This window comes from Nuphar pumila, chromosome 4 (genome assembly GCF_984573655.1).
Source record: "Nuphar pumila chromosome 4, dmNupPumi1.hap1.1, whole genome shotgun sequence".
Classification (NCBI taxonomy): Eukaryota; Viridiplantae; Streptophyta; class Magnoliopsida; order Nymphaeales; family Nymphaeaceae; genus Nuphar; species Nuphar pumila.
In genome coordinates this window covers 16848088-16979941 of record NC_143252.1, presented here as the reverse complement: position 1 = coordinate 16979941, position 131854 = coordinate 16848088, and the positions used below count along the sequence as shown (strand labels likewise).

The 131854-nt window shown below is 36.5% G+C and overlaps 2 protein-coding genes across 2 annotated transcripts; both read right to left on the bottom strand.

Moving 5' to 3' along the window:
- Window positions 1–23106: 23106 nt before the first annotated feature.
- LOC149839521 (peroxidase 5-like) lies at window positions 23107–25590 on the bottom strand. Its single transcript, XM_090002592.1, has 3 exons — window positions 25340–25590; window positions 24178–24816; window positions 23107–23585 (listed from the first exon to the last, which is right to left on the bottom strand). Exons 1-3 carry the CDS (start codon window positions 25556–25558, stop codon window positions 23391–23393), a joined length of 1053 nt encoding a protein of 350 aa, XP_089858718.1. The 5' UTR covers window positions 25559–25590; the 3' UTR covers window positions 23107–23390.
- A 21060-nt stretch (window positions 25591–46650) lies between these two features.
- On the bottom strand, window positions 46651–103056 carry LOC149839520 (uncharacterized). The gene is made up of 7 exons (XM_090002589.1): window positions 102741–103056; window positions 99193–99501; window positions 95145–95353; window positions 95014–95062; window positions 94823–94912; window positions 94603–94665; window positions 46651–48679 (listed from the first exon to the last, which is right to left on the bottom strand). The coding sequence occupies exons 1-7, from the start codon at window positions 102906–102908 to the stop codon at window positions 46967–46969; spliced, it is 2601 nt and encodes an 866-aa protein (XP_089858715.1). The 5' UTR covers window positions 102909–103056; the 3' UTR covers window positions 46651–46966.
- Between the last annotated feature and the right edge of the window lie 28798 nt (window positions 103057–131854).

Below are 131854 nucleotides of genomic sequence, written 5' to 3'. Positions count from 1 at the left end.
ACGCATTACTTAGCATTTGTCATTGTTATATGGGCTGACACAGTAATGATACCCCAACAAAAAATTATGGAAGAACCAAGATTCTACCCATATTTGAAGGTAATCAAGATTCTATACAAGTAACACTACAAGAAACCTGTGGATTAGCAACGACCTAAATCTGTCGCTAATCCGACGCTAATCCGTCGTTAAACAGCTTAGCGACGGATTAGAGACAGATAGCTTCCATCGCGAATTTTTCGACGCTAATTAGCGACGGAATATATCTGTTGCCCATTCTGTCGTTAAGTAGCGACGAAATGTATTTGTCGCCAGTTTCATAGCTAAGTTGCGACGGAATAACGAATGCTAACATCCATCGCAAGGCTGTCGTTACTATACGACGATTTTGGTGTTGTGACAAATTTATAGTCGTCGCTAATTCGTTGCTACATTCAATGCTAATAGTAATTAGTGACGGATATATTCGTTGCTAATCCATCGCAAACAAGGAAAAAAAAATTTAAAAAAATATTCAAAAATTAAATATCGAGAAAAAATTTCTCATGATACAATTTATATTTCCTGTACAATTTATATTTCCTATGAATAAAAAACAAAATACACATCAAAATACATATAAAAGGAAACTAAAACAATTAATCGATCTACTGTAAAATTCGTAAGTTCTAATTATTTACAATTCAACATTTACATTTTTGAAACAAAAAAAAGGTAGAACAAATTCAACACATGAATCTAATCATCATCAAGATTTTGTGCGTCCTCTTGTTCATTGTCTTGATCTGTCTCTTCAGCTCCACTACGTTGATTATCGCCAGCAACCTACACGAGAAAAGAAAGGTCAGTATTGATAAACAAAATATACTGAAATAAATTATACTCTATATGTGATTCTATCATGCTCATATATGTTCTAAGGCAGTAAAAAACTGTATATGTGATGTTATCATGCTCATATGTGTTCTTAAGGCAGCAAAAAAAACTTATATGTGATTCAATCATGCTCGTATGTGCTCTAAGGCAGTCAAAAAAATGTATATGTGATTCTACCATGCTCATATGTGTTCTAAGGCAGTAAAAAAACTTTATATGTGATTCAATCATGCCCATATGTGTTCTAAAGACAATAAAAAAATAGTTTTTGTGATTCTATCATACTCATATATATGTGCTCTAAGGCAGTAAAAAAATTGTATATGTGATTCTATCATGCTCATATGTGTTCTAAGGCAGACAAAAAATTGTATATGTGATTATATCATGCTCATATGTGTTCTAAGGCAGTTAAAAAACTTTATATGTGATTCAATCATGCTCATATGTGTTCTAAAGGCAGTAAAAAAACTTTATATGTGATTTTACCATGCTCATATGTGCTCTAAGGCAGTAAAAAATTGTATATATGATTCTATCATGCTCATATGTGTTCTAAGGCAGTAAAAAAACTTTATATGTGATTCTATCATGCTCATATGTATTCTAAGGCAAGCAAAAAACTGTATATGTGATCATATAATGCTCATATGTGTTCTAAGGCAGTCAAAAAAATTGTATATGTGATTCTATCATGCTCATATGTACTATAAGACAGTCAAAAATTTTTATATGTGATTCTACCATGTTCATATGTGTTCAAAGGCAGGCAAAAAATTGTATATGTGATTATATCATGCTCATATGTGTTCTAAGGCAGTCAAAAAAATTGTATATGTGATTCTACCATGCTCATATATGCTTTAAGGCAGTCAAAAAACTATATATGTGATTTTATCATGCTCATATGTTTTTTAAGGCAGGCAAAAAACAATATATGTGATTATATCATACTAATATATGTTCTAAGGCAGTCAAAAAAACTTTATATGTGATTCTACCATACTCATATGTTCTCTAAGGCAGTCAAAAAACTGTATATGTGATTCTACCATGCTCATATGTGTTCTAAGGCAGTAAAAAATTGTATATGTGATTCTATCATGCTCATATGTGTTCAAAGGCAGTAAAAAAATTGTATATGTGATTCTATCATGCTCATATGTGTTCTAAGGCAGTAAAAATATTATACTGAAATATTATATAAATGGTCAGTATTGATAAACAAAATATACTGAAATAAATTATATGCAATGCACCTAAGTTAAGGCAATCAAACTTATATAAAATCTAACGACATGCAATACATCACATGAAACTTTCATACCTGAGAGGCACCTACAAACGAAACTCTCCTGTTCTACAAAAAACTGTTGAACTCATCTCAGAGAACGTCAGCAATGGTTTCATGGAAGTAGTCATGCATTGTGTCCTTAACGATCTGGCGTACATCATCCCAAGAATCAGTCGGATGCTTGGAGCTGATGTTGGCGGGAGAAGTCTCTCAGTCGTGACTGAAGGAAGCAACGACTGGTGAGGTGTTTATATTACTCTCAAACCCAAACACACGACCCTTTTTGGGTTCACCTGCTGCAGTCACCCATGCTGCAGGATCAAATGATGGATGCTGAGTAGAGTCATCGCCATATCGCTCTACCATCTGTTGCTCATATGACTCCTACAAAATAATGTTTATAGTATGAATTAATAATTAAGAATTATAATATTTATGATAACTTGTATATTACAATGATTATTAGTACAATAAATACATAATGTTGTCATTCTCGCCTTCTCCGATACGAACTCTCCCGTGGTCTAACGTTTATGTGTTTGAACAAACACATCCTTGTATGACACAATGCCTCCTTTTTCTGCTTCCTGCGAAGTGAAATGATAAAAGATTTAGTTAACAAGTTTGCGACAATACTTATAAAACTGATTTGTTTATATATTGATGAGTTACCATTTTCTTGAGGTGGCTCCCAAAAGTCCTAGATCCACCTGTGTGTAGATGGGCTTCGGGAATTTTCGCTCGATTTTGTGCAGCCTTCGCTGAGCGGTTTCGGAATGCATCCCCAGCCCACTTGTCACACATTGCATCCCAAACATCTGACCTGATAGTAGGAGGTCCATAGCCCTTCCACTACAGTGGATCATCTATCCCGCCAGATGCTTTTCTTGTTGCAGTCTTCATATTGTGCAACATGTCTACAAATTGATTGACAGCCACCTTCTGCCACACCTTACTTGCATCATGTTCCTTCATCGTAGTCACGAAGTGATTCGAAGCCTACAAATATTTTCAGAAAGTTAGTAGACATGACTATAACAAATAATTAAATATGAAACACATTAACTATGACAAACAATTGTATATCGTGAATGAGGACCACAATCTGTCTATCACCTCTTTTGGATACTCTTTTCATTGAGCAATCGGTCCTGGTAGATGTTGAAGTAGTAAATTCCTAATATCGCGTATTACTTCTTGTGACTCGAACTGCGTGTTGCACATGAATCGGTACACAGTAAATATCAATATGCAATATTTATAAGATATGCAATAAGTGAAAATAAAATACTTACGGTCGATTATCGATATACACTATTCAAATGAGTCTTCTTGTGCTAGACTGAGAAGACTATGCATCCTATGTTGGCTCCTGACTTGTATGATCAACTGGTGTAGGTGGGTCATGTACAGGCGAAACATCTTATGTAAAAAAATATATTAAAATTTCTCAGAATGCGCATTTCAACTAATCAAGCATCCAATTAGTTAAATAATATACCTATCAAAGGAGCCCGTGAAGATGAAGGCTGAGACTAACTACTACTGGATGAACGACCACTGTAAGCTCCACGAACCATATTCTAACAAATAAAAAATGTCATGCAATACATTCAAATTGTTTCAAATCATTCACATCAAGTATTTCAATACATTCAAATAATTCAAATCAAGTATTGCAATACATTCAAATCATTGGAATACCTGCAAATCATTCAAATCATTGCAATATATTTCAATATATTCAAATAATTGAAATCAAGTATTATAATACATTCAAATAATTGGAATACCTGCAAATCATTCAAATCATTGCAATATATTTCAATACATTTAAATAATTCAAATCAAGTATTACAATACATTCAAATCATTTGAATACCTCCAAATCATTGCAATACATTCAAATCATTCACATCAAGTATTGCAATACATTCAAATAATTCAAATCATTTATATCAAGTATTGCAATACATTTAAATCATTCAAATCATTGTCACACATTTCTATATATTCAAATAATTCAAATCATTCACATCAAGTATTGCAATACATTCAAAACATTGGAATACATTCAAATAGAGATTTGTATTACAAGATTTCGAAATTCCCGTGCATCAAATATGTTTCTAAATTCTTCACCATGAAATGTCCAATTCTGATAATCACTCACAAAACTTATTATGTATAGGTGATGTCTAATGCCATAAGGTTCTACAAATCGATTGTTCTTACAAATCTTGCAGGGACACCTAATCCGACCTGTGGGATCCACTGTACTGACACTTGCCATTGCAAATTCAATAAAACTTTCAACACCATTCATGTATTCATGCGATAACTCATTGTCAACTATCCTATGGTACATCCATTCACGATTTGCAGTCATTTTATTATATGATGTTATGAATAGTATCATAACCAGTTAAAAGAGAATTGACAGAATGTTATGATGAAGAAAATATCAAATTTATCATGCAATATATGATGTCATACAATCACAAGAATTATGAAGCATGCATTGATAACTTAATATTTTCATGTGCAAACTATTCATAACACGATACATTCATTTGAATCATGCTTTCATTATACAATTTCACATGTAAGTCATAATCAAATTAAAGTAACTACATGCAAGTATGGATACAATCATATCAAACATTGCAATACATCGAAAACATTTATATCAAAAAAATGACAAACATGTACCTGCAGCAAACACACTCCAATATCCTGTTAACTACTAAGTGTGTGAACAGTAAAGTGTTGCACTAATAAATTAAATAGCATATGATGCGCTTGCATCACTTACTCACCGTGGTTATTTACCTGATTTGTATTGTTTTTGTCACTTACTTACCACGGGTGACAGGGCACAAGCGAGATCCGTTAAGAAATCTGCAAGAGACACTGTGTTAAAATAAAGTCACGCTCTATTGAAAGGAAAAAGTTTAGAATAAATATCGAAGTCGAACGGGATTCTGGTGAGGCAGAACGCCTCTCAGGCGTCGATCACCTCTCTATTCGGCCCAACAGGTTTTCGAGTTTGATCAACCAGTCAGTAGGCCAACGATGTACGACAGCGGCACGAGGTCTCCGAAGGCAGTGATCATCCCTCAAAGCGACAGACACAGGGTGATGTCATGGTTCAGGAACCCAGCGATCGCGGGGTACCCCCGGCCTGTCGCCCCCCCTGCCGAAAAAAAAATGAGGTAGGAGGGGCGACTCCCTGCCGAAAAAAAATGAGAAAGGGGGTCACCCCCTTGCCCGAAAAAAAAAGAGGCAAAGGGGGACCCCTTGCCAGAAAAAAAAGAGGCAGGGGGTCGCGCCCCCCCCCCCCTACTGAAAAAAAAGAGGCAGGGGGCGACCCTCTGCCAGAAAAGCAGAAGGGTGACCCCCTGCCCGAATAAAAAAATGAGGCAAAGGGGTGACCCCCTACCTGAAAAAAAATGAGGGAGGGGGTCGCCCTCCCTGCCTCATTTTTTTTTTCGGTAGGGGGGGCGCTTGCCTCATTTTTTTTTCGGCAGGGGGTCGCCCCAGCCTCATTTTTTATTTTCGGCAGAGGGTCGCCCCCCTGCCGGAAAAAAAGAGGCAGGGGGGCGACCCCCTGCCAAAAAAAAATGAGGCAAGCGCCCCTCTACCGAAAAAAAGAACGAGGCAGAAGGGGCGACCCCTTGCCAAAAAAAAATGACCCACTTACCTGGGAGACGCCGGGCAGCGGGTGGGGGGCGATGGGCTGGGGGAGGGACGGGCGACGAAGGGTCAGGGTAGGGACGGGCGACAGAATGGGAGGCAATGGGCCGGGGGAGGGACGGGTGGCGAAACGGGGGGTGATGGGCCAGGGGAGGGACGGGCGGCGAACCAGGGAGCCACGGGCGGTGGGCGGCGGGCGAGGGAGTGCGTCAGGCGAGAGAGACGAAACACGAAAAAGAGAGAAGGGTTTTGATTAGGGATTTACGGGAAACTCCGTCGCAAATTTACATGACCAGTTAGCGACGAAATATTTTTGTTGCTAACATTGTCGCTACGTTCCGACCAAAAAACCTTTGTCACCAAATCCGTCGCTAAATGTCACGGGTATTACGACAAAAACCTGACATTGCTAAGCCATCGCTAATTAGCGACGGATTTGGCAACAGAAGTTTTTCCGTCGCTATTTTCATAAATATTATGGATTTTAGTGACGGATTTGTTTCTCTCGTTAATCCACCGTAAAGTTGCGACAGATTTTTTCTGTCGCAAACTTCTGTCACTAATGGCCATTTTTCTTGTAGTGTAATATATATATATATAATGTCTATTGACTTACCTTTATTTCTTACAATAGAATTGCTTGGGGGGTATAGATGGAACACATATTCCTATAAACGTATCAAGGAAAGAACAAATGAGGTTTTGAAATAGAAAAGGGTAGTTGTCACAAAATGTCCTGGCTGTGGTGCAGTTTGACATGCAATTTCACTACATGCTTGCTGGGTGGAAAGGAAGTACAACTGATGTTAAAATATTGTAAAGTGCACTTGACGATCCTAACCAGCCTCTAGTAATACCCAAAGGTAAGTAAATAACTATCATGTGCATAAATTACATTGATTATTATACATAGACAATTATTTTTATTTACTTCATAAACCAAATATGTGTATGTAGGCAAATATTATCTTGTAGATTCTGGATACTCAAATATTTTTGGGTTTTTTACTCTACACAAAAGATATCGCTACCACTTGTTAAAATTTAATGCGCTTGGTACAAAACCAATTGAAAAAGCAACAGAGTTATACAACCATAGACACTCCTCATTGCGAGCAACAATTGAACGTGTTTTTGGTTTTCTTAAAGCATGGTTTTCAATTTTAAAGTGCCAAATAAAATATCCAATTCCCACTCAAGTTAAAATTATTTATGCGGCACGCATAATATATAATTTTATATTAGAAAATAACCTATATGTCAAACAATTTATAATTGACAATGTTGAAGATACGCTGGTTCCTGAATCAGAGGAAGAAAATTCCACAACAATAGTTACTCGTGGTTGCAACAAGGACCTGAGAGATGCAATAACAACTCAAATGTGGAATGATTAGCTACACAGTAAGTATATTTCATAATTTTATATAAGTATATTTCATGATTTTATCACATGTTATATAAGTTTCATAATTGTAATGCAAAATAATTAGTAAAATTGATAATTTGTTGTATTATATGAGTGCAAAAGGAAGTGCAGCAACTGGAGGTGCATGAAAGAGCGACTACATGATGTTTGAGGAGATGCATTTTTTTTGTCGTGATATTATTCTTGATTTTGTGCTTTTTCTTAGTATATTCATATTTTTTCATGCTGGAGGGATGTACACTTTTTGGGCCTTGGGTGCGTGGTTCACATAGTATGATACTCTGTCATATACTATTATACTCTCAATTTGCATATTTTAGATTTATGATATTGTTAATATTTTAATGAATAAAATATATGTATTTGGAAACACAAGTTGATTCTTGAATGAGTTCACAAACTATAACTACTTGTTTTGAGAGACCAAGTATATCTAGTATTGTTGTCATAAACTATTCATCTCACTTATTCATCTAGTATTACTTTTTCTGCACTGGTAAGTTCTATAGACCTATTTTCCCTGCACTTGTAAGTAGAAAAATATATTGGCCTTGCACTGTGGTTTTGCAAATATATTTTTCTATACCTCACAGATTTTGTGGCATTTCTTTTGTACATCGCTAGCTGCTGTATTATTTTTCCTGCACGTATTGTTGCACCCACATCGGGTTCGAATATGTGTTTTCTTGTAGTCATGTACACATGAAAAATACTTTTTTTTTCATGTGTACATATAGTTTTTTTTTCTGCACTTGTAGTCTATGAATATACTTTTTCTGCACTGGTAAGTTCTGCAGACCTATTTGCCCTGCACTTGTAAGTAGGAAAATATATTGGCCTTGGACTGTGGTTCTGCAAATATATTTTTCTGTACCTCACAGTATTTGTGACACTTTTTTTGTAGATCGCTAGCTGTTGTATTATTTTTCCTGCACATAATGCTGCACCCACATCGAGTCTGAATATGTGTTTTCTTGTAGTCATGTACACATGGAAAACACATAGTATAGAATTTGTCTGTCTGCAGTTATGTACACAGGAAAAATGCATAGAATGCTCAAGGATAAAGAACAGGTCAGGGTTGATCATGTAGCCAAATGAGTGTGGCTGCATAGGTGCCGTTGTGTCTGAGCTGAGGTCCTTGAGTAGGAAGCCTAATGCAAGTAATATCTCATAAACATACCTAAAGTCAGGGGTTGTTTTCTCGCAGAGAGATGCTATGTAGTTTGTGGAAGCCTTATCATGCGATGAATTGAGATGCTGGAGCTTCTAAACAAGGTTCTCAACACTTGCCAACTTCTTGCCATGGCTGTTTGATGAGGAGAAATCTAAAAACCACCAGGTGCTAGATAAGTAATTATTGATAGATGGTTTTAAGCTCTCTTTAATGGAAACATCTTCTGTGTTTTTATTTTCATCATCTGAAAGGCATGGAATGTACATATGATTTAGCTGCTCACATGCAAGAGTACCAGAATACGCATCCAAGGGTTGCATAAGCATGTGCAATCGATGCAAAGTAGTAGGAGATCTAAAACAGAGGACTGTGTAGGACAATCTTATGTATTGTGTATGCATTGGGAAATCAGTGCATATTGTTTATAGTTGATCGATCATACATGATACTAAATATGCCATGCACCACATATGCATAAATGTACCATTTTCATGACTGATAATCATTCTTAGACCTTATATATGTCTATGATACACGTGGAATGCACAAATGTTTTATAAATCTAGAAAAATGTTTGTCATAGTTTCCTAGTTATTGGTTTTATAAATGAAAATGAGAAACAAAATGTTTTCGTGGCTTTTGAACTCATGACGTCCCATCAACTTGATGACTTTCACAAATGGTCCTTACCTTGATGAACGTACTGTGTATAACAATCAAAATATTTCAGGAAGGATCAAGTGAGATAGGTTGCACAACTTTTAGTGTGTTGCTGCACTTGATCACCCTCCATCAAATTGTGTGATCCACTAAAAGGCATACTATGACAATCAAACAAAAAGTGTAGCATTTTTAGTTTTACCACCCAAAAAAAACTACGACTGTAAAAAGGTTGCAACAAGAACTATGGTAACTAACCCGACTCCAGAGTATGTGTCTTCCAACCTCTGTTGTTGCCTCTTGAAAGAAAAACCATAACCATCATTCTGAGCACCACTCTCATAGCTAGAATCATCGTCCTCCCATTCATTATCGTGTAGATATCGACTTTCTAAAGTTTTGTTTCTTCTTCCACCACCCGCTTGAAGACTAAATGTTGTTGATGATAATCTTGTGCTGTTATAAACCAATTTAAAAATCATATTCGGGGCAAAAACCAATTTGATATCCATATTTGGGTCAAAAATCCATATTCGAGGCAAAATCCAATTAGAGATCCATATTTGACGCAAAATCCAATTAGAGATCCATATTTGGGGCAAAAATCCAATTTGAGATTCATATTCGAGGCAAAAATCCAATTTGAGAACCATATTCGAAGCAAAAATACATATTCAGGGCAAATATCTAATTCGAGATCCATATTCGAGGCAAAACTCCATATTTGGGCCAAAAACCTAATTTGAGATCCATATTCGGGGCAAAAATCCAATTTGAGGTCCTTATTTAGAGCAAAAATTCATATTCAGGGTAAAAATTTCATTCAAGATCTATATTTAGGGAAAAATCCATATTTTGGGGTAAAAATCCAATTCCAAATCCATATTCAGGGCAAAAAATCATGATTTTAAATATAATTTCGTAATTGAATCTATATCTGAGCAAAAAACCATAACAAACTTGTTAAAACTTGTAAATGGTGGACAGATCAGGTCATATGATCCAAAATAAAGTAATTTGACCCATTATTCATGACTATCCAAGTTGTTCACACATCGTCATCAAACAACAAACATTTGGAACATAGCATTTGAGTACGGTCCAAACAGACATTGAACTTGGAACAATTGTTATGGAACGAACAAAGCCAATGCTTTGTTTCGTTCTTTTTGTTCATTTTATCAAACCCTAGACAAGCTATAAAACATACCCTAACATCTTGGGCCTTTCCTTTTGTTTCCCATCGAGACCCTTCTTTTCTCTTGTTTTACATTTAAAAATTTCCTGTAAGCACTACTATTTCTTTCATTTGCCAAAGTGAGACTCTGAAAATTGAATAATAGTGGCTCAGCTTTTTGAGTACTCCCGAAATAAGTTCAGACTATTGAATATCAGGAAAAAGTGCTTCATTTTATTAGAATTACATAAACAAGGTTGATACTTTTCAAAATTACAGAAACAAGGTTAAGACTTTTCATAATTACAGAAATGTCAAACAAACTCTTTATAATTATAGAAATAGGGTTCAGACCTTTTCAAAATTACAGAACTGTCAAACAAACACTCTATAATTACAGAAAAGATGTCGGATTTGTTCTAAAAGCCTCAAAAAGGAGAATTCTTATTTATTAACATGTCAAGTCATTACAATTGCATGCTTGTACTTGATATTGATATTGTGATGTATCACATGTTTAGTCATGTTTAACATTATGTGTTGCATGAGTGAATTTAAAAAAAAAATAGAAAGAGAGGGATCGGTAAGCCCCCACAAATGTTTGGAACATTTGCTCTTGTAATTAAATGAAAACCATTTAAGGTGGTCACATCTGTATCGGGTGTGATCACAACTAGATATCAAAATCGGTTGAACCAAATTCAATTAAAACCGATTAGATTCATTTTGAAAGATAGGGCATAATAAAGTCTGAAATAAAAAATTATATCAGTTTGGATCTACTAGACTGAATCATATCTATGTAGAATGAGTTGATCTGATAAAAATGGATCAGACTTAAATGGAACATGTTGCAACTAATTTGGACCCAGAATATCTTATTAGACTTGCTATGGTCATGCAAACTCATGCTAAATAGGTTTGGTTTCAGCATGTTGGTTCAAACTTGATGGCTTTGATGTAAATCGGTTTGAATGGGGCCTATTCATTATGACTGAACCAGAATCAATGCAAGTCTACATGAACCAACATTGATGATTCAATCTGGATCAGCATGCATTAATGAACTAGATCATATATACATGTGCTAAGGCAGATCAGACCTGTGGATTAGTAACAAGCCTATCCAGAGTGAGTCAGACATTCGGGTTGTCTCTATTCAGTTAGGGACACCTTAATGAATTGATCACACATATTTGATTAGGTCATAATGAATCTGCCCCATTAAATTGGGTCAACTCTTTGATTGGATCAAATGAGGCTGGTCAAGAATACCTAGGTTTGATCAGGTCCAATAAGATTGGATTCGATCCATTTGTCTTGTCCTAACCTGTATGGATTGGGTTTGAATAATTGGATCAGATCTGTTAAGAGGATTAAACCTAGTGACTGGATTGGACTTCATGTTTATATTGACTGATTCAAAATCGTAGTGATCCTATTTGGATTTGGATGAGTTATACTAGATCAGGGGATCCAAGGTATATCAATTCATAATCTAATTGAATTATTTAGATCCAGACAAATAAGATTGGATCTAGTTGGGATGATTAGAATATATTTGAGATTGGATCTAGTTGGGATGATTAGCTCGGATTTGATCAATCAAGTATACTGGACTCAATGGGCCTGAATTAGAATTAAAATATAAGATGAATCAGGTCAAGCACAAAATTTGCTCATGATCCTGTCAAATCCAATTTTGGTTGAGTTAATCAATGGTTGGATGATCTTAGATCTAATGAACCTTGTTTGGAACCATTTAAACCAAATTGGATTTGTTTGGACTTGTGGACCTGAATAGAACCAATTAAGGTAGTTGATCAAGCTGGAATAGATTGAATCCAGTCATAAATGATTGGATCTTTTTGGCTTGAACTAGCTGAATCCGATGGACCATAGCAAGAGTAGGAGAAATCCTTCATGTGGACCCATATCCCTTGATCTTACCCATTGAACATTTTGAATCAATGTTAATTAATCTTTATTGAATGGGTTAGATCTTGTGTTTTATCGTGAAGATCAAAAATTGAAAATTTTGCTCAAACTCATATCTCTGGATCCCATAAGGATGTATGTAAGAACCTTACCCACATGGGTAAGTTTGAATATGGATCCAAGTAAGCATAATGAGATCAAAGAATGTTTTTACTTACCTAAGTGTGATTAATATTCTTTACTAAATATGTGCTTGGATAGTCCAACTTTAGATCCTCTTATTATGTGGTTCTAGCCTTGGTTTATGTATGTGTCTATTCTACTATGCAACCCAAGGATTTGGATTTGGACTATAGTCAAATTCAAATGACTCATGAGTAAACATGTGAACGAACGGATTATAGATTCAAATAAGTATCATATCCATAATATAGCATAGCTTTGTTATTGAAATTGGACATATTTTGAAAGTCTTGATGACAATTTCTCAAATTAATTTGGATATCTTCATGGGTATGTCTTATGGATGGTCCATGTTTTGGATCTAGTTAATTTATAGTTGGTTTAGATTTATGTGATGGGTCTGAATAGTTGGATGCTGGATATATTACATCCACATTTATAATGGTTTTAGACTATAGTCAAATCTTATATAACTTATGGTTTTGCTTGAGCTATCTAACCTTGCATAAAGATCCAATTTTAACTTGATGATAATATCTCAAGAGAATTTTACATATAAACCCATATGAATCCATTAGAATGCATATGTCAATAACATGGATTTGGACTATAGCCAAATCCTAAAAGACCCATGGTTGAATGGGTAAACAAGTTGAATATATTTTGGGTTTGAATATGGTATTATATCCATTTGACTTGGATGATAATCATATTAGTTTAGACAATAGTCAAATTTTGTATGATCTACAATTGCATTTTGAAATGAATTTGATGTCTATCAGATCTAGGTTCAATGGTTGATAACGACACATATTTTGATCATTTAATTTAGATTCTTTTTAAGGATCTTGTTTGACTTAATGAAAATATCTAAATTCATATTCAATTATGAATTGATTTAAAAAGACCTTGCTCTTAGATCTATATAAACTAAATCTTTAAAGGCTTATATGTTTATTTAATATGTCAAGAGCCTTAAAAATGAATTTATAGTTTCTGACATAATCCAAGTGTGATGGGATATAACAGTGTTGTGAAAAGTGCACCTCAAGGTGAGGGCCTTTCTGCCTTGAGGTGCATTGGTATAGCACAAAACCTATGAGGTGTGCACCTCATAGGCCTTGAGGCATATGCTTCGAGGCAAGGTGTGTCTCATTGAGGTGCACACCTCATCTTACTTGGGTAAAGGGACCCCATTTGACCCAAATTTAAAAGGATTAAAATGGAGTGAGGCTCGATGGGATAAGGCACTCTCTCTCTCCGAAAGGAAGAAGAAAAAAATGTATCTAACAAACCCTATAGGTAATGATTGTGATGAGGAAGGACGATAATGGTGCCATGGCATTACAACAACAGTAATGCCATGGCACCATTAATTACATAACACATCATTTTTTCTCATCGCAGTCATCGCCTATAGGGTTAGGTAACATGGGAATCTCTCTCTCTCTCTCCACAAAAGGACAAACCCAATGTTGTGTGTAGCAAGGTGTTCCACCAAAACATGAAGCTCAAGGCATAAAGTGTAAGCCTAAAAAATATTTTTTAAAAAAAAATTAAAAACTTTTAAAAGATCTAAAAACAAAAATAAATAAATAAAATGCTTTATTGATGAATAAGATATAGAAAATCTAAAGTTTTAACTTATAAACAAACATCAAGCTATTTTTTCAAGAACTAGAACACATGCAATAATGTATATCTAATTATCTATACTTACACTCACTAACAAAACAAGGTTAAACTTATTTTAGTTTCTATAACATAATGACACAAACTAACAATCACAAATTCACATAGACAGTCTTTATATACAAAATTACAAACCTACATGTACACAATGGCTGACATGTACATACACAATTATTATAAAGAGAAGCATAATCGTTGGAGTCTTTGGCAGTTTTGTTCCATCTATCATGTCATGTTTGTGGTATTGTTGGAGTCTTTCTATGAATCTATGCAAATGCTACATAAATTCACAATATGTAATATATTCATGTTAGATTCGTATGAGTCTACATACAAACGTAACAAACAAACAAACAAATGTGCAAAACTTACACTTACATCACTACTCAACATAGTTTTCATGTACAAATGATGCTCGTTCAACTCTTCTTTTGTTGCCCATCTTTTTTGTTATCACCAACTTGTTTTCATGATAAATTAAAGATGAATATAAACACGTACATATCAGCACCACCGGTTGTATATACTAATAACTTGTTTCATTATGTATCTTAGTGTAATTGAATCATTGCTTGGGGGTGGGGGTGAGAGTTTAGTTCCCTTTCTACTGTCACATTTCTCTTTATGTGTATATATCACAAACTACCTAAGATATACATAGAATACATAAAACATTGACGCAGTTCATTAAAAGATTTTAAATAAATACATATAAGCAATTCATTCAACAACTTTTAATAAATACATATTTTGCAACAAGAGGTACTCAAACATACTGTTATTCGTGTTTTCGCCTGTTGTGGCCAACTTCGCCATATATACTACACTTTTATAACACATCCTTGTGTTTTATTTTTTGTCTCTTCACCTTAGGTTGCCCTAATTTATGAGTTACTTTTGGTGGATAGATAAGAATAAGAGTCAATGGAGCATTGTGTGAGACATTATCCGCCATCTAAAGAAATAGAAATATATTATATTCAACTCTGAAAAACTTGTCACAGTAATCCTTTAGTAGCTTGCCCTCATACAAAATGCATGTGATCACATGTTTGCATGAAATTTCACTAACCTTACACTCTCCACAAGATCATAATTGTTTCTCAAGAACAATAAGATCATTCGCAGACTTCATACTGACGCCAGTGACACTGCACTACCTGCACACATAGTTGTTGTGCCTTTCTCTTAAGTACCTCTACCTTTTATTTGACCTCAGACACCACAATGAATGACATTTTCTTTTCGATGTTTTTTTTTTCTCGAAAAGTTTCATCAGCATGAAACAAAGTCTTTAAATAAGAGGAATTAGGGCCTTGGCATGTATAACAAAAATTCATGAATTAAAGCTCTCTGCTATATTAGACATTAAGCACCCATATCTTCTTATTGGAAAGTGGTTGTTAGTGCAATGTTTTAGATCCACATCAATGACAATATAATGGTATGCAACTTTATCTTACTGATGGACTTTCGAAAGAAAATAATTGCATTATTGTCTCGTGGTTGGTCGAGCTGCTCTCCACCAAAGTGCACTAAGTAATGAACCAAATTTTTTAGCCAAACTCTCTGTCAAGTGCTTCATGCAATATCCAACATGACATCTAGGTCACACATGCCTATTTGAGATAACTGACAATACTATTTTCTCTTAACTCTTCGAAGCGTATGAGTTCTTACTTTGGATGTTTCAAAAATCATGCCCATGACTTCTGCAACTCTTTATCTACAATTATAAATGCTATCATAAACATCTCACGACAAAAATCAATATTATGAGCCCACAATAATATACTCATGTATTTTTTTTAAGAATGTGTCATTTACCATAAGAACTGGAGGACACCTTTTCAAAAACTTATCAATCAATGAACGAAATGATAAAAATATGTACTTAAATCAATATTTCTTATCAGTCTGAATGTACCCTAGTGATCCAAGGTCGCCTTCATCAATTGATCCAAATAAGCAAAAAACATCTTGAAGGATTCTCTGAATAAACCATATAACTTCTCGCTCATCCATTCTCATCCATGCCATGCATATTTGTAAGTAACCTCTATACCTTGTGACTGATATCATTCATGATTTTTCTTTGAGTCATCTTCGAGTTATCTTGCAGAAATTTATAAATAATACATAAAATTCACTTGAAAAATACCTTTTCACTAGAAGGTTGTCTAATGATCCACCACGTGTATACTCACTTTTATACTTTTTTACTTGAAAGAGCGATGCTCCATACACTTTTGTATAATGAATCATCCAGGGGCAATCAACCATAGTCTATTGGTTATTTCTCGTGCATGCGACATTGCCTTTGTTTTTGTAACTCCTCATGATTTTATTTATAGTTATTCCTGATGACATGATCTTTCAAAAACTCATGATAGTGATAAAGATCATAAAACATTTTGCTGAAAGGAAATTCTTGATCGTTTGAGTATGTTGCTAGCCACTAAAAAGGTTCCCAATTATCAAGCTTTTTGTTATGCAACTCGTCATACATTTGAGATGTCTCAACTTCAATAATTTTTAATTATTCTTCATTGTATGCAAACTCATTGAATGAGAATCTATTCAACCATGACTTATTAGTGTGAAAACATAAAATAATTCTACTGCCCAATAAATGCTCATACAACTTATACAACATAGCAAGGGTTCAACTTTCTAATTTTTATTTATGCAATATTTTCATTTGTCATTATTTGTCTCATGTCATCAGTGTTTTGGTTTATGTGTGGTTGGGTCTAGGATTAGGTTTTAGGTGCTTGGGTGAGCTTGGTTGGGTCAAGGCTTAGGTCAAAGTTAAATTCGGCTAGACGGGGTCATATTTTTTCTAATAGGTTTTAGTAAAAAATTCACTACACCCAAACAGAGTCATGAAAAATTCTCATATTTTAGGAGATGTCTAATTCTAGAGATCTAGGACTAGCTGTGGTAAAAAAAATTAGGTTCAAAGGATTCATATTTTTGGAGTTATGACCAGGACAAGTGGTGGGTTTATTTAGGGTTCTGTCAGGTTTGATTGGGTTTGGTTCAGACAGACTCGATTTGGAAAATCAATTTCTCATAACATAGAAATCAATAAATAAGGACTTTTGGAGGGTTTAAACTAGATACCGTAGGGAAGGATGGGTCCAAGTTTTAGACCTAGGGGGTTTTCGGTTTGGGTTGAGCGACTTTGTGAAGTATGATAAAAAAACTAGTTTTGTCAAAAAAGTGGGTTTGGCAGAATGAGTATGGGTGAGGTTCAAGCTTGGAAAAGGCTAAGGCGAAGGTTTCAGTGACTTACAAGAATTGGGTTAGGTTTTTTAAGGTTGGCTAAGGCATTGGTTAGGCTGAAAGAGGCCAGAGATCCACAAGATGTGTTTGAGAAGTCACAACTTTTCTTGAAGGTATTTTTAAAAGGGATTTTTCGATAAAATTGTTAGTGCAAACCGTGCATTAAATATTAAATTAACCGGTTCACACTAGTGGCAAAGTCTGGGTTGAACTCAGGAAAAGGGTTTATAACTTTTGTAATCCACACAAGAATGTACTTTATTGCCTTAAATGAAACGTAAATAAAACATGCTACCCTATTACTGAGGTTCGAGCAGAAATCAAAATTATTATAACCCCAATAAATTAAATGGACAGTGGCCCTAAAAAAATTAAAAATAAAGACAAGGAAAAATCGGTAGGGCTCTTTTTGCTCGCAATCTAACTTTCTTGGTCCGCACGTGCACGACCCTCGCTGTTGTGTTCTAATCAACAAGCTTGCACCTACCTGCAAAATACAAAACTATAAGACAAACAAACCAACTAGATTCCCTAATCTAGCTAATGTTAGTTGTAGGGAATAAAGATTAAATCTAAAAAAATCAATACAAGAATATAATTATATCTAATTCTAAAGAAAAGAAAAGAAAAAGAAAGAAAAAATCTAGACTAAACAAAAATCAATAACCTCCTAACCTAATAGTAAACTGACCAAGGTAAAGCAGTTAAATCCCGTGAAGCAAATTTAGCCAATCCCACTTTTAAGTTTTATCGGCAAAACAAAGAGGGTAATTGAGCTGGCAGATCAGTCTGCTCGATCAGTTTAACCAGATCTGCTCGCAAGCTGATAAGCTGACCTGATCAGGTTTGGCTTGACATACAACAAAGCTAACTAGGCTGGGCCTAGTCAGATCTACTCAGTTGTTAATCTGTGCAACAAATCTAGGCTAACAAATCAGCCTAGATTTATGTAAAAAAAATCGCAGACCGAGTGCTAGCTGTCACATAGACTGGCTTGGCTAGAAGATTCTGGCCAATTGGGTCTAAGCGCACCGATGTCAAGCTGACTGGTTTCGGCTAGCTACCGATCTGACTTAGGCTAGCAGATCGGCTAGCCTGCTCAGATTGGGGGCTGATCAGATCTATGTTGATATGTATTGGCCAGTAGATCTAGGCTAAGTTGCTAGCAGACCAGGTCTTATTTCAGAGATTTTTTTTTTTGTATTTTCTTTTAGGAAGATTAAAACTAACTATATGCTGCAGTAAATTGAATAGAACATAAACCACACAAACCTATATGCAGAAAAACAATGTAAATACGATATCAGTCTATATGCAATATCTAAAAAATAAACTATATGCATTCAGAAATTCAAGAAACCTATTCTACATGCAGGAATGTAAAAAGGAGGAGAAGAGGCGTACCTGGGGTCACCTCTGAGAGGTTGGGAAGATCAGAGTGGCCTTTTTAATGCTAGCATGCATCATCTCCGACGAAAAAGAAAAAGAAGCCAGCGAGGAAAAAGGGAGAGAAGTGAAGAAGAAAAGGGGACGAGAAAGGAGAAAGAGAGGAGAGAGAGAAGAGAAGAGGGGAGGGTTTGTGTTTCTCATAGAGGGAAAGACGCCCCTCTAACCCCTCTTAACAAATATTTATAAGGTTAACGTAGGTTTTAGAAAATGTTTTAGTAACTTTTCTAAAACACTTTCCTAATTTTTGACAAATTTATAAAACCTCCTTTTTTAAAAACTATTTTCTAAAGACTTGTTAGTAAAAATTGAACTTTTCTAAAAACCTCAAATGGGTCAAAACTTATTTAATTTTTTTTTTAATTAATATCAAACTCTTCTATGCAGGACCTTGCACAAACATCGGTTAAACAGGGGTTGTTAATGCTACTTTCACACAAAATCATGCATACAAACTGCATAAAATAATGAATAAATTATGCATGATCATTACACAATAGTCATTAGAGAATATTTTTTAGAATAATTGAATATGTATTTTGAAATAAACATTTAAATACATGTTTGCATTTTCTCGTTACCCAAAATTCTTGTATCTGTTTTTTCTTCCAAGTTGTCTATTGGCTTCCTTGCCTGCACGATCATAGACCTAGATGTATAGGCAGTGTGCTGATATTCGTGGAAATGGGTGATTGCAGGTGGCGTATGCATTTTGCAATAACAATGTTAGTCGTTTTAGCCTCTGTTTATTATCATGAATATTATAATTTTAAAGAACAGTGCTATATATTCATTTAATGAAAACTATGGTTACAGAATTATTTTTACTAAAGTTACTACCCCTATCATTTTCTTTTGTCTGTTTGTTTGCTCTTTTATATTTTTAAGGCAGTTTTGGGCATGCCAACTTATCTGAAGTACCCACAGGTTGCTGCCTTATTATCAAGCATATTTTAATTTTAAATAACAGTGCTGTATAATATTCATTTAATGAAAAACTATGGTTACAAAGTTATTTTAACCAAGCTGTTACATGTGTTACTTTCCTTTGTTTGTTTGTTGTTTTGTATTTTTAGGAGGTTTCGAGCATGCCAACTTGTCTGAAGGACCCACCTCAGACTGCGTCACAAGTTAATGCAGGTGAACCATCTTCAACTAAAAGGATGGAAAGAGAGAAACTGACAGCTTAAGCTCCAGCTCATTATAGCGCTATTAGCAATTCATTATTCCATGAATTATATACAATTATAATATAGTGTTGTAATATATATAGATGATCATTTCAACATCCTCTTGTCTCAATTGCTGATGTTTGAGTTGGATTGCTAGTTAAAATTTGTACAATAAAACATTACCATATAAAAATCTAGCATCATACTTGCGCTTTGTACAGTATATATCAGAGTTGGAGTCTCCACCGGTTACTCTCCATTCCAATTGGGTGATATTTTTCATATTGTTCATTGCACCTAAAGAGACAACTGATTCAAATGCTGTGATTCTGCATGCTATTCATTGAAACTGCAACACGATCCAATGAAAAGGATAAAATAAATTGCATCAACCAGATATGGAGTTCTTGATGACTAGGTAGAGACTATTTGAGCCAAGACTGAGCAAAGATTATTGGATCGATCCACCTGTCTGACTAATCAAACTGGTTGGTCAAGTAGATACACTGAAACAACTAGACAGAATGTTTGCCAGCATATATTAGGGTCATCTTTGTTTTAAATGGTTTGTCAAATATAAAAAAATACAGGTGATTATTGCTCTGGTTGGAGATTCGCATTATTTTCTCCACGCGGGGAATCAAATGTCCCTGCCACAGGCTGCTGCATGAACTCTTGAAATTGTTGCATATTGCTAATTGCACTGGTGCACCATGCTCAAAAATCCTTCATATTTCTTCTGCTCTTTCCTCTTTTATTTGCTGGCAACTTTGTATTTGCCATGATGACTTCATTAGAGTAAGACATTAGAGCCATTGTCATAGCAGCAACTTTTTTTCATCAGTAGAAACAGTGGCATTTAACTTGCTTATATACCATGATTCTTCTGGCCGTGGCCAGTGCCTATCTGTGATTCTGCTGTTACTTTGTCATGCAGAGTTGTCTATGCATATCAGTCAGATCTACATATCTGGATACAGATTACATCAATTAGGGTCCAAAATCTAGTCAAAAACTTATAAGTTGGGGGTCCTTTTCCCCCTTTTACATGTAAGATCTACAAGTACATCCCCAAGAGTGAGAGTGCTATCACTGTGAGTGCATCCTGTTGAGTCAAGGATGAAATGGTTTTCACATAGGAGGTTAGTGGATTCATTGAATTGTTTTGAATTCACTCACTCGTGCATACAAGGTCAACAACTATTAAATGCATAGAGCAGATATGCATCTATTAGTCTAGATGTGATGGTTTTCGTATAAGAAGTTAGAGTATTCCTTGGATCATTCTAAATTCACTCACCCATTCATAGGAGGTCAACTATTGAACATGTATATGAGAAGATTTACACCTATTATTCACATATATGATAGTTTTCACATACAAGGTTAGCGTATTCATTGGATCATTCTAAATTCACTCACTAGTGCATGGGATGTTAGCAATTATTAAATGTGTAGCTTAGGAGATTTGCATCTATTAGTCTCGGGGATTTGCGTGTATTAGACTCAGTTGTGATGTCATATATACACTAACACTTAAACAAAGACATACCCCATTTAAACTTGTGCAGTTGCTTGGAGTTAGGTTTTCGTACGAAGACTTAATTTCACAATTCCTTATGATTTTGCTGTGCAGTGGGTTTGTGGTTTTAACCCACAGCCTAATTATCAACGCTGATTTTCTCAATATCCCTATCGTTCTTGTTATCAGTGGAGCCCTCTTCGTTCTTGTGTGGCCTTTATCCCTCTCTCAGCACTCAGACAAGAAATTGCAGACAAGTTTTTTGTCGATAAGCACATCGTTCATGTTTTTTTTTGAACGAATATTGTTTGAATAGAATGTGAATCATTGTTTTTCGCGTTGCTTCTTACGACGCCCTTCGACCCAAGTTAAAAAATCATGAGGAAAATGATTGAATGTCTGACAAAAAGATATCGTCTAGAAAGAAGAGATCAACAAAAATTTTAGTTGCTTTATCTATTGCATTTAGAAAATAGGTTAACATTCAAACAAATGAGCATTGCAAACACAATTTTCATTTACATGTCTCTTTTGTTGCTGAAAATTGCTGAACAATTGGCAAATCCATCATATGCTAATAATCGTATGAAATTGACTCAATGGATTGAAAGTTGACTATGCCATGGCCACAAGCATGGGTGTCTAACTTATTGCACAAAAAACATAGCAACTCTAAACAAATGCTAAGAGTTATGAGATTAGGCACAAAAAAATTGACCTTGGTAAGGGAAGGTCCCAAGGAAGGGAAGGATAATAGCTTAGTTAAAGCTTTCAAGGAGGATGTGAATGTTGAGGCCTCAATAAATGTGAACCTTAAGGCTAGTAGCCTCCATACGACAAGTAAAAAAACATGTTTTGTTTTTAAGTTGTTAAAAAATGTAGAGTGACCACATCAGAGAAAGAAAGTAGTAGAACAAATGTATAATGAAGCTCTTGATTAAGACATGACAGGAGTCATCTTGAGAAAACAGTGGTTGATACCTCTTCTCAATAAGAGTTAACTTCAATGAAGTGCACAAAAAGATAGAAGAATGAAAAAAAGACCCTCTAATTCAAGAAAGCTTGTTCATTTTATCAAATACCAACATCTCAGAATAATAGATGCAGATCGAATAAGTTGTGAATCTCATAAGAGAGATGCGCACTAAATAAGCATTGACCTCCACGTAAAAGTGTGAATCCACTTTGGGTAGAAGATTCGCAGTGCAAATGTGGCAGGTTCTCCCAAAATACCTGCAAAGGGTAGAATGGTTCTAACAAAAAGGCAGGAATCTATGTTTTTGGATAAGATGAGAATTTTAGTGAATTAGTAGGCATTTGCAAGAATGTGCCAAATTTTGTGGACAGTACAGTCATTTTCTGTTTAAGCTTTCTACTTCATGAATTCTTTCAAATATTCTGTTTAGCTCATATATCTTGATATATATTGTTTAACCATGAAGGCTTGGGGCTCCCAAACAGATGCAAGAATGCACCCATTTGCTCTGAAAGGCCGTAGGGCTGCTAAGGAGTCCCGACAGACCTGCTAATAGATTTGGAATCAATTGTTGTGGAAATCATCAAATTCAGACCACTTACTGGTCCACATCAAGCTGCATAAAGTTCCAAATCGAGACAAATATTGAGAGTATTTTTTGTGATTGAAGATCCTTTTATCACCATCATTCTTGGCTATGGAAAAAACTTAAAACACAAACCAGAATTTCACCATACACATTCACTAGACCTCCATCTTCTTCCTGTTTTTATTCTTACATGCTTGTTCATTCAAAACACACGGCCTTAAAACCATTACAGCTCTCCAAGGAGACATAACGATAACAATCTACCTCAGCAGAACTCAAAAACTAGCAGATTTAGAATATTCCTCTGTAGGCTCTGGTAGAAGAAGTTCGATTCCGGAGGGGTTGATGACGTGGCAATTCTTCCTGATTTCCCCTTGTTTACCTGTAAGCACTTGAATCTTACCCATCTTCACCATTGCCCCGGCGAACAGGGTTGCCCAATTGTTTGGATTCTTTATGTTGTTCATTACCTGGATTGATACGTCCAATTGATGGTTTAGTCCTTTAGCTTTAGAAGATGCACAAATTATGAATATATCACTTGTCATGAAACGTTACTTTTTCATTCTCAAATTTGCTTTAAGATGTGAAAATGCCTTCACTAGGGCTCTGTTTTAAACCAACTTATTTGTCTTAAATCTTAAAGCAGTTGAGTATTTGATGATTTATTATTTGATGCAATGGTAAAGAGTACTTGGGACTATTAACCATGTATCACAAGAAAGCAAAAGGTTACAGTGGCTCCCTGGCTGGAACTCCACATTATTTCCTGCCCAGCCCAGGCCGGGTTTGGATTCAGCATGTCATGTCAGATTTTATTTCATATGTGACAGATTTATCCGCCCCTATGTGACAGATTTTATTTCATAAAAACGTATTTTTGTATATTTAAATATCAAAATAGTTTTTAATGATTAAAGATTAAAAATTAAAAATAAAAAATTTATGTGTCATCGTACCCTTCCTTTTTTTTTAAGAAAAGACTGTGCATCGAAGTCACTTTGCGTGTCGGGTCATACCGCTATCTATGTGACACGGTGAAAAAGGAGTAAGGGGACTCACCGTCCTGTTGGAGGTTTTCTTGGTAAGCAAGGCGTGGTCGGAAGTGAAGAGCCCAAGTTTCCGGGTGAGACCCACGTAGTAGTTGTTGTCCAGCTTGTTGGGCGTGATGGTGTCCATATTGACCGTCCTGGGGTCGGTGGAGGACACATCGGGGGGGCAGACTCTCTGCAAGGAGGCAGCGAGGGTGGGGTCCAGTGTGGGGTCCACTTGGGAGGTGTTGCTGAAGTTGTAGATCCGGTTGAGGAAGGAGGAGCAGTGGGACACCCCGATGGAGTGTGCGCCGGACAGGGTCACCATGTCGCGCTCGGTCAGGTTCTTAGCAGCGAACCTGCTAATGAGCTCGGTTATGTTGGAGGATGGCGGGGGCAGGTTGTTGTTGGCCTCGGTGTCAATCGAGACGCGTCCGTCCCGCCGGCCGGACGGCACCTGGTAGTTGATGTTCCCGACGAGGGCCGCTCCGTCACGGGCCGCAAAGGCGAGGATATCTGCGCACGACACAGTGTTGGGACAGGTCGCCTCGAGCTTGGTCTTGGCAGCGTCGATGACTTCAAACCCACGAAGACTCGGGTTGTTCGGGGGCGCGTCCTTCTCAGCGGTGTTGTTGGCTGTGGAGTCGATGAGGACGGAGCCGTCGCAGCCCTGAGAAACCGGCCAGTTCAAATTGCAATCAGCCATGGCGGACACAAATAAAATTAAATTAAATTAACGTTATATTCGTATGCGTGTTTTTTTTTAAAGGAAATATTCGTTTGCGCGTTATAACCTATTTAAATGACCGACCTCATCTTACTCTGATTTAAAATCATATTTACATGGAAAATACATGATGAAAATAAGGAAAAATACGAGTAAAACCACATAGGGGTCAGCCTAACCCCAGCCTGAATATCCGGGGACGAAAATCACACCAACATACTGCAAAAAAAAAAAAGAGAGCTTGAAGTGCGTTCTATTGTTAGCATTTTTTTTCAGAACCACCACCACCTTTGGCTTCCACCGTCATTAGCCTGACAGAGAAATTCTTTTCACCAAACAAGATCTTATCGTCAAGTTCTCAAAATCCTGTTTGTTTAGCAGAATAATCTTTTTCTTTTTTCCCATGGATGGGTGGAGGAAAGAATAAGATTGCATGAGAAACACACCAAAAAAAAAAAAGGCATACCCTCACAAAGCAATCATGGAAGTGCATCCGGATCAAGCCAGCTGCAATGCCTGGGTTCGCACTGACGGCACTGGCAACGGCCGCACGGACGGTGCTCTCAGCAGAGGGGCATGTTCGGTTGTAGAACCCAATTTTCAGGCTCACTTTGCCAAGATTGGCATGACCGGATGAAAGGATTAGGAACAGAGGCAGCAGCAGGAGGAGACACTTCACACCCATGATTATGGCTGGTTCAGCAAGCAATGTGGCCTGTGAAGAACTGATATGGGCTTCTATATATATATATATAGTTACATACACCTAAGTGGTGTCAATGGGTCGAGTTTGGCCTGGATCCGAACCGTACCTAACCCTATAGGGTTGGGGTTTGGTGATAAATAAAAAGGCGCCATTAGAATCTGGGTCGTACCCCAAGGGTCCGATTAACGAGGTATGGTTTGTAAAATTTCATACCAGTCTTGACCCTAGTTTTGATTAAGATCCGTAATTTTTTAATGTAAAAATGATTAAAAAAATTTATTTTATGGGGTATGATCTGGGTTTGGTTCATGTAATCCTTATAGGATTCGAGTATGGTCTCTTTTATGGTAAGTTCGATCAGGTTCGGACTCAGTATCATAATCTTAAATGAGGTTTGAGTCTGATTTTCATCTGAATTTGAATCAAACCCGACCCGTTGACACCCTGGCTACAGCCGCTGGAAAGAGAAAAAATGAGGAGCAGATGTAGAAAATCGAAGAGGGAATGAAGTGAAGAAATCAGTGGAGGGCCAGTGTCTGAATGGAAAGCGAATAAAGTAATGTGTCAAATAACTTTTAGAAAAGCGATTTGGCATCCTCACAGCCACAATGAGGAGATGATGAAAACGGACGGTGAAGATGTCAACAGATCATTGAATGGGCAGCCAAAATTGACTGATTCAAATACGGCAGCTACAGCCTACAGCACAGCTGAGAGAGAGACTTGGGAATTGGGCAACCAGGAGGAAAAGGGAGATTAGTAGGAAAGAAACAAATTTGATAAAAAATTTTTTTAGTAATTTGTCTATTTTTTTGCTGGTGAGAGAGAGAGTTATGGTTAATTAACCATACATTAATAGAATGAAATATTTATAGTAACATCCAATCAAGTTCAGTAGGATTCGCTTTCATCCAAAGAGCCCGAATGTTTCATGGAAAACGGCCCATGTTTTTTATGATACCTCATTTCAGTGAAACAAACACCCATAGCGCCTCTTGTGAGCCTGATGAAGAAGCTGATGGTTCGATCTGCCCTATCCATATTAAGGCCCAAGACCGGTCCAACCCAGTTACAATCGGGCTCGGGTCAGGCTGAGACCTTTAGGCCCGATCCAGTTAATATGTTGGGCTTGTCAGAAAGAAAACAAACCACCACAAGACAGAAACCATGTGAGTGGTTGCACAAATATTGGCCATTTGGGACGTACAGTTGAGTTGAGCAGGTAAAGATTACAATATAAAAAAATGAGTGGATTAAAGATTGGTATTATGATACGAGCATCAATGAACAAAGTGACAAGAGAAGAGACCACTACTGGGCGTATTCACATGGGTACTTGTGGTCATTAACTATGACGAGTCCAAAAAGGACGCGATATCTAAAGCATATCCACCTCGCCAATGTGATTGGAAGCTCAAATACCGTACAACCAATGGCTTCTATGCACTCTGAGCATCGAGGGTAAGGTAATAATGTCTGCATTTATTCATCCTCTTTCTTTTCATTTATTATGTCAACGGGTAGGATCTAGGCATGACCGAACATTGAGCTCGGCGAGCCAAGCTAAGTGCCAGCTTATTAAGGTAAATGAGCAGAGCACTCACATAAGTTAAAGTTATTTATTCTTTTAAACATGACGAGATGGGATAAGTACCATATCTCTACTTTTCAACTTGTTCCCCTCTCATTTTTTTTTTGTTTTGTTCTTTTATGATAGCCAAGGTGGGGGGATGGTCCCCTTGTCAAATTGAACCCTTTATTTTTCCTGTCTTTTTCTTTTTATATTAGACATCTTGGGAGAGAACAATTATTATTTTCTATATATAGATACATTTTGAATGCTTGGCCAGTTCTTGCAGATTATATGAAACAAATAGTTCCATAATGAATCCTTTGAGTTGGAAAAATTAAAGTTGCAGATCTTGCAGCTCTCTACATATATTTTTTTTTCCAATTCTCTTTCTTTCATCTTTCTACGATTCTCCAAATGACTTTTTTTTATCCTTCTTAGTTTCAGCCCAACAATGCTCGCATCAATAGTTGATTAGTAGAATTCTTAGTCTAAATATGGCAGCTTGTTGCATGAAAAATGTGAAGCTTTCATAAAGGCAAAATAAACTCACGTAGAAGTGGTGAAGTGAATTTGGCATTGTTTTGAAAGCATTAAAGGATCAATGAGATCCGATCCAAACCAAGATGGCGGTGGTGGAAGTTTATTTCCCTCCTATTCATGCTTCTAGAAATGTCTCCAACTGTACCAAATCAAATGAAGATAATCTTGATGAAGACAGTGAATTCAGCTGGGAGATTAGATTGTACAGGAAATGAACAGGGTAATAGAAAACAGATTAACGGATTCTGAAAGTTGGGATGAAAAAAATGCTCTTCTAACAAAACATTTGGATGCGGCGAACGTGCCGTGTCCGGAAAATGGCGTTATTTTCGTTTCACCCTTGTTACGAAAATAACAGGGACGCAGGCTCGTCCCCAGCGGCGCCTCTTCCCCCCCCCCCCCTCCAAAGAAGTTTATCTGCTCCTTGGAGACCTCCTTCCCGCTGCGGAACACATACGACTTCGGCGACGACCGGGGCTGGCTCGTACTTGATGGTGGAGAAGTTGGGGAAGAGCTCGGCGGGGAGGTTCTGGCCGGAGATGGAGAATTAGTGGTGGGGGAAGTGGTTGTACTGGTAGTAGAAGGGGCAGGCCCAGATCTTGGCGAGGACATCAACGGTAGAGAAGGGGTTGAGGACATAGAGGTAGGTCTGGCACTAGAGAGTTGTGTAGGGGAGGGTGGGGATGCCAGAGAGGGGTGTAGATGGCGGCCACAAGCACCACGAAAGCCGTTGCCTCCGCCTTCATCCCTGGCACCATGTTCCACGTCATCCGAACTTCGTCCTGGGCCTCGAGCTCGACGAACTCCGCCATGGGTAGGGGGTGGTTTTCTTCCTCCCTCCTTCGAATGGCGGGGTTCTGCCTTTTCCTTTTTTCCTTACATTTTTTTTTTCTTTTTTTGTTCCTTCCTTTGTTTTCTCTGTGGGCGTGAAGAGGGACTATGAATTCTTAATTTTTTCTTTAATTATCCAAAAAAAAAATCGTACTTAATCCTTGTTTGAGATTTATATTTAAATTTAAAGCTAAAACTCATAAATTTTTTGATAAAATTTCATAATTATATCTAATAAGACACTGATTAAAGCATTTATATATAAAAAAATATCAATTTTTATTTTTTTTAAATTACCCAATTTTAAACACTTATACGATGTTAAAATTCATAATAAACATGTTGAAACACTCGTATGGTTGAACGGTACGATCCAAAATAAAGTAATCTAGCTTATCATCCATGTCTGTCAAAATTGTCCATACATCATTCTCACACAATGAACATTTGGAACACAACATCCAAATATGATCCAAACAAATGTTAGACTTAGTACAGTTGTGTTACGGAATAAACATAACCAAAGTTCTGTTTCCCTTTTTTTTGTTCATTTCGTCCAATCAAACATACCCTAAAGAAACATCTTTTAAGCAAAACACGAAGCAAGAGAAGAGAAAATCTTACCTTTGTGGATGTAGTCCTATTAATGTCGAACTACGTGTGTATGTCTCATGGTGTTCTGATATGGTATCAAAGCACTGTTAGGGCTACACCACCATTATTATTTAAGGCTTCAGAGTCTCTGTCTGCTCTGTGTTCCTGGTGTGTGGTTTGCTCTATTCAGGTCAAACTAGTTTTTCCTATTATCTGTTGTCTACTGCTATGAAATCGACACCACCACATATCCCAGTGGTTCAAGCTCAATTAGTGTTGGTGCAACACATGAAAAAGGGTTGGTGTATAGCTTTGGTTGTTAGGCTGGCTAGACACAATTATACCTTGAGTTTTACCAGCAATGTCTTCTACCAGACAAGCAGATCCCAATAAGCTTGGCTATAAAAAAAAAAATAACTATAGCCTGCCACTTATATAAGTACTTTCCGGCAACACAACCCAAGTTATACCACCGGAGCTCCGCGTGGTTGGTAGGAGCTGTTAGTACACGTCTCCCTGTGGTGGGATATATGTTGTAGGTTCAAAACCCAACGGCAGGTTGAATAATAACTGGTGGGGTCTGTCTAACCCCACAGCTTGCCTTTAAAAAAGATCACAACCCGAGCTATCAATGGAAGCGGATCAGGTCATGCTGAACATGAGCGTTTTTGCTCATGCCATTCATTCAAAATGCAAACAGACGGCCACCATGTTCGGCATGAGCAAAAACGCTCATGTTCAGCATGACCTGATCTGCTTCCGCTATCAATGGCTTGAGATAAAACAGTGAGAGGTCCACTATTAAACAGTTAGACTTAAAAAATTATTACAATTTCAGTCAGTCACGAGCTTAAAAGTTTAAACTTTCAAAGGTAGTTGCAAATGTCCTGGATATTTGGTGGATTTTGTGATTTTATCGTGACATTTTCAAAATCTGATAATCATCTTGATAACATCGATCGTCATATTACCAAAATATCAACTATTTTAAAAATATTTTCACTTTATCATGCTATTGATATGTTTTTATTTTTCATTTTTTAAATTACATGCTTTTATATTTTCAAAAGAAATGTACATGTTTTTATATATGTATATATGAGAGAGAGAGAGAGGGTCTTCAGTTTTGGTGTGCCCCTACCTACCCTTGGGCCTGGGGTCAAGCACATCTAAGATGTAATTAAGCAGGCTGAGTTAGGCTCAACCTGACCCAAATCTATTTGTAAATAATAATAATTTATAAAATTCTCAAATTTTTATTTACTCAATTAATTACCTTTTTAGTTTTCATAAGATTAATGTAACTAATTAGTTAAATAATAATAGTTACCAAATTACTATGCAATAGTTATTTTTAAAATCTTTATATTATTAGAAAATTAATAAATAATTCAAGCTCATCGAACAGAACCATTGGTCCTCCTGCCGGCTCAGGCCCGACCCACATATATAAAAGGCCTTGTTTCGGCTCGATACCTAATGGGCTCGAGCCTAAAACATTGACCCAAACTCAACTCATGGCGAGCCAAGTCGGCTTGCTCATCCTTTCAACTTTTGGAGGAAGGATTTTCATTAGGGATGGCAGCGGGGCGGGGGACAAGGTCTCCACCCCCGCCCCGCCTCAAGATTTTATCCTCCATCCCCGGCGGGGAATGGATTTTATCCTCCATCCCCGTTTCATGTCCTCCATCCCCGGTTCAAACGGGGATGAGGCGGGGCGGGGCGAGGATATTGCGGGGAAAAGTAGTCGGGGCGGGGAAAAGTGCACATCCATCCCCGCTTTCACCCCCGGACGGGAATGGATTTTAACCTTCGTCCCCGCCTCCATCCCCGTTTCATACCCTTCATCCCCGGTTCAAATGGGGCGAGGCAGGGCGGGGCCAGCTTTCCCCCGGTCCACTGCCATCCCTAATTTTCATCGTCAAATGGTAGGTTATCCGGGAAAACGTGACATGTGGGCGATCGTTTTATAGAGGGTTGCGTTTCTTTCACGTCTTTGAGAAAACGACCCTCTTCTCTTCCTGTGGGAAAGGGATATTTTCCAATGAAACCGTTGGGTCATAAATTAAGAGGGGCTCATCAGACGTTATTATATTGACTTTAAATGGATATAAAATATGAATAGTTCCCACATAAACAACGGTACTTCAGGCCAACTGCTACTAGATGAAACAAAATTTCCTCAATTGGATCACGGAATCTCACAAATTATAACTCGGATCCGAATCCAATACCATGCCCAAAAATTGAGGTTAAGTCTGGTTCCACCTGAGTCCTAACCGAACCCGACCCATTAGCACCCCCTAGAACCAATCCGTTAAGTATTTATCCGATCAACTACTTGGTGCATGTGTTGAAAAGTTGAGACTCGTTTAAGTGTGGTGATCAATAGTCTCTTTGGAACCGTTCGGAGGGTGCACGACTCTATTCGCTGCACGTGCTTGTTTAATATTATTTTATGTGATAAGAAAATATCTGATTTCAAATTCAAAGAAAGAATTGAGTGGCGAAGGCAATACCACGTAGAAGGGCAACCATAACGAGGCTGATGGTGATGTGTGATGGGATGGACTTTAGTCTGAATCATCATGATAACCTGCAAAAAATTTACGAATACCAACCTAACCAGTGATCTAATTACAAACACCAGCTTAATTTTTGATAATTTACAAATGTTACCTGAGTTACGAATATAATTCTCAAACAGGTGCTCCATATAAGTCAGGTGATTTAACCATGGTCCAAATGTAGTTAAACTTAGTAAATTACCATCTGGCCCTTTCCCTTATTCCTTTGGATAAAATCGAAGGTTTGAATCATTTGATTGCTAGCCTGAGCCTCTACACAGGTATGAAGCGTTCAGATGGAAGTACACTAACCACAAAGTAGATCTCTCTCTCTCTCTCTCTCTCTCTATATATATATATATATATATATATATATATATATATATATATATATAGTCACTAGAATATGAGAACTACTGTGTGAACTGCCATTTTCATGAAGTTTTTATTTATTTTTCTTGAATCTAACTATACCGATGTTATCTATATGTTTGGTTTTAATTATAAGAACTCACTCTTGAATCATCCGATTTTCATGCATAAACAAATTTTTTTTAAGGCTTTAAAATTAATTGCTCGTAATCCTCATAAATAATTCAAGCGATTCTTAGCAAATTCACCATGCCAATAGATATACATATAGATACAAATGGAATTTCAGGTGGTATAGTTACAAATGAAGGAGAATTTAGTGGAGCTTCATCATAAGAAATGGACCCAGAAGACGAGCCCCAACCCATGCAAGGTTCTGGTTTGGCCATGCAGCTTGGGCCGAGTGGAACGTATCCGATTGAATGGTCAAGATTACACGACCCACGTCATTTTTGGTACCCTTAAAAAACCTGCAATTCATCTTTTTTCAAATCTGCCACCATGCCGATAAAAGCCAACATTTTCAAACTTAGCATAATTTCTTATAAAACTTAATAAAATGTGGGCCCCGAACCAGATCTCTAAGGCTTGAGAGCGGATGTACCGTCATTATTTTGATCACTCCAAGCTGACTTGAAAATTGTTTGGAAGAAAAGACAAGACCAAAACAAGTGTTCAACTGTCTCAAAGTCATCCTCACATATTTAACAACATTTTGGAAAAGGAACCCTCCATTTTTGGATATGATCGAGAGTATTAACTAGACCTTCATCCCAAAACAATTGGGGTCGGCGATATGAACCAACAAAAAAAATCATTCTGGGTCTTCCACATGAATCCTTCTCCTCCATTCATTTCTATCCAATGCCATGTCCTCGGTGAGGTTCAAAGCATTCATATCCTTTCCTATCACCTCCATCCATGTCTTCCTAGGCCTACCCCGACCTCTTTTAACTAATATATTTTCCCATTTCTCCATCCTTCTAACTGGAGCATCATTAGGCCTTCGTCGAATAGGTCCAAACCACCGTAAACGATTCTCTCTCATCTTATTTTCAATGGGTGCAACACCTACCTTCTTACGTATCTCCTCATTCTGAATCTTGTCTTTTATTGTATTTCCACACATCCATCTCAGCATACGCATCTCAGCTACACTCAATTTTTGAATATGATGTCTCTTGGCAGCCCAACATTCTGTACCATATAGTAAAGCGGGCCTAATAGTCGTCCTATAAAACTTTCCCTTCAATCGCAATGGCATTCTACGATTGCACAACACTCCAGTTGCACTCTTCCATTTCATCCACCCAACCTTTATCCTATGATTTACATCTCCATCAATTTCTCTATACTTTTGAATGATAGATCCCAAATATTTGAAAGAATCATCCACCGGTATTTCTTGCTCACCAAGCTTCACTACACTCCCATCTCTATTTCGTTGCTTACTAAATCGACATTCCATGTATTCTGTCTTACTCTTACTCAACTTAAAACCTCTTGCTTCCAATGTCTGTCTCCATAATTCTAACTTAGCATTAACCCCAGCTCTAGACTCATCAATCAAAACAATATCATCAGCAAACAACATACACCACGGCACATTTTCTTGAATTGATCTCGTAAGCTCATCAATCACTATAGCAAATAGGAAAGGGCTTAAAACAGATCCTTGATGTAACCCAACCGTTACAGGAAAATTGGTTGTCACCCCTCCACAAGTGCGAACATTGGTTACTACTCCTTCATACATATCTTTAATTATACTAATGTACTTGAGAGAAACACATTTCTTCATCATTGTCCACCAGAGAACATCCCTAGGTACTCTATCGTAAGCCTTCTCCAAATCAATAAAAACCATATGCAAATCTTTGTTCCTCTCTTTATTTCTCTCAATAAGTTGTCTAAGAAGATGTATAGCTTCCATAGTAGATCTTCCAGGCATAAAACCAAATTGATTCTCCGATATCATGACAACCTTCCTCAACCTAGACTCAATCACCCTCTCCCAAAGTTTCATAGTAATGCCTCCATGGATACTCTCAAATCCATCCCTACTAATGCCTACATGCCCATTAAGGTCACCGCCGATGAAAAGTCTTTCTCCATAAGATATCCCTTGTACTACTCCATCTAAATCTTCTCAAAATTGACGCTTAGTGGAATCATCTAAACCTAGTTGAGGTGCATAAACACTAATAATATTAATAATATCCGTACCTAATACTAATTTAATAAGTAAAATCCTATCACCCTTCCTACGGACCTCAACTACATTATCTATAAACTCACTACTCATAACAATCCCCTTCCTACGGACCTCAACTACATTATCTATAAACTCACTACTCATAACAATCCCTATTCCATTCCTATTCCTATTTATTCCTGTATACCAAATCTTATATCCCCAAGGTTCTATCACTTTTGCTTTCTCACCTACCCATTTGGTCTCTTGTAGACATAAAATATCAATCTTTCTCCTACACATAACATCTACTAACTCTACCAACTTACCAGTTAAAGACCCTATGTTCCAAGAGGCTAACCTAATTTTATGGTCTTGGACTAACTTCTTTACCCCCACCCGTCCAACAAAGTGAGGGAACCCTTGCCTATTTGACACCACACCCGGGCGCCGGTGTGACGCGTCGCTTCCGGGCGACGACCTAGCAACCCTTGCCCATTTATCACTGCCTCCGGGCCTATAGAGTACAACGCGTCGCTCAGTAGGGAACGCCCCAACGAAATTCTCATATTGGTTCATATTCATAGGGTATGACAAAGTTTTTATGCTGGCTGTCACAAGCCTACCGCAACCCTCCTCCTTTATCTGGGCTTGGGACCGGCAGTGTATAACTAAACAGTTATACACAGGCGGAGTTAGACCAACTAACAAGGTCCATGCCAAAAATTGTGTCCGAGGCGAGGAACCCAAGCTCCATATCGTTCCTTTTGGCAATCGATTAACGTCTGGTTCTAGCCTTACTGCATAACAAGAGGCAACTGAAAACTCACCATTTGAGGTGAGGGAGCATTTGAGACTTGAGCCATCATCGGATGTAATTAAGAAAGAAAGAGAAAAATAATTGAAAAGATTTGGATATCATCTTTCACATGGGAGAACCTCTTTTCTAAGAATAATGCTCATGCCAATCAAGGGAGGAGTCACCCAATTTGTATTTTTGCTTCAAGTAATCCATTGGTGATTTTTTTTCATTACCTAAATATAACACCTGCGATATTGTTTTAGTTTAACTTTTAAGTTTAGGTTAAAAATCAATCTTAAATTCAGGTAAAATTCAAGAGTTTAACTTGACCGAACTGTGTTTTGAACTCAAACCGGATTTTAAGAGAGGCTCAAAGGGGTCACACCCAACCCAATAGGGTGCCAAGTGTTGTTAGTGAGGCCCACAGAGGTTCAGGTGTGACTCAAGGTTATTTGGATCTTTGATGAGTTAGGTTCATATTCAAACCTGAGTTTGGATCCAGTATTTATTTAGTTCTTATGTTTGAATATAGATTTTTAAATTGATTTTGGATTTGTATTTTTTTGTTTAGTTCATATATTCAACCTAAATCATGTTTTTATCTGGATCGGGTTTTTAGATCTACATTATTTTGGATCTGGACTCAAGTCGAATCCACTTCAAGTATTAGAGACCTCGTTAAGAGTCTTTAAAACCCTAAAGAACACTAGAGAGTGTGGGACGCCTCTATAGTGGAATCCATAACTAATTAGGTTAATTAAAATAAAATATTAGTTAATTAAATTAATTATTAAATTAACTAAGTAGTTATTCAAAAATATTTTTGACTTGTGATTTGTGAATTAAAGGATTGCAAAGATATAGCTTTTGATATGATAGATAATGGATTGCTAGTATTTTTTATGATGGATCTAAGATCAGATATCATGTCAGAATTAAGGATAAGTCCTCTTTCAAAACTCGTTATTGTTATTATGAGTTCTTAGTTATGCCTTTTGAACTCAAAAATGCTAAAATAAAGACTTTGCATAGACGTGTAGCTAGTAACCCCAGTGACATCTTGTATGACTGATGGGGTCCGACGAAACTCATCTGGATTTAAAAAAATCAAATAATGTGGAAGCATTTTATTAAGGGCTTCTTTGGAATGTCGACGCTGGGATACATTTGGTAGGCAAAATCTTGATCAAACGCAAATATGGTGGTTCCGTTTTATGCAATTGGGATAGGAAGTGAAGCCCTTTGTCCTTTGTATTTACATTAAATTTAATGATGAAAGCTACCGATCCGAAGAGCTGTCACCACTTGTGCATAATGTGTTGAAAAGTCGAGAAACGTTTACGTTTGCTGATGAGATATCAATCATCTCTTTGGAGCCCGTTCGAGTCTATTCGTTGAATATGCTTGTTTAATATTATTTTATATTATAAGAAAATATCTGATTTTAAAATTCCAAGAAAGAATAAGTGGCTAAGACAATCCCACGTAGAAGGGCAACCATAACGAGGCTGACGGTGCCCCCAACTTTAATTGGCCGGAAAAATTTACGAAAACCCACCTAACTTTTTATCTTATTACAAATATCCAGTTAATATTTAATAATTTACAAATTAATACTTTAGTTTAAAAAATAATTCTTAAACAGGTGCTCCATATAACTCAGGTGATTTAACATTGGTCCAGTTGTTGTTAAACTTGGTAAATTACCATCTGGTCCTTATTCCTTCCGTTCCTTTGGACAAAACCGAAGGTTTGAATCATTTGATTGTTCCTTTGGCAAAGTTCCTCTCTCTCTCTCTCTCTCTCTCTTTTATATATATATATATATATATAAAAGAGAGAGAAATCGATAAATGCTCACATGTTAGGTGCTAAATGATACGTGCTAAACAGGGTTTTATACCTTTATGGTATTTTTTTTGCAGTTTCGACTAAATAAATGTGTTGGGTATGGTAGATTTACGAGGAATCAACACCTGAAGCATGTGTTTTTTATGAAAAAATGATATTTAAAGCCTAAAAATTTTACATAGATTTTGGACCGTTGATTTTTTTAACCTAATCGAACCCTTCAAGCTGATCCCTATAAAATCAAGAACATAAATCACATCTGTAAGTTATAAATAAACTAAAAAAAGACTGAAAAACTCATTTAACACGCTCATCTAGCACCTAACGTGTGATCAGCTACCAAGCACTCTAGATATATACTAGGGGTGTCAACGGGTCGAGTTTGGTTAGGAGACTTGGACTAGATTTTTGGGTATGGTATCAAATCTGAAACTCAGCTAATTGGGTCTACTATAAGAGAAACCATACTTGGACCCCATAAGAATTACATGAACCAGACCCCGGGCCATGTAAAATAATATTTTTTATCATTTTTATATTAAAAATTTGCAGGTCTTAATCAGAACTAGGGACGGGCCTGGGTCTAGTATAAAATTTCACAAACTATAACCAGGTTCATGTATTAATCGAACCTTTTGGTCCGGACCCCAGTCTAAATCGGGTCTTCTTATTTGTCACCATACCAGGGCCCTATAGGGTTTGGACTCGGTCGGGTCCGGTTACCCAGACCCATTGACCCTTAATATATTCCACAACCATAGAAAAAGTTGGCCATTTTTTTTGTACTCCTCTTTTACAAAGCTACGAATCAACCGAAACCCTCAAACAATTTGTTTTATTAATTTCAGGTAGGTTCTTGCACTCTCCTGATATATATATATATATCGAGAGAGAGAGAGCTCCGTGTAGACCTTGGGTATAAAGGAATCTTGAGATGGATATATATACCCATATTCTTATTGCAGTAGTATGTGTATCAATTATCTTTTGTTGAGATATAATTACATGACTGGTACTTATGCACATTGGGTATATGAGCATAGAATTAGAATGTAGAGAATCATTGGATAGGGTTTTCAAATTGGAAAAATTGGCCTTTTTTGTATAATATATAGGGACTTCTGTTGTTAACGCCGTTTATATTTTGAAATACATATAATTAGCTAGCCTCGTTATCTTGCGTTATTTGAACTGGCAGCATGAAGTCTTAAATTTCCTTTAGATCTTAAATTAAGAACAAAACACACACAGACACACACATATATGTATAATTGAAAACCTCTTAAAACTACCCAATAAGAAACATTTTTGGTGTTTTTTTTGAAATTCTGACCTTACAGATGTGTTCAGCATGATTGATTTACTGAAAATTGACACTTGGATCATGCATTTTGAATGAAAAAAATGGTATTTGAAGCCTCAAAAAGTTATGAAATTGTAGGCCATTGATTTTTTGAAACCTTATAAAAACATATTCATGCATAGAATGCTCTAAGAACTTATTCCTATAAAAACAAGTGCATAGATCACATCTATAAGGTCAGAATTTCAAGAAAACATCCAAAATCCAATAAATATTTTTTATTGGGTAGGTTTTTATTCTCCTATTGCTAGCTCAGCCTGCATACCTATGGTCGTCATGACTGTCATGTCGGCAGAATAAAACTCCAAGGTTAGGATCCCCACCCCTGGGGCATATGAAATTAGGAACAATATCGAAAAACGTGATTTAGTAAAACCCTATATTATATGCACCAAATAAAACTTAACTTCAAAATTTTCCTTGGCAAAATATAAAAAATTTAAATAAAAAGGGTTACGATGGTTAGAAACCATGAAACTGGAAAAGCAAAAACTGAAATATCAACACTATAATATTCCATTATGATATTAAAGTTGCCCTTTTTGCCTCCAAAAAACAAAAAAAAAAAATGCCCCCTTCGTGCCAACCATATGCTAGAATTACCAATTTCAATAATCCCTCCTGTACTAACCATCTTCTTGCTTTTATCAAAGAAAGTGATAAACTCCCTATCTACATTAATTACCATATACAAAATAGTACGTTTTGAATGATTCTGATAATTTGTGATCTGATTTGTTTTGTATTTTGAAATCATGATTGTCTCGAAAAGTTATCCAAATTAGGAAGAGATTATACTTTTTTTTTATATATTTACATGGAGAAACCGCCTCCAAGATCAGATCACTGTGCTGACAGCGTAAAACTCCATGAGTTTACCCCCCTTGCTCCCAGGGAGTTGCCACGCTTAGGCTTGCGCAAGAGGTGACAGCCATGGGATTTGAATCTAGACCGCCTGCCTAGATGCCTAGACCCCATCCCACTACGCCATACATCTTTGGGGCAGGAAGGAATTATACTTAGTAAATGGATCTAGTTTAGTGCTCAGCATCTTCTGGCCTCAAGCATACCCTTCTCACACATACTTTTGTAGAGAAAGGGAGGGTGTGGGGGGAGAGGGACCATAATATTTTAGCTCAACGGATATCTAAAGGGAAACGTTTCTTTAATTGAATTCACAAGATAAAGTGGCACCTAATTCTTCCTTTTTGGATATTTTTAAATAAAAAATTTATTGCTTTGAAAAAAGGGGGGGTAAGGCTCATAATAAATGAATGGATTTCTTTTCTTTTTCAATCCGACAGGGTGGACCTAGTCTAAGCACTGTCATGTTCCAACTTCCAATAAGCTTGGTTCAGCAATTTCGTAGTAAATAATAAAAAGTATATTGTATCCCAAACCAAGATTTTCCAAAGGTTTTGAGAATCCCTTTAGGTATTTCTTCCCTACCATTTGATTACATTTTATCCTTTTGCTTTGGTCGCAAGTGACCTTGGGAACTTGGACTGTAGAACCGGTGTCAGCTAAGAATAGGGTGTGATTCTGCTAACCCTCTGTTTATTCTACATTTTTATTGAGGAGGAGGGTAAATAAAGAATCCAATCCACTTATATATCCAAATACATTAACTGATTATATGCATACTTGCACCAGTATTATGATCTTTTCAAATACAAACAATTATGCAGATGACATTAATTTTTAGCACAATGCTGTAACTGGCCATGAACTACAGAAGAATAAAGCAGTCATTTTACTTTTTCTCTAGATGGATTTGCCTTTTTTTATTGCCTAAAAAATTAAGTGTCGCTAGATGCCCGTTTTTTTTAGCGACAAGCGCTTGAGCAATAACTTACATGGTGCTTTGTTTTTTCAGACGACAACTTAGATGGATCTCGACTTTTTCAGGCGACAAATTACAAAAGTGATCATGATTATAATGTAGAATAAACAAGACTTAACAATTGTTACGTATTTATGTGCAGATGATTGCATCCCCGGATTCTAGAATCACGTCCATCTTATAGGACCCAATCCAACTCTTCCTACTAATTCATGTGCAAAATTAAGCAACCACATCCCATTAAGGTTCCTGGAAAGGCAATAGGGAGGCGAGGGATCCAGGACGAGTGGGTTTGGTGGGTGATGGGATTCTGCATAGGGATGTGGACCACATGTTCATGCAAAAAGAGCCATTACATCACATGGGACTGCTTGAGCACAGGAGCATCACCTAAAGGAAAGCTTAGACAGAAAAAAGCAGCTTAGATATCAGTTTTTTCAAATATCAGCATGCTTTTTTAGTTGGAAAGTGGAAGTGGATGCGCACCAAGTGGTATAGTATAGCTAGTGGACAAAGGGTAAGGACCAGTCTTTCTCAATATTTCTAATATATTTTGAACACACATTTACCTTTTTTCTTTCCATTTTTACTGGGAATAGGGGTCAGTTTATAACCATACTCTTTGCTAAGTTGCCCTTGGCTTGATTTGTGCTTGGTTCTCAAGTACCCACCTTAGATCCCATCCTGAGAAAATCTTAAAAGGAAAAAGGTTACTAAAGTTTGCAATTGATTACTTTGGCCCTTGTGACCTTTATTGCCATTTAAGGGCATTATTCTGTTGCTCTATCATTAGGAGTTAGCTAAGTATCTCCGGAAAATCATACCATGGTCACTCAATTCAAAGGGCTTGTTCGAAAAAAAAAATCACTCCTTGACAAGAGGAAACACAATTTTTCTCTCTCTCTCTCTCTCTCTCTCTCTCTCTCTCTCTCTCTCTCTCTTTTGTGCGTGTGAGTGTGTGGAGTGACGGTTGGACGTTAGTATAGCTATTCATGGATAAGTTTTGAATATGCCCAACTTGTTTATTCTCCATAATATCCTACTTTTAGAGAAAGACTTGATTCTCTCTCTCTCTCTGTTTCTCAATAAAAATCACTAGAATATGAGAACTGAAATATGAGCATTTCCAACAAATTTTTTTTTGCAAATCCAACCATGTGGATGTGCTTGGCACGGTGAATTTGCTAGGAAACAATCATTGGATTTTGTATTTTCGATGAAAAATGTGATTTTTGAATGCTTGAATATTTATCAAGATTTTGAGCCATTAATTTTAGCCTTAAAAAAATCTCATTTATAAAGGAAATGATTGAAGAGTGAGTTCTTATAAAACCAATCTTGTAGATGACATCTGTATTGTTAGATTCAAGAGAAAAAAACAAAAAATTTATGAAAATGGCAGTTCACACGTTAGTTCTCATATTCTAATTACTCTTCTTCGTAATATCTTACTTTTATAAAAAAAAAAAGACAATTTTCTCTCTCTCTCTATATATATATATATATATATCGATGAGTTTGAAAAGCTAGATCATGAGAGTCTGAAAAGGTGTGCCTATTTTTTTTTCTTGGTTAAGCAAGTGGGTATTTTTTTTTTGTTTTAATAAACCGAGAATCAAATCACTTAATCAGCCTGGCCCCTTTAAGGTAAAACTCCCAGTTGAGAACACGACTAAGCCTTAAGTGTCCCAATTGTGTTAGACAAGTGGATGACATGTGGACCCTTACTACCTACTTAGTTCATCAGCAATCAATCATACATCGGTCTAATCAAGTGGGGGCGGCCTGATTCTGGAAGATCATACCTGCCAAAGATTTGTCGGAATACCGATAAATTCAAGTATGCTTTCGCATAAAGATTTGGTTTATGTTTTGCTTTCAACGATTTATCTCCAACATGTTTGATGATCCTTTTAGTTTTTTTGATAGATTCTAAATCCAGCCCATTATTCTTTTCTTTTCTAAAAAATGCAACGACGTTAATAAGATAGATAAGCCCAACTTAGGACTAAAGTGCGCTGTAGCTGCATTATAGCCAAACAATGTTTCATTGGGTGTTTAGCAAAGTTTGTGATGAAAGCAGTTGTCAAAATTGTGACAGACATGATGCTTAATAACAGAAATTTAACCATGTCATAAGATATCGCATTGTATATCCAAAAACAAAATTTAAATTGCAGTTACTATCGATCACGTACGTACCTGATTATGTTCTAGGACTGATCAGGCAAATATGAACTCTATTTGGAGGAAATGTGAATTCACATGCCTGTATACCAAAGTAAAAAAGTTAATAGAATTGCGACTTCTCGAGAGTCCAGATAGCTATGCCACAATGATTCGTGGACTGGAGGACGCGGGATTCAGATTTGACTGGAAAGTTCAAAATTTATTTAAAAAAAATGAAACACAAGGACATTGATTTTTAAAATTTTAATCAATAAAAATTTTGTTTTATGAATAATATTAAAATAATGCCCTACGTGTTGGTGTGCCCGCTCACAACCAAAATGGCGTGTCCCTGTGACAGGTTGATAGCTACGTTTGTTTTTTTCTTTTTCTTTTTTTAAAAAAGCTGAGGGGATAAGGCTCTGTTTTGAAATAGACAGTGAAAGGAAGTTTATGTATTTGGCAAACGAAAACGACTACACCTTATCAAAATACACCCTTTGTTTCTTTATGTATTTATATCAGCTATCACCATCTGCACTTACAACCAAAATGACCACATCTAAACAACTAACATTGCAAAATATCATTTTAGACCCTGTTTGGATGACAAGGGCAAAACCTGGTTCCTGTCAAATTTTTTATCACTTGCTTTTTTTTTAAAAGACAAATTTACAAAAAACAGGGCTGGCTTGGCAGGTGTCGCCCAGCCTAGGCGAGCGACATCGAGAAAAAATAAATAAATAAATAGTTGGCCAGCCATTTCTTGTTCTGTGGTTGGCTGGAAAATGGCCTAACAAAAAACAAAAAAAGAAGAAAAACAACCAACTATTTCCATGGATGGCTGATTATGCCTAGCCATTGAAAAAATAAAGGACATTTTTATTTTCGGCCAGCCACTAGCCAATAAATGACTAGGAAGGCCTCGCTCGGTGTGGGTGACACCATCCGACACAAATAATATAAGGTCAGCATACATATATAAACCCTAAACTTACAATCTGGTGTCAAATATTAACTAAAATACAAGTAAACAAACATAAATTATTAACGGATCAAACATAAATACCACAAGACCAACAAATATATATCTAAAAAAATTATTAAGAATGCAAAAAAATATATGAAACTCATTTTTCGTCTTAAGTTTTTTGGGACCAGAAGATAGAGGAGTTGATCAAAAAGTTGTTGCAACCTCGTTAGTTGACCAAAAAATGGATGCAACCTCATTGGAATGTTGTAAGATGAATCACCGCAAGAAAAGATGGAAAAGGATTAGGATTCTAAATAAAAAAAAATGTCAACGACTTTATACATGAATTATAAAGCATGCAAAGGTAAGAACATTTGCAAAATGACATTACAGAATATTTGCAATATTTACATCATACATTTGTGACATCCTAACTTTATATGATTTTAGTTAAAAGGAGGTTTGCATGTTATGTGCAGGAAGGTCATAACGTCTGCAAATGCATGACGCGAACTAGTTGAACTCGAATCAGAAAATATGCGAAGGTAAGGACATTCACAATATATGTTTGTGAAAGTTACAGCACACCTATGAAAACGTGTATCCAAACTTTATGTGAGTTCATTTAAAGAAGATTTGCCTGATATATGCACGAAGTTTGTGACGTTTGCAAACGTGTGATGTAGACCTTCCAAGCTTGAATAAGAAAACATGCAAAATAGATTCACTTGTGCTAAAAGGTAAAAATGTCTTAAAAGTCAAGCATTGGAATTTTCTAAGTGAAGAGGATTTTGGCAAAATGTAAGGAATTTATGAAATTGCACTATTATACAAAGACAATACTATTATTTTCTGAAATCTGATGGGAATCCATCGCGATTTGAGCTTGGCAAGGGACCAAACTGTGAGACGAATCTCTTCTTCGAAGAATGGTTCCTCAAGCGAGGACACGTTAGTAATTGGGATTGAGAAGAAGAGGTCTGGATTCAATGTACCACCCGGTGAAGCAAACTCTTTGTAAAGGTGCAGAAGGTAGTCAAAAACGCCAGAGATGATCTCCTTGTCCATCAGCAAAGGGTCATCAATGTGAACATATGGAATGTCATTAGGAAGCCGAGTTGTGGAAGAAACGGGTGTTCCTATCACCCTTGCCACTTCAAATTCCAGAATTTTGCCAGAGCGCCCTCTGGATGGTATGAATTCAAAATTACAATTCTGCAAGATGGAGTTTACAAGGCGACGATCCACCTCCTGGATCTTGGTTTCCCAGCAGAAACGAAATCAAGTTGATTTTGCCATATCCAATTGGCTACAATGCAGGCAGAGGGTCGTCGTCCCCTCCTATTGGCAGGTTTTGGGGAGGAAGGGAGGGTGCTACCAGCCCCTCCTCCTTCCTCTTTTCCAGCAAGGCAAACCAACCCATCGGCAGGCCACCATCCAACGAGATTGCGTCGAATGGGACCAATCGGTGGGGGCTTGACCCACAGGCAGGAGGCCCTCCTCTGTTACCCATAGAAGAGGGCTTCCACCCTACCCAATCAGGTGAGGAGGCTCTCCTTATCATGATTTTATCGAGTTTGGGCTTGTTTCGACCCATGGGCCACCAGTTCCTACCCCGGTGGACCATGCTCACTACTGAGGTTCACTGGGTTTGGTTTGCACCCCTAATTTTGGTCCTAATGCATCACCCAATATGAGCCTAATCGAACCTGGACAGCTTCAGATCCAATGAAGACCGGGTCAAAACCATACCTTTTACTCTTAAAGCTCAATCCAGTATCCAACCTATATCAATCTGAGTCCGACAACTCAATATCCTCCTGATCTGATCGCAATCCAACCAGATTCTTTTCAATCCCAATATTTTGGCCACCCAAACCTAAATCTGATCCATGAATCAAACATCACCCAAACCCAAAACCAATTTGTTCAACCACAAATCTACCCACAACCCATCCTAATTATCCCCCACCTATGTCTACCCAAGACAACCCAAACTCTCTTATTGGACCTTATCAGAATCTGAGTCCACATTAAAGTCCAAATCCACAACTCACTCTACAGGGCACCCAATTTGGGCAGAATACACATGTACGAGGAGCAACACAGTGAGATCAAAGGCCACCCGATGCACCACTTGTCCGTCCACCAGAGCGGCCTCTGCCTAGACATGCAAGTAGCTCAAGGTGGTCCGGTGGATCTATTTTTTGATTCAAATTACAATGCAAGCTATTTAAGTATCCACCAAGACCAGTTGTGTGGAACTACAAACGGAGCGTGTATAGACCTATGGTGACAAACTGAAACTCCTAGAATTTGAAGGATGACTTGATATTGATATCTTATTAAATTGGAGGTTGGCGATGGAGATATACTTTACTTCTCAATAGGTTCTGAAGCATCGTTGGGTTGCACTTGCCATAACCCACCTACAAAGATTAGCACTATTGTGGTAGAGTGATTTGCATTAGATTCGGGAGGGCTAGGGACTCAGATCCGTAGAGACATGGGCCAAAATGCAACTAGTCATAAGCCAAGTTTGTACATCTCAATTATGCTTAGTAGGCCTATCATCAATGCCCTTTACTCCGGCAGGGTTGAAAGTTTGTGGCCGAGTACACTACGGAATTTCATCACCTCAATCTTCGGAGTCAACTTCAAGAGATTAAGGACTAGCATGTTACAAGTACAGGTACTTCATGGGCCTTCATTCTGCTATTTATGAGGCGACTGAGAAGTCTATGTCTGAGGAGCACACACCCACATCGTCTGCTAGTGTTGAAGCACAATAAGAAATGCCAAAAAGGAAAAACTATATACTAGGTCATTCTACTATGATGTACATAGGAGCTTACTCTGGCCAAAATGGACGGCAGACTAAAAGCCATGTTTTTAAGCAAATTATGGAATCAATGCTGCTCAATGCCCGTAGAATGTAAAAATGCCATCAGAAATATATATATATATATATATATATATATATATATATATATATATATATATATATATATATATATATAGAGAGAGAGAGAGAGAGAGAGAGAGAGAGAGTACAACCTTAACATCCCACTAGAAACTCGTGATATAGAAGAAAAAGCAGAGAGGAAGGCAGCCAGATATACTGATTTTACCATGGTCCCCTTGTTTATTAAAATCCAATGATAGATAAATGCCTGGAATAATGATATTTTGGTAAGCAGAATCTATTAAGGAGGCCAAAACAATTTTCAGCATTCCGCGACAAATTGGCTTAAACAAATTTTAAAAATCGGAACAAGCCTCTAAATGTAAGATCTGTGAAATCGTCTATTTTTGGGCAATGATAGCCCATTGAATTTAATATTCAGATTTCAAAAACAGTTCCAACACAAAATTAAGTACTCGTGAGACAAAGCAAGATGAAGCAAAAAGAGAGCGCCGCTCCCCATCCTATGTAATAAAACGAGGAAGGACTCCTCAAATGAAGATTACAATGAGAAAAATACCTCTTTAGAGGACAAACATGCTGATCTCACAGAACTGAGTCTTTTCTGGCATGTACTTAGCCATTTTGGCATGCTGCTTCCGCATCAGCTTTCCATACACAGATGAGAACATATGTATCCAGGCAGACATATATGAGAAAGTGAAAGGCAAAAGGACAGAAAAAAGGACAAGGCTTTTTAGCTATGTGTTTGCATATACAAATTAAATACCAGAAGATGGCCTTCCCACGTCACTTTGAAGGCTGTTTCAGAGCCACTGCCATGAGCTTCTTGCCACCACCATTCCTCCAAACTCCACGAACAGGAAGGTTTTTCCCACCACCTTTGTCTGATACAACCTCTGGCTGGTGCCTAGGAACAATTTCTGGCTGTCGAAGGTCAAGAAGTGCTGCTGCAGAACCATCACCAAGACGAACTCTATGAAACTTGGAAATCTTCTGTTTCCTCTTACCTATTCCCGTATCACCAGCGTTTGAGTCAGATGCACCATATGCCATGCCACATGCAGCACATTTTGTGTTCTGATCCTCATTTAAAAGTGTACACGCACTGCATGACCACCTGCCACCATTGTCCAAGTCATGTGGCTGATCAGCTAGAAGAGGATCTCTTTGTCTACTTGAACCATTGGACTGCCTATTGATCATATTTAATTCTATTCGATGTTCAACAGGCAAAACCTTTGCTTTTCCTTTTGAAGATCGGTATCCATCTTTTAAAAGTACCTCAACCTCACCTTCCCATGGCTTATTGGTAGATTGCAGTTTCCTAACTGTTTCTATAACACAATCTGCCAGTGAACCCGCAGAACTACTGCTGCCAGCATCACCTACGACTTCTGCTTTTCCCTTGACAGACTCATTCCTGCACCCCAAGTCGGGCTTGCCTACCACCTTAATAATTCCTGGGAACAAGCCATTGTTCTTCAGACTGGCATCATAGGCATCCAAAAGCTCCCTCTGCTTGTGTGGGTCAGGACAAAGCTGAGCAAGATCAAGAACAAGATGAGACAAACCAAACTGCTGGACATGCATCAGGTAGGTCCTTGTATCAATCTGACCTTGCCGGTATTGAGCAGACATCTCCTTGAATGAAGCATACAATTCCTCATTGAAATTCAATCCAGCTCGAATCTTCTCCACCAAAGATCTGTTTGCAGCTTGTACATCCTCTACCTCAGGCAAGGAGACACTGCTTTGGGGAAACATGCAGTGGTCAGAAACAGGAGCATGAAGTGAAACTTGAGTTTCTGAAGGATTTGCAGATGCTCTTTCATCAAGATTGGGTGCTGACGCCGAATGGCTGCTCTTCTTGTGGCTTCTTGATTCCCAGGGTGCTGACGCCGAATGGCTGCTCTTACTGTTACTTCTTGATTCCCATGTGGAACCTGAAGTACTAGATGATCCAGGTCCATGATTTGTGGAAATTCTCATCTGGGCAGAGTTGAGAACAGTAGTAGATGGTGAAACTACAGGCAGTCTTGACTGACCAGAGTTTAGAACTCTAACAGATCCCTTGTGTGAGCGAAGTCGTGCAGCCATTAAGCCCTGAACAGGCACTCTGTGGTCAGGCATATTCTGTTTACTGTTTCTTAGTACTACAGGGAGAGGAGGGAAGGAAGACTCCTCAAGAGAAGCATTCCTCGATTGTTGGCTAAGAGCCTCAAGATACCTAGAAGAAACAATTTCAGGTTCCGGTTCAGATGAGGTTGTCAATGCTTCAAAAGGGCCTGTAATTGAACCAACATCACACCCTTCACTATGGCTAGGGCCTGCTTGAGCACTAGATGATCCATTAAGCGTTTCTTCGATGCTGGTTGTTTCAATGCTCGCCTGAATAGCCATTGAGAGCTGATGATCAGAAGTCTCTGAACTATATCCCCGGCCTCTTCCTCGCTGAAAGCCATGTTCATTACTTCGCCGATAACGAAAGCTAGTTGGTATCTGGCAGAAATAAAAACAATTGATCATTTAATCTCAGCAACAGAAAATTGGGTTTTGCAAACTGAAAATAGAAAATTTTGGACAAGATAGTCTATAGTTGTATGTTAGTCACTATCACAGGTTTTTTATGTATCAGGGAATAACTAAAGCCAGGGATCTTCCTTCTACTCTAGAACAAAACTGTCCAAGTGACACAATCCTTACTGGAATTTTCAGACATTTTATTCTCCTGCAGCTATATGGATCTAGATAATGGCTTTATGTCATTCTTACATTGAAAACGATCATGTCAATTGTCTAATGGCACAATATCATCATCAAGCCGTATCCCAACTACATGGGTTCAACTTTTCAAGCCTTGTCAACCATTCGATCCTTCTCAACCCACAAAGACCCACTATTCTTTTTGTAGACAAAATATAGTTAAATCATTTTGACAGTCATTTGGTTCCAATCCTATCAATTGAGTTCTAAAATTTGATGTGAATACCATTCGAACCTAATGTTTTGCTCTTCTTTATCTCCATCACTATTTTTACTTTTTACTTTACTGATATTAACAATCAATCTTCTATGTCACGGACACGCTATTTTGGTGGTCTGTCCCTCATGACACGAGCAGATATGATCTGACACGTAGTATCAATATTTTAATATTTTTTTATATATTTTAAATGATTTTAAGTATTATTTCAATAAAAACCCCATTTTTTAATATTACAGTATTAAAAATTAGTTTTTTATTGATTAAAAATTCAAAAATTCTGTGTCCTCGTGTCCTATTTTTAAAACAAAAATCAAACTTGTGCATTGAATCCGCCTCACGCATCCATGTGTCTTGGTGACATAGTCAATCTTTGATTAGCTTCCTCCCCTTGTTCTACGTTAATTCACTATTTTTTGTTTATTAAATTACAAATATATTTTCTCCACCTATTTTTAGATTAATCACCTTTAATTAAAAGCTATCCTGAAAAAAATAACCATTAATTAAAACCTTTCCATCTTCATGTTTCATGTGCCACTCTTGGTTCAAATCTCTAGTTTTCCTCTTCCTATTATTGCCCAATTTATATACTCTTTTCACACCTTTTTTGCTTCTATTTTATGACTTTCCTTGCCTTTTTTGGGCAACCTTATATTTGTTTATCATACTTTTTATTCTTCATCAATCTTTGACATATATCACTTTTTCATGATCGGCTTTAAAAAAATTCACTTAACTATCATTTTTGCCTATGCATACAAGTCATGCCTTTTGATTCACCAGATACCTCTTCAACAATTCAATGCATGCCATTTGTTGTCAAATGTGCTTGTCAAGGCCTAGGCGGAAGACCTCTAAAAGGACTAGTCGGAACCTAGGCTGCACCAAAAAAAAATAAAACATGAAGAAAAGCAAAAATATCACAATAAATAGTTAAGTTTTTTTTTTTTGACAAAGAAAGCTGGGGTTAGGCAGACCCCTACCTATTTATTGGAGAAACTTAAAAGGAAAATAAATTACAAAGGGGGAGTCCAGTCTGCACTCATGTCTGACCACAAACTATCATATCACCTGCAATGGTGGCCGCTCTGGCTAGAGTTCGAGCCACTTCATTTTGGTCTTGAGAACCATACACAATACTGACCCTATTAAACCGAAACAACAACCTAACAACATTGTCAATGGTTGCATTGGAGGAACCCCTGCCTCCCAAGGGGTTATTAAGAAGCCTGACTTGGTCCCTGCGAGATGCTTCTATTTTGAGATTATGGAAGACTGATATTTGATTGATGAGTTTCAAAAAACTTTCCAAACCCTGTCTTTCATGCTTGATTAATCAATAATCCATCCAGCCTTTAGAAAATGTCCCTGGGGGTCCCAAATGTTAAAGCCCACTTGCCACCGATTCCTGTATAGACTAAATAAATTCAGCTTTATCCAATGGGTTGGGGGGGATCCAACGTCTTGCATTCCTCCACTTCCACACTATAGGGTGGTCCACATTAAGGCAAATACTAAGGGTGTGTTCTCACACTGCCATGTAACATGCTTTTAGGATTTGCCAAAAGTTGAGGTCCTTGTTTTAAAAAATTATAGAGTTCCGAACTGACCATAACTTCCACACTACTACCTGGAAGGCCACATTCCATGCTCTCTGGATATATTCCTCCTTGAAGATGTTGCGGCCCCATTTACTGAGAGCAGCGTCTAACAATCCTTGAGGGATGCTCCATCGGCCAAACATTTTGCATATATGGCACCATATGCATTGCACCAAACCACAGGAAATAAACAGATGTCTGGCTGATTCCTTTGCTTTCTCACACAAGTAGCACCGGCTAGCTATGGCAATCCCCACTTGCTTCAATCTATCTTGGGTCAAGAGGCGGTCATAGGATGCTAACAAAAGCGTCAAGGCAGGTCACGGATAATGGCCCTTGCACCAAATCAGATTTCCATGACTAAGGTTCGAATGCTTTTCACATGAAAAATGCTAAACACTTTCAGTAGAAAATATTCCTAACCCTTCCCATGAAATATGGTTAAATTTCACATGAACCCAGACCGTGAAAAGGAGTGGTTGTGTTTCACGTGAATCGCTGAAATCGACTCACGTGAAACACCAGACCAATCACGATCCCTATTTCAATTTTTTTTTATATTGCCTGCTTGACCTCCCTTTATTGCTATTGTTTGCTCGATCTTCCTCTGTCCAATCTTCTCCTCGCACCTATTATTGCACATTCAAATATATGTTTACTGTATAGTTCCCTTTCTGATTCTTATTTCTGCTACTTGCCTGAAAATATATTTAACGTGGGAAAGTTTATTTTATCATGTCAATCTCAGTTTTTCGGAGTGCTTAGGAAAAAGTTCAGTCCCTTTATTCTCTGAATCTAACAGCCAAAAAAAAAAAGGCTGAGCAGTTCGTGAAAACTCTTGCACTTCGCGAACACTCTTGTTGAATTTTACTCTCTATGGATCCTTATTCCTCTCAATCAAATCTTTCTTCAAGTTTTCTCAACCAACTCGTTTCTGAAAAGTTGAATACCTCAAACTTCTTGATTTGGAAGAGACAAATTATTCATTTTATAAGGAGCCAAGGTCTCTTAGGTCACCTAGATGGAACCACTCCAGTCCCACCAAAATTTGTTTCGAGAGAAGAAAAAGATGATCAAGGGCGAGTTCGATCGTGTATGTCAAAAATGTAGAATTTCTCAATTGAGAAAGGAAAGATCAATCAGTTGTTGCATACATCATCTCAACTTTGTCTCAAGAGGTTTTTGTTGCCATTCCCGACAATTGTACAAGACTACAACTCTGGGAACGACTGGTTCAAACATATTCGCAGGTTTCTCAAGCAAGGATGGTTTTTCTAAAAAGAGAATTTCAGTTGCTAAGAAAAGACTCCATGACCATCATGGAATATTTGAACAAGATAAAGATCATCACATATCAGCTTGCCGTTATAGGATGTGCCATAAGTGACAATGACATGGTGCAACAAACTCTGAGTGGATTGGGATCTGACTACAATATGATAGTCACTTCACTATTGTGCCTTCCTGTTCTCCCTATCTTTGATGAGCTACGAGCCAAATTGATCCAGTACGAAATGACTCTGAAAGAATTCTCTAAAGAATCTCACATTCACACAAATTCTCAAGAAGTTTTTGCCACAAAAGTGACTTATGGTAGAGGACAAGAGCGAAGTAGACACGGAGGGCGTGGTCTGCTTCCCACTCCAAATATGTTAGCTCATGCGCAGGGATCAAGATCCATCCCTACTTGCTTCCTTTGTAACAAAAAGGGGCATATCAAGGCGAATTGTTGGCATAATCCAGAGAATAAAGGAAAGGGTCAACAGACAAAAACCAAAAGGAAGTTCTCAAATACCAGAGACAGTAGAGAGATTGAAGATCTGTTGATATCTGCCTTGTCAGAGTTGAAATTGAAGCAGAGTGATGAAGGCACTTGGTTTGTCGACTCAGAGGCAGCGACTCATGTGATAGGTGATGCAGGTAAGATTTCTAACCATATTCCTTATTTTGGAAAAAGTAAGATTGTCACTGGAGATGGATCCACCATCTTGTTTCTCATGTTGGAAAAACTGTCATTCTCATGTCATATTTCACTCTTACTCTTTTTGACGTTCTTCATTCTCCTAACATTAAGAAAAATATTGTCTCTGTCTCCAAACTTATTGATGATAATAATGCTTCAGTTGAATTCACTCCCTTCTCTGTGCAGGTCAAGGACCTACGCACGAGGGAAACATTCGCTGAAAGAAAGAGACGAGGCAATATGTATGTCTTTGAAGAAGCTCCATGTCATGCTGTTCGCCCTGTTCATCTGAATTAGAAGCCTTCATTAGAGTCGTGTTCATCCTCTTCTGCTAATGTTTTTAGTATTTCTGAATGTAACAAGTCATTCTTATGGCATAATCGATTAGCACATTGTGGGAGTCATTTTATTGAGAAACTTGTCTCTAATAATCTCATTCCAAAAGAAAGTCTCAATGGGGATGAGAGCAGTCACAAGTGTTTCAGTTGTCTTTCATGCAAGAGTCACGTATTGCCTTTTCATTCCATTAATAAGAGAGCTTCAAAACCTTTTGAGATAATCTATTCTGATGTATGGGGACCCGCCCCAATTGCCTCTGGATCTGGGAGCAGATATTATATAATCTTTGTTGATAACTATTCTCGATACACTTGGATATATTTCATAAAAAATAAGTCGGAAGTCTTCTCTCTGTTTCAAAATTTTCTTTACTTTGTCAAAAATCAATTTTCTGAGTCCATTCAATTTTTTCAATGTGATGGAGGTGAGAAATTCTCATCCCGTGATTTTATTTCTTTTCTTCAAAATAACGGAATAGAAAGAAGGGTGTCATGTCCTCACACCCCTCAACAAAATGGGATTGCTGAACAAAAACATAGGCATATCGTTGAAAGTGTCATGAGTATGCTTCATGACAACAATCTTCCCATTAACCTATGGACAGAAGCTTTCCATTATGTCGTGCATGTGATAAATAGACTGCTTATGGTTATTCTGGAAAATAAGTCTCCTTATCACTGTCTTTTTGGAGCTCATCCTAATTATCATGATCTGCGTGTTTTTTGATGTGTTTGCTATGTGCATATTGATCAGTCCTTGAGAAACAAGTTTCAGAACAAGGACCAGAAGCGTAGATTTGTGGGATATGCAGATGACTACAAAAGGATATAGGTGTTATGATCCCACCAACAAACGCATCAGAATCTCAAGAAATGTTGTTTTTGATGAACAAAATTTTGATCGCGGAGCCGACGCAACGAATATGTCAACTGAAGTTTACTATCCTTGGCTGAGCTCAAAACTTTTTGTTGGCTCCAATGAAGCATGTTCCTCAGATTGCGTGCAGCAAGAAGAAGAGATGTTAGAGAACACTGGGACGTCGGGATCACAGAATACAGAGGAAGTACCGGGCAGATACAAAGGCATTGTCTATTATAGACAGAGACCGACAACATCAAGCCATTCAGATCATGTCTCAGTCGTCAATCCTACTTCTCATACTCTTGAGGTCAGAAAATCAAACCGCATACGACATCCTATTGACAGGTGGGTTAGCTATAACAACTTCTCCTTGGATCTTCAACTGTTTTTAACTGCCATCAATAAGGAAGATGAGCCCATCATGTACTATCAGGCAGCCGCTTCTACCAAATGGGTAGAAGCCATGAATGATGAAATGCAAGCCTTGCATGAATGTGGAACCTGGGAAGTTGTTCCCAGACCACCTCACAAAAAGGTTGTCGAATGTAAATAGGTCTACAAAATAAAGTATAAGCCATATGGAACCATTGAACGATATAAGGTAAGGCTTGTGGCAAAATGATTCACTCAAGAAGCAGGGCAAGACTATGATGAGACCTTTAGTCCGGTTGTAAGAATGGGAACAATTCGAATTATCATTTCACTGGTTGTTGAACATGGATGGAAGTTGAGTCAGCTTGATGTAAAAAATGCATTCTTGCATGGGGATTTGAAGGAGGAAGTATACACGGAGCAACCCTCTGGTTATCAAGAACAAAATTGTAAAACCCATGTGTGCAAGTTAAAAAGAGCTATCTACGGTCTGAAGCAAGCATCTCGCTCTTGGTTTGATAGCTTCTCGCTAGAGATTCAGAAACATGGACCACTCATTATTTATTTTTAAAAGTCATCCTGTGACCACTCTATTATTAATTTATGTCGATGATATTATCATCACAGGAAACTCTGCGGGCCACATCCAAGAAGTAAAAGACTTACTAGGTCAGAAGTTCAAAATGAATGATCTTGGAGTTCTACGTTATTTCCTTGGTGTAGAAGTTGATAACCAGACTCATGGCTTGACACTCACTCAGCACAAGTACACCGTAGATGTTCTCAGTAAGGCAGGCATGAAAGACTGCAAACCTCTAGGAACTCCGAGTGTGTTTCATCAAAAACTTAGCGCGCATGATGGAGATCTGTGAGATGACCCCACCAGGTATCGAAGCATAATAGGAATGTTACAATACCTCGCATTCACTAGACCTGATATTGTTTATTCAGTCAATCAAGTGTCTCAATTTATGCATGCGCCATGTACTGGACATATGGAAGCGGTCAAGAGGATCCTTAGATATCTGAAAGGGACTATTGGGGATGGATTGATATATTCACCACAGTCATATGGCAAAGATGAACATGAACTTATTGTATATTGTGATGCAGACGGGGCAGGAGATCCTGACGAACGAAGATCTACATCAAGATATTGTGTCTTCATTGGAAGAAATTTAGTCTCTTGGAGCAGTAGAAAACAAAAAACTATTGCTAGATCTGAGTCTGAGTATAGATCTATGGCTGTTGCTACTGCCGAAGTCACATGGATCATGCATCTACTAACTGAAGTAGGAGAAAAGATCTCCCACACTACCTTTCTATGTGACAACCAAAGTGCTATCAACATGTCATTCAATCCAGTACATCACAGTCGTGCCAAGCACATTGAGATCGACCAACACTTTATGAGACAGAAGGTTGAAGAAAAAGAGATTGAGCCTGAGTTTGTCAGTACAGAAAGACAGGTTGCAGACATATTTACCAAAGGGTTAACAAAGGATCGTTTTTGGATGCTTAAAAGCAAGTTGTTCATGGTCCAAAACCATGATCAACTTGAGGGGGGGTGAAAAAGGTGCAAAGGATCCGACCCGATCCATGTAAAGATTATGTACAAGAGGACCCGAGCCATGTACCAAGCCAATGTAAACTTTATTAATCGGGTCTGGATACACCAGACCCGGATCCATACCTCTGTAATGTAAATATAAATGCACAGCTTTAGGTCACGATTTCAATATAGCGATCGTGACAGCCGCAGCCCCCTCTTGTATCCTTTTCTTCGTCTCTCTTTCTCTCCTTTCTCAATACAGGTACCAAGGTGGAATTCTAACAGGTCTATCAAAGGGGTTTTTGAGGCACATGGATCCAGCCAAAAAGAGAAAAACAGTGTTACCTAGGTGCCACTTCAATCTATCTTTAAAAAAATCAACACCTTGACATAAGCTCTTCCACCCATAAGACCCATTGTAAACAATTGTGGGGTGCCATAAGGAACTCTTCTGAAGGTACTTACGGTGGAAGAGATTATCCCACGCTATGAGGTGAAAATGGCTTTTAGAGGGGGAATCATATAGAAACTGGTTCATAATCTTTTCCATTTGTTGGATCACTGAGCTGGGGATAATGAAGTAAGACATCTAATAAATGGAGAAGGATCTCAAAACCGATTTAGTAAGGGTCAGTCTGCCTGCCATGGAAAGGACCCTGCTGCTCCAGTTTTCAAGTCTGTTTCGAAACTTCTTTATGAGAGGGTCACATTGGGTTTTCCTGAGTTGACCTTTAAAGAGGAGAAGGCCCAGGTATTTAATAGGGAGGTTAGCCCTCTGCCAACCACTTAAGTGGTTGATTCTTTGAATATAATCGTGAGACAAATTAAATGGAATAAACAATGATTTCTCAAGACTAACCAGCAGGCCAGACTTAGCTTCAAAATCCTCGATAATCTTGAAAAAACTTTGAAGGGAACGCCTCTTGACCCGAAGAAAAAACAGCCTGCCACCACCAAAGAGGGACTGGGTCCAATTAAACCCATTCCCAGACACAGGAATGATGTGGACGGTCTCCTCAGCTTGACTTAGTCGACGACTAAGTCTCTCCATCACCAATAAAAATAAGGGGAGAGAGGGTCTCCCTGGCGAATTCCTCTGCTACTGGAAATGATGGGTTTTCAGGTCTTTTTCATTTTATGTTTAAATTCTGACCGTACATATGTGATCTATGTACTTGATTTTATAGGGATTAGCTCTTAAAGTGTTCGATTCCGACACATGGGTGGGTTTTTATAAGGTTCGAAAAATCAACAGTCCAAAATCTTTGTAAATTTTTTAGGCGTCAAATATCATTTTTTTCATCGAAAACACATGATCCGTAAACCGACCATGCCCAACACATTTATGGCGTCGAAACTGTGAAAAAACACCGAAAGAGCAGAAAACCCTATCAAGCATGTATCACAAGCACCTAATGTATATATATGTATATATACAAATACACATATGTATACATACATTGTATATATATTTACATGTATATACATTTACATTTTTAACACTCCCCTCAAACTTACGGTTAAATAACCGAAAGTTTGTCCAAGAAAAAGTAGAATCTAGGAGCAGCAAGAAGTCTGGTAAAGAAGTCCACCAATTGATATTCTAAAGTGACTTAAGGAAGATCAATAGTGTCATGTAGGTATTCCTCTCGTACATAGTGACAATCCATCTTAATGTGTTTGGTTTATTCGTAGAAGGCCCGGTTGCTGGCAATGTAGATGAAATTTTTGTTGTCACAGCACAATCATGATGCTCTTATACTTTGAATGCCCATGTCGGTCAACAATCTCCTTAGTCAGACCACCTCTATATTGGTTGTAGTTATGGCTCGATATTCTGCTTCGGTTGAAGAGAGAGTTTTTTTTATGCTTCTTGCACCTTCACGAAATCAATGAGTCCCCTAAAAACAAACAAAAACCAATAGTTGAGTGTTGATTATTTAGATCACCTCACCAGTCAACATCAGTATAAACAAGTAAATCTAAAGATGAAAAAGCAGATAAGAAAAGTCCTCAAAAAATAGAAGTTTTGATATACCTAATAATACGCAAAACTACTCTCATATGAACAGTGGTGAGAGCATGCTGAAACTGGCTCACCATGTGAACTGCATGTGCAATGTCAAGCCTTGTAATTGAAAGATATGAAAGTGCCACAATAAGTTGTCAGTAAGGTGTTGGGTTTTCGAGTGGTTCTCCATCATCAATCTTCATTTTGACATTGAAGACTTCATGAATATCAACTTTCTTATCATCTGAAATATCAGACCTTACAACAATATCTAGAGCAAATTTAGATTGAGTCAGCAGATAACCTCTACAAGAATAAGCAACTTTTATACCAAGAAAGTATTTTAAAAATCTTAAATCAGTCATTTCAAAATGTATTTTGAGAAGCCCTTTAATGTGTTCAACTTCATGTTTATCATTTCTTGTGATGTTCATATCGTCCACGGAGAGGAGAAGGATAATAATATATGCATCAGAAATCTTAACAAACAAAGTTGTGTTGGTCAGAAAAGATTAAAATCCAACATCAAATATAACTTCACTAAACATGCCATACCAAGCCTTTGGTGCTTGTTTAAGATCATATAGGGCCTTATCTAAACAAAGAGTCTTTCCTTTAAGAATAACCATACCAGGTGATGTTTCCATATACACTTTTTCAACCAAGTTTCAATCGAGAAATGCATTATCAATATTCATTTAATATATAAGTCATTTCTTTAAAAAGGCAAAAACCACTAAGGTCCTAAGAGTGGTCATTCTGTCAACTAGTCCAAACGTTTCTTCTTAATCTATTTCATACTCTTGAGAGTATCCCTTGACAACTAATTTGACTTTGTACCTTTCCAGAGTTTCATCACTTTTGGTTTTAATCTTATATACCCATCAATACCTCATGGATTTCTTTCCTGGAGGAATATCTTGGATAGTCCAAGTATTTGCCTTTTCTAAAGCATCTAATTCTTCTTTCATTGTTTCTACCCATTTAGGATGGCCATTTGCTTTAGCATAATTGGAGGGTTCTATATAAGAATGTATCAACGCAATGTAGGCTTGATACTTAGGTGAAAAGAACTTATAAGACACAAATTACACAGGGGATTTTGATAATCTAGACAATCTTCTAGTTTGTGTTTTACATGTTTTTCATCATTGGTATATTTTTCAAGAGCAAATGGATGTTCAAAATTACTATGCTTGGAATATTGGATATAACCTTGATCCTTATGAAATGGTTCTTCACTCATATCATAAGGTTCTTCTTTACTAACCTCCTGATCTTCATCAATATCACAACCACCAATCTTCGAAATCAAATCCAACAAAAAAGAATACTCAGTTATTTCTTTAGTTTTCTCAATTTCAAAAAACTTTTTTTCTAAAAAGGACCCATTTCTTGAAACAATAGCCTTTTACTTTTAACATCAAAATATCTAATCTTTTTTATTATTTACATACCCTAAAAAAAGACATGGAATAGCACGGAGAGAGTTTTTGTCAATTTTGTCTGTAAAAAATAAAACATTTACACCCAAAGACTCTCAATCAAGTAATTTGGAACTTGTTTAAAAAGATTTTCAATAGGAGATATATTTTTCAAAGAAAAGGACGGCATTCTGCTAATAAGATAGACTGCAGTCAATGTGGATTCAGCAAAAAATTCTTTGGGTACTCGGTTTGTAATAAACAAAGTTTTTGTTGCTTCAATAATATGCCTATGCTTTCTTTCGGCCAAACCATTTTTTAAGGTGTGTAAAGATATGATTTTTGATGTATGATACCATTTAAGTTTAAGTAGTCTTTAAATTCTTTTGATAAAAACTCTCCCCCTGAATCGGTGCGAAAGATGAAAATATCATTTTTGAATCTGTTTTTGACCAAATTATGAAATATTTGAAAATGTGAAAAAACTCTAGACTTGTGTTTAAGAAAATAAATCCAAGTGTGTCGTGAAATCATCTACAAAACTTACATAATACACAAAACCACCCTTAGATGGAACAGGTGTTGGGCCCCAAACGTTCGAATGTATTACCTCAAGTGGTCGGGAAGAAACAAATATTTTTTCTTAAAATGGTAATCTCTTCATTTTACTAAGAATACAATTTTCACATATAAAATTTTCAGAATTAAAAAAATATATATTTTTGAAAAAAAACGAATCTTGGATATACTAGGTTGGCCAAACCACTTATGCCATAAATCCAAATCTAATTTATGAACATCAACAAAATGTATTCTTGGGTATTTTCAAAAAATCCATGTAGTATAAGCTTTCTTCTCTATGGCCTTCCCTAATCAGCTTCCCTGACTGGCGATCCTACACTCGACAACCATGAGAGGAGAATAAAACATTATATCCATGGTCAGATAATTGAGAAATAGATAAAAGATTTAAATTTAATTTAGGAATATATCTATTTTTTTGAATAAAAAATCTTTTTGAGTTTTGAAAAACGCTTTCGAAATTTTTTATTCCTTTTATCTCAAGAGATGTTTCATCAACAGTAAATACATTTGACTCACTTGTTATGACATTCAACAACATATCATCATATGTTATATAAAAAGAAGCACTTGAGTCAAGAAGCCAAAGAGATTTATCGAGATCGAAAAGGCCGTAGGAAGAAACAACAACTCTAGTTGATGAGGATGCTCCTTTGAGTAAGGTTGAAGAGCTTTCACTAATTGTGTCAAAGACATATTTTCAATGGATAGATCTTGTGAGATTCTTGCATCACTTGACTCTTGTAGAGGTCCAACAGAGACAACCTTCTTCCCGTTAGGTTTCTTCAATTTAGGACAATATGTTTTCACCTATGTCACATGAGTGCGGGTGCGGCACAATTTTAAAATTTTTGGACACGAGGACTCGGCTATATATATATATATATATATATATATATATATATATATATATATATATATATATATATATATATATATATATATATATATATATATATATATATAGTACAAAGACACAGCACAGTCCACTATGCAGAGTCCACTATGCAGCGCCCCCCCCCCCCCCCAAGATTTTTTTTTTAAATTCTGTAGCCCAAAAAACTTAAAAAAAATGGACCAAAACCCTGGGTGCGTTGACCGCACCCAGGGTCGGGTTGACCGAGTCCAAGCCGCACCCGTGTCCGCATCTGTGTCGGTCTGTGTCGACGCGAGTGCATCGACCTTGGAGCCGAGTCCGTGTGACATAGGTTTTCACATGTCCCAGTTCACAACAATAGTAGCATTCTCTCATACTCATTGTCTCGCTTTCCATAATGTTCATCATTTGTCCTCTCATAGTGTGGTGCCATGTAGGTAGGAACATAGTTTCTCGGTCTAGATACGGCTATAACTGAGTCATCATCACTTTTATTGATTCGCTTTGTAAGCCTATTTTCTTTCATACTCAATTATTCTATGGTGTCTTCTATTGAGGGAACTTTCCCTCGATGAAGAGCGAATTTAGTGGATTTAAAATTCGATCTCAAATCATAGATAAATTGGTAAAAATGCTCCCCATTTATTTGATTTTGGCGAAGTTCAATATCTTCGGGACAATGTCACTTTGGTTCAAGAAAAGCTAACTCTTCCCATAATTCAGACAATCCATTATAGTATTCTCTAATACTCTTGTCTCCTTGAGTCATATTTTGTATCTTGTCTTGCAAGTCGCACACATTTGCAATATCCTTAAGAGAGTAAATTCTCTTAAGGTAATCTCATGCATTGTTTGCATCTTCGAATTTAGCAAGACTAGAGCATTTCTTAATGTCTACACTACTAATTAGCCAAGACATAATCTTGGCATACCCCGTTCTCCGTTCCTTCCACTTCTCATATTTTTCTCACCCTGTGTAAGAGGCACCTATTTCTCTCCTACTTTGGTGAGCATTAGCTTGGGTTCCGCATTGGTCCCATCTACTAGTCCCTACAACCCTTTTTTCTATATGTGTTTCATAATTAAAGCCCACGTTACATAATTTGAATCAGAGTTACCGAAAACGTGTGTGCACTAGGGGAAGTGCATGCATAATATAGGAAGCAGGAGACGCATTTTGTAAAATGTCCAGTTTGCCCTTCTTAAAAAAGAATTTTAACACGTGAAAAACAAAAAATTTAAAGAAAATATTTTTTGAATAAGGGAAAAATGGGCATTTTAAAAAAATCATGAAAATACAAAAAACGAAACTTAGGGTTTTTGTTTTTTTCACCTGACTCCTCTCTCTCTCTCTCTCATTTTCAGCCACCGGCGACCTCCTCCTCCATTGACGTCCGACGATCGGTGACCTCCTCTGCCGACGGGCGACCTCCTCCACCGACGTCCGATGATGTCTCTATTTAGGTACGCTCTCTTCTCTCTTTATTTTGATTCTCTCTCCTCTCATCCACTAACGTTCGAGTCGTGGACCGACTGTCGGCAAGGAGCCCCCCTTGATGCCTGACAACACAGATGGTGGGGTGGGTTTTGAATTTTGATCCATGGAGGGCTTTAGGCTCTCTATTGCTCACCTCGGGCGTTGAGATTTTGGGTGATCAGCATTCCAAATGTTTTGATTCGACTTATCTCAGCCGAGACTCAATCGATCTCGTTTGGGCTCGTGACTTTGGGTGATCGGCGTTCCAACAGGGCATATTTGGGCTCTGCTCATTTACCAGTGGATTGAGCTCGTGACTTTGGGTTCGTATTTGGCTGAAGCTGATCTCGAGATCTGCTCATCCCTAACTGAGACGAGTCAAACACAAGCTTCTGGCTCATGTAAAAGCATCCCAGATTATTTATACATAAGATTTATATCTCTTGTATATTATACTTAAAAATATATATTCTGTATATATTATATATATTTTTAATTTTACTCAAAGAAACTGCCATAGGTGAAGTAAAATATAATAATAATAATAATAAAAGAAGCTTTTTTTATGTTAATATGTTTATCACATGACCAAGGAGGGGCTCCGCTTGTCTAGCATGAGCAGTTAGTCACCTTGTATTGGGGACGTTGCAAATTTGGATCCCAATGGTATAATTGTATTACAGGTAAGTATGCTATGTATCATGAATAAGTGTCATAGCCAATCAGATGACAACATTTCATATGGGGCCCTATGCAATGCTATCATGTGATTGGCCATGTCACTTAACCACTCCTGTGATCTCAATTCGGTTTGTCTAACCCCCAGCTTTCTCCATTTATCACATGGAAGATCTCATAAGGAAAAAAAGAAAACTATTTTCAATAGGAAACAAGTTTCTTCTCTTATGGTAACAAAGCTTCGAGTTTAATTTTTTATTTTTGGTGTTTAAGATATCTACTGATTGTTTGTTTTTGGTGTTTAAGATATAGAATCATAGATATTTCACGGTTTCACCTCCATAATTGATGTTTATTTTTTGTTTTCGTAATTGGTAAATTATGAGAGTAATGATTTGTGTTCTTCACTCTCCATCCTTTGCTATCAATAATAGCTTCTTTAAAGTGTTTTAGACTGATTCTTATACTTTTATGATGCAGGTATATTTGCATGTTCTTTGCTTCGCTAATGACCATCACAAATTATGATCATGACAATTATAATGACGATGATTATTTTTGCAATTTGGAGCATGAATCGTCTAGTGGTGTTGGGAATGACAATGCAAGAAAGGGCAAGGAGTCTTCTGATTGTCCATATCAGTTTGAGGACAGAAAAGAAAATTGTTTTGATGAGGAAAATGAAGAAGAATATGACTTGCATGACTATTATTCTAAAGATGACCAAAATGATGAATTACCTAGCATGCATAAAACAATTGTCCTATGGCGCCATGTATTGAAACAAAAGAAGAGTGGGCAAGGAAAGTAAGGTGGAACCAGTGGGCAAGGAAAGCAAGGTGGAACCCATGTTTTTATGTGTGGGCACTGCAAAAATATTTATCATGGGTCATATACTCGATTTTTTGCACATCTCATGAGATCTCGAAAGGGACAAAGTATTGGGATTGCCTTTTGTCCTGTAGTTGCAAAAAATGCAGAATTGACAAAAAAATTAAGAGGCAAGTTCGACGAGTGGAGGTTTCATCAAGTGCATTTGAGTTGATGAGATCAAGAATTGATAAACCGAAGAATCCTATTAGTATGACTACATCATCTAGTGAAAGCCGAAACACAGTTGATATTCGTGATACCTTTAAAAAGATAGAAAGAGATGATGTAGATCATAAAATTATCAGATTTTTGTGTACAAGTGGCATACCTTTCAATGTGCTTCGATCACCATATTGGGAAGAGATGATATCTGCAGTTAGTAAAGTGCCTGGATAAACCCCCATCATATGAAAAAGCGCAAACATTGCTTGACAGTGAGAAAGAGCAGGGAATCAAAATGAATTTCGAGAAAAGTTTGAGGAATTTGGAGTTTCCATTGTCTCAGACGGTTGGACAAATATCAAGAACAAACGCTAGATAAATATACTTGCATCAAACTGTTTTGGCCCGATGTTCTTATATGCAAGTGATTTTTCTAAAGTGCAAGTCAGCTGCAAACATTGCCGAGTTTTTGAAGACGGGATTTAAACTTGTGGAGCCTTCTAATGTATTGCAAGTGATTACAGACAATGCAACAAATTGCAAATTAGCAAGTGAAAATTTAAAACAAACGTATAAGTATATTTTTTGGTCACCTTGTGTTGTGCATACACTTAATTTGATCTTTAAAGATTTGGCACATGAGTTTCATTGGTTGGGAGAAATATATTTGCAGAGTAAAGAAATTGTGAAGTATATCACAAATCATTCAAAAGCACTAGCAATCTTTAGAAGCAATGAAAAATTAGAGCTAATAAAGATTGCAAAAATAAGGTTTGCTTCACATTATACTACTTTGAAGCGCTTGCTTGATGTGAGGGAGAGCTTGAGGCTCACAGTAATTTCAGATAGATGGAGCGAGTGAAAGCAATCATGCACGGATGAAACTATGAAAAAAAGGGTTGTTACAACAGAAACACTTGTTCTTGATGAAAAATATTGAGATTTTGTACGTTTAGAAATATTGATTACAAAACCCATACATAAGATGATTAAATTTTGTGATCAGGAAAACCCTATAATTGGTGAAGTGTATGAAGGCATGGACAACATGCTGGGAGAAATCAAAGACAATCTAAAAGGACAACAAGATTTGTATGAAAAGATTTATAAGATCGTCTCAAATAGATAGGATAGAATGAATGTGTCTCTCCATAGTCTATCCCACATGTTTACTCCAAAATATTACGAGTCGGAGTATCTCAAGATCCCAGCAGCAAGAGGGGTCAAACGAGTTTCTCCTAGTAAAAATTGTATTCTATCTATTTAATAAAGTTTAATTATTTTATTATTTTATTATTTCATTTGTATTTTCTTGTTATAGTTATTAAACATTTTTTTTGTAGAAAAGGATAATGATATCTTAGACGGTGCAATGCTCTGCTTGAAGTCATATCTGTTGAAAATGAAGAGCTCTCTACACTTTATAGGTCACAACTTGTGGCTTTTGCATCAAAAAGTAAAAGATTTAACCAAAATGCAGCAATAATAGATACATTGAATCCTACAATGTCGGTGCTTAATTGGTGACATTTTTATGGTGCTGAGTTGAGAGCATTAGTCATTAAGGTTTTATCTTAACCTATATTAGCACATCTTCTGAAGAAAGAGTGTGGAGCACCTATAGTTATATTCACAATGTTAAAAGAAATAGGCTCAATGAAGATCATGTTGATACCTTGGTGTATATTCATTCTAATCTTCGATTGATTGACAGGTATAATTAAACTATGTTGTACTTTTATTTTGGTATTTTTTTTCTCTTTTTCTATCATTGATTTTTATTAGCATTGATATTTTATATTCCTGTTATAAAAAGGTGCAACAATCGCTACAAAGGACCTAGTCGAAAATGGAATATCAATCCAGAACTTCTTGTTGTAGAAGAAAATATGTTGAGATTAAAAGACATGCGTTGGAGAGATTTGGATGATAGTGCACAACAATCAAACACTATTTCTAAATCCAAACCCAAAGATGCACAACCAACAACTCCATTACCTCCAATAATCATACGTACAAATGAATTTGAAGAAGATACAAATCAATCCAACAGAGCTATTAGAAGTGCAGATATACAAGAGCGACCATTAGTTCCTCAATGCAGGATTGATCGTTTCTTTAGCAAGAGACCTAGGCAAGGTATGTTGATCTTGTGTTTTTTATTTTTACTTTTTTCTATATATGTATTTTTTATATTTTAAATTAATGTTTTTGAACATTTTCATTTTTTAACATATTCATTATAGGAAATGAAGGAAGGGGCAGAAGGCATGGTCGTGGAAGACAAGAAACACGTGATGATGCAGAAAGTTCTCGATCTATTGCTCACTTGAAAGGGGAAGAGAAATATGACAGATTAATGAACTCTTGAATTCTTAATTATTCTTTTGATGATGTAGTTGGAATAGTCCAACTTATACATAAAAGACCCCACGAGTTGTCTGAATGGAGTTGGATTGTCCAAAGAAACTTCATCGTCGGCTCGCATCTTCATTCCAACAGTCTCTGGAGTGTCAACAACTTTATCATCTGATAGTCCTGACCTGTCAATAATATCTTAAGCAAACTTTGTTTGTGACAATATGTACCCCCTGTTAGAGTATGATACTTTTATACCAAGAAAGTATATTAGGAACCCAAGATCTGTCATTTTAAAAGATTTTTTCAAAAACTGTTTCATATAAAAGTAGAATTATAATACCTGCAGAAGAATTCTTGATAAATAAAGTTGTATCATTATAGCATAGTTTAAAACCATATCTGGTAATAACATTGTTAAAAGTATCAAACCAAGCTTTAGGTGCTAGGCCATACAATGCCTTTTTAATTTAAGCACTTTACCTGAAGGAATTATCAATCCAGGTGGAACATCCATGTATACTTCCTCATTAAGATTCTTATTCAAAAAGACATTTTTAAGATCTATTTGAAATATATTCTAATTTTTAATAGCTGAAATAGCTACAAGCATTCGAACAGTGGTCATCCTGGCAACAGGAACAAAGGTTTCTTCGTAATCTACTCCGTATTCTTGAGAATATCCTTTGGCAACTAACCTGGCTTTATGCCTTTCCAACGATCCATCACCTTTGGTTTTTACCTTAAAAACCCATCTACAACCTATGGTCTTCTTTCCAATGGGTAAATTTAGAATTTCCCGTGCTAGCTTCTTTAAGAGCGTCTAATTTTATATGCATAGCTTTTATCCATTCAGGTAAATTTTTTGCTTCATTTTAACATGAGGGTTCAAAATATGAATGAATAGCTATAAGACATACTCTATATTTAGGAGAGAATGAGTCATAAGACAGATTTATTTGGAACTCTTGAGGTTCAGATCTACGAATAGTGGTTTGTTCGGAAGGAATTTCTAATGCTTAATGGTTACTTTGATTTACACTTTCATTGAGTGTGTTTTGATTTCTTCTAGTGTATATTATTGGTTCAATTGTTGTTCTATTCTCAATAGGGGATTCTACATAAATATTTTCATCATTAGGCAGTAGTTTAAATAAAAAAGAGTAATCAGAATTTATGTTTTGCGACATATTTTCTTCAAATCCACTTCATTTTCAACAAAATTCACATTCCCTGAGACGATAAGTTTATCATTTTTTATATCATAACATTTAAATCCTTTTTGTGTTTCAGAATAACCAATGAACGCACAGGAGATAGCCTTAGAAGACAGTTTATCTCTTTTATCATATAAAACATAACATTTGCAACCAAAGATTCTCAGTCTTTGATAGTCAGGTTGATATTTGAATAATTTTTCAAAAGGAATTTTATTGGCCAAAGTTTTTGAAGGCATCCTATTTATAAGATATACTGAGGTTAGCGCAGCTTCAGCCCAAAGGTTTTTAGGAACATTCTTAGCAATAAGGATAGTCCTTGTAGTTTCCATAATATGTCTATGTTTTCTTTCTCAAATTTTGTTTTGTTATGGGGTTCTAGGGCACGATCTTTGATGTAAAATTTGAGTTTACTTTCAAATTGATTTTTAATCATGTGATGGAACATTTTAAAGGTTGCAAATACATCAGATTTAAACTCAAGAAAGTAAATCCTACAATATCTAGTGAAGTCGTCGATAAACACAACATAATAAGAGAATCCTCCTTTAAAGGCTACGAGAGCAGGACCCCACACATCCGAATGAACTAATTCAAAAGGCATCGAAGAGTAAAAAGTTCTTTGACCATAAGGCAAGGCTGTCATTTTACTAAGTAAACATTCTTTACGTTCAAAATTATCTTTACAAAGATTCTTGGTAATAGGTACAAAATTTAATTTCCTTATATTTGGGTGTCCAAGTCCAAGATGCCAAGTCCATATATCTTTTGTTTGGGCAGTGTTACAAAAATGATTCATTTGGAATACAAAGAAAATCCATGTAATAGAGATCTCCTTGCCTAGAACCTTCCCCAATCAATTTCCCGGACTGGCGATCCTGCACCCAACATTTATTTGATGAGAAAATGGCATCACATCCATGGTCCGAGATTTGATAAACTGAAAGTAGGTTAAGATGAAGTTTTGGTATAAGTCTTATTTTTGGAATGTGAAATTTGTTGTGTTTTGACATCATTTTCAAAAGTTCCAACACCCTCTATTTCCAAGGCAGTGCCATCGACAATGGAAACAAATGATGTATTTGAATTAGGTTGACATTCAGATAAAATAGACCTGTGTGGGGTCATATGAAATGAAGCTCCTGAATCAAGAAGCCAAGAGCACGTACCAAGAATAGAAGAGGATGCAATGGCTGCTCCTGAGGTAGATCCTTTAAGCAATGATTGCAATGCTTCCGTCAGTTGAGATAATGATTTGGTGAGGTCTTTGAGATTCAGAGTATCCTCATCTTGTTTTGAAGGTGCAACGGCAACACATTTTTCTTGAGGCCTATATTTGTATCTAGAACATTGAGGCCTAATATGACCGGGCTCATTACAGTTATGGCAAAGGATTTTTGATTCTCCTCTATTCTTACTAAAATGAGGAGGTTTATATAGCTTGATATAATGTTCTGCTTTGGATGCGGCAAGTACGCAATCCTCTTCTTGTTTATTGCTAGAAGTAGCAATTACACTAACATTCTTACTCATGCTTAGCCTAGTTTCTTCTCCGCTAAGTTTAGTGAGAATCTCATGAATAGAAGGAGATGATGAAGATGATAGCAAAGAGGCCCTTGTTTGTTCAAACTCGAGTCTCAAACCATGTAGAAAAGCGAAGAGTCTATCTTCTTCAACTTGAACTCTTCGCATTTCTATACACTTCCCTTCCCATTTGGGTTCAAAATGAGCAAGTTGGGTCCAAATGGAAGATAACTCCATAAAATAATCTCTTACATTCTTATCTCCTTGTTTGATATTTCTAACTTTTTCTTAGAGATAATACTTATGAGTCATATCTTTTTCGGTAAATATACATCTAAGATATTCTCATGCTTCATTAGGATTTTTGTAACATAAAAGGTTTAAGGCAATTTTTGTCTCAACTCCACTTAGCATCCATGAAAGAATTTTGGCATTTTTCATGTCCCATTCATCCAATTTTTTGTAGTATTCTTCTATAGCTTTATCCCTTTCTTCAAGACTAGTCTTCACACCATTTTCACCTAATGTAATTTTGACAGTAGGTTCAAGAATAGTACCTCTTACGAAACCCCACAAACCTTGACCCTTTATAAATGTCTCCAAGTGTCACGCCCAAATGTTATAGTTGCTTCCTTCAAGTTTGAATGGCGGAATAAAGTTGGAGTTGCTTGTACTGTGTGGAAAAAATCCACCCATGATGAATCACAAAGAAAGAAAAGAGCCACCACCACGAACGCGAGCAAACATGCTTTACGAGGCAACCTACCAATGCACGGTTAATCATAAACCAAGCTCTGATACCATGAAAAGAGCCTTACAAATAATCAAGTTTTCAAATAACTTGATAATACATACATTCATCAAATACGCTAGAACAAAAATAACATATAAATCGCTTCACAACACAAATGTAAAAGAGTGCATAAAAAGCACTTCAATCTGAATATAATTGAGAGGGAGAACCCTCTACAAAAAGTGAATTACAATGGGCACAAATGGCCTTATTTATAGATTAAATGTTCTCTTAACAATCTAATTAGAGTTGTTGGGAATAGTTCCCAACAGCTCTTTGTCAACAGTCAAATATTGACTGTTGACTTTACATTGACAGTACAGGGACAGTCATTATGATTGTTAAGAAAAAGACAAAAAAGAATACAAAAAAGGAATAAAAAGAAATAAAACAAAAATACAAAAAAATAAATATTACAAAGATATATGTATATACTTTAAATATATATTTATATACATATACATATTGTTGTATTACGAAGAGTGTGTATATATATATATATATTCAAGTATATACATATATATGCTATTTTCTAACAAAAAGATCCCTTATTTATACAATAAAGAGGAGCTCAATAGAGTTGTTGCAAGATCCCCAATGTGAATGTTGGGGAGAATTCCAATAGTCCTATAATATGGACAATTTGGTCCATGGTCAAAAAAGTAAAGATAGAAAAAGTAAAAAAATAAAAAGAGAGAAAAGTCCCCAATGGACTGTGCTAAGTACATATGATAAGAAAGACAAAAATACCCCTGAGGTTATGTTAATATACAACTATATACATATATATATCAAAATATATATGTATATAATAGCATACATGAATACGTTAATGCATACATTTTAACATGTTATAGTGTGTGGCACAGGAGTTGTGACCATACACACCTGAAATCAGAACCATCTCTGATCCCTCCTCCACTAAGATCGTAATAATCTGATCTGACATCCACATCACTTCCACCTTCACATGATTTGCACTCCAAAGGCATGAAATCTGTCGGGGTGGTGCAAGCAAAGTTACATGTGATCTCATTGTTAAAATATAGTGTATATATTTTTATATCTAACTGATATATGTATATTTATACAATATACATATATCAAGGGTATTTTGATCATTTCATGGCATGTCATAAAATACAGTCCAATAGGGACTGTAGTGTCTTTTTTATTTATTTTTTTAATGTACGGTTGGACTACCTCCCTTTGTAGAGCCTCACCACTCCATGTAAGATATGCTTTTTCCAAGCATATTTGCTGTGATAATAAAATCAGTTATTTTTCCATTGTGCTCTTGTGAGGTTTTGTGCTTTTGTATATCTCTTTTATGAGATTGTTATAGGTCCATTAGAGACCATATTGTATTTGTACACTTGTGGAGCCCTTCGTTGGTATTGTGATTGTGCACATCTTGTTTGTTTCATTTCATGGTATCGGAACCTCAGGCTCTTGTATTATTGAAAATCATCTTCGGCGTGCTCTCTTTGTGGTGGTGGACTTCAAGCTTTGTTCTTCAATCTCAAGCTTTCTTCTTCATCATGGGTGAAAGAGAATCTGCCTCCGTCATCTCCTACAAGCTCAACGAAAGCAATTACTTGACGTGGGCTACCGCAATGAAAAACCATATCAAGGAGAAAAAGCTATGGGGCTTTGTTAGTAGAACCACTAATGAACCCCAACTAAAGTTAACAAGAAAAGGAGATCAAATCAAAGTTCTCTTTGAATAATAAAAGGAGAAGGCTTTGCAAAAGTATCAAGATAAAATGGACGATTGAGAGGCTAACAATGCTCAAATACTCTCATGGTTCATGAATACCATGGAGTTTAAGATCGCAACCAACATCATCAAGTTCCAAAAAGCATATGATGCATGGATCTTCTTGTTAAATTATGTACATTAATCATATAATGTAATATATATATTTTATATATATATATGGTAATACATATACATATATTAATATATATGTATATGTATCTACTCAAATATATATATAAAATATATATTTCTATTTATTTTGTCATAAGGGTAGTTTAGTCTTTTTCCTATTTTTGCGCACATTCACTTTTCGGATGTGACTGTAATTATTTTTCTTTTATTTTTATTTTTCTTTTTTGTTCTTTTTATTTCTTTTTTGATGTGTACCTAAAAGGTACCTTGGGGGGCCCACCAACATAGTCGTTGGGCCCTCTCCAACGGTCACATTTGTGACCGTTGGAGGGGCTCCAACGACTATGGGTGGAGCCCCTCCAAGGCCCCCTTTAGTGATGTTATAAATAGGGGTTCTCCCCTTTGTATTTCTCCATGGCTTTGAGACAAAGCCCAAGTTCTCAATAAATTGATTCCATTATTTTATGCCTTTGTGCATTTGTGAGCTATTTGTGGGTTGTGCTTTTTTTCTGCACAAGTGTTCTAAAGTGTTCTTATTGTGCTTTCTTGGTGGGTTCAATATCAAGAATATTAAGGTCTTGATATTAGTATCTTGTTGGAGATACTTTTACATGGTATCAAAGCCTCGTTGGAAGAAAGAAGATCGTGTATCTCGCCTCTTGTGAAGCACCTCAAAAATCGTGCCCTCAAGCTAGTGAAGTTTTTGAGTAAAGCATTTGCTCCGGGCAATATTTTAGAAGCAACTTTTGTCAAGAAAAGGTTGAAAATCTGTTAAGGTACGCTTTATTTTTCATCTTCTCTTCTCCATAATGGGTGAAAAAGACTCCCACTTCTCCCTTGGTTTTAAACTTAGTGGTTCAAACTACCATGTTTGGGCCGGCAACATGGAAGCCCACATCAAAGGGAAAGGTCTTTGGGGTTATGTTCAAGGATCCATATCGGAACCCGAACCCAAGCTTTCTATTATAGAGAAAGGGGAAATTAAAATTCTTGAAGGAGAAGATAGACAAAAGGCCTTAGAAGAATATTCCAAAAGGCATGATGAGTGGGAAATGAAGAACTTCAAAATATTGTCTTGGATTTTTTCGTCCGTTGAAACCAAGATCAATGCCAACATCATCAAATTTAAAAGGGCCTCCGAAGCTTGGTTATACCTTGAAAAAATGTATACGTCAAGAGACTTGTCTCACAAATACTACCTCCAAAAGAAAGCCTTGACTCTTCAACAAAATGATTTATCTATTCGGGAATATTTTGCCGAATTATCATCTATTTGGGACGAGCTTGTCATGCTCGAACCAAAATGGAGTGGAGAAGCTATTGAGTTAAGGCACAAACAACTTGAGGAATATCGTTTCTTCAACTTCTTAAATGGTCTTAGACCCGAATTTGAGCAAATTCGGTCCTCCCTTCTATCGGCTTTTACCTCCCCATCTATTGAAGATGTCATCACCAAGCTAAGTGGTGAGGAAACACGTATGGGGATTAGTAAAAATAACCCAAGCATTCTTGCTACACCTTCTCAAAATGACTATGAAGTGGTCAATGCCGTGTCAAGACCCAGTAATAATTTGAAGACCTACAAACCGCCCCATTTCAAAAATCAAGGGCAAAATGATCGATATGGCAAGAGAGATTATAGCAAATTAACTTGCCATTTTTGTAAAGAACCGGGACATATCAAACCCAATTGTCCTAAATGGAAGAAATTCCTCGCCGCGGCTTTAGCATCCCAATCGGAGGAACGGCCTTCAACATCGAATGAACCTCTTTCGCTTCATCAAATTATGGATGCTCTTCAACCTCTTCACAAAGGAGGCACTTCTGGAGCCGCCATGTCATCTTCTTCCTCTCTTGGTAAGACATCTTGGCTACTTGATTCTGGTGCTTCGTTTCATATGACTCCAAGTCATTGTTTTCTCTCTAATTATTCTGAAAATCGCCTTCCATCTTTTGTCTCAACCGCGGATGGAACCCCTCTTGAAATTAAAGGAATGGGTAATTTTGAAAAACAAGATTTTTTTATCCCAAAAATTCGTCTTATTCCAAAACTAAACTTAAATTTACTTTCAGTTTCTCAACTCTCGGACTATGGTTGCGATATAAAGTTCTCTTCTAATAAATGTTGGATACAGGATCGCCAGTCCGGGAAATTGATTGGGGAAGGCTCTAGGAGAGGAGACCTCTACTATGTTGATTTTCTTAAAATTTCCAAGAATCAATTTTGTAATGTTGCTCAAAACAAAGATATTCATGTATGGCATAAGAGATTGGGTCATCCCAACATTGTTAAAATCTCTTATTTGCCTTTTGTTAAGCATCTTTGTAATGAAAATTTTGTTTGTAATGAATGTATTCTTGGAAAAATGAGAAGTCTTCCTTTTCCTCAAAGATCCATGTTTACAACAAAACCTTTTGAAATCGTTCACTCCGATGTATGGGGTCCCGCTCCGGTGATATCCAAGGGAGGTTTTTCGTACTATGTTATCTTTGTGGATGATTTCACTAGGTTTAGTTGGATATATTTTCTTAAACATAAATATGAAGTTTTTTCAACTTTCAAAACATTTCATATGATGGTTTTCAATCAATTCAATGGAAATTTGAAAATCTTTAGAACTGATTCGGGTGGCGAATACCTTTCCAATGAATTTAAAAGCTATCTTGAAAACTATGGAATTCTTCATCAAAAATCTTGTCCCAAAACCCCCCAACAAAATGGGTTGGCTGAACGGAAACATAGGCATATTATTGAAACCACACGAACTTTGCTCATTTCTCAAAATATACCGAAAAAACTCTGGGCGGAGGCCGCTCTTACCTCGCTCTATCTCATAAATAGACTTTCATCTAAAAACTTGCACAAGATTTCCCCGTTTGAAAAATTATATGAAAAAGAACCTGATTATAGCAGGTTAAGGGTTTTTGGATGTAAATGTTTTGTCCTTACTGATAAAAATGACAAACTCTCCCCTAAGGCCATTCCTTGTGCCTTTCTTGGTTACTCTGAAACTCATAAAGGTTTTCGCTGTTATGATGTTAAGAGTGATAAACTTTATGTTTCCAGAAATGTAAGCTTCTTGAAAAATGTTAGTGGTTTTGAAAAACTTGAAACTAATGATGAGAATATAGATTATTCTTTTCTGTTTGATTTATTAACTGAAGATGATGATACGAGCGATGATGAAACAAATCTAAATGTTGAAACTCATATTGATCAACCCATTAATGAAGAACCACATAGGGATCCTATAACCTACTCTCATAGAGATAGGAGTACTTTTAGAAGTGCCCTCGAAAGATATGATAGTGAGTCTACCCCTTCAAGTGAAGGAAATCTTCGTAGGACCGAAAGATCAAGAAAACCCCCTTCTAGGTTCATCTCATATGAGTCTTTTTCACCAAAATATAGAGCCTGTCTAAGCGTCATTCACTCGTACATAGAACCTAGGGATTTTGAGGAAGCACGTAAATACCCAGAATGGATAGTTGTTATGAACAATGAACTTGAAGCCCTAAAGAAAGCAAAAACCTGGGAGTTTTAAGACCTTCCTAAAGATAAGAAAGCAATAGGGTGTAGATGGGTGTTTAAAGTCAAAACTAAGTGTGATGGGTCTCTTGAGAGATATAAGGCCCGCTTAGTTGCAAAAGGGTATGGTCAAAAATATGGGATTGATTATGAGGAGACTTTTGCCCCCGTTGCTCGGATGGTCACCGTCCGATGTCTTATAACTGTTGCTTCAATAAACAAATGGAACATCTATCAGATGGATGTTAAGAATGCGTTCTTAAACGGAGATCTAAACGAAGAAGTATATATGGATGCTCCTCCTGGAATGGAGTATCCTAAAGGGAAAGTGCTTCATCTTCGGAAAGCACTGTATGGTTTAAAACAAGCTCCCAAAGCTTGGTATGATAGGTTTAACTCTGTGATGTTAGATAATGGTTTTTCATCATGCTTTACTGACACTGCTTTGTTTGTTAGAAAGTCTAATGCAGGGATTGTTATTCTGTTGCTATATGTGGATGACATGCTTATTACTGGGAGTGATTCTAAAGGGATTAAAAGCATAAAGTCCATATTAAAGGATAAGTTTGAAATGTCTGATTTGGGTTTCTTAACTTATTTTCTGGGTATTGAGGTTGCATACTCTCATAGAGGGTATTTTTTGTCTTAAACTAAGCTTGCATCTGAGATTATTGACAGGTCAGGTATTACAGATGATAAAGTCTGTGAAACTCCTGCTATAGTAGGAGCAAAAATGAAGATTGATGATGGTGTTCCTCTCTCCGATCCTACTCCCTTCAGGCAACTAGTAGGCTCGTTGATGTATCTAAGTATCACCAGACCAGATATCTCACATGCGGTGCATACGGCAAGCCAATTTCAGCATGCACCAACTTCTGTTCACATGGGTGCTATCTTGCGTGTCGTGAGATACCTAAAGCACACTATTAATAAGGGAGTTTTTTTGTCTTCCTGTTCTGAGTTAAAATTAATTGCTTATACTGACTCTGATTGGGGAGGTGACACAAATAACCGTCACTCCACCACTGGTTTTTGTGTTTTCTTAGGAGACTCACTGATCTCATGGAGATGCAAGAAGCAGCAAAAGGCATCTCTATCATCAACTGAAGCTGAATATCGTGCCATGGCAACTACTACCATGGAAATTGTTTGGATTCATCAGTTGCTGGAAGATATGGGAATCAAAATTGAAGGGCCTACCAAGCTTTGCTGTGACAACAAAAGTGCGATTTATATTGCTAAAAATCACACTTTTCATGAGCGGACTAAACATATCGAGATGGACTGTCACTATGTTCGGGAGGCGTATCTCCAAGGAATCATTGACCTTCCATATGTCACGTCCGAGTATCAGTTGGCAGACTTCTTCACTAAAGCCTTGTGTGCTCCGCGCTTCAACTTCCTTCTTAGCAAACTCTCGGTCATCCTGCCCTAAGTTTGAGGGGGGTGTTAAATTATGTACATTAATCATATAATGTAATATATATATTTTATATATATATGGTAATACATATACATATATTAATATATATGTATATGTATCTACTCAAATATATATATAAAATATATATTTCTATTTATTTTGTCATAAGGGTAGTTTAGTCTTTTTCCTATTTTTGCGCACATTCACTTTTCGGATGTGACTGTAATTATTTTTACTTTTCTTTTTTGTTCTTTTTATTTCTTTTTTGATGTGTACCTAAAAGGTACCTTGGGGGGCCCACCAACATAGTCGTTGGGCCCTCTCCAACGGTCACATTTGTGACCGTTGGAGGGGCTCCAACGACTATGGGTGGAGCCCCTCCAAGGCCCCCTTTAGTGATGTTATAAATAGGGGTTCTCCCCTTTGTATTTCTCCATGGCTTTGAGACAAAGCCCAAGTTCTCAATAAATTGATTCCATTATTTTATGCCTTTGTGCATTTGTGAGCTATTTGTGGGTTGTGCTTTTTTTGTGCACAAGTGTTCTAAAGTGTTCTTATTGTGCTTTCGTGGTGGGTTCAATATCAAGAATATTAAGGTCTTGATATTAGTATCTTGTTGGAGATACTTTTACACTTCTTAAAGAGCACATTCATTCAAAAGGATATGGCTAGACTATATTAGCTCCAAGATAAGGTAGGTAATACCAAACAAGGAGATAAGAGTGTAAGAGACTTTTATTGTCTCTTATCTCTTATTTGGGATGAATTGTCTATGTTAGAACCTAAATGAGAAGGTTCGGCAATTGAAATGAGAAAACAAGTTGAAAGAGAAAACTTTTTCTCTTTCCTATATGGACTTCGACCGAAATTTGAGCAAATTAGGTCATCTTTGCTTCATAGGACTTCGGCTCTTTCTATAAGTGAGGCTCTTGCTCAAATTTGCCAAGAAGAAACAAGACTTGGAATGCACAAGTCTAATGATAAGGTACTTGTCATATCAAAACCCAAAAGTTTTATAAATTCTTATAAACCACCTTACTTTGAGAAAAAATTCAATGGAAAAGAACATAATGAGAGAGGATACAAAAGAGGTAAAATTATTTGTCATTATTGTAAAGAACCGGGACACATAAGACCGGATTATCCCAAACTCAAAAAGGTGATCCTGTTAAGTGAAGAATCACAAAAATTAAAAAAAGGAGGCAACTTCAATGATTTGACAATTGCCCAAATAGCGGAGGTCGTTTCACAAATACTAAAAGTCACTCCTTGTACATCTGGTGTCACTGTCTCCTCTTCTCCTCCGGGTAAGTCCTCTTGGATATTAGATTCCAGAGATTCTTTTCATATGATGACTCATAATGAGTCTCTATTATCCGATTTCAACCGCCGATGACACTTCTTTGAAAGTTAAAAGTATAAGAAATCGCAACAATGATTTAAAAACAAATTGTTCCAAATGTTAGGATTATTCCAAAACTATATTTAAATCTTTTTTCGATTTCCCAAATATCCGATTATGGGTGTAAAGTATTCTTCTCATCTAAGGCTCGTTGGGTGCAGGATCTCCAGTCAGGGAAGCTGATTGGGCAAGGTCATAGAAGAGGAGATCTTTATTATATGAATTTCTTATGTCTACCTAAAGACTCTTTTTGTAATCATATCAAAGAAATTAATTGAGATCTTTGGCATAAAAGATTAGGACATTCAAATATATCTAAACTATCTATTTTTTCGTTCTTGAAAAAATTTTGTAAGAAAAAAGAATTTGTATGTGAAGATTATACACTTGAAAAAATGCAAATGATGCCTTTTGGATCTAGAACTTCTTTGACTAATGAAATCTTTGAATTAATGCATTCGGATGTATAGGGTCATGCTCTCGTTATGTCAAAAGGTGGTTATTCATACTATGTTACATTCATAGATCATTTTAGTAAACACACTTGGAATTACATCCTTAGACTCAAATCCGAAGTTTTTTTGTATTTTAAAAATTTTCATAATCTTGTTAAAAATCAATTTAAGACAAATATTAAAATCTTCCGCTCCGACTCGGGGGAAGAGTTTTTTTCAAATGAATTTCAATCCTATCTAAAGACTCATGGTATTTTGCATAAAAAATCTTGTCCTAAGACTCCTCAACAAAATGACATTTTCGAAAGAAAACATCATCATATTATTGAAACTAATAAGACTCTACTCATTTCAAAAGAAGTTTCAAAAAGGTTTTGGGTCGAAGTTGCTCTCACCTAAGTCTATTTAATAAACAGAATAACTTCTCAAACTTTGGAAAACAAATCTTCAATTGAAAAACTCTTTAAAATTTCTCCGGATTTGAAAAGATTAAGGGTTTTCGGATTTGCACTTCTTGAAAAATATAATAAACTCTCTCCTAAAGTTGTTAAATGTATTTTTCTTGGATATGCCAAAAATCAAAAAGGCTATCGATGCTATGATTCTAAAAATGATAAACTTTATCTCTAGAAATGTAACTTTTCTTAAAAAAGAAAAAGGATTTGATCTTGAAAAATCTAAGAAAGAATCCTAGTAAGCCTTCTTGTTCGACTTATTCCCTAAGTCTAACAATTGAAAATATCAATAATGATGACAGTGATAATGTTGGGTCAAATGATGAATCAAGTGAAGAGAGAGAACCAACTCATAACCTTATACAATACTCTAGACGAGATAATGGGGAGCATCTATGTGCTTTTGAGAAGTATAGTCAACCAACAAATATTGAAGAAACTAGTGTTAAAAGATCTGAACGAATACATAGACCTCCAAATAGGTTTTTCTCCAAACTATAAGGCATGTCTTCTAGCAATTTATTCATATCATGAGACATCCAATTATAAAGAAGCCAAAGACATAACAGAATGGGTAGAAGCTATGAAAATAGAATTAGATGCATTACACAAGGCCCATACTTAGAAAGTCCAGCATCTTCTTAAGGTAAAGAAGACAATAGGATGTAGATGAGTATTTAAAGTCAGAACAAAGAGTGATGGGTCCCTAAAAAGTTATAAAGCAAGATTAATTGCAAAAAGGTATTCCCAGGAATATGAAATAGATTATGAGAAAACATTTGCTCCAATAGCTTACATGACCACAGTTAGGGTTCTAGTTACAGTATCATCCATTAGAAAGAATGCTTTTTTAAATAGAAATTTAAATGAAGAAGTTTATATGGACCTTCTCCCTGGTCTGACTATTGAAAATAGAATGGTTCTTCGTCTTCAAAAAGCTTTATATGGCTTAAACAAGCTCCTAAAGCATGATATGATCGGTTTAGTGAAACTCTGTTGAATTTTGGATTCAAATCCTGACACTACTCTTTTTGTAAGATTTACATGTAACTCGCTATACATTCTGCCCTTGTATGTTGATGATATGATCATCACTGAGAATGATCAGAAGGAAATTGAAGAAATTAAGATTATGCTTAAGAAATCTTTTAATATGACTGACCTTGGTTTTTTGAGACATTTTTTAGAAATTAAAGTAGCATACTTGCCAAGAGGGCATATTTTGTCTCAAATAAAGTTTGCAGTTGATATTGTTGCGCAGTCAAAAATCACAGCCACAAAATATGCTAATACTCCTGAAATGATAAATGCTAAAATGAAAGCTAAATACGAAGTTTTATTAGATGATCCAACTCTTTATAGGCAACTTATTGGATCACTAATGTACTTATTTATTACTAGGTCAAACATTGCGTAACTAGTACATACTGCAAGTCAGTTTCAATATGAGCCTACATCAATTCACATTAGTGTCATGTTAAGAATAGTTTGATACATCAAGAAAACTATATCTAAAGGGTTATTCTTATATTCTTCATCATCTTTAAATCTTATTGCTTATACTGATTCTAACATGAGAGAATATCCTAATAATTGTTACTCAACTATAGGTTTTTGTGTGTTTGTAGGTGATTCCCTCATTTCTTGTAGATGCAAAAAACAACAGAAAGTGTCTTTATCTTCCACAGAAGTTGAATATAGGGCGATGATTACAACAACAACTGAGGTCGTGTCGATGAGATCATTACTTTCAGATATAGGTGTTGATGTATCAGAACCTTCAAAATTATGTTGTAATAACAAAAGTGTCATATATATAGCTAGCAATCACACATTTCATGAACGAATGAAACATATTGAGATGGATTGCCACTATATTCGAGAAGAATACTTGAACGAGATGATTACTTTGCCATATGTTCAGTCCGAGTATCAGATTGTGAGCTTCTTCACCAAAGCTCTTCCTCTATCAAGATTTTTGTATCTTCTTAACAAACTTTCAGTGATCTCACCATAAGTTTGAGGGAGTGTTAAAATATAGCGGATATATTTTTATATCGAACTGATATACGTATATTTATATAATATGCGTATACCAGGGGTATTTTGGTCATTTCATGGCATGTAATAAAATACATTTCAACAAAGACTGTAGTGTCTTTTTTATTTAGTTTTTTGTTTTTTTTTTTAATGTAAGTCAATTTAACTGTTGGGAGGCAGTCCAACGGCTGTTGGACAGACTCCCTTTCATTGTATGTGAAGCTCTATACCACTCCATGTATAATATGCTTTTTCCAAGCATATTTGTTGTGATAATAAAATCAGTTATTTTTACATTGTGCGCTTATGAAGTTGTGTGGTTTTGTATATCTCTTTTATGAGATTGTTATCGGTCCATTAGAGACCATATTGTGTGTGGTTTTATATATCTCTTTTATGAGATTGTTATCGATCTATTAGAGACCATATTGTATTTGTGCACTTTTGTAGCCCTTCGTTGGCATTGTGATTATGCACATCATGTTTCATTTCACTCATAGTTCGGGAAGCTTGCTCTAATCACTGGGAGAACTACCACTTAGATTTTGGACCTCAGTAAGAAGACAATATTCGAGAGATGTTGTCGGAGTGTGTTGACGATTTGCCGACGGGCTTATTGTCTACTGAGCCCTCATATATTCCAGCTCAGAATCTTTATTGGAAGTACCGAGAGGGAGATGGTTTAAAGTTATAGAGTTGACTTCTGACATTTTGAGATTTACGATCTCATTGTGAGAAATAACACGGTTCTTGCAGATCTATGGGTCATGAGAGAGATGGCATGTGACCTCGTCATTCTTAGCTTGGTCTTTGATTGAAGATCAATGGCACTGAATACGCGTTGATCGGCCATTTGGGCAAGTCAATGGAATCATGTTAGACTGAGTTTTGACCGCGTAGAAAGCGCCCGATTTGTTGTGTCGGTGAGGTCTGGTGGGAGCACGGGAGCAGGCATGGAGGGCATTATTTTATACCTCAAAAGTTACCAGAGTCTCTCTGGTAGAGAGTCATGGTTGTAAGTATTATTTAGTCGATCATATCTTGTAGACGTGTTAGTAACAAACATATGATTGTAACTATGAATGAAGTGTGTAATTCAATATAACATATCACAAAATTCGTAAAATTACATAAAACATACATACATACATATATATTGTATGATGTATCTATTAAAGCATATATAAAAGCTATATATATAAGATTTGAATCACATATGTATATGTGTATATATATAACTCAAAAACATATTATAGATATCTGTGTGTGTGTGAAAAGCACACGCATACATGTAAAGAAAAGAAATAAAACAAAAGGGAAAAAGGAAGAAAAAGAAGGAAAAAAGAATAAAAGGGGGGAAAAGAAGAAAAAGAATAGAGTGAATTGGTGAGAGGATGAAGAAGAAGAAAATAAGAAAAAATAAGGGGAAAAAAAAGGAAAGAGGAAGAAGAAGAAGAAGCAGAGAGAGAGATAAGGAGAAGGTGGAGGGGGCGAAAGGAAAAGAAAAAAGAAAAAATAATGCAGTAAAAAAAAAAGAGAAAAGGAAAAGAGGAAGAAGAAGAGGCAGAGGGAGAAAAGGAGAAGAAGGTGGAGGGGCGAAAAGAAAAGAAAAACGAAAAAAATAATGCGGTAAAAAAGAAAAGGAAAAGAATAAGAAAATGAGAGAAGAAAAATAAGGGGACTTGCAGCAAGGAGAAGAAGAAAAAGAAAAAGAGAAAAAAAAAGACAACCATGTCCCTACAGCCTAGGGAGGGATAACCTAGGTAGCACCTAGTTGAGAAAACAAGACCCTACCGTTGAGATGCATATGCCTAGGCAGTGGCCCTAGGCCTAAGTGGCATAAGTGCCACTTTTGACAACTAAGTTCATTTCCCTGCAAAGTCAATCAGAATATACCATCCAATTTCACAAATCATGCTAATAAATTAATAGTACAGCACAAAAAAATATCCATGTATCTTTCCCCCAAAAAAATGAAAAGACAACATGCAAGACATGATAATGAAACAAGAGTGCACAAATACAATGCCAACAAAGGGCTACACAAGTGCATAAATATAATACGGTCTATAATAGACATAACAATCTCATAAAGAGAAACAAAAATAATGAAAACTCATAAGATCACAAAAGCATAAAGTTCCCAAGAGCATAACAAAAAGATTTTGTATTAATGTATCTCTAATGCTTTAGAAAGCATAACATTACAAGAGGATGTGAGGCTCTATTTATAGAGCACATTACATAAAGGGAGGCAGTCCAACAGTCATTGGACGACCGTTAGGGGCAGTCCAACGACTAGTTGGACTGACCTCCCAACAGCCATATTGACTTTTACATTTAAAAAGACAAAAGAAATAAAGAAAAAGACTTTTCATTCCCTAATGGACTTTACTAAAATACAATCTAAGAAATGATCAGAATACCCCAAATATACGTATATTTATAAATATATGTATATCAATGAATATGTACACAGTATTTTAACACTCCCCCTCAAACTTACGGTGAAATCACCAAAAGACTGCTAAGAAGATACAAAAAATTTGGTAGAGGAAGAGCTTTAGTGAAGAAGTCCCTCAATCTTACATTTGAACTGAACATATGGCAAAGTAATTGTTCCCTTCAAATATTTTTCACGAACATAGTGAATATTTTGTATGCTCATGAAAAGTGTGATTGTTGGATATATATATGATACTTTTATTATCACAACATAATTTTGAAGGTTCTGAGACATCAACACTCATATCTGAAAGTAATGATATCATCCACACGACTTCGGTGGTTGTTGTAGCAATCACCCTGTACTCAGCTTCCATGAAAGATAAAAGACATTTTTTGTTGTTTTTTGCATCGCCAAGAAATGGAGAAATCGACTACAAATACACAAAAAACTATAGTTGAGTAACGGTTATTGGGATCTCCTCCCAGTCAGAATCAGTATAATCAATAAGGTTTAAAGATGATGAAGAGTATAAGAATAACCCTTTAGATATAGTTTTCTTGATGTATCAAACTATTCTTAACATGACACTTATGTGAACTGATGTAGGTGTATGTTGAAACTGATTTACAGTATGTACAGAATGCGTAATGTCTGGCCTAGTAATAGATAAGTATATTAGTGATCTGATAAGTTGCTTATAAAGAGTTGAATCTTCTAATAAAACTCGTCTTCAACTCTCATTTTAGCATTTATCACTTCAGGAGTATCGGCATATTTTGTGTCAGTGATTTTCGAACGCGCAACGATATCAGTTGCAAACTTGATTTAAGACAAAATGTACCTTCTTGGTGAGCAGGCTACTTCAATTCCTAAAAAATATCTCAAAAAACTAAGGTCAGTCATATCAAAAGATTTTTTAAGCATAACTTTAATTTCTTCAATTTTCTTCTGATCATTCCCAGTGATGATCATATCATCAACATACAAAAGGAGAATGATAAGTGAGGTACCTATAGATCTTACAAAAAGAGCATTGTCAGTATAACAAGATTTAAATCTAAGGTCTACCACAGTACCACTAAATCGATCATACCATGCTTTAGGGGTTTGTTTAAACCCATATAAAGCTTTTTGAAGACGAAGAACCATACCATTTTCAATAGTCAAACTAAGGGAAAGATCAATTTAAACTTATTTATTTAAATTTTCATTTAAGAGTGCATTCTTAACGTCTAACTGATATATAGGTTATTTTCTAATGGATGCTACTGCAACTAAAGCCTTGACTGTGGTCATGCGAGCTACTGGGGCAAATGTTTCCTCATAATCTATTTCATATTCTTGAGAGAATCATTTTGCAACTAATCTTGCTTTATATCTTTCTAAGAACCCGGCATTTTTGTTTTAATTTTAAAAAACCATCTACACCCTATTGTCTTCTTTCTCTTGGGAAACTCATTTGTCTTGGGAAGAGGTTGAATTGCCCAAGTATGTGCCATGTGTAATGCATCTAATTCTATTTTCATAACTTCAACTCATTCTTTTATGTTTTTAGCTTCGTTGTAGTTAGATGGTTAATGATATGAATTAATTGCTAAAAGACAAGCCCTATAGTTTGGAGAAAATTATTCATAAGAGACAAATCTATTTGGAGGCCTATGTATTCATTCAGATCTTCTAATACTAGTTTCTTCAATATTTGTTGATTAATTATATATTTGAAAATACATGAATGTTCTCTATTATCTCGCCTAGAGTATTGTAAGAGATTATGAGTTGGTTCTCTTTCTTCACTCAAAATTACCAATGTCATTATCATCAACAATTTCATTATTTGATTTAGGTAACAAATCAAATAAGAAGGCATACTCGGAATCTTCCTTAGGTTTTTCAAAATCAAATCCATTTTCATTTTCAAGAAAAGTAACATTTCTAAAAACATAAAGTTTATCATCTGTTTGATCATAACAACGATAGCCTTTTTTATTTCAGCATATCCAAGAAAAACACATTTTATAGCTTTAGGAGAGAGTTATATTTTTCAAGAAGCACAAAACTTTTACATCCAAATACCCTTAGTATTTTCAAGTCGGGAAAAATTTAAAAAGTTTTTCAATAGGAGATTTGTTCTCCAACATTTGAGAAGGCATTCTATTTATTAGATATACCGCGATGAGGGCAGCTTCGGCCCAAAAAAAAATTGAAATTTCTTTTGAAATAAATAGGGTCCTACTAATTTCAATAACGTGATGATGTTTTCTTTCGAAAATATCATTTTGTGGAGGGGTCCTAGAACAAGATCTTTGATGTACAATACCATAAGTTTTTAGATATAATTGAAATTCATTCGAAAGAAACTCTCCTCTTGAGTCGAAGCGTAAGACTTTAATATTTGTTTCAAATTGATTTTTAAAAGATTATGAAAATTTTTAAGCCACGAAAAAACTTCAGATTTGAGTTTAAGAAAGTATATCCAAGTATGTCTAATAAAATTATCTATAAATGTAACATAACATGAATAACCACCTTTTGACATAACGGGAGTGGGACCCCATACATCTGAATGCACTAATTCAAAATTTTCATAAGACAAGGAAGTTTTAGATCCAAAAGGCATCATTTGCATTTTTCCAAGTATACAATCTTCGCATACAAAATCTTTATCTTTACAAAAAAATCCAAAAATGAAAATGAGATCATATGAATACTTGGGTGTCCTAAGCTTTTATGCCAAAGATCTAAATTAATGTCTTTAACATGATTACAAAAAGAGTTTTTGGGTAAACATAAGGAATCCATATAGTAAAGATCGCCTCTTCTACGACCTTGCCCAATCAGCTTCCCTAACTGGAGATTCTGCACCCAACAAGCCTTAGATGAGAAGAATACTTTACACCCATAATCGAAAATTTGAGAAACTAAAAAAAGATTTAAGTCTAATTTTGGAACAAAAAAAATTTGAGATATTGTTGAGGTTTCCTATACTTTTAACTTTTAAGGAAGTACCATCAACGATTGATACACATGAAAAATATGAATTAGTGCAATCGGATAATAGAGACTCATTATGAGTCATGTGAAAATACTCCCGAATCCAAAATCCAAGAAGTCTTACCTGAAGAAGAAGAGAAGGAAATGGTGGCACTGAATGTAAACGGAGTGGCTTTAAGAATTTGTGAGACGACCTCTATTATTTCGGCAATGGTCAAATCATTGAAGTTGCCCCTTTCTTTGATTCTTAAGGTTTTTCACTTAAGGAAGCCACTTTCTTAAACTTGGGACAATCCAGTCTTATATACCCTAATCTCTTACAATGATGATAAATGATTTTACCTTTGTATCATCCTCCATTGTGTCCTCTATTGAATTTTCTTTCAAAGTGAGGTGGTTTATATGTTTTTACAAAATTTTCGGGTCTTGACATGACAAGAACCTCATCATCAGACTTGTGCATTCCAAGTCTTGTTTCCTCTTGGCAAATTTGAGCAAGAACCTCACTTATAAAAAGAGTTGAAGTCCTATGAAGCAAGGAGGACCCAATTACTCAAATTCCAGCAGTTAACCATAAAGAAAAGAGAAGAGATTTTCTCTTTCTAATTGTGATCTTATTTCAATAGCCGAACCTTCCCATTTTGGTTCTAACATAGCTAGTTCATCCCAAATAAGAGATAAAATACCATAAAACTCTCTTACACTTTTATCTCCTTGTTTGATATTATGTACCGTGTCTTGAAGATAATATAGCCTAGTCGTATCTTTTTGGATGAAGGTACTCTTTAAAAAAATCCATGCATCGCATGTCCTTTTAAACTTGATGATGTTGGTGGCGATTTTGAACTCCATGGTATTCATGAACCATGAGAGAATTCGAATATTGCTAGCTTCCCGATCCTCCAACTTAATTTGATATTCTTGCAAAGTTTTCTCTTTTTCTTCTTCGAATAGAGCCTTGACTTGATCTCCTTCTCTTATTGTCAATTTGAGTTGATGTTCGTTAGTGGTTCCACTAACAAAACCCCATAGCTTTTTACCTTTGATGTGATTCTCCATAGTGGTTACCCATATTAAATAATTGTTTTCATTGAGCTTTTGGGAGATGACGAAGGCAGAATCTCTTTCACCCATAATGAAGAAGACTTGTGTAAAAGGATTGGATGAGAACTAAGGGCGGAAGAACACACCACAAGTGGGATAATCTCAAGATAGCTTTTACTACTTAAAAAGCCAAGCTCTGATACCATGTAATAAAACAAGAGTGCACAATAACAATGCCAATAAAGGGCTACACAAGTGCACAAATATAATACGGTCTCTAATGGACCGATAGCAATCTCATAAAGAGATATAAAAGTATGAAAACTCACAAGATCACAAAAGCATAAAGCTCACAAGAGCATAACAAAAAGATATTGTATTAATGTATCTCAAATGCTTTAGAAAGCATAACATTACAAGAGGAAGTGAAGCTCTATTTATAGAGCCTCACATTATTGGACTGCCTCCAATTTATGACCGTTGGGAGGGCAGTCCAACGACCAGTTGGACTGACCTCCCAAGTCCCAACAGCCATATTGACTTTTACATTTAAAAAGACAAAAAAGAAATAAAGAAAAAGACTTTTAAGTCTGACCAGAATACCCCTGGTATATGTATATTTATAAATATATGTATATCAATGAATATGTACACAGTATTTTAACAGTATCCACAAACACGTCTTACATGATAAATGTTCCACCATACAGTAATTTTGTTTTTTAGAGAATATTATTTAGAGAAACTCGCTAAGAAAAAAACTGCAGAAACAAAATTTGAAAAGGAGCGCAACGAACTGGGCAGTGCTACAATGTTTGGATTTGTGCTACCGTCTTACTTGGCTGAAGCACAAGGCAATGGTTAGGTAAAGTGACACTCTCCTATTCAGACCAGGCTTTCCTTAAATCCAACATAAATATCATATTATATTTTTCCTTGTATGCTTTTTGAAGAGGTATTGTAAAAAGACAATCTTAACCAAATGCAACCCAGCAACCTATCAAGTGTTGGAAACTTGGTGTTCTTGGTCCTATGCCATGGCCTGGGTACCAATACAAGTGTCACTAACTCACCATAACACTTCCAACAAGAAGACATCAATCAGCAAAAGGTCGCAGTAGGACAGAACAGACCAACATACATATACTGTACACAAAGCATGTCAAAATAAGACATCCTGTTGCAAAATATGGACTAGCAAGATAGTCTATCCACATACCATCTCTTAAAACTAAATGGAAGCCACCTAAAAGAAAACAGTGGTACTTCAAGTCCATGAACCTAGTTTCAGGATGTAATGAAATGGTGGTCTTCAACAAATGCACAAATAACTCACAAACAAGTGTCTATTGGAGACACTACAAGCATGACCCTTGAAAGGGTATAAAAGGAAGAACACTTGAAAAATAAATAATACTTTATTCATGAACAAAATGCTTAAGAAGCATTGCAGTTTACATTGAAGGGGTTCACCCCTATATATACAAAAAAGTGGAAGAGAGAGGAGAGCTCATTTTGAGCTCTCCAAAAGAGACGTTGGATTCCACCGTCTCTTAATATAGCTGTTGGACTATAGTCCAACAACATTTATTATTATAGTTGTTGGACTATAATCCAACAGCATTTATTATTATAGCTATAGTCCAACAGCATTTATTATAGCTGTTGGACTACAGTCCAACAGCTATTTGAGCAGTCAAGTTCCAACAGGAACTTGACTGGATCAAATATCTAGTTTCTATTGAACTAAATGCTAAAAAAGAAAATAAAGAAAAATAATAAAAGAAAATATAATAATATTAAATAATATATATATATATATATTACAATTTACATTTTAACACTCCCCCTCAAACTTACGGTACAATGAGCGAAAGTTTGTCTCAGAGGAAGTGAAATCTAAGAGCAACGAGAGGCTTGGTGAAGAAGTTTGCTAATTGATATTCTGATGTAACATATGGCAGATCAATGGTTCCATGTAAGTATTTCTCTCTGACATAGTGACAGTCCATCTCAATGTGTTTTGTGCGCTCATGGAATATCTGGTTGCTTGCAATGTAGATCGCACTTTTGTTGTCACAACACATCTTTGAAGTTTGCGTTGCTTTAGCTCCCATATCCGCTAGCAATCGTCTAAGCCAAACAACCTCCATGGTGGTGGTTGCCATGGTTCTGTATTCAGCTTCGGTGGAGGAAAGAGAGACTTTCTGCTGCTTCTTGCACCTCCACGAAATTAAGGTTTCACCTAGGAACACACAAAAACCAGTAGTTGAGTGTCTATTATTGGGATCACCTCCTCAGTCAGCATCAGTATATGCAATTAAATTTAATGAAGATGAAGCAGACAAGAAGAGTCCTCGTGAAAGAGAAGATTTTAAGTATCTAATTATACGCAAAATCGCTCCCATGTGCACGGAGGTGGGAGCATGCTGAAACTGACTGACTGTATGAACCGCATGAGTTATATCTGGCCTAGTAATGGAAAGATAAGAAAGAGCTCCAACAAGCTGTCCATAAGGAGTAGGATCATCAAGAAGTTCTTCATCATCAATTTTCATTTTAACATTGACAACTTCTAGAGTGTCTACTTTTTTATCATCTGTAATTCCAGACCTGGAAACGATATCAAGAGCAAATTTAGATTGAGATATCAAATACCCCCGAGGGGAATAAGTAACTTCAATGCCTAAAAAATATCTTAATAAACCTAAGTCAGTCATTTCAAAGTGAGTTTTAAGAAGAGATTTGATATTTGCAACTCCCTGTTTGTCGCCTCCGGTGATGATCATATCGTCCACATAGAGAAGAAGAATAATGATGCCTGCATCAGATTTCTTAACAAACAAAGCAGTGTCAGTTAAACAAGGTTGAAAACCAATATCAAGCATAACATGACTAAATCGGTCATACCAGGCTTTTGGAGCCTGTTTAAGACCATAAAGAGCTTTTTCTAGACGAAAAACTTTACCCTTAGGGATACTAATACCAGGTGGGGCTTCCATGTATACTTCTTCAACGAGATTCCCATTCAAGAAAGCATTTTTGACATCTAATTGAAAGATAGGCCATGTTTCTAACTGTGGTCATACGGGCCACAGGAGCAAATGTTTCTTCATAATCGATGTCATACTCTTGGGCATATCCTTTTGCTACTAAACGGGCCTTATATCTTTCCAGGGTCCCATCACTTTTGGTTTTGACTTTGTATACCCACCTACAACCTATAGGTTTCTTACCCGGAGGGATATCTTCTATCGTCCAAGTATTGGCCATTTCTAGTGCATCCAATTCTATTTTCATGGCTTCTATCCATTCTATATGATTTTTTGCTTGAGAATAGGATGATGGTTCAACATATGATTGTATTAATGTAATGGCGGCCCTATACGTGGGTGAAAAAGATTCATAAGACACAAATTTTTCTGGAGGTTTAGAGATTCTAGACGTTCTTCTAGGTGAGACTTCAGAGTATTTTTGTAATGCACATGGAAGATTTTGCTCTCTACGTCTTGAATATTGTAGACTAACATCCCTATGGATTTGCTCTTCATTATCATCATTTTCAACAACAATAGGACTTTGATCATTGTCAAGGTCACATCCAACATCGCATTCATTGGATTTTGAAGTTGGATCAATTAAAAACGAGTATTCAGTGACATCCTTGGATTTTTCAAATTCAAAGAAGCTTTCTTTTTCCAAAAAAGATACATTTCTTGACACATATAATTTGTCATTTTGAAAATCGAAACACCTGTAGCCTTTTTTATTATCAGCATATCCTAAAAAGGCACATGAGATTGCACGAGGAGAGAGTTTGTCATTTCTGTTGGTGAAAACAAAACATTTGCATACAAAGACTCTTAATCTAGAATAATCTGGAGTTAAATTAACAAGCTTTTCTATTGGAGTTGTATTCTTTAATGAGGAAGATGGCATCCTATTAATGAGGTAGGTGGCAGTTAGGACCGCTTCAGCCCAAAAACTTTTTGGAACTTGATTTGCAATTAGCAATGTCCTATTAGTTTCCATAATGTGCCGATGTTTGCGTTCGGCTAGGCCATTCTGTTGTGGAGTGTGTGGACATGATCTTTGATGTGTAATACCATGTAAATTAAGATAGTCTTTGAATTCGTTGGACATAAATTATCCCCCTGAATCAGTGCGAAAAAAAGAAATATCATTTTGAAACTTATTTTTAACCATTTTATGAAATATTTGGAAGTTAGCAAAGACATCAGATTTATGTTTAAGAAAATAAATTCAAGTATGTCTAGAAAAGTCATCAACAAAAATGGCATAATATGTATAACCACCTTTGGAAATAACTGGTGCGGGGCCCCAAACATCCGAATGTATTAACTCAAGTGGTCGTGAGGAAACAAAAGTTCTACTAAGAAATGGTAACCTTTTCATTTTGCCAAGAATGCAGTCTTTACAAGAAAAATTTTCAGAATTACAAAATTTTTCCAAACTTGGAAAATATTGAATTTTAGACATATGAGGATGGCCAAGCCTTTTGTGCCATAAATCCAATTCTAATTTCTGAATATTATAACAAAATGCATTCTTGGGTAATTCCAAAAAGTCCATGTAATAAAGTCCTTCTCTATGGCCTTCCCCAATCAGCTTCCCTGACTGGCGATCCTGTACCCAACAACCATGAGAAGAGAAGGAGATATTACATCCATAATCAGATATTTGCGAGACAGATAAGAGATTCAAATTAAGTTTAGGGATATATCTAACTTCTGGGATAAAAAATCTTTTGGATTTTTGAAGATTTTCAAAACATCATGTTCCTTTTACTTCAAGAGATGTGCCATCGGCTGTAAAAACCTTTGACACACTTGAGTTATTTTTAAGACATTCGGATAGACTATTAACATTTGGGGTCATATGAAAAGAAGCACCAGAATCTAAAAGCCAAGGAAAGTTACCTGGACCGGAGAAAGATGCAACTGCCGCTCCAGTTGAGGCTTCGGTTGAGAAGGATACCCCTTTGAGAAGAGGTTGAAGGATTTTCATCAGTTGAGCCATAGACACAGGTGCATCTTGATCTTTTGACTCAGATTCAACAGATGCAACTCTTTTTTCTTCTCTTCTTTTTAACTTTGGACATTGAGGCCTATAGTGCCCCGGTTCATGACAATGATGACAAATAACTTTTCTTTTATCAAAGTCGTCGTTTTGCCTTCCAAAATGAGGCGGCTTGTAAGTACGAGTATGATTCCCCAGTCTAGATACAGCTAAAACGGAGTCATCATCAACTTTTGGAGTATTTTTTCTAAGTCTATTTTCCTCCATAGTGAGCTCTTCTAGAGTATCAACAATAGAAGGAATTTTTCCACGATGTAAAAGGACCGATTTGGTGGATTCAAACTCCGGCCTTAGACCATTCACAAATTGATAGAAATGTTTCATATCGAGTTGCTTTTGGCGAAGCTCGATGTCTTCGGCACAATGCCATTTGGGCTCAAGAAGAGCCAACTCTTCCCAAAGTTCGGACAACTCATTATAATATTCTCGAATAGTTTTATCTTTTTGAGTCATTGTCCGAACTTTATCTTGTAAATTGCATACATGTGCAATATCTTTAAGGGAATACATGTTTTTGAGGTATTCCCAAGCCTTATCGGCATGCTCAAACTTAGCTAGACTAGAGCATTTTTTAATGTCTATGCTATTGATGAGCCATGACATAATTTTTGCATGCCCTATCCTCCATTCTTTCCATTTCTTTTCATAAGTGGCTAACGCCTTACTCTTCTCTTCTTCCGTTAGAGGAACCTCTTTATCACCCTCTTTCTTGGTAAGAGATAGTTTAGGTTCCAAATCGGAACCATCAACTATACCCCATAAACCTTTTCCCCAAATGTGGTGCTTCATAATCGAAGCCCACATTACATAGTTAGTATCATTTAGCTTCATAGGAATGATGGTGATCTTATCATTGTCATCCATCTTTTACAAGGGTAAGAGAGGAATAAATAGGAGAGAAAGAGAAAAATAAAAGGAAAAGAAAAAGAGGTAGACAAAGGAATAAGAGAGGATACAAAACCAAAATTTTTTGTAGCACAAGTTCGCCTTTCTTCAAACAAATCTTCTTGAGTCAAGAACAAGGTGATGAAACACCTTTTGTAAATGTGGCACAGAAATCGAGGCGGAAGCACTTCAAGATCTAAGGATTTCGTAGCTCTGATACCATGTAATGAAATGGTGGTCTTCAACAAATGCACAAATAACTCACAAACAAGTGTCTATTGGAGACACTACAAGCATGACCCTTGAAAGGGTATAAAAGGAAGAACACTTGAAAAATAAATAATACTTTATTCATGAACAAAATACTTAAGAAGCATTGCAGTTTACATTGAAGGGGTTCACCCCTATATATACAAAAAAGTGGAAGAGAGAGGAGAGCTCATTTTGAGCTCTCCAAAAGAGACTTGGATTCCAACGTCTCTTAATATAGCTGTTGGACTATAGTCCAACAGCATTTATTATTATAGCTGTTGGACTAGTCCAACAGCATTTATTATAGTTGTAGTCCAACAGCTATTTGCACAGTCAAGTTCCATGGATCAAATATCTAGTTTCTATTGAACTAGATGCTAAAAAAGAAAATAAAGAAAAATAATAAAAGAAAATATAATAATATTAAATAATATATATATATTACAATTTACATTTTAACACAGGACACATAAACAATATAAATAACAGTTATTTACAAAAATATCTTTAACATTATCTGAAATCTTATTTTTTCACACCATTCCAGTTCAAGAGAAACAATAGAATGGGAAATAAATCTGCAAAAATCAGATTAAATTCAGAGATAGGCATCTTCATCCAAACATCAAAAAATCCCAGAGCTTGTAAGCTATGCCACAGGAATGCTCCAATTTCCTCATGAGAAACTATAAAAAAAGGGTGTGCCACGTCTTTTTAGGTGTGTCTTCACATTACTTGTAAGTAATCTAATTACAACTAAGCATTCATGACCATTCAGGATGCCCAGAATTACAATGAAGGACAAAAGCTAGCAGCTCTCGATTGCAGTGCATGAAAAAATATATGTACTCACCTGAAGTGCTGCATTGCGCTTAGAACGAGACATGTGACCACCATGTTCAATAGCATTATGCCTCTGGGATAAAAAAAAGATATACAAGGAACACAATTAGTATATAGAAAAATACATAAGACAAGTTTCCACAATATTATGCAATAAAGGTAATACTTCTTCATTAATAACTATATATATAATTAGATATCATACATAATTATAAAAATAAGAACTACACCTTCATTTCAGACTCAGATGTGAAGACAACAAATTTCTTTGCAAGGCATGCTTCATCTTCACAAAGAAAGTGTTCTTGTCTAAAATGTATCTGCACATAATGTGGAATCATTAAATTTACATACAAAGTTCAAATTAAGCAGTTTAACAAAGCCAAAGATGTCTACTTGGAGTTCTTAAACAGACACTTGCCTCCAAGTCATCATAGTTTTTATAGTAATCATACTGCCCTGGATGCATCCTAAATTTTCAGAAAAGATCAAAATCATTAAAATGAAATATGGTGACAATCACATATATCTTCAAAATGTGTAAACAAATACCTTTGACATATATGGCAAGTATAATGTTCTCTAGACATATGCAAGTAAAGCTCGTTATCCCCGTAAAACCGCTTTCTACAGAAATCACATATTGGGTGCCCAGAAAAGCCACCCCTATCACTTTCACTGCCATCAACCTCAGAATCACCGGTACTCATATGCCTATTCAATTGGCTCCTGGAATAGAGTCTTTGCTCACAGATAAACACCTGCTTCCAAATACCAAATAGCATCAGCAACATCAACGACAAAAAGTAAAATGTGTGTACCACAACCACTTATTATAATTTGGATTAAGCAAATTGAAACTTAAACCAATCAAAGAATGAAACCAATAATTCTTCACCACTTTTCATTCTTTTAAGTTCCTGATACATCAATTATCAATCAAATCATATTCTTCCTATTGTGGCATACAACAATGTCCACAACAATTATAAGCTATGCGTGTATGCATGTATATAGGTATGTCTGTGAGTGTACATGTAGGACTGGTTGTGCACACTCATGTGTGTTCACGTATCCAATGAAAATTTTTGGCACCCAAAATTAGAGCCCATCTTAAGGCCTAGGCTACAGTTAATGGGATTGGAGCCAAAACTTGGCTAAATCTTGGCCCATCCTATGACAGGTACTAAAAGGCTATCAGGCTATCAGGCCCTATAGACAGGTCTGACCCCTATAATTGGGACCGTTTCCCAACAAGATCAACTCCTGAACCATGGGATAAAGAATCTAGATCCAGGATTGCAGTCAATGCGTTCATTTGGTTCACCCATTTATGTGAGAAATGACCCATTTTCATACAAAAACAGACATTTTCCCACATGCATGAAGTAAACAGTCATGTGATGAGACCCATCATTTTAGTAATATCAATGTATTTCCTACGAAAACAGCTTCATTTCCTCCTGTTGGGGAAACATTTTCCCACCCTCCCTAGTTAATTTCTTAAAGAGTGTGCCATTCATATGAAAGGTGCTTCCCTTCCCTACCGGTTGAAACAAACAGGCCCAAAGGGTAAAAATATGGCTACTATGACACACCACGTAAGGAAGTCAACGAACACGTGATGATTAACAGTACAAAATGTATAAGCTTATTCAATAGTTGCTACTTAAACATCGGTGCACAATAAGGCCATTTCAGGTCCCCATAATGCAAGTTGTCGAGTAATATGTTTGCCCTAACTCCTAAGATGTTCAGGGGAAAAAAAGAAAGAAGAAAATAGAACATTATTAAAGTAGGTTCTGAATAATGAAAGACCTGCACACCATAAGATCAAGAGAAAGATACATCCACTAAACATAATGAGATACTAAGCATATCAACCAACAAAAGCCCTACAAGCAGTGAAAGACAGATTGAATACTCTTGCAAGAGCTTTGGTGCTGATCTTCCTACAAACAAGATCGAAGAATCCATTAACACAAAAACTTTTTCCTACTATAAAAAACACTAAACTCACACTCATTCAGATTTTAAATACAAAATAAATGTGCATTAATCTGATGAAGGATTGAAACCTATGTTGTAAAAATCCCGTATTATCAATGTATAGAACACCTGCATGATAAGATAAATCTACAAAATCTGCTTACATAGATTATTGTATAGTATCAGTCTGTATGGTATGCATGCTCCTGGCAAGAAGTTTTAGAAGTCCAGCCAGTTTTGACCAGACTTTTAGCGTATAGGTGGCAACTTTGACCCATTGTCACACCCAAAACTCAATCTGCACTTATCCATTCCTCAAAGTTTGAGATTTTTAATGATTTTTCCCTTATCTGACCCTAGAGAGTCCAATTATTACAAGATCTTGGAATAGTTCCCATAATCAAACCCTAGAGAGTCTGATTATTGCTAAATCTTGGAGTATTTGGATTAATCCGACCCTTGTATGCTATATTTGTGTGAGAACACTTATTTTCCAATCTAGAACATTCCAAACATGAGCTGAACACAAGAAGGCCACTTCCTAGAGAAGGTCATTGATATTTGATGACTTTAAAGGGCTTCTTTCTTGGGCTGGTTACTCAGAGCCACATGAAGGACCACTTCATTTATTTTCAATGTTGACATATTTAACCCAAAAGGAAGAACTCTCTAACAGTAGTTGTACACATACTAGTAATCCAATGTTGACATATTTAGCTCTAAAACGAGAACTATCCAATAGAATTATACACATCCATTCAAAAGAATTTGTTAAAAGCACCACCAGTTTTGGCCTTAAATCCAACCATACTTGTTTGTGATAGGACACTGGTGAAATCCCCTATAGCTGTCAATGGGTCGGGTATCCAACACATCAGGGTGTACCTGAACCCACCCAAATAATGTCAGATTCAGGTTCGGGTTCAGGTTTTTCAGGGTTAAGAAAAAGAAATCCCAAACTCCAATCCTTATAATTTCAGAAGCTTATTTTTAGTAAAAGTACATATAAAATCATTACCCAAATCCGGCCCACATATTACTCCTGTTGGTTTTGGGGTGGCCTGAATAATATTGAAGTTGGCATTTTTTATGCACATACCTGGATATCTGGGTCGGGTCGGGTACCCGATACATACCTCATCTGTTGACAGCCCTAAAATCCCCAAACACCAAAGGATAATATACTTCCAGTAAAGGGAATCTCAGAAATGCAGCTAAACTATGCAGTGAAAATCACGCTACCACACACAAAAAACATCATGAAGGCTCCAGTGCCCTGAACACCCACAACAGCACAGGAATCTGAAAGATCAGGTAAGTTTTGGAAAGTAAAGCAACCAAAGCTTTCCCCAGCTACAAGAAACACCTATATCAAAAAGCAACCAAAGCTTTCCCTAGCTACAAGAAATGTCTATTCTTTTTGCTACCAAACACTTTGGCAGTGAAGGAATATAACTGAACAGGAGAAAATGGTGTCTAAAAATGGAAAACATATAGATTAATAATTGTGTCTACGGCATATCTAAACAGACAAAACATCAATATCTTCAGTATTGAACTATATTATTGAAATTCATCTATGCCTTCACTCTTTTACTTCAAAGGAAAAAGGATTTTGTATTTGAAAAAAAAACTTCAAAAATTTATTTTAACAAATGTTGCTGTATTAGGCATGGCAAGTGATAAGATGCTGTCTACTTCCCTTTTGACTAAAAAACATGCATAAAAGCATCTAATGCTCTGAGAAGATACACTGCTATCATCTTGGAGCTAAGACCCCCTTATATGTAGATTTACCACCTCACATATTCAGTAACAAGTCTTTATTGCACGAATGCCACCTCAACAGATCAATTATACTAGTTCATTTCACCTTTTCCCCTTTTCCCGGGAAGAATGTAGCAAGTGATACAAATGAGTTAGATTTCATCATACATGTTACAGAATCCAGCAGTGTTATCAGTATCGTATCGTACAATACGATACAGTGTATTGCAGTATCGCTGGTCCATGCATGGATTACTAATAGCAAGTGATACAAATGAGTTAGATTTCATCATACAATACGATACAGCGTATTGCAGTTTCGTTGGTCCATGCATGATGAAATCTAACTCATTTGTATCACTTGCTATTAGTAATCCATGCATGGACCAGCGATACTGCAATACGCTGTATCGTATTGTACGATATGATATTGATAACACTGCTGGATTCTGTATGCTGCACACATACATACACATATCACACACAAAGTCCCAGCACCGGCATCTAAAAGTGCCAGTATCAAACTGGTAATTTAAAATCTCCCAAGAAAAAATCATTGCCCAAAAATAGCAGAGACCAATACTAGTGATTATGATACAACTGTTATACATCATATCAAATGATATCTTTGAGCATGCACACCCAAGCTCTAATGTGCACAATGCAAATTAGAAATTATTAGTTAGAGATGCATTATAAATAAAAAGGAAGAAGCACGGCTATAAACCATTGTCATCATGCAAGAAAACAGCTGCAAGATATCTATGACAAAAAAAATATACATTGAAAAGAACATTACAACAGAAAAGGATGAAGCAACATTAAATGGTAAAATTAGTCTCACCTTCCTTCCTTCCAAACAAAGGACACACATAAAAGTTTTGTGCCTATGAAACAAATGCCTCTTTAGCTGATCAATGTTTTTAAATGTATCCCTTCTTTTTGAGACTTCATTTCCTTGCACTTCTGACATGGATTTTTCACATATACTACAAGAGAGTTTGCACATAGCTTTGATCATCTTGTAGTGATCTACATCATCAAAATATGCTTGTGTATCTTCATGGTACCAATATGAACCGACTTGACCTTCAGTACTTCCAGCAGAAAACCTGCCAAAATCACTGATTACCCTTGTGTAATCTCCTAATGCCTGTCATTTAAAGAGTAAGAAAAAGAGCACTCTGAAGTTAGTAAAAACAACAACATGAAGCCAACCAGGCCCGGACCTAAGAGATTTGTCATTCCCATTGAAAGATGAGGAAATATCACTCAGAAATCAAGCAGATAGTATGATGTACAAACAGATAAAATATGAGAAATGAATCATATAAGATTAGTCAGACAGGAAATGGATCACATGCGATACTATAATTGGTGGTAAACAGATACACCAAACAGCATCAATCAGTGAAAAAATGGACCACATACTGAATATATAGAAATTTTACAGCTGAAAGCAAGCCTTTCTACCTTACCCTTTTCAGCCTTAGATTTCACTTGAGAAATTTTTCTATATTATTAAACTAATGAAGCAGTATATAGGTGTATGTGGATCCATGCACATTTTTTAACGGTACACAGAAGGACAACCAAACACGTTATACACAGCCATATGTATTCAAAGTCATATTTAATACAGTGCCATGAATGAATGTATTTAAGATGACACATACATCTAAGAAAACACTAGATCCACTTTATGTGAGCATGTGTAAGTTAATGTCAGCGTAACGGGTATGTATGTGTATTGTGTACTAAATGTATAATGTGTGTTGTGCAACATAAAATCATTATTTACTGACCCCTTATCTAATCAATATCATGTTCCAACTTCTGTCTAGTTGAAGCTTATTCCCCATTATTTGCAGACATGAATTGGTTTAGAAATCCTATTCAGAAACCTAATGCTTGTTTTCTTGCAAAGAGCATGCCTACAAACAAAAGATATTACATTCTTTTTTAATAGAAGTCCCCATCCCCCCAATCTGCTCTGTTTTCTGACCGCCAGAATTTAACAAATAGTTGAACTCATTGTTCTCGCCTACTATCCAAGCCTGAGCTGAGAGTCTGCCTCATTAAGGCTTGTTTAGTACGTTAAAGCTCATCTTAAATATAATCATATTATATAAGACATACAATGGCATTAATACAATATGATAAGGACAATGGGGTTTTTATTCCGCTTCTTTTTTTTCTATCAAGTATAGATTTGAACAAAAGAAACCATCATCTGTTGATAAGACAAACAACAAGGAGGCATTCTCTGAGAAGCTCGACAATCATCCTGCATTCTCTAACAAGATGAGCCCCTCAGTTGCAAGACAGGTGCACTTCTTCCTCATCTTCTTCTGGAAGTTTCAAATCTGAGACCCATTGTCTAACATACCACAGTTCGACCAGAGGCCATAACGATGGTTGGGTAGGGCTTCCACTATTTCAATGTTCTCTCCTCTCCATCACCAATTATAAAAATGTGAATCTTCCTTTCAAAAATTACTTGTTATGATATCAAAGTGCTTCTCTTTTCTTTGTTTACTAAAGAGGTTTTCCTTTTATTTGTCTCTGTTTTCTTTGATTCCCCAGTGATTAATCATGGGAGGAAATCAAAGCACAGAGAGTCTGTTAAGTGCGCTTATTTTCCTTCCAAGTTCGACCTTGTGCTTGGCTTGTATAATCCAAATGAGTTAATGAACCCTAGCTAGAGATTTTCATGTTATAACGAGCAAGCTTGAATAATATTATTAAAGCTTGAGACAAGCTCAAACAAGCCAGGCTTGAGGTCAATCGGCTTCTATGCAGCCTGGGCATAAGAAAGTGAGAGAATACCCTCTACAATTAAACTATTGGTTTCATTTAAATTGCACAGGCTCTTACTTGACCATTGTTCATGATTGCCAACACTATAGCAGCAATCCATCTAGCCTACTGAATACTAAGGAAATACTCTTTTGGCCCACTTCTTGTGTGTGGTCATCATAGGCAATTTGAACTACTAGCTACTGTAGAAGCAAGGAAAACATGCTAATGTTGCAAGAGTTGGTTCATCAATTAGATAATTCAATGACAAGGATGCACATGATGATGTGTTGTATTTTGATAGCAAAGATAGAGACGGAAAAAAAATATATAGGTTATTAACAACTCACCTACACCCAACATTATAAGGTTGATCTTCTCTGCTAAGAAGAATGGTTTCCAAGGGGGCATCCTAAGAAACACACACCAACCTTCTGAAAATGAAATTTCTCATGCTTCTTAGCTGGAATGCAAAAGATGGATCCATAAAATTTATGGGTTTGACATGCAAGGAAACAACTGGATTACCAGCATCCCGCTCAACAATAGAATATAGTCATACTAGGTGAACATATTCAAAATAAAACAGAGGGAGAAGAATAAGATGCCAATGCCCCACCACAGTGTTATGGCAACATCGAAGATGGAAATTAATAATTACAATGATATCCACCACCACCACCTCATACCGTCCACTTGAAGTTGTGATAATTCGTCCATAACTTCACCCTTCCAATTACCCAGGTCACAATTCCAACTAGACGATGCACCCAGGGGCGTAGCTAGGGGGGGGCAGGACTGGGCTGTAGCCCAGTCCTGCCTCCCCAAACAGTTAAATTTTTTTTTTTTTTAAAAGCCCAGTCCTAGCCCTGCCCTGATTCCATATGAAATAGATTTTTATCCATTTTTTAGCCCAGCCCTTACTGCAGCAAATAGTTTGATTTGTCCATATGAAATAGATTTTTATTAATAATTGTAGCCATTTTTTATTTTATCTCAAAAAAAAAAATTCGGGGCCGCTGCCCCCGAACCCCCAACTATCACACAAATAATTTTTTTTTCTACACCCCTGTTTGCCCCCCCCCTCACATGAATCCTAGCTACGCCCCTGGATGCACCCATTGCACAGCAACACCCAATACTAAATCTTCACCTCGCACACAATCCAAATTAGCAACAATATGTGTTGTCCTATTCGCCAACCATTTAGCTTTCCGCTATTAAAAGATTGCAGATTTATGTAAATTTATCAAAGAAGTCACAACGATCGAACAGACAACCATAATCATAACAACGGCAACAACACAAACAGAAAATAAAGGGGTTTTTTTCTACGAGAAAACCCGTAATTCTCTATGAATCCCAGTAAAATTCAGGAGAGAGAGAGGGGTTGACGGAAATCTCATGCAAGTTGACAACAATTCATCTTTTGAAGCAACAAATTAGAACACCTGATCTGACCTTTCACCAAAATAAGCAGCGAAACCCTACGTACGATATTCAAACGCACCGCCTACCGACTCGGAAAGCAAAGAAAAGAAAAAAACCACGAAGCGACGAAGAAGAGAAGGTAGGGGGTGAAGGATGGGATACCTTGGTGACGAAGACGGTGGGCGACTCGATCTTACAGATGCAGCAGTGCTTGTCGCCAATGATGAAGCGGAGGCGGACGACGCACGTCGAGCAGACCTCCCGGTGGCCGCAGGGACCATACGCCACCCACTCCAGGGGTTCCGCGCACACCGCACAGCAATCGTCCATCTTCTTTCTCCGGCGAGAAGACTGCTAGAGGGTTTGTACAGGGGCGAAGGGGGTGATTCGGGAATCTGATCGGCTGATGCTTCTCCGACGCTGATCGTCTCTCTCTCTCTTTGATTGGTGTTGGTGGGAATTGTTACTTAGGTTACATACTTATGATGGCTTTGGGCAGCCTTCTATAGAAATTGGAAAAGAACGGGACGGAAGATTTTATCTTATTCGAATAAAAAGAAAATTACTTCGCTGACAATAAGATGACCCCAAAATGAAGTTCGTTCTACTAATAGTGCCAGGTGTTCAAACTTAGGATATATATTTCATTTAAGAATAGGGGTGTCAATGGGTCGGATTTGATTCAATCTAGGTAGAACCAGACCCAGACCTGATTTGAGATGCTGGTACGGGTTAAGACCCGGGCCCAATCAAACCCACCTAAAGAGAAACCATACCCCAATCTTATAAGGATACATGAACCATACCCGGTAAAATAAAAAAAATTATCCTTTTTTACATTGAAAAATAGTGAATCTTTGTCAGAACCCGGGTCAGTTCTGGGTCTGATATAAAATTTCACAAACCATACCCAGCTCCATGTATTAATTGGATCCTTCAGGTCTGACCCGAATTCTAATTAGACTTTCTTATTTATCACCAAACCCTGACCCAATAGGGTTTGGTATGGATTGGGTCTGGGTCAAACCCGACTCATTGACACCCCTAATTAAGAAATATAGTTTCGTTGACAATGCTGCAGTAACATCCACGTGTTCATAGACAGCTGGCAGTACTTATTTTAAGGGTATTCTTTCATTTTCTGGTTTAGTTTAAATACGTAATTGGGTAATGTAAATTTGTTGGGAAATGGGAAGTTCTTATAACCGACCATCACGTAGATGCTTCGCGGGAAGTAGGGGATGCAAATCGTTCAGGTACGAGGCCGGTTCGTGTATGATCGGAATCGAATCTGAATGTTTTAGAGAACATCAAAGTCTGAGTTTGGATCCAAATAAGATCCGATTATGTAAGGTTGAATCCTGAATTGAAACGTGTGGTAATACTGAATCCAAGAAAAGAAGACTGAGATCAATGTTTTCACATGCAAAAGGTGCAAATGCACCTGATTTATATCTGAATATAAATCCAACTTGAAACACTGATCCGAACCAGATCAATATCCCAAAGTAATCCAAATATGCAGATATGAATCCAGCCAATATAATATTCAGCCTTATATGAATCCGTATCCAAAAATAAATTGCTGGATTGTGATGAAAAAATCTGACAAAACCCAACCAGTTTGCATTGCTAGAAGGAACCGTATTGTGCTTACTGTGAATTGGTGGCCAAAGTTTGTATTTGTATCGGATTCCATAGCTGATTGGTTCGGGTAATTCATTTCCACGAGGGAAAACAAGACTCTTCTATGTTTGGCGGTTTTCGATGGGTTAGGATGGAATTAACCAATATCTTGTTGGAGTTGCACATGAAATACTTTTCGTTGTTTATATTTGGTCCATCCAAGTCACCGCACCCAACTTGACACCAACCAACCCAACCCTGTGCTTGACGGGGGGACAATGGGGCCCCCGCCCCACCTCGCCCCGTTTGGATTGGGGATGAAGGTTAAAATCTATCCCCGTGCGGGGATGGACTTACGCTTTCCCCCGCTCCGTCCCTGGTCCGCCTCGTCCCCAATCCTTCAAGGGATGACTATAGACCGATGGAAAAAGGAGCCCCGCCTCGCCTCACCCCGTTTGGACTGGAGATGGAGGACTTGAAACGGGGATGGAGGCGGGGGTGGAGACCTTGTCCCCCCCCCCCCCCCCCCCCCCCCCCGATTCCACTGCCATCCCTACTAATAACCCAATTACATTTCAAGTGGGACTCTCTCTCTCTCAAAGCAGTAACAAATATCTCCTTTATCTTTGAACATATTGCAATGCTATTGTGGTATTTTCAAAATCCGATGAAACAAAAAAATGTAATATTTTCATAATTTTATATTTAGAATATCACAATATTAACATGATATTGACACTTTTTAAACTCGTTTTATATTTTTTATATGCTTCTATCTAACTTTTTTGCTTTATATGTTTCTATTTAACTTTATGCATATACTTATTTTCAAATTTTACATGTGCTGATACTTTCCCTAAAAAACAAGCTTTTCAACAACATATTGTAAGATTTTCTCTATGGAGAACATTTCCAATAGCCTCACTGATGGCAACCTAATATCATATTCTTTTTGCATCATAATCTAAATACATTAACTACTACCTTTTTTCATCCTCCAATAAATACTTATAACAAAAAAAAACTAAATGTTTAGTAGCGAAATGTGCAAATAAATAATTATCATCCATGATAATTCTTATTTGCTCCAGCTTTTGTATTTGTGTGTCATTTTAAATGTTATTTTAACTTCTCATGTTTTTCAATGTGTTAGCAACGGCAAAGGCTCCTCTACTGTGATTTATGTGCTATATTTATGTAGATACTAAAAATCTACTAAGAAAATATTTTCATTGATTTTAAATGTTTTTTAATATTTTTTATTTACAAAACTCTCCTGTGTTAAAAAAAAATGATCATGAGATCGCCCGTTGGTACGAGTCATGGTCGTTCCCCACTAAATAACGTGTAACCCAGCAAGGTTGAGATTCTTTCTTTGGAATAGCTTTTTCTAACCTTTAAGGATCCCTTCAAACCACCTAGAGAGTAAGCCCAGGTGGTGGACCCACCAAGGCTCAAGCAAGCAAGGAAAAAAGTGTACGAGTTAAAGCATAACAAAGGAAAATTCTCATTTGAAAAGAAAAATTTATCTATAAGAAATTTTGATAGGATAATGTTTTCAAATAAAAAAAATTCACTTATTTGCATAGCATGAGAAAAATGGATTGAAAAAACACAAGAAATTTTTTCTCTTGTTTGTGTGTAATGAGAAACCTATGATTGAAAACTTTTTGTTTCCTCTCTCTCTTCACATACCATTAACATGTTCTTTTGAAATGCCTCTTCTCTAACCATTTTTTTAAGCATTCTTGTAGCTCAGTCTAATCTATGCACACACACACACACACACACACACACACACACACACACACACATATATATATATATATATATATATATATATATATATATATATATATATATATATATATATATATCAACATCATAAAAATATTCTCTCTAGATTTATTTCAGATCAATGCATATAGGAGAATCTGGAAAGAAACTATGGTGCGGGGAATGACCTATATTGGACATTCTTTGCAACACAATAGTTTGTCCAAAGCATCCAAAATCTTAGCATTACAACCATAGAACATACATAGTCAATAACAAATTTAACATCAATAATGTTCAAGTTAAAAAGTCATATTAACTCAAACAATTATAGAAATTTAACATCCATAGTCTTAGCATTGCAACTACTGTCTCTTAAGAGTGCTTTTAGTACGAATAAAAAAGTGTTAAGACATTGATAGTCTCTCCAAAGCACGCTTGCAATTTGTAGACAAACTTTGTGGTTTTCTCGCTTGGTACTTCGAGGGATGGCTTCAATTTCTTCATTGAGACGATGACTTGATTTTTTTTTACTTATGACATCATTTGGTTTAAATTGGTTTGCATTTGGGTTTTGCTTTAGAATAAATTTGTGAAGCATGCACACTAGAAGCACAATATTTACTTGTGTGTGTACTTGTGGTGTTTTAAGCATAGAAAAACAAGTTTTCAATAAACCAAATGTGCACTCAACAACATTCCACAATAATGCATTATGATAATTAAGTATTTCTTGTTTTTTTGGTTGATGAGCTTCAAGATTTGTGTACTCTTGCATATGGTATCAATTTTTTTTAAATGATGATAGGAATCCAATTATATTGGGATAGCTTGTATCTACAAGCTAATACTTATCTATACATATAAAAACATGTAAATGGACATGTCATTGTACCAATGAAAACATATAAAAAGACTTTTTTAGATTTAAATACATAACTTAAAGTACTTGAGTGGGTTATCACTCCTATCAAGTGCATCATATAAAATTCTTGAATATACTTAAACCCTTTCATCTAGCCAACACATAGTGAAACTTTAGATCAAAGTCTAATACAACCATAACATTTTGTGAGAGTTGGTTCTTTCAATTGTAATTTTGTATTTGTTTTTTATTGGTACACATATATGTATATAAGTCTCGCCAATGGCATCAATGTAATCCTGCAAAACAAAAATATTATTTTAGACCTATGATTATTATGAATTACACATTTTTTTTACATTGTTTGGATCCCCAAAGTTTGAAAACTAGAACGAGGATAGTTTGAAAAATATGTTATTCGAAAACCATATTCGAATATGAGAAACAAGAAAGTGGGGTTCACTCTTCAAGATATATGCCTTTCCAATTATCTTCACCAAGAACTTTGAAATCCTCAATATGGCTTTAGCTTGCAAGGATTGTTTCTCTTATGCAAATCCTAAAAGAAAGTAAGTTTGATGGTGTGAGCTATCGTCAAGACTCAAAAAAGCACAAAATACAACAAATATGATATACAATAGAACAAGATCTAGCCACATGTTAGAATCTTTTGGAATACATACAAAAGCTAAGTTGGGGACATTGAGCAAGGAATCCACAATATTTTGTAATTCTGCTCGTTGATTTCCCCGTTGCTCCATACTTTGCCTAATTTTTTTGATCTGATCTTTCCATGTTGACTCTAGGATAAGAATGAGTTGAAGAGGGACCTCATCAATAATTCTGGTTCAACAAGAAAACCCCTTGTCCTTGACATTGGAATTGGTAGAAAAGCAACCTGCAACAATAAAATGTCCATGGTGATCATGTACCCTGAAGCATGCATGCCAAAGTGTGTTGAATAAGCTGGAGATATTGATTTTCATCCATTAGAATGGAGGGCAGCAGCATCGGCCATCAAAGTGCCACAACTTGACTATTGGATGAGTAGAGTTTTTGCAAATATGCAAAATGTGTTCTCTAACGACTCTTTTGCACTTATGCAGAATTTGAGGTCTTTCCAAGTGAATATTCTCAAATAATATGGCATTCCTCAAGTGCCATAATTTTCAGATGGTGACCTGAAAGGACACCAACCAAGCCTAATACACTTGTTTTTACTTAATTCAGTGCTTACTCCAATGGTTCAGGAAGCATGATATCGTTTGATCATGTAAGCACTATTGATTAAAATGGCGATAAATAAGTTTTCATACCTATAAAGCAACATGGCACAATAGAAAACTATGATATGGAGTTTCCACATGTGCCCTACAAAAAACACATATATTTGCCGAGTATCCAAGACGTTGGGGCGTTCTTGGTTGAGAAGGCGACCTTCCAAAGCTAGGCGCAATGTAATTGCAGCTCTCAGATAGTGGTGATTGCACCAGACCAATTTCATTAGTGTGATCTTCTGATGTTTAACTTGAGACTGCTTCCAAGCATCGACAATTATAAAAGAAGAGGATCCAGCGAGTAAGATCTCATCTACTCAGTTCTCAATTAACAAATGAGGATTGGGTTGAATCCCATGATTCATCATGGTCTGGTGGACGACATGAGGTACATCCACCACTCGAGCCAAATCAGAAGTAAATATATCTGCCACTATAACTTGATGGAAAATCTGGATAATTCTTTATGAGTTTAGCATTCCTAATAATGTGATGAAGGCCTGAGATCCTACCCACGAGTTGATTCAAAATTTAGTGCATTGACCATTCCCAATGCACCATGAGAGACTGTCATGTAGGTGAAGGATACATTGAATTATGTTACGCCAACCATGGGATCCTCTACGAAGCAATTTAGGGAACCAAACAGAATAATTATGAGAGTATTTGGTTTGCATTAATTGGACCCAGTGAGTGGATACTGAATTTAGGAGAAGACCTCCTTGTTTGGCCAAACAAGCAATATTATGTTCGGATAAGAGTTTTATACAAAAGCCTTCCTCATCTTTAGGTCTATAAACTCATTTCCCAAAAAGGAGATAAAACCGATGTTGATCGGAAGAATCATACCATAATAACTTATTCATCATTTTTTGCATTTGTTGGATAACCGAGGAAGGTAGAGAAAAGCAAGTCATCAAATAAATCGAAAAAAAAGCTATAACTGATTTAATCAACACTAATCTCCCTGCCATGGAGAGGACCCGACTACTCCAGCCTTCTAATCTGCTTCAAAATTTAGCAAATAATAAATCACACATGGATTTTTTGAGTCTGCCTATAAATAAAGGAAGGCACTGGTATTTGATCAACAAGATTGCCTGATTCCATCCGCACAATTGATCAATTTATCTCAATCTAGAAGAAGAGATATGAAGAGAATATACTAAGATTTAGATGGGTTCACTTCAAGACCTGGAACTTCATTAAAAGCCTTGATCACTAAGATAAAATTATTAAAGGACTATTTTGTGTCTCTAAAAAAGAAGAGTGCATCATCGACGAACAAGGAGTGAGACCATTGAAACTCTTTAACCTTAATTGGATATATGAGACCGGAAGATTATGCATGTTGTAGACGTCTGCTAAGTCTTTCCATCACCAACAGAAAAATCTTTTCATCATCAACAAAAAAAGTAGTGGAGATAAGGGATCTCCCCGACGAATCCCACTACCAGTTTAAGCTTGCCTTGTTGGTTTATTGCTTGGTGCTTGCTTATTTTGATCTCCTTTTTTCCTTTTCATTGTGTGGCTGATTCGTGGATGTATCTTGTGGTTGATGATTACCATGGTTTTTGTAAAGGTGTACCATGTGTTGTTCATTTTTCTTTCTCTTTGCTATTGTATGTATTTAGGTTGTTGTTACTGTGTAACTTATTTTTTGTCTTATTTAATTTGTCTTTATGCATTATTTTTTGATCTTTCATTGGGTTGTTGCTTTTTGCATATCATTAATGTTGTTGGTGTTATAGTTTGATAGAACTGAGTGGCTCTCATACATGGGTGCTAGATGGATCTAACTTCAAAGGTGAGTCTCATGTTTTCTTATTTAATCTTTTCTATTGATTACTTCCACGTGATGATGGGTAGACTTTATAGGAAAATATAGATATTGTGCAGTCTCTTTATTGCTAATTTTCAATTAAGTTCAATATGAAATTTCATTTTGGATTTTTATTTTTTATGAATGGCCAGTTTCAGTTTCATGTTGATTTTGTTGTGAATAATGTTTTCCTGAATAAATGTTTCCAGATTTATATCTTTTAGTGTACTGTTTTGTGAAATTTGTGTTTGCATGCTCTTTTAAATATAGTTCTTAGTGTGAGTTTTCTTATAATAGATGAACTTCATGAATCTGGTGCTTTGTTGATAATTTATGTATATTGGCATTGACGTGCTATCTCTTAGGAATTTCTTAATAAATAGGTACATATTTGATATACTAAGTTTTCATTGTTAGTCTTTGAGTATTTACCAAGTGGTTGTGTTCGCAATCATTTGCATGGTAATTTTTCAATTTAATGTACTAATGTAAAACCACTCCACGAATTTGTTGGGTGAAGAAAGTAAAAAAATAAAATAAAAGGGCCGACGAAAGAGGAAGACGGTTCCCCAACCGTCTCCCTCAAACGCCGTGAAGGGGGGAGGATAAACCTCAACTCCTATGGATGACGTGTGGAGGGTGAGAGTTATCCTCACCCATTGTGAGAGCTCTCATGGTGCGCTCTCCTACCCCCTCGATATATAGAGAGTGAGAGTGAGAATTTGAGAAGGAAAAAATTGGGTCTGGTTCCTATTTAACAAATCTAGATCAAGATTAGAGCTGGATTTGGATCTAGTTTAAAATTGATTAGAACAATGTTGGATCCAATAAGTAGTTGGATCTGGGTTCAACCCATAGTTGTTTGGATCAGTTATGGATCCAGATCAGAACTGGTTTTGGATCCAGTATAACAGTTATGGATCCAAATCATAGCTGGATCTAAATTCAAGTTATACATGGATGAATCAGTTATGAATCCAGATCAGAACTAAATCTCGATCTAGTTTGACATTTCTTGATCTAGATCAGAATTGGATTTGGATCCAGTTTATGATTTATTATGAATTTTGAGAATCCAATTGAGTTTTTAAACCAAACCCAGTTGGGTCAAGACTAAGTTCAAAAAACCTAGTACTTTAAACTCAGACCAAACCTATTTTTGACCTACGATGACTTAGGTCTAATCTTAAGAGTTGAAATGACTAAATTACCCTTCGGTGTACCCAATATCTAATTAAGTAAAATAGCTATAACTTTGCACTATTAACTCAGAATTAAGTGAGGTTTGGTGTGTTGGACTTTTACCGTAGAGAATAATCTTTTTGTCTTATGGTTTTGGCGAAATCAAGGCCACAAAAAATGAGGTCTGGTGAGTCAACTCAGGAGGGCTATTTTGGTAAATTTGTTAAAAATAAAAAAAGTATGTCTATTAATATGAGGATGCTTGTGTAATAATGATATTTTATTGTTAAAGTCACTTGAGACTCGATTATAACCTAAGTACAATAATCACATTTGAGGTAAATGATATTATAAGTAATCTTAGTTGTAAATAAATCATATTGCGTTGCATGTTATTATTGTTGTTGTATATTAGCATGTTTAGAATTGTAGCTCTTAAGTGTGAACATGATATATAAAGAATGATCATGCATGAGTTTATTGTAATGAAATGGCTATATACATATCAGTCGTGATATGTCATGCATATTAGAAAGAAATTATTTTATGATAACATATCTATATTATAATCTACGAATAACATACATTATGATAAGATTGTGAATAGCCTTGAGTTTCTTGAATATGATCATGTCATTTGAATTTTATATTGAGATTAACAGACTTAACTCCTTAAATCCCGAAAGTGACGACCTGTGGAAAGGGCTACCTGGTTCGCGACAAGAGTGCAACCACCATGAAGAGTGGGTCATCGATGATTTAACGACGTGGAGACTCTACCTTGTTGCATTCTTAGTATGATATAAAGTGTGAACTGTAATGTTATTTTGAGATTGAGAATGACATCCTTCGTGATTATTTTACGATAGCACTTGTGGGATAACGAGTGAAATATGACTTTGAGAGTAATGTTAAATGTAATGAACTTAAAATATAACTTAGGGTTATATTCGCACAATATCTTTGACTCTAGACAACTTTGGATGGTTGAAAGTCAGAATGGTTAGGATGTAGTATGAACCATGTCGAGTTTGATCTTGACCTCTCAGCTAGCTATCAATGGGGTCTCCTTTGTTGTTTCACTGTAATACCTAGTGATTTTGGGATCACTAGGAGTGTATGGTTCATAGTCTGGCCAATAATGTTGAATTGAGGTGTTCTACACGGGTTGCTATACCCATAAACGGTTATGACCGGTATAACTGACATAGTGTTATAGTATGTTGTAAGTGAGTGTTTGATTGAGAGAGTTAAGAAAAAAATTTAAAATATACAAACCTTATGTGGTGTGTCGAAAACTAAACTCAGATTATGGGCTTAGAACCCACGACAATTGCAAGTTAACACTATTTTTTGCTTGTAAATATTCTTTAGTGAGTTGTAGACTCACCTTCTATATAATTAGAACTGTAGGTTCCAGTCACACTAGCTCAGACAAGACGCGATCAGTTACTTCAACTTTGTAGTAGAGTACTTGTTAGTTTTATTTCTTGTTATTGAATACTCATGTAATTATTATTTTCGTATGTTATGAATGATGAACTTTGTTAAAGAAAATGAGTTTATTATAAAAAAAATAACCATGTTTTCTCTTTGTGAACTCTATATGCTTTCCCTATAGAAAGTAATACCAACCAAACTTGGACTGTCAAAGTTCCAGATCGAGGTGTTACAACTAAGTTGCCAAGTAGTTTCCAATTTGAATTTTATGATGGTAGAATGATGATTGAGATAGATTTTCTTTTCCTTTATCTGGATTTACCTTTGGGTAACGAAGTTTGATTTGTTAAATGACTGAACATGCTTGCATTTTGCTGCATATTACGACCATTCACTCTTATTGTGATATGCTTTTGAGCAGGGATATGCACCCATTTGCTTTGGTCTTGAGCATTTATGCACTTGCAGGCTTTATCTTCGGATTCAGGTAACTTTCAGTTTACTGTATGCACTCATCATGCAACTTGAGTGTCAAGAACACAACCAGTGGCGTAGCTAGGATTCATGTGAGAGGGGGGGGGGCAAACAGGGGTGTAGCAAAAAAAAATAATTTGTGTGATAGTCGGGGGTTCGAGGGCAGCATCCCCGATTTTTTTTTTTGAGATAAAATAAAAAATGGCTACAATTATTAATAAAAATCTGTTTCATATGAATCAAACTATTTTCTGCAGTCAGGGCTGGGCTACAAAAATGGATAAAAATCTATTTCATATGGAATCAGGGCTGGGCTTTTTAAAAAAAAAAAATTAACTGTCTCGGGAGGCAGGACTGGGCTACTGCCCCCCCCCCCCCCCCCCCCCCCCCCAGCTACGCCTTTGAGTTACACAACTTTGTGAATATAATTGTTAGATAGCTCATGAGCACGACCAGAATGGCCATGTGCTCCTGTATTTCGGATGATTAATGTGCCTTTCCTGTTTTTGTTGTATTTCACTCATCCACAGGTTCAGATTCTTTTTTGGCTTATTCTTTAAATAACCTATGACTTATATGGACTGGATGTTCTTAATCATTTAGCTCTTTACATGATGATTTGGATAACATTGCTCACTTTCTAATACTCGTCTGAGAACCTATAATTTCTAGAACAGATAGACATTTTAAGGTAAGTATGTCTAATTTTATTATCCATCAATCAATATTTCTTTGATTTTCCTAATTATGATATTTTTTGCTTTTCCATGACAGACAAGTATTGTATTTACTGTGTCTGTGTTTTCATGGAATGCTTTTTAAAGCTTTGTCTGTGTTTTCTTTAAGAGACATTAATTTGACAAAGGTATTGCTTCTAATGTTATTTAGAAGTATTTTGTTTTCTTGTGGACTTTTGTGATCAAACTCTGAACCTCACTCGATCTATTCAATGTTTGCTTATCTAGATAGAAAGCAGACCTCAAACAAATGTGGAAGTTAACACATGCTAATCAAACTCATTTTTTCAATTTGTCAGTAAAATCTTCTTCTTTGTCATATTCTCCTAATAATACATATATTTGACTTTGATCCATTTGGTTGCAGGAAACAAGTTCAGTGCCTTTGCAAATATCTGGGCTTGTTCAAGTGAACGTAATCTGAGCTTTTCCAAGTGGTTCTTCAGTGGTATTGGAGATTCTTATGGAGCTTTTTCAAGTGAACGTAATCTGAAGATTCATGCTGGACCAATTAGAGTTTAAATGCACAAACTTATTCATATGTTGATCACACATAAGCTGATGATGTCGGCATTTCACTTTACAGATTGACATGGGCAGTATAAATGTCAGAATCGGATCTACCATATTTGGCGCAAGGGAGTACCCCAAGAAACCAGTAAGCAAGTGATATTTATAAATGTGTGTTTTGAAAAGGTCTCATCTGTACACATGTAATGTAGCTCAAGTATGACCTTTGCCACTTAAAAGAGAGAGACACCTTCTGATCAATTGAATTGCCAGAGTCTTTCTTATATATAGTGGAATCTTTGTACCAAATAGTACACATTTATTTATTTTTATGTCCATCAACCGTAGAGACAACTATAAATTTCATTGTTTGTTTTTTGACTGCAAATGGCAGATGCTTATTATTGTTTTTTCATTATATTGATCAATTTCACTATAAATTTTATTATATTGATCAATTTCATTTTACTTTTGAAAATTTCATCCAAAAGGTACCCAGGAAAAAGCAGTTAAGGCTTGTTATATTGCAGCTATTAAATTCAGAGGTAACTTTGACATTAATGCATCTACTTTCCTCAACAAATCTGACGTTGAAGCCCGTGACAGTGACTTCACCTTAACAACTGGTTTCCAGTAGAACAACAATGAGATTATCTTGCATAATTCGTCATCAGCGCATTGGAATATGTTGATCGCCACCGATCCGATTACCGTCAGGCTTCATTACAACGACTTTGTAAGCATTGGAATAAATTTGTTTTTTTTTTTGTGGTGTGTGCGCGCATGCGTGTGGACATGCATGTGTCCGTGTGTGTAACATTGACTGATCAATTCATTTTCTTTTAAGATGAAAGTCCTCGTGGGTCAGTGCGTGTGAACATGCAGGCTATTTATGTAAATATATTTAACTATCTATTTATGTAAATACAAAAATATAAATATATTTAAACATAATTATAAAATATATCTATTTTTTGTTTTTTTTTTGAAAAAGACTATTAGTGATGGTTGAAATCGTCACTATTAGTTTAAGTATTTTCAAAGTAAAGACTTTTAGTGACAGCCAAAGCCGTCACTGTGGGTAACCTCTTGTGACGTAACCGTCATTATAGATTTTATTTAGTGATGGTTTTGACCTGTTACTAAAACATGTAGTGACAAAACATTTAGTGATGGCTCTTTAAGTTTTTATTGATAGACCTTGAGGCCTTTAGTGGCGAAAAAGTCTGTCACTAAATATCTATCTTGTTGTAGTGTCAGGTCGTACCAGACCTGATACCTAATATGGTATAGTTGCCCTTAGGCACCCAGGAGCCATGGTCAATGGGTGGTGATAAATATTGTGAAAATAGGTTTAAATCAGCCCAAAGACGTTTCAAAATCCCGATTCATGATTGCTTCAATTCCTTTTTTAATAAATTTTAAAAGGTTGTTTTTTTTAACAAATTTATTTTTTAATGATTTGTAAAAAAAGGCCTATTCAAGAACGATTCAATTTTTTATTTTTATTTTTATTAAGAAAAGCGGTTCACCTAATGAACTGATTTTAGGCTGTTTTGGGAGGTTTTTGCCGGCGGAAATGGGAGGGTGTTAGAGACGGTTATAGCCATTCAAGAAATCCTATTTAAGCCGAAGATTGTTTGGGAGAAGGAATGCAGGGAACTACAAATCTAGGCTGGGATTCTGGAGGTCCCAAATACTCACTTTAACCCTCTTTCAACTCCTTTCACAATGAGAAGGTATTTAACAAGGTTGTTAAATGCGATGAGGCCAAGCGAGGCGTTGAGCCTGCGCTTGGCGTACGCCTCTCACAACATAAGACTCTCAAGTATTCGGAAAGACTTAAAATAAGTTGACCTATGTCTGGAAACTGCTTTTATCGATAGTGAGGAATGAATTTAATGCGTATTCCACTGCATCAGAACGGCCTTTGTTTAATGATCAGTCAGTTTTTTTTTTATATATTTACTTTAAGCGCATCAGTACCTTGAGCATGCACCTCGCCTTTGAGGCGTACGCTTCAAGTACTGAGGCCTACGCCTCTCACAACACTGAGAGGCGTACGCCTCAGTTGTAAATACTATTTACAACTAGTTGTGAAGGGACTCTGGTGGGTAGTTCCAAGATTGCGTTCACCTCTCTCTCTCTCATGTTAACAGTTATATTCGGTTTGGATTAGGGATGGCAGTGGACTGGGGGACAGCGGGGCTCGGCCCGGCCTCACCCCGTTTGGACTGGGGATGAAGGGCATGAAACAGGGATGGAGGTGGGGATAAAGGTTAAAATCTATCCCCGTGCAGGGATGGACTTAAGCTTTTCCCCGCCCCGCCCCATCCCATCCCATCCCATCCCCAATCCTTTAAGGGATGGCTATAGAGTAAGGGGAAATGGGGCCCCACCTCGCCCCTGTTTGGACCGGGGATGGAGGACATGAAACGGGGGTGGAGGACATGAAACGGGGGTGGAGATTGAAATCCATCCCTGTGCGGGGGATGGAGGCGGGGATGGAGGTTCAGATTTTGAAACAGGGCGGGGGTGGAGACCTTGTCCCCCGCCCCAGCCCGGGTCCACTGCCATCCCTAGTTTGGATCTAGGTAATCCAAATCTCACTCAATAGTCAAACATTAAATTTGGATCAGAAACAAATCTTATCGGTTCCTTACATTATCAACTTGGGTCAGATGTAACTTATCTGGACTTGGAGTCATATCCAGTCCTAGTTTGCTATATATCAAATCCATACAGAACAACATTGTATGTCAGTTCTATGTTCGTATTTAGATCAAATACATCATTAAATTAAAAAAGAACTTGATTTCAGTCGGCTTTTAATGGATCCAGTATTGTTGTACATGTTTCCGATCTGGATTGATCCCTAGTTCATCAAATCTCATTCTGATCTATATTCAGATTAGGATCTATTAATTATAATTTGGATTTGGATTTTAATCCACCATGATGCTGCCCACATCCATCCGTTTACTTCTAAGGACTCTTCTTAAAATATTGCTTGCAATTTGATGACATAAACCTAATGGAGAAATATATGCTACTATCGACCTTATTGTACCATCTGAAAAAATCATATGTGCAAGCCTCATCAGACAACAACACAAAATCTTATCCCCAAGGTGTGTTCAACACAGTCTGCATATTAGGAAACAACTGTATTGAGGCCCCTATTTCATGGGTTCCAAACCCCATAGTTGAAACCATAGTCACAGATATCGGCAATATTTTCAAAATATCATGATATTATCACTGTATTTTTTAGCAAACTATATTATAAGTAAAATATCACCTATTTGATAATATCACGATATTATCACGAGGATATCGTGATATTTTCATGATACTATAGCGATATTATCAATTATTGATACTGTTTTATTTATTTTCTACATCTTAAATGTGTTTTTCTTCTTTAATTTGTTTTTGTTACTTATTTTTTTTATTATAAATGTATTTTATTATCTAAACATGATATATTCTTACATCTTTTTGTTATTTTTTATTTTTTTAAACCCTGGCATTTTTTCCGAGATTTACCAGCAAACCTATAAATTTTGCAAGAAATACCGATATTTGTCACTATAGTTGAAATTCATAAGATCCACCTCATTGACCAAATCTTACAAGGGTTGTAGTGTTTTCCAAACATCCCGAAGAATCAGGAGGAGTTGAAAGCCTGAATCTTTTGTGAGAGGCGTACGCCTCAAGGTACTGAGGCGTTGCTGTGATGCGCTTAAAGTAAATATAAAAAAAAAAATCTGACTGATCATTAAACAAAGGTCGTTCTGATGCAGTGGAATACGCATTAAATTCATTCCTCACTATCGATAAAAGCAGTTTCCAGACATGGGTCAACTTATTTTAAATCTTTCCGAATACTTGAGAGTCTAATGTTGTGAGAGGCGGCGTACGCCTCAGAGGCGAAGCGCAGGCTCGCTTCGCCTCATCGCATTTAACAACCTTTGCTTCCAAACGATAGGAGTCCGCAGCTCCTTTGAAATCCATTCCTTAAGTCCAGTATTTGTACTTCCTTCGAGTCCTTGCAAATCCCACCAACACCAGTTCTTAACAACATTCTGGTGAGTCCTCCCATTTGACCATACGACAAAGAACAAAACACCACCAATCGATTAACCCCTCCCCTTCTCTTGGCTTCCTCTCGAACCCACTGGCCAACCCTTCAGCTCACTGTTCTCCACCAGCTCCGGCAGAATTCCAGCGAGGGCCAAGACATTGAGCAAACGCTAAGTCTTAACCGTAAATCAGACCCCTTCAGCCCTGTATCTGGTGAGCATTTCCGGCAGCCAGAATCTCTCTCTCTCCCTCTTGCAGCTATTGTAACCTGCTTATGGTCAAATATCTGTGGTAGATTCTGACCAACTTGTTGAAATGAAGTGCTTCTTTAATTGCTGAGCTGCAGCAAAGGCAAGCTTCAGCAAAAGCAAGCTTAGGGACAGTAGAAATCCTAATCTTTCACATGAATCACTTTTTTTTTGGGGGGGATGCCAAGAGCGATCAGTTTGAATGCCAAATTTAGAAATATTGGGCTTTCTTGGTTTTATATTTTGCATCTTGCTCTTATTTTGCCTTTGAGAGATGATAGGGTTATGTGGTTGTTTTCTTCAGCATTCTGTCCTTAATCTTATCCGCATTTGTTTCTATTTTCGTTTTTGGTCTATGCCATATTTTCAGGAGGGAAAGTAAAATATTGAATAAATAAGCTTCCTATGTGAATGCCCAAGTCTGAGAAATGGTGCAAGAAGAGTTGGATAGGTTTGTTATTGACGATATGGCACATAACAGAAGTGTTGAAGATTGTAAGACTGACTCAGGTCAGTCAAGTGGGTCTGTAAGTAATTCAACTGAGCACAATGTATAAGTTACCAATTTTACAGAGGATTTGAAGGACATGACCCGCCATTTCCAGATTATACGATTATCTAGACAGGTGACTTTCTTCTACATCCTATCTTGACTGTTTCCTCTCACATGATATGTTACTAATGAAGGTTTATGTGCTAGTCATGGAGACTGGTTCGAAAGAATACGACAATATGCATTTCTTTGAAATTTAGATTCTATTTGTTGTACATTGTCCTCAAATGTCTGCAAGTTGGTCAAAGTGAATTGATGTTTCCTTCTGTCCTGGTCATTGTTCATATTTCAATACTGTTACATTATTTTGAGAAGCTATGAAGAGGCACAGTTTAATAGTTAATTATCTGTCAAAGAGCAGAAAATAGAAATCAGTTGCAATACAGATCCATAGGGACTATGGTTTTCCACAAGCCGAGTTGTTGTATGGCCTCCATATCATGTATATGATTCTGGTCAGAATTTTCTTTGTTGCATTTATGTGTATTGGGGAAACTGCAGTGTCCCTTGGCATTTAGTTTCAGTTTGTTGATGCATTATGTCATTTGACCGAACTAAGTAATATGTTTGATGAAACCATTTTTTGTTGCAGACTCATCAACAGCACTTGCTTGTCTTTGGTCTTGTGTCAGGTCCAAATCCTTGCATTAGTTAGGGGAACACAGAAATCATTGTTGTTTCTTTTTCATTTTCCTTCCTCTTCTTTTTTCTGCTATTAAGTATCTTGATTCTTTTGCTTAGGCTTCAAAATGGTAGGTAAGGAGGCCCTTCCATCTTCTCTAGTTACAACAGATCAAAATTCATAAAATTTTCTTTACATCTTTATGTTTTTTATGATTTTCTTCAGTTTTAGGTGTATCCCTAAGTTAGGGTTGTTGCTAAGCTCAAGTGGGTGTCTGATATGTAGTTCTAATCCTATCACCAATTTGTCATGGTATAGCATTAGATTATGAAATTATGAACTCTTCTACTTTTATTGGGTTTGATCAAACCAATTTTGAGATGTGTAAGAAGAAGTATGAATCCGTTTGTTCATGCAGACCTTATCCAAGTTTAGTTATCCATTATCTTAAAATGGGATGCACTAGAAATTAGCAGTTTTCATAATCTCTGGGATCCTTCAATTTTTTCATCTTTCCTTTTTTTTTCTTTTTTGCCCTTCTCCAAGTGTGTTTTTGGTTGTGCTTAAAATGTTTCACTAATTTCCTGAGCTCACTGCTGCTTTTCAGTTTATTATTGATCTGTTACCAACATTTTCATGTTGCCATGATCTGTAGTTATCATTAGACCGTTGATTGCCATTTCTTGGGGCTGTTGTGTTTGTCATGCAGCCCCAATGGCAAAAAGGGATCAATTACAGTCTCTAATTTGTCCTCATTTTTAGGGGTATCAATAAAAGGGAATCTAAGAAGATGCAGATATCTTGAATTGATGGTAATTTGTAGAATTGAAGGTTTGAAGACATTAAGTTGGACTCGGGGCTTGCAGTAAAAAAAAACATATCAACTCGGCTAGTCTATGCCACCTATGTGACTGCATGTTCCCTCAACCAGGTGGCGAGTATACCATCATACCAGTAATGTGTGGAACAACTCCGATCAACACTCTACTACTTTTCAAGGATGGTGCCTATGGATGTGTAAAGTGCCAAGCTTCGTGTGAGAATCTGGGGCTCTAATCAATGGGTACTTCTCAAACGTAAAATTTGGCTCATTAGGAGCAAGTCAGCTCGTGAAGAGCTTGTTAATATTTAAGTATGACAAATTATATTGTTTATAAATATAGTAAATTCTGTACACTTCTGACAATATCTCGTAATATGTATAATAGGTGTTTTGGCTTATTAACAATTAAAATAGGAAGTTTGCTTTTGTTGTACTCTGTGGAGGTCATTGTGAGGGCTTGCATGAAGGTCATTAGTGTAATGAAACAAGAGTATGAACGAAATAGATGCCACTAAGGGCTACAAAGATACACAAGTGTGCACAAATACAATAAGCCACTTGTGGGGAAGATACAATCTCACACAAGCCCAAGCCACTAAAAGCTACAACATATATACAAAATAAATATTTTATTTAACATAAAATGCTTAAGAGAAGCATATTAATATGTGGGTTAGATCCCTCATATATGTGCTACAAAGAATGGGAGAGAGTGAGTTCAATTAGCCGTTGGGCCAGTCCAATGGATAGAAACGACTATAAAATATAAAGACTAAAGTGCCCCTAATGGGCACTACCTATTACAAAATAATAATAAAATATAAAAACAAAAAACTACAAAAAAAGTAAATACATAGACATACATAAACCTAATATACACAACATATATATACATATAAAATGTTTATACATATTACTATATGTATTTACAAGTAGTTAGACATTTTAATACCCCCTCAAACTTACGATGATATTACCAAAAGTTCGTCAAGTAGAAAGTGAAACCGGGGTGATGGAAGTGCCTTGGTAAATAAATCAGCCAATTGATATTATGAGGAGACAGAAGGCAAAGTGATAGTCTTCTTCAAGATTTTTTCACGTACATAGTGACAATCCATCTCAATATGTTTAGTCGTCTTGTGAAATGTATGGTTTCTAACTATATAGATTGTGTTCTTGTTGTCACAACATAGTTTTGAGGGTGTCTTTAGGTGAACCCCCATATCTTCAAGTAATCTTCTCAGCCACACGATCTCTGATGTTGTAGTAGACATAACATGATATTCAACTTTAGTTGACGATAAAGACATTTTTTGTACTTTCAAAACACCTGAGAATCACCTAAAAAAATATAGAAACTAGTAGTTGAGCGTTTATTATTAGGATCTTCTCCCTATGAATATGAATAAACAATAAGCTCCCATGAGGAATAAGATAACATAAGACCCTTAGAAGCAAAATTTTGTAAATATCTAATTATTCTCATCACAACACTCATATGTGCTATAGTAGGCGAGTGCTGAAACTAGCTTGCATTATGAACTACATGAGAAATATCAAGTTAAGTGATAGTCAAATATGTGAACGCTCTAATAATCTAATAGTACGATGTAGGATCCTTCAGAGGTGGTCCATTATCTATCTTCATTTTGGGGTTATTCATTCCTAAGGTGTCCACCCTCTTCTCATCAATAATTCCTGGCCTATCAATAATTTCAATAACAAACTTGGTTTTGGTTAGCAAATACCTACGAGGAGAATAGGCTACTTCCATTCCTAAAAAAAATCTAAGGAATCCTAAGTCAGTTATTTCAAAGTTTTCTTTAAGAACACTCTTGATATAGTTAACCCCCTCTTTGTCCCTGCCAGTAATGATCATGTCATCGACATAAAGAAGCAAAACAACAATACTAAACAAACATAGAAGTGTCAATATAGCAAAATTTAAATCCAAGTTTAATCATTACAAAACTAAACTTGTCAAACCAGGCTTTAAGAGCTTGTTTTAACCATGGTTGGCTTTCTCGGAACTCGGCATCGCTGTTTGCAACTCAGTGACTCGGACAAGTCAAGTTTTTTCTTTTAATTTATTAAAAAAATATAAAAACATATATTATGATTTTATACCATAAAAATCAAATAACCTAAGGTTCTAAATCAATCATAAAGACTAAAAAAATAAGTTTTGCTAAATATGATTCATACTTAGCTAATTTTAACATCTAAAGTGCAACATCATATTATTTATTGCATATGTATTCATAATAAAAAGATGCTAATGATTCAAAAAAATGTTTGTTGAGCATTATATATTTAGCTAATCTCAACATCTAATATGTATAATCTTATGTTTATGATAGTGAAGGCATCATAATTAAAAACCCGACCCTAGGGAGGGACAATTTCTACAAATCCAGCCTCTAGAGGGCAACAAGACGGTGCATCTTAAATATAAATAGGTAAAGAAAAGGGAGGGGCATGCAATGTTGGGGGAAGAGAGAATTGTCTCTCGTGGTCGGCTACACATGAAAGTGTGAGGTGGATGGGAGGTCTACGACAATAGGAAGAGAAAAGGCATTCGTTCCGAGTTGATGATGGGCGTAGAAGAGAGGCGAGGGAGAAATATGTTCCCTCAGAGAACAAGAACAAGAACCAAGAACGAATCTTAGACACATCTTTGAATAAACTTCATTAAAAATTAACTTAAGCTAGTCACATATATTTATAGATTTACAAGAGGGCAAAAGATTAAAAATACACACAGTTCTCACCCTAGAGAGCACTCTAGGGGGGCGTCCTAGCCTGAGTTGGACTCCAGGCTAGGCAGGTTTCTCTGGGAGTTCTGGGAGAAAGGGAAATTCCCTTTGCGCAGTCCCAACTGGGTGGGTCCTGACTGGGGCGGGTTGGGTTGGTCGGACCTGGAGTAGGAAATGGTATGTAACAAACCTCCCCTCTCAAACTTGCCTTTCCCTCAAAGTAAGAACTCCAGGCACTGAGCTGTTAGCTGATCCTCCTCTTTTTTCAATCTTGTTTCACCTTGTGGGTTATGGGTCTGCAATATCGGACCGAATCTCGGGGCTGTTCTATAAACTAAAGGAACCAAGCAGGTTCTATTTGAACATGCGTACTGAAGCTAGGAACATTCTTTTCGATCCATGAGAGGCCTCAAAGGTGGAACAGTTCAAACAAATTTGAAGCGACTGGTTGAGACAAATTATAGATCCATTTTGTAGGAATTTGATTTGGTCCAAATAAGTTGAAGGTATAAAGCACATTTGGGTTGGATAATATGGGTTTTGGATTAAAACTAACAAGCTCAAATTTAAGTCCATTTTGAGGTCTTCAGGGATGAGAATATGAGGGTTCAATATAGGAGACTTAGATTCAAGACATGATTTTGGATCTAAATCTTCTTGAATTGGATTTGAGTCTTAAGAAAGGTCTTGTTGCTTAGTAGAGGCAACAATTGACAAGGTCAGATCAATACTCATTTTGCCCATAACTGAATCAAACTCTTGTTGCGTTTCGATGCACTCGCAACTGCCATTGGGGGTTGTGCTTTAGCCATGCCTTCTTCGAAGAATGATGCAAGATTCACATCATTAAGAACTAGGTCCATTTTATGACAATCTTCACATGGTCTCATGAAGAACGACAAAAGATCCGCAAAATAAATTATCCAATCTAGATCTTTCTTTTTCTTTGCTTAACGGATTCGTACAATCACTTTGCCAAATCTCTCAAGGCATCGTCTATCTTGCACCACAATGAATCCATCTTGATTGCACCTTCCAAGTCAAGTGTTGCCTGCTTGCAGGACAAAATGCTGCTGGTTCGAAGTTCGGGTGGTGCAAAGGGGTAGGCTAGGGTTTAAGGAGGGCTTTGAGTTTGGTCGTATGGTTTGGGGTATCAAGTATGTCAAAATATATTTTTTGGTATTTTTTCAGGGTTTTCTAAGCCCGAGATTAATTATTTCTAGGTTAGGTTAAGACGTTACAGGTTCAGTTGGTTTTTTGTGTTCTGATAGGTTCCAAATATTGGATTATATCTCAGCGATCCAGATGAATTTTTGAGATCTGTAAATTGGGTTTGAAAGCTAACCAATGTATGTTCCTAGGGAAAAAAATTCAGGATTTATAGATCTAGGATTAGACCTAAGATTTTTTTTTAAGTTAAAAAACATTAAGTCATCATGATCCAATCATTGGATCTGACATGTTTCGGTAAAACAATGATATCTACGGACCATGATCTGATTTTTTTGATCTGTAAATTAGGTTTGGTTTAGGACATGTAGGGATAACTACAATGATTTTTTGGGGCTGTCAGAGGACCGAGACGTATATTTCCATTCAAAGTATCTCTAATGACCTCTTTTACCCTATCCATGGCTTCATAGGGACCACCTATAGCTGACCTATTTTCGCTGTCAACCAATCTAAGCACTTTCACCAAAGGTATGGTGATTTTCAACAACTTTATACAAGAGTCCCAAAATTCACTTCTAAATACAATATCCACAATTTCTCTTGACTTTCTTTTTATTGCATTGGGATATGCATTCCACTCATCTGATGAAAACATTTTTTAAGTGCAAATTTATTTTTTACTAGACTTTGCATAATAAAAATTTTTGTAGCAAATCTAGTAACTACACTATGAATCAACTTAGCACTATTGGTGTACTTTCTTATCAAGCTCAAAATTCATGCATGATTGTAAATAAACTTTGTAATTTTTTGACAACATTCAATTGTTTTTTTATCTCATCCATGTTGCCGATGTCCTCAAGCATGAAGTCTATGCAGTGGGCAGCACATGGGGTCTAAAAGAATGTCTCATTATTTTTTGCCAATTCTTTACCTGTTGTCCTATAAATTGCTGCATTATCAATGATAAATTGAACTATATTTTCAGGCTTCACCTCTTCCACAACCTCATCAAACACCCTGGGCATTACATCTGCTGTCTTGGGCGTATCAGACAAATTTATAGATTTTAAAACATAGTGCCTTTCGGGCAATATACAAGAAAATTTATCAAGGTCCTTGTCTTTCTGTCATTCCACCCATTTGCTATGATCTATGTCACTACGACATACCATTTGGGTGGCCGTACCCGTGTCGACATGAGTACGGGTACGTTGCGGGTCGGGTTGGGTCTAATTCAGACCCAAAACTAAAAAAAAAAAGCAAAATGCCCCCCCAACCCTCGATTCTCTCTCTTTCTCTCCCAAAACCCTCATCTTCCCTCTTTTATTTCTTTCTCGTCTTCTACCCTCTCTCGATTTCCCTCTCTCTCTCGGTTCCCCTCTTCCCTCTTTCTCTGGTTTGGAAAACGAGAGAGAGAGAGAGAGAGAGAGAGAGAGAGAGAGAGAGAGAGAGAGAGAGAGAGAGAGAGAGAGAAGATGAAGGAGAAGAAAAAACAAAGGAAGAAAGTGGAGGAGAGGAGGACGGGGGAGGCATACCTGGCTTCCTCTCTTCCTCTTTTTCTTCTGACAGTGCTGGAGGGCGAGAACACAAGTCCAAATGTAAACCGTCTTCGGTCGGTGTTGGGCTTGGAGGAGCTTGATGTTTTCAACTCGAAATTGCTCATTCAATTCCTACACGCTAAGTACCCAACTTTACCAGGTCTTTTAGTGGCTCGCACATGATGATTCTAGGTGATTTAGGTGGTAGCTAGGTTGCATGGCATGTGTCAAACCTGCAATGTGAGCCCTTCTTTGACATAATTGTGCCTGGACACCTAACTTATGGCTTGCATATACCCGCATTTGCAGGCCAGTGCAGTGATTGGATTCTCATACTTGGCTTCAAGACCATATCATATAGAGCCACATGAAATTTGTTAAGGATGTCATACATTATCAGTTTGTTGTATTGTTGGCTCTAGACCATATCATATAGTGGATCCATATATAATTCATACCCAAACCCAAACTTTCTCTTTTTCTTTATATATACAGCCATGACCCCGTACCTACATTTTTTGAATTGCTGTGTCATACCCTTTATACCCGTACTCGCACTCGTGTGATATAGGCCATGATGCTACACCTAGTTTCCTTCAATGACTGCCTCATCTCATCACAATATGCCTTCACTTTACTCACATTAACATCTATAATTTTTTCTCTCAAATTATGATATAAAGGCATTTTATATCTAGGCCCAATATTGGTTACAACATTTGCCATGGTTTAAAAATGAAATGAATTTGCCACATTTAAAAGAATACAAGCATCATAAAACCATTTCCCAATCATGACATTCACTTACTCGACTAAATCTTTTGGGGTTATAGTAGTGGGAATGTCAGGCTACAACTAAGGTGCAATCCTAGGATGAAAAAAACTCCTAATAGAGCCTCCAAATCTACCTCATCTAGAGTAACTCTCTCCTCCTCCTCTTCCTTTTTGCTGACACTACTACTGCTAGCACAAATCACACCTTTCTCCTTCACTGCAGAGCTAGGAGTTATAGGATAAGAAGTAGGAAGCTCATCATCTCCATCATAAACATCACCCCATTGCTGCACATACTCCATTTCCGCTTCATTCATCTTCTTCTCTTATTTTTTTTCTCTTAAAGTGGTAAGCAATTGGTGGCATTGCCATTTCACGGCCTCCGACAATTTTTTTTACATGCATGGGCAACATTGTGATGTATCCCAGCCAAATGATGCTTCAATTGAGAGATACCACCATAAAAAGTATTATAACAAAACAATCACTTGATTTTCAATTGGTTACTACTTGTTACTTTAGTGCCCCATTGTCATGCAGGGTCATTTGATGCAATCTTTCTCCGTAAAAACTCAATAAGCACCGACTATTTTTTTTTACCTTAACCCACTTCCTTGAGTGAAAAAATGGTGGAAATGCACTCTTACTTGAGCAAACTGCAAAATTCTTCTCTCTTGCGTATGGATCGGCCCCCAAATCACTCTCACGACTCTTATGGTGCGTGAGTTCCCCTCTAATGGCCTCTACACAAATGATGGAGTCGTCCCTAAAGAGATCTTTAAAATCTCAAAAAATAAAAAATATGATTTGGCCCTTTCTAAAGTGCACCGAAGGTGTATCATATGATACAAACCGATATTTTTTTCATCCCCAGATAAACTTGTACACTGGTCAGATTCCTGCGATTCAAAAGTCGTTTCACACTAAAAACATGTAGATCATATCCATGGGGTCACTTGGACCAAAAAATATAAAAAATAAACAAATTTGAAAGTTGCTAAGTCATTTGCACATACAAATGATTGTAGCAACTATATATATATATATATATATATATATATATATATATATATATATATATATATATATATATATATATATATATATATATATATATATATATATAGCCGGTAGAGTCTAGTCCAACGGCTAGATAGTCTCTCTCTTTACTCTCTTCTCTCTTCTCTCCTCTTTCTCTATATAATGGTGTGTGTGTATGTGTGAGGTTTAAGAGAGTGAAGAGTAGTGTTAGCATTTTGTGTGTTTGAGTGTGTTTGAGTGTATTGTAGTGAGGACTTTATGATTTTTTCTTTTGTATTTTTAATGTTATTAATGAAGTTATTCATTCACATTTCTTATGTTTCATTCTAGTTCTTATATTTTTTGTCCAAATGTATTATATTTCGATTATGGGAGTTCTTTTTGGAGTGCATCGGGATCCATGCCATTTAGTAACATAAACTAGTTCACTAACTTCAGGGAAAATGCTGATTGGCTGCCTTGTTTGAAAAACTACTCCCATGATGGTCTGATGCCACATGTAAAGCTGAGATGATTTCTTTCCCGAAATGCCTTTTTTTTGGTTCATTTTCAAACCTTCGTACATGTGGCAGCATGAGAATGGGAGCTGGAATAGATGCTATAGACACTCACTTTAACTTTTATTTCCCCTAAGAAATTGTCGAATTCCATTGCGCTATCTTCCCTTGTTTGGCACTGCCGAAGTACTTCTGTAAATCTGTGAAAAGTACTGCTGCCCTTTTAAAAGGGGATTCTTTTAATTATGCTAAACTGCAACTTGATAAATGTGAGTATTCTTTATATAAAATTAAATAGGTAGAGTTGGTTGTGCTAAGAATATGGGGTACAACCACGAATATTTTTATATTTTTAGGCTAGTTTATGAACTTGTTCATGTCTGCTACACTGTTCAGGCCATGAATCATAAGTTATACTCTTGTGGTTTTCAGCAGACTGGCACCAGCTTGGCTGAACACAATGAATGGCACTGTCCATTGTAGATGATTCCATAAATTGGCGTCTGGTTAAATCTATGACTGAATGGCCTTGGTCATGCAGGGGGATGACCATTGATCGAACTAGGCCTAAAATGGACTCATCCAGTGTATCCATCCAAAAGGGCATTTACTATCCATGCTTAAGCATATCAGAACTGGGCCAGCATCAGGGTCACCATTTTCAACTCATATTGGCTAGAAACACTTGGCCACGCCGAGTACTATGTATGGGATCAATACACCGACGTTTGTTTCCCATGGCAAAACCATAAAAATGTATGTGTTTTTATCGACAAGGGGATGATCTGACTCAAAACAAGTTGGTAAACTATCTTCTCAATGGATACTGAACATAGTGGGTGGTTGTGTAATTGTTCAAATTCCCCTTCTTGACTGACATGATTTTGGCAGCTTGAACCATCTTCGTGATTGCTATGTCAAACCTACTGGTTACCCTGCAAGTCATTCTGGATCTCACTGAAGACAAAACATATTACCACATACTACATCATATGTTAATCCTCACATCTTCCCTCCCTGTTAGAGTTGCCTTGGGCATTACAGTTATGCATGTGCGTACAAGAATGTGCATGTACATGCTCACACACATACACACGTGCATGGTACTTCATGTTGTTGCAAGATATTGCAGCCCGGGGTTCATCATCTTTACAATTTTGCAGGTTGATGCAGAGAGATTGCTGGTACAGAAGTTCAAGAGCCTAGGCTATGTGAAGCCAAAATCTGATGATTTTGCTAACTAATCGGGTTACATTGAGTTATCAACCTGACATTGCAGAGCATTGAATGCTTCATGTTATACTGTTGCCAAAGATATTTGTCGCTAGTTGCAACTACTGAGAGTTGTGATAAATGACCTTGGTAATGGGGACCAAGCTCCTCCTCTCTGCAATAAATCATACCATTTTTTATTATAGTTTAGAGAGCTAGAAGCATAACTAAGGTTGGTACAGGCAGGTTGGATAGCCAAAAATTTCAATTGATGGTCAAGCCATATGGACCATCCGGACAGGTATACCTGCTGGCTTAGGCTGTTTTAAATTCTTCGGATTTGGTTAGTGCTGATTTACATGTTTCAACTTGACTTTTTTTGTTTTGGATTGGCAAGGCGAGTCTAGATTGGTGAGTGGGTGACTCCTATCAGAATGATTTTTAGTTCAAACAAAGATCTTATGGACAGAGATCTCTGTAGCCAAGAAACAATAGGTTAAATGACCATTTATGTGACTTCGTCTTTCATTGCTGTTATTACTTCTTAATTGTCATATAACCATGAGACTTTAGAGCATGAAGAATTCCTTGGACTTAAAAAAAATGATTTTTTAGTTTGTCTTGAGGTATCTTAGTTCTGTTTTAAAAGGGTTTATGATTGTGATAGCATTGTTATTTGGGTTGTTCAAAACCATAGTTACCAGAAGCTTCTTGCTACATGGGGAAACTTGTTTCCCTGGAAGCCCACTTCGGAAGCGAGAAACTCCTTGCTTCCCCCAAAGGAGGGGAAGCTTTAGGAAACCCACTTCCAAAATATGAGAAACTCGATTCTCTTTAGTGGGAAGCCCACATCCTCTTTGTTTCCCGAATTGATTTCCTTTCGCTTAAAGTTTATCTCTTGATTCTTGTCACTTCTCACTCACTTCTTACGTTTTTCATATTAGAATATATATATAATTTTTTATTTTATTTTTTATAACAAGCTTGCATGTTGGTTTTATATTGTTTTATATGTGTTCACGTGATTTCTTATTTCTTCAGCCTGTGCTTCATATTGCTTTGTCTGTTTACTTTTTTATTTTTCATGCACTTGCATAATCACTTCATAACCATATCCCGCTTCCCGCTTCATACTACTTTTTAACACTTGCATCCTTGCTTCCGCTTCATGCAACCCTTCTCGTATCCATTTCGTTTCGTGGTAACTATGGTTCAAACAATGATCTTATGGGCATACCAACTTAAAAATTCTGATTGAGCAACCTCAACTTTTGTCATTAGTTTTCCACTGGTCCATGTAAAATACGAGAATGATGCTTAATTGTTTTAGAAGAATGCATGATTTTGAAATGTTTTAGAAGTATCATTATTCTGTTTTAAAGGGTTTATAATTGTGATGTCACTGTTATTTTCAGTGGTCTTGTGGAACATGAGCCAGATTGCAAGCATTAAACACCGAAGTTCACTTCCATGGTGATGCGAATTATGGCTGGATTAGAACCTACTGTTCAAGGCCATGGGATATTGCGTATTAGCGTGTGGAAATTGCAAATGGTGATATATTTACACCTTACGTGTTTAGATTTGAGAGGTTTCAAGGCATTACAAATTCATCGAAGTTCTGATCATTGCAGTGTTCATCTTGCTGCAAGGGCTTACAGGAACTAAAAAAGGTCATTTCCAAATAACATCCTATCCAACTATTCAACCATTTCAACTTTAGGGTTTTAATATACCACCCTTAAATTACAACCATATGATATTATGAATAATTGAGTGAATTTGTTTCTGGATATTTTTTTATAACCGAGTAGTTGGGCCTTGGTGGTTTTTGGCCTAGTATGGCTAGACTGGCTATTAGACCAGCAATAAGTCAAGTAACATGCTTCAGGCTAGGGTTAGACAAGCACCAACTTACCTGTAATTTCAAGCATTTTTGAGATGTGATCTTCTAAGGCATTAATCTTTTTTGGTCTTAGGAAAGTCCATCTTAGATAGAGTCTCACCAAAAAGAAAAATAATTATGGTGAAAAGCTTGCTGTATTCTCCAAGGGCATGGTTGCATGCCATGAAAACAGTTACGTTTTCATGAAAATGCACGTACTCCCGTGCCTGCCGTGGCGTCCTCTCCTTTTACCCTGCAGAAAAAGGAACTGGTTTTCAACGTAAATCTCCTCTTTCCATGGTAACACTTTCCGTGGTTGAGGGGGAGGGATTTTGCCGCTTTCCATCAATCAATAG

Bases quoted from the DNA above. Each gene is read 5' to 3' on its own strand.
- LOC149839521 (XM_090002592.1), bottom strand. From the start codon at position 25,558: ATGGGTGTGAAGTGTCTCCTCCTGCTGCTGCCTCTGTTCCTAATCCTT. The intron at 24,817-25,339 runs GTATGCCTTTTT...CCGGTTTCTCAG, and splicing joins TCCATGATTGCTTTGTGAGG to GGCTGCGACGGCTCCGTCCT. The intron at 23,586-24,177 runs GTGAGTCCCCTT...GTATCAATCCAG, and splicing joins AGAAAACCTCCAACAGGACG to GTAATGAACAACATAAAGAA.
- LOC149839520 (XM_090002589.1), bottom strand. From the start codon at position 102,908: ATGGACGATTGCTGTGCGGTGTGCGCGGAACCCCTGGAGTGGGTGGCG. The intron at 95,354-99,192 runs GTGAGACTAATT...ATTTGGAAGCAG, and splicing joins TTTGTTTGGAAGGAAGGAAG to GTGTTTATCTGTGAGCAAAG. The intron at 95,063-95,144 runs GTATTTGTTTAC...CTGAAAATTTAG, and splicing joins ACTTGCCATATATGTCAAAG to GATGCATCCAGGGCAGTATG.